Here is a 135,335-nt window from a genome sequence, read left to right as displayed (position 1 = left end):
ACCATACAAAAAAGTAAACTCAAATTGGATTAAAGACCTCAATGTAAGACTGGATACTATAAACCTCTTAAAGGAAAACATAGGCAGAACACTCTCTGACATAAATCACAGCAAGATCTTTTTGATCCACCTCCCAGAGTAATGAAAATAAAAACAAAAATAAACAAGTGGGACATAATTAAGCTTAAAAGCCTTTGCACAGCAAAGGGAACCATAAACAAAACGAAAAGATAACTCACAGAATGGGAGAAAATATTTGCAAATGAAGCAACCAACAAGGGATTAATCTCCAAAATATACAAACAGATCATGTAGCTCAATATCAAAAAAACAAACAACCCAATCAAAAAATGGGCGGAAGATCTAAGTAGACATTTCTCCAAAGAAGACATACAGATGGCCAAAAATCACATGAAAAGAGGCTCACCATCGCTACTTATTAAAGAAATGCAAATCAAAACTACAATGAGATATCACCTCACACCAGTCAGAATGGCCATCATCAAAAAATCTACAAACAATAAATGCTGGAGAGGGTGTGGAGAGAAGGGAACCCTCCTACACTGTTGGTGGGAATGTAAATTGGTGCAGCCGCTGTGGAGAACAGTATGGAGGTTCCTTAAGAAACTAAAAATAGAGCTACCATATGATCCAGTGATCTCACTCCTGGGCTTATATCTGGAGAAAAACATGGTTCAAAAGGATACATGCACCCCAATGTTCATTGCAGCACTGTTTACAGTAGCCAAGACATGGAAGCAGCGTAAATGTCCATCAACAGATGAATGGATAAAGAAGATGTGGTACATACATACAATGGAATATTACTCAGCCATTAAAAAGAATGAAATAATGCCATTTGCAGCAACATGGATGGACCTGGAGATTATCATACTAAGTGAAGTGAGTCAGACAGAGAAAGACAAATATCATATGATATCACTTATATGTGGACTCTAAAAAAAATGATACAAATGAACTTATTTACAGAACAGAAACAGACTCAGAGACTTAGAAAACAAACTAATGGTTACCAAGGGGAAGTGGAGGGAGGGATAAACTGGGAGATTGGGATTGACGTATACACACTACTATATATAAAATAGATAACTAATAAGGACCTAGTGTATAGCACAAGGAACTCTACTCAACACTCTAATGACCTATATGATAAAAGAATCTTAAAAAGAGTGGATATATGTATAACTGATTCACTTTGCTGTACACCTGAAACTAACACAACATTGTAAATCAACTATACTCCAATAAAATTTAATTAAAAATATAAAACAATGAAAATTAAAAAAAGAAATGAGGCAAGTAAAAATGTATGGAAATAAAGAAATATTTTAAAATCCTATAATAATGATAGCTAGAGAATGAAAGCAAAGCTGATCTAACATGTAAAATTTAAGTCCACATAAAAAGAGTGAGGGGCTAAAGCCATGGATCAGAGGAAAGAGTTAACTTTCCTCGGGCCAGGAAGTTTGACCCCAAATGGTCAGCGTGAGTCATATCCTTGAGTTATAGGGCTTTAAAGATAAAAAAAGAATCTTTTGGGCAGCTGGTAAAAAAAATTAAATCACTTAAAAGAGGAGGTGGTAGGGAGGGGATGTAAAGCTGGCCTCAGTTCCTCCTGAACATTGTTCAAAGCCAGAAGGCAGTGATGCCAGGCCACAGGCTGCTCAAGACAAGGAAGGGCCAGATGAGGCTTTTATACCTGGCCAAATAATTTTCACCAGCAAAGACTCAGGAAATATTGCTTCTCTAAGTCCTTTCTGAGGAAATAGAAGAAAACTTTAGCCAATCAAGAGGCAAGTGGTGACACTTAGCCCAGTATTTTGTAATGATAACACCCAGAGTGTGGGTTAGGGTTAGGGAGACAGAACAGAATATAGCTTTTATGTGTCCTGGACAAGGCAGAAACAATAAAACTAACAAAACTGAGAAGTGAGCAGGAAGGAAGGCAAGAGGTGGAATAAACTCATTGATTCTCATCTACGATGGCTGAGAGCCAAAAGACATCAAATAAAGCTGCAAGTCGATCAAAAGTAGCGTACACATACATCACAGTACGAAGATGAATATTAAGACTGGCAAAATCAGGTGATGGCAGGGGTTGGGGAGCAGGAAAGAAATGCTCATCTGATCGTTGCCCACGGAGGGGAGCTAAATGTCCATCAATAGAGAAATGGATAAAGAAGAGGTGGTACATATATACAATGGAAAATTACTCAGCCATAAGAAGGAATGAAATTGTGCCGTTTGCAGAGACGTGGATGGATCTAGAGACTGTCATACAGGGTGAAGTAAGTCAGAAAGAGAAAAACAAATATCATGTATTAACACATATATGTGGAATCTAGAAAAATGGTACAGATGAACCTATTTGCAAAGCAGAAATGGAGACACAGACGTGGAGAACAAATGTATGGACACCAAGTGGGGGGAGAGGGGTGGACTGAATCGGGAGATTGGGACTGACATATATACACTACTATGTATAAAATAGATAACTAATGAGAACCTTCTGTATAGCACAGGGAACTCTACTCAGTGCTCTGTGGTGACCTATATGGGAAGGAAATCCAAAAAGGAGGGGATGTATGTATACATACAGCTGATTCACTTTGCCGTACAGCAGAAACCAACACAACATTGTAAAACAACTATACGCCAATAAAAAAAAAAGTAAGACTAAGGGACTCTCTCTCTGCCATCATATAAGCTATAAGTATAAAAGTAACCACCATACTAAAAGCACATGCTTTCCTGGATAAAAGAACTACACACACACACACACACACACACACACAAACCCCTCAAACAAAACAAAAAAAACCAAAAAAAAACGCATAGAGGAAAAGAAAAATGATACGAATTGAACATAAAACATAATAGTAAGACAGATACAAGATGACTGTCATGAGAATGAATGTAAATGGACTTAGCTTATCTATTTTAAAGATTTCTTGAACGGATAGACAGAAAAACTCCACTTTGTGGGTGATTCAGAAAGGTTGGAAATAAGGGTTGGGCACCTCCCAGGAGGCTTATGCAAACAATAACATAAGGTCTGGGGTCTTAATACCAGTCAAGGAGGAATTTAAGCCAAAAGGCATTCAATGATATAAAAGGGAGCACTTTGCCTTATTTGTTAAAGGGACAATTCCTAATGAATATATAATATACCTATGGACAAAGTAAGACAGTAGCAACGTTTCTAGAACAGATTAGATGAGCTCTATGGAAACAGATAGAAGAGGAGACTTCAAGTCCTCCTGTATTAGTTTGCTGGGGCCGCCAGAACTAAATATCACAGGCTGGGGGGCTTAAACAACAGAAATTGATTTTCTCACAGTTTTGGAGGCCAGAAGTCCAAGATCAAGGTGGCAGCAGAGTTGGGTTCTCCTGAGGCTGCTCTCCTTGTCTTGCAGACGGCCACCCTCTTGCTGCCTCTTTACATGGTTGTCCATCTGCACACGGGTGCCCCTGGGGTCTCTTCCTCTTCTTGTAAGGATGCCAGCCATTTTGGGTCAGGGCCCTTCCAGGGGCCTCATCTTGTTATAATCACTTCCGTAAAGGCCTTGTGTCCAAATACAGGTACATTCTGAGGTGCTGGGGGCTGGGATTTCAACATATGAATTTTGGTGGGGAGGGGACCACGATTCAGCCCGTAACACCTTCTCTTAAAAAGGAAAGATGTGAAAACCCACATAGCCTAGTAAAGTAGAATTGATGGATGTAGTTCAAATTGTTTGCCAGGAGGGAAAAAAAGCATCGTCTTTTCGAGCACCCATAGAACATGGAAACTGGCCTGTATTAAGCCAAAAAGAAAATCTCAGTCAGTTCCAAAGGCTGGACATGTTACAGGTAAAACTGACTGATCACAGAGCAACCAAAGAGGAAACTATTAGAAAGCAAAAAGCCAATTCCACTGGAAAATTTCAAAAAAAAATCTCTCTGACTCCCTTTGGTGAAAGAGGAAATAAACCGAAAAATTATAGAGCTTTTAGAAAATAATGGTAATAACACTATATGTCAGAATGTCTGAAATATAATTAAGTCAGCACTCAGAGGAATATTTATTGCCATAACTGCTTATATCAAGGAAACAGAATGAAAACAAATTATCAATCAAAAACTAAGAGGGAGAGATTAATAAAACTAAAAGTGGAAATAAATAAGAGCAGTAAGCAGTAGAACTAATCAATGAAAACTTATTTAAAAATAAATCCTTAGAATAAACAATAAAATGGATAGGGCATGAGCTACCTGATACATATTACAAAAGAACACAAATACACAAAATAGGAAATAAGGGGAAAATAACCACAAAAACAGGAGAAATGGGGAAAAGAATCATAAGACTGTGGTGCTTTAAATAAAATTTGGAAACCTGGATTATAGTGGATAATTTTATATGAAATATAATTTATCAAAACATTTTAGTAGAGAGAGAAGATCTAAACAGAGTATTTCCATAGAAGACAGAGAAAGTTGTCAAGGTGCTAGCTCCTCAAAGAACACTATGCCCAGGGAACTTCTTAAGAGAATTCTACCAAACTCTTAAAGAGCAGATACTCCATTTCTGTACAAAAGCTCTTCCTGAGCACAGGAAAAAGGGTAAACATCAAATTTCTTTTTAAGAAGTGAATGCGGCATTGATAATAACACCTGACAAACTGCAGAAGAAGAAAACTACAGACCCACTACACTTGTGAATATGGCTAGAAAATGCTAAGTAAAATATGATCAAACAGAATATAAAAGCACGTTAAAGCAATAATACATCATGATCAAATAAAGATGATTCCAGAAGCACAAATGGTTTAGTATAAGGATATCTCATAATATAACTCACAGTGTTGTTAAATCTAAGGAGATAAGACATGATATCCTCCACAGATGATGAAAAGGCACCTAACAAAACTGTAAGATTTATGATAAAGTTCTCAAGAAAATAGGAAGAGATGGTATGTGAGTCAGGGTTCTTCAGAGAACCAACAGGACACAGATTTAATTTAAGGAATTGGCTCCCATGATTGTAGAGGCTGGCAAGTCCAAAATCTACAGGGCAGGCCAGCAGGCTGGAGACCCAGGGAAAAGTTGATGTTGCAGCTCAAGTCCGAAGGCAGTCTGGAGGCAGAGTTCCCTCTTTCTCCAGGGACCTCAGGCTTTTTCTCTTAAGACCTTCAACTGATTGGATGGGGCCCAATCACATTACAGAGGGTAATGTGCTTTACTCAGCATTCACGGATTTAAATGTTAATATCACCTGAAAATAGCTTCATAGAAACACTGACACATAAAATTAACCATCAGAGATAGATACTTCCTCAACAAAATAAACTGTATCTTTCTCAGCCATTAGTGTCAGTTTTTAAAATTGGGAACAAAATAAGGATGTGCTTTACTATTTAGCTCTCTGCTAAAGGTACTGGACAATGTAGTCAGACAAGAGAAAGGAAATAGAGGTGTAAAATTGGAAAGAATGATATGATACTATCACTAATTGTATACCTGCCAAACCCCAAATACTCACCTGAAAAGCTCAAACGAATTCATGAAGATAGCACAATACAAAATTAATACACAGAAACCATCAGGTTTCATATTCACAAAAAATCAACCAGTTAGAAGATTTAATGGGAGAAAAGATCTCTTTTGCAATAACAAAAAAGATTAAATGCCTAGAAATAAATTTAATAAGAAATTGGCAAGACCTATGTCAAGGAAGCTTAAAAATGTTCTGAAGGAACAAAAAAGATGTAATTAACAAATAGAAACACATTTCCTCTTCTTGGATAGGCTATCTCAAGATCAGAAAGGTGTCAACTCTCCCTAAGATAAATTATGTGTGATCCCCACCAAATCCTAATGTGTATTTTGGGGTGGGGCATCTATATAAGCTGATTCCAGTGTTGATATGAAAAAATAACTTTGAAAAAGAAGGGTAATGTGAATGAAGTAGCCATGATGACTATTAAAACTGTTAAAGGTTTAAAGTTTTAACACCTGAAACAGCAGAGTTCCAGCAAGTGATGGGACAGACCAATGGAGAAGAAATATAAATGGAAGAAGAAAGTTCAGAAACAGACCCAAATACACACAACAATTAAGTATGTGATGCCATTTTAAACCAGTGGAAATGATGAACTATTTAATAGATAGTGTTGACATAACTGGGTAAACCATCCGACAGAAAAACCATACCCCACATCTTGCACGAGCATATATTCCAAATGGATTAAAGATTAAATGTTTAAAAAAACAAGCCATAAACACACTAGAAGAAAACACGTTTATAAGTTTCTTTATAAAGTTGGAGTTCGGTAGGCTTTTCTAACAGACTCAAATCCAGAAAACTCAGTAAAAAATGTTTAGTAAATTTGAATATGTGTGTGTATACACCTTTCTCAAAGGCAAAAACAAAAACAAGAAAACCCCAAAACCAACATAAGCGAAGCCAGAGGACAGGACAAACTGGAAACAAAAACTGCAACTGATAATCATACCCCTTAAAATAATTAATCATCACATACGGTTCTTCTTATGTGATAGGCATTGAACTAAGCACTTAAAAAGATCAGCTCAGTTAAACTGTACACCAACCCTGAGAATTATTACTAACCTCATTTCACAACTGGGAAATTCAAGCAGGAAAGGTTAAGTAATTTACCGAGGTCAGAGAGCTAGTACAAAGAGACCTTCATATATGAACCCTGTAACATGTATACCAATATATAGAATTCCCTAGAAATTGACCAACAGCCCAACAGAGAAGTGGGCAAGAGATTCGAAGAGTTCATAAAAAAAGAACTCCAATGGGCTCTTACGTATATGAAGACGTCTAAAGTTGCTCATAATAAAAGATATGCAAATTAGAACTTCACTAAAATATCATTTTCCACCTATTAGCTTGGCAAACGTTTGAAAGCTTAATACTCAACTTCCTGACGAGAAAACAGGGAAGAAGGTTCAGTCATCGATTACTTGTAGGAGTGTCAACTGGACCAATCCCTAGAAAGGCAATTGGACAGTGCTTTTAAGGATGACAAATGTAGGTGTCTTCTGATTCACAGTTCCCTTCCTGGAAATGAATACTACAGATGGACCTGCACATGTAATGATGTTTGTATAAGGTTATTCATTGCAGCAACGTTTGTAGGAGCAAAGATGGGAAACCCAGATGTTGTCAACCTGGCACTGGTTAAACAGAGAATGATGCATCTGGAAAAATGTATGGAGCGATCTCCAAGGTAAACTACATGAATTTTTTCTTCCTTTTGAAAGAAAGCAGCCCAGCATATATAGTTTGCTACCTTTTTATGGAAAAAAGAGGGAAATAAGAATATATGCCAATCAGTGCCTAAAGGTAAATTGAAAGTCTACATGACAAACTCATAACAGATCACCTTGGCAGAGGTTGGGGGGAAGGGGTTGAAACTAGATAGATGAGGGGTCAGTAGTGGGAAGGAGATTTTTCACCACATGTTTTTTGATTTTTGAACTTTGCAAATGTATAACCTATTAAAAATCAAGTTAGAAAAACTGGCTTAAACAGTGTGCTATATGCCATGATAGGCATTAAAAAAACAAGAAAGGAACAGAAAATAAAAGGTGCACATATTACAAAGGAGATAAGATTACCATCATTTGCAGATGACATCATTTTCTTCTTGGAAACTCCCAGAAAATAAAAGCAGGGGAAAAAACTTGTTAGAAACAATAGTTTACTAACATTAACCTAGTTTTCTATGTTCAATTACAGGACATAGAAAAATAGGTACTTTCAGATATATGAGCAATAACCAATTTAAAAAAGTTATAGAAAAAAAATACCCCACACGTAATGACAACAGAAAATTCAAAACCCTTGGGAATTAAATTATCAAGAAATAGGCATGGATCTACATGAAATAAACTTTACTGAGGGATGTGATAGATGACAGATAAAGATAGAACTACACCATTCTATTGAATTCGAAGGCTCTGTTTTGCACAATGTAGATTCTCCCTAAATTCATCCATAAATTTAGCATGATTCCAAAACAGATCCCCACAGGATGACTTTAGAAACATTACCCAATATTTTTAAAGGACATCTAGGAGACTAAATATATGATAATATTATGTGAGATGACTAACTGCAGGATATAACATATTAATCCTATTTTAATATTAATTAATTATATTATTCCTCCTATGTATTAAAACCACATCAACAGTAACTAAAACACTGGGCACAGGTGTGGAAGCAGATACTCACATAGAATCCGAAAGGGGCAGAAATGGCCCTAGTGAATGTAGGAATTTAGAAAATGCTCAGGTTGGCACTTACTCAATCAACAGAATCAAGTCTGTTGGCTGATCATGTAGCAAACACAGCATGAATACGTCATTTAGAAACATGGAAGTTAAGTACCAGGGCAAACAAGACTGAAGGCTACCTCTGCAAGCAGCATCTAAAGGTGGGTAGGGGTGAGGCAGGTGACCACTGTTTTTTTGTGATAAGCCTCTCGAGATTATCTGAATTTTTAATAATGATGTAAATGTGTTACTTGAATTAAAATAAAAATTAATTAAAAAACCCCTAAGCCATCCCTTTCCATCCATGATCCCCACTTCTTGGGGTAACAGGTTAGTGTGAATTTCATATACTCCCTGGACTCATAGTTTATACCCTCACATTCACATTAATATATTTCTCTTCAAAAATGGATGCCGTATTGGCATATTATTCAGCAAATTGCTTTTCTCGCTCTACACTACTTCCTTGTCTGCCCACATTTCTGTTTCTTTAGAATAGATTTCTAAAAGAAGTACTGATTCAGCCATGACTTGGATGTTTTAGGGCTCTCTCAAATGATTTTTCCAATTTACACTTCTCATCAGCAAAAGAGGAGATTGCTCACCACTTACGCAGCTATTTGTCATTGAAAACTTTGTTCATTTGATATTTAGCTACTTAACCATTTATCCTTAAGACTGGACACTTGCAGGTTTCTTGACCGTATTTGTCAGCTTTTGTTCATAGCTTCTGCATGTTTTTCTCCTGGGCTCTCATGTTCTTTTTTTTTTTTTTAAGTATTTGTTTATTTATTTATTTATGGCTGTGTTGGGTCTTCGTTTCTGTGCGAGGGCTTTCTCCAGTCGTGGCAAGCGGGGGTCACTCTTCATCACGGTGCGCGGGCCTCTCACTATCGCGGCCTCTCTTGTTGAGGAGCACAGGCTCCAGATGCGCAGGCTCAGTAGTTGTGGCTCACGAGCCTAGTTGCTCCGCGGCACGTGGGATCTTCCCAGACCAGGGCTCGAACCCGTGTCCCCTGCATTGACAGGCAGACTCTCAACCACTGCGCCACCAGGGAAGCCCATCATGTTCTTTTTTTTTGGTGCTTAAGGGTACCTTGGGTTTGCTTTAATGAGGTAAGACACACAGCAGCGGAAATGACTGTCATGAAGGAAGAAGTTTGTTTTACTCACAGATCCCTAGAGACAGGAGGCACAGCGTCCTGTGTGGGCCACTCGGGGAAGCACCAGGCCAAGGGAGCATGCAGAAGGGGGAGGAGGGGAGAGAGCACGAGCATTTATTGTAGTTTCCACAGGAAGCAATGGGCAAGGCAGGGTAAATAGGTTTAGGACTGCCCAGACTGAATAATTTCAGCAGGCTCTGGGGCATGGGGGCTGTCCTTAATCGTCTGGTACCTGACCCTGGGGTGATTAGGGCAGTGGATGGGGGCCCAGAGTGTGACAGTCCATAAAGGGTAAAGGAGATCTTAGGGACGCAGGCTCTGGATTGGTTGCTCTGTATTTGAAAGACACACACCCAGGTGAGTTGTTTGCTTGCAGGTGAGTTGCTTGCTCTCTCTGGGAGTTGGCCAACCCTGGGAGTCCCGTCTCTCCAGGGTCAGCAAGCACCCAGATTTCAAAGCATCAGAATATTTAGATTGTTTGTATGCAATTTTTACATGTGAAGGACCTTTTCAGTTTTATTTATTTACCACGATGACACACTGGGTTGAGACCTTCCTTTCTCTGTACCCTTTGATTTCTCTGAATCTGTGATCTCTGGGCCCCCTGCCTACAATATTTTGTAGTAACAATGTGTACCTGATGGGGAGTTCTGAGGATGAAATGTCATAATGCATCTAAGATGCCAGAATTTGCTGTTCAATAAATGTTAGCTTCTCTCCTTGTATTTGTGACAAATATTTTCCCCAATATTTTCCTTGGTAGCATTTTTTCTTAGCATACATCTTTTTAATTTTTAAAAATAACTTTCCTTTCAATTTCCAATTTTTAACCTTACCAAAACAGTAGCTTAATGGTTGAGATCATAGGTCTGGTAATCAGACAAGCTGGTTTTTCCAGTCTGGACTCTGCCACCACACGTGGGGACTTTTCCGCATCTCCCTAACTCGGTTTACTTCTCTGTGACACAGCCAAGTGGTCCCGCCACGGCAGGAGATGCATATTTGGGGACTGCCTCCAAGATTTACTGCACATCTGGCCAGTATATTTGGCAGAGTCTATTTTGGAGAAAAATGGAGGAGTGGATACTCTTGATAGTTGCTGGATGTAGTTTAATTACAGACACAGTGGATAAAAGTTGTCTGTGAAGCCACAGAGGATGAAAAAAATGAAGGCACAAACGTCGTTCTGCAAAGTTTCACAACGGCACCACCTAGTGGCAAGCATGAAAAATCACATCTGCAATGCCACCCACAGCTGATGCATCGCAAAACTGATAAACCTGGGAATCCAGCATAGAAAAAAGTGAAAACTGAAATCAAATAATCTCCTTTATTATTAGAAATTATACCTCCTATTCTGTTTCTCCAGTAACTATTGCTTCCCCTCCTAATGGTCTGACCCTCTTTTTTTTTTTTTTTTTCCCTTGTCTGGGTATTGTCAACCAAAAAGTGTCTAGTCACTGAAAGAAGTGTACTTTTCAAGTGTTGTTCACGGCTCAGGGATGATGTCCGTCTCCATAAAGTATTTCTGCTTCGCCTGAGTTGGCGCACACCCCTCTCTAGAGACTGACCCATCGGCTGGATCCTTAGGCTTCTGGAGGGTGTGATTTAGCACGGCACCTGGGCGCGAGAGCGTAGTGCAGAGGAAGCTTTGCTTTTGGAGGTGGACAAAGCTGGGTCCACTCCCAGGGCAAACCCTTTGCTTGTGTTTTCCTGGGCATGTGACTTGGAGCTGGTTTCTCATCTGTAGAATTTGGAGAATGCCATCTCCTTGCTGGGTGATTGTGGGAGTGGGTCCGGAGCATTCCCAATCCGGCTGTTTTCAGTCCCCGTTTGACAGCCCTGTTAAATTCTGAAGACTGTTTAGATGTGCTTAATGGGGGGGCCTTTCTATAGGCGGTTTCTCTCCACTCCTCCCCGGGACGGTTCTCTTCTCCCATTTCCAGCCTACTGTATACCTTAACGGTTGGACTTGGCCCCTGCCTTCATTCGGTTTTCTCTTGGATACTTTCCAGGAACCCACATTAAAGTAGGGGAGGTAAGCAGAGCGTGACACGTCATCGACAGCAATTTCAGAAGTGTGACTTGACCCAAGTATTAAAAAAAATCCCAAACCCAACAAGTTGGAAGTATTATTTATTCAAACAAACCAAACTCTTTTATTTCCTTTTCAATGGTACATATCTCAAATTGGAACAGACAGGTAGAAAAATAAGATTATTGTAGAAAATTCCACTTTTGAGGTGCATAACAATTTGGATACTGGTCAGTAGCTAAGATAGCATCTTCTCAGACAGCATGAATACCACTGTAGTCCAGCTCCTGGTCCTATCACGACTTTGATTTAAATCAACACGATATACTAAAAATAGAGGAAAATTTCAAAAGGGAAATATAAAATAACCTGAAGCATTTTCAGAAATACGGGTTACACTTAAGCATTGTGTATTAAAGGATGTAAATGTGAGATACACACATAAATACATTTTCTAAAGCACTGCTTTCAGGACTTTCTTTTAGAATACAAGGCTTGCAGCTCTTCAGCCAAAAGAGAAACTGCTGGTGCAGAAAAGTCACCCTTTTTGAGAAAAAAAGAGTGGCTGCTTTAAGTGACTGAACATAGGGATTTTACATTTTAAGTATATTTAACGGTGCGAATTAACAGATATAGTAGGAAATACATCATTCTAGATTTACAAAAATTCATCTTATATTAGCACATGGTAAATCTCATTCATTCTTTTCCCTCTCATTATGCTACTTCCAAGCCTAAACAGAATTTCCAGCTTCACTGATAAGAATGTATAACATTACATTCACAATTAGGAAATGAGAAAAAACAATTCCAAGTTGTTAATACTAGCAGCAAAGAACACAAAACTGTAAAAGAAACTGGGGTTACGGAAGTTTATTTTTGGTGATTTTCATTATAAGTGAATAAATCCTTAATTAGCTTTGCTTATTTTTTATCTCACAGAGATGATTTTTGAAGGTTTTCTTAGCTTTCACTCAGAAGCGTTGACTACCAGGGCGTGAGGCGCAGGTGAAATTTTATTTCAACAGGTGAAATGAAGCAAGCTGAAACCTTAGTTATATTAGGAAACTTTCAACTACCCTCACATGGAGCGTTTAAAAAAGAAAAAATAAGCCCTCTTGGAGACACTTGCCTTCTCACGCGATTCTGATCCATGCGTGCATCATGAATAAAAATACAATTATTCCAACCAAAAGGAAGGAAATTGTATGGAAAAACATCAGTGTCAAATTAGGCTAGGTTTCAAAGATTTTTAAGACCTCATCTCTCCTTTTAGTGATATCATTAGTATGACAGCTGTGCTTGTATTCAAAATCTATTTTATAAATCTATAATTTATAATTATATAATTTATAAATCTACATTGGCAAAAAATATTCTATTCAGACTGATATGTGTGGGGTACACCTGTGTGTTACGTGCAATTTAAACTTTACCCAGATGATCCTCTACAAATAACTCTCCACCTGCAAAGAGAACTGCCCACTTCTCATTGCTGCTCCCAGGGTACTGGCAAGCCCTGACCAGCCGATATCTAGAGGTGAGACAGATATTTTACCATCACACCCTCTCCTGTATCCTGAGATACTAGCTGGACACATCCAGAATCACTGCTCTGCCAGTGGTGTCCCAACAAGTACCCGAAGGCTTTATGGGACACATGGAGGCCACCCTTGAGCACCACAGATCATGTGCTGTGGAGTCACTCTTGCTGTGGGCTGCATCTGAGTTTATCCGGAACCTTCATGTGCCTCTGGCCAGCCTTTAGGTCCTGGGTGCCCTTTAAGAGCACGTGTGCTGTGAGGTCACACGGTACCATGTAGTTTAGAAACACTGACGTCTGTATGCAATATCTGATTATAAGAAACCCAGAGAAAGCTGAGAGACAGGGGGGAAAACACTGTACTGATTGGTCACATCTTGTCCTTGTGACGCTCCTACTTGATCCTACTAACTAGAGGTTTTGCATACACACTGCATCACCAAGAGGCCCGGCTTTGCTCTCACGACCACATCTCACAAGGCTGCTGACCTGGGGCATCAGGCTGTTTCCACCCGCCCCCCCGCCCCAGGGAAGGCATTCTCACCAAGTCTCCCAGGGAGCCCGGAGCTGCACGGATTCTGATGAGGACTGGCGTGCACTCGAGGATGCTGGTGCCCAGGCTGTCAGCGGGGACAGCAGTGCCCCAAGGGGGCCTTCTGCTGCCCTCAAGCCCTTCTTTCTGGAAGTGTCCCTGACAGCAGGTGTCCCCAGAGAAGGAGTATGGTCAAGAAGCTGCAGGACTCTTTGTGAGTCAGTGGGCTGGCCAGCAGGGCTGGGTGGACATGGCCATGTCTGAGTTTTCTGGCTTTCAGTGCAACTACCAGGGTGGCTGCAGCCAGGAGGCCCCCCCAGATGCTCAGACCCCAAACTCTGCCAACCTCCCTTTGGCTCCAGACCCTTGACCCTGCCCTATGAACTTCCCAGTGCACAACCTTGAACCTACAGCCTAAGGACAGGGGCCTGCTTGGGAGTTCAGGTGTCTCTAGTTTTGTTAGAACACAGGTGATGGCTGCAAAGCAAGTTTCTCTTTGACAAATTACGCATCCTGAGGGGTTCCTTTGGGAAATTCCTAAAAAATGTAGGCCATGCCAAAAACTCAGGGAAATGAGAGTTTCCTGCGACATCCTGTGTTGTCCTCAGTTTGTCCAGACCTTTGCAGTCATCTGCTGACCAAGGGATACGACTTCTTACCCCACCACCCTTCCCAGTCCCAACCATCACCTACTCTGTGTTCCTTGGATGCCCCAATCTTCACCTGGATCGGTGTAAGTGTAAGGGACCACCTTTTCTCACTGTTTCCGTGCTGACATCTGACACACGACTCCAGCTTGAATGTTCTTGAAGTTTGGGGTTTGCGGCTGTGTGAAATAAATCACATCTCCAACTGCTTCGGCAGCTTTAAGGGTAAAAGAAATCGGAGGATTCCTGGAATTGAAGCTACTTTTCCAAAAGAGCTAATTCTGCTTATTTTGTTAGCATACTTTCGATTATATTTTTATTCTTCCCTCCCCACTCTCAAAATGTATCTTTCCATCTTGCTATTTAATTGGTAAACTGCCATAAGTTCAAATCTGAAATTCTTAAAACCCACTAGAAATGTACACAGTAACTTCTGTTGTGTGGAGCTTTCTTTGCACTAGAAATCTAGTATCCCTCTTGGCAAAACCCATAATTTTACATTTTATGGTGTTTAGTTGTTTTTCCTAAAAAAGAAAAAAAAAAACCAAACTCAGTGGCAAGTTTTCCCTCTGAACAGTTCTGTAATAAATTCTAATAAGTTTGTGCAAGAGAAAAATGCACTGGGATTCCACTCAATTATTTGGTTTCTACTAATAAGAATAAAGTATATGAAACTCAATTATTGTTGTTTATGGAACAGGCTGTCGGGCAGTGATTTATTTCCAATGACATCAAGTGGCACTAGGGCAGAACTTGGAACTGAACCATGCCTGGCAACTCCACCGGTGGGGACTTGGTAAGAGGGATTTAACAAATTTCCATTTGAGAGGAGAACCGATTAAATAAAGAAATAATCCTTCCTCTCCTCTTAAAGGAGATGACAGAATCCCCAAATCAAAACTGCTTTGCAAAATCTACTACCCAAAGCTCTGTGAAGTTGTTAATGCTGCATTACTGTGAGTTACTTTCATAGTTTTGAACTGTAATTGACCCCCAATTTATCTCCGACCTAAACATCTGCGTTACACAGAATCAGGTAAAAAAAAAAAAAAAAAATCCTTACAGAAGTTTGGGAGTGGACTGCGTTCAGGGAGACCTTCCCCGTTGTCACACACAAGGAATCTGTTTCTTTAATGCCAGGTACTTGTTTTCTGGTTCATGAGAAATACAAAATTGCCCACCATGGTAAATGCCACAGTGATCAGACACCAATCACTTGTGGTTCTTTTCATTCCAGAGGAAAAAAATAGAATCAATCCCCATCCATTACTATTTTTCATAAACAGTTTCAGTTTCTGAAGACAGGATTTCATTTCAGGCTTCTGAATAACTTATCAAGAATATAAAGCATCAGCCTATTAAACAAACAAAAAAAAAACAACATTGTTCACGTAGAAGCATCCATTTCCCATCAGAGAGTTGACGAGATTTTGACAAAAACCTAATGCTAATTTTCGTCTTTCAGGAGAGGACCATCTTCCATAGCCTTCCACAGTGTGCTGTGAGGTAAAAATGACACCCCCAAAGGATTGCTACCCCCTTTCCTGTTCAAAGCAAGCCTCCTCGAAGGTCTGCCAAGCTAAGTATCAATTTACATAACTGGAGGAGTTGAGTGTCACTAACAGGGTTTTGACTCAAAGTCCAATTTTCAGCAGCAAGGTATGCCAGGAGAATGTCCTACTTTCAATTGTCTATTTCATTCTTGTTGCTAAGTTATGCTTTTGTAATTTAAGCATTTCCATTAAAATGTCACATCCAATGACATCTCAGATGAAAAGGTAGAGAAATTTGATAGGAAATACAGAGCATTATAGCAAACTTCATTCAAATACCCAAGCTTGAAATCTAACTTGCTGTTATCAAGTGTTCTGGGAACAGTGCCTGCGAGTCTGCAGCTAGAGAAATGGTACCCAGCTTGGAAACAGAACACGGGAAAATGAAACAGAAGACGCCTGAGTGAAGAAATAAGTAGCAAAACTAACCGGGTCATACTTGCAATTCCCTCTTTTTATATCAGGGGTTTGGATTTTTCACACCAAGGGGAAGGCACTGTCTAGGGTTGTTGCCTTCACATCTAGGTAAAGTGGCCCACAGAATAGGAACCCATGAAAAAGCCAAGAGGGCAAAAAGAGAATTGGAATTTCAGAGATTTCTATCTCTGAAATGTATTTTGAAACTATTACCTCTCAACCAGCTGAGAGTGGAAATGATAATGAGATTCTGATAACAGAACCTCCTATCATCCCATTTCAAGAGGGCATCGTTCCCACCACGGCCGTGCCTGAATGAATCTTGAAGAACACAGAAGATCCATGTTCTAAGACACAACTCAAACCTTCTTCACAAGAATCCCACAGATTCTTGTGGCTTCTGGAGAGTCTGTGAGGACACCAAGACATGTATAAGTGGCTTCACATCTCTTTGGCATGGTCACCTATTTCTCAATATGGAGGTGACCTGGGGAGACAGTGTGCAGGGCAGGTGGCTGAAACATCCATAGGAAGCCTATTTTGAACACACATAACACTCCAGCCAGAGGAGATACTTCAGTTGGCCCTTCCAGTGGGGTTGTAGTATATATCCAACCCATCCCAATAGCAATGCAAAGGGAACCCTGAACTTGGCACACAGTGACAGAAGGGATATTGGCTTTAAACCCTTCTTCTAATGACATCACGTTAAAGTCATCTGCTTTTCTTTTGCCTAAGCCCTCAAATAAATGACAGCAAGTGTGGATTTCCCCAAATAAGGATACCACGGCACACCCAACTCATCACCAAAGACTGAACACGCCAAAGGGAAGACGCATGTAGGTCAACCGTTGACGGACTTGGTTAAGCTGTTTCAGATGGGTGTGCTCGAGCCTAGGGAGTCCTGCAAAGAGAAGCACGTGGTTCCAAAGCACAGGAAAAAGTAGACATTCCCTAGCATCTTTTGCATGTCTTGTGCCTTCCTTCCTCGGAGAGCTGGTCAGGAGTATGGGTATTTAGCCATTTCTCTTATTTCCCCAAAGAATAATCAGCAACCTACCTTCAGAGGAGAATTGGAAAAAGAGACAATTAAGCTAGTGAAAGAGAACTTGTTTTTCTTCTTAATACAGTGTTTGTTCATTTTAAGTAAGAGTAAGCTTATGTGATGGTAACCAGCTTGGTGACAGAACGTCTCCAGGTTGACGTGTGGTTCAGCACCCATTACGTCTCGCCTGCTGGAAAGAGGATTGTTTAGGTGAGGGCAGCGGCTGGAAGCAAGCTGCCTGCGCCCCCATCAGGCACAGGACCCTGGGAAAAAGTCTCAGCAGAGGTAGTTTTTACTTTTATACCCAAAATCCTATGGAAGTATTGAGTACAAAGAGTAGGTTTCCTTCCCACTCGAAGGCCTTCCATCTTCAGAAGAGGCTGGTGAAGACTTGAGTGAGCATCTCTCTCTAGTAGAGTCCAGCTCCCGTTCAGAGCACAGAGAGACCCAGAAAAGGGGCCTGCTGCTCTTTTTCCAACTCAGAAGGGGGCAGGATGGTCATACCATCAGGCCCCAGACTTCTTCTGCTGTCATACCGTGAGCCTTCTTGTACCACGTTGACGCAGGCTGAGCCTGGTACAAAATACCCTTAAATGTGATGAATACAAAAAGCTTCCCATTAGCTAAGAAGAATTATAAACTATATGCACTTATTTCTCCAGAGATAGGAGGGAGGAGAGAACAAGCCAAACAAGCAAGGCTCTTGGTTTTCTTTTCTTTTCTTTTTTTTTGGGAGGGGGGTGGGGGGGGTGGCACACCTAGATAGTTTGGCATAACCAGCTAATAAAGCCTGAAGCCCAATTCACTCTGTTTTGATTATGAATGAGGTGTCTTTTATTATCATTTTCCTTGGAAGTAGGAGAGTAGGAGGAAGCTTTAAAATCAAGAATCAAAATACAGTGAATCTGGAAGGCATCTGGGAGCAGAACAGAGACTTAAGACTAATGGACACAGGAAGAAACCTTGCCTTATAACCCCTGCCTGCTGCCCCTTGAATTGTCATAATCCTTGAGTTCAAGGTTGCTAGAGTTTAGGCTTTTCTCTTCATTTCCAGCGATGCCGGACGAGAGAGGACTCATCATTGACGACCTCGGGATCTGGGGGTAGATGCCGGCACCGGAACGGAAGTAGCAGCAGGATAATTAAGATAAGAAGGATGATTCCACACACGCTCATGAGAGTATAGGACACGATCCACAAAATGGGCTCATTCAAAGGCAGGGCAGGGACGCAGTTGCTGGCTATGTCCTCTGTTGAGAAAGGCCCAGAAATTTCAGACACTGGAGCACCTGTGATTTCTGAGGAGACAGAAGGGGGAAAATCCACAGCTATGAAATGAGCAGTCCATCTCTATCGCATGACAAAAGAGATAACCCTGTGCTTTATCAGCCCAAGTCAAGTCACATCGGCACTCAGGTTCCAAGGGCCCAGGCATCTGAGCACGCACCGAGGGAGGTCTCGGTGGCCGTGTCCCTTCAGAGGGTCCGGTCCCCTTCACACTGGAATGACAGCATGTTTCAAGGTCTGCAGGTGTTGGTGGGGAGTAATGTGCAGAAGGGCCCGTGCAGAAGCGTCAGGTGATTCGTGGAGGCTGGCAAGGCTGGCAAGGCTGGAGTGCTATGCAGGTGAGAGTGTGTCAGTCAGAGCCTGTTAGGAGCTGTGTGGTCGTGCTTCCTCAGTGGAGATGAGCAAGGAAGAGTAGGGCAAGTAGGAAGAGAAGTACCATCTAGAACAGAAAACTCAGCCGCACCCGCCAGAATCACAGGGATTTCCCCTGTAAGTCAACCTGAGTGCATGCTCTGTGGTGGATTCCCCAGTAGGTAACATGCTCACATCAGCCTGACCCACATTCCTAATGGGTTCCAAGACCAGCTGGGTAAGCCTGGCCCAGGAGACCCTTCCCCATTGCACTCCTGTCCTATGTACACATAGGACACATCTCCAGTGTACACAGGACCCAGAATCAAGAGTGGTTAGTGAGTGCAACAGCAGATTCAGGACATAACTGGTAACCAAGAGAAAACACGGCTACAATTCATCCTGTGACTTTTGCAAACTGACTCTTGAAAAATGTTCTTCCTGGAGAAGGAAGTTGAAGTGATTTCCTGAAGCAGGTTGGGGATTGCCAGTATTTCATTTGTCTACACTAGCCTGATCTGCTCCTTTCAGAAGTATAGAATTTGCTTGGCATCTCAAGTTTTACCTGGAAAAAGAAAAAGGCCTCATGACCCATTTATCTGTATTTAACTGCAGAAATGAATATTTAGGTGCCAGAAAATAACACTGCTAAGCATTAATTTTCCTGTAAGTAAAGCCTCAAGATCCTAAGACCTGCCAAGTAAGATCTTTTTTTTACTGAGGAAAGAAAAAGTCAAAATAACAATGGAATAATAGTTAAAAGTGTGGTTTAAAATGTGGGAAAAGACAAACTCAAATAGTTTGCAAAGAGGTGACATTTTCTTGTTACAAATGTGGATTCTGTAAATGTGGATCCATGGCTTTTTCTAAGTGTGCTGGGAGAGAAAAGCAAGCGACAGAGCCTGCAATACCTACGAACAGAGGGATGCTGGCCTTCAGTTAATCTAGACACCCAAGTGCCTGTAGCATCTTCAGCTACCGGCAGCCTGCCAGGTCCTTTTGAAAATCAAGTTTTGTTGGAACACAGCCACTTTCATTCATTTATGTATTGTCTATGGTTATTTTTGTGCTAAAACAGCAGAGTGGGACAGTTGTGACAGAGACCATCTGGCTCAAAAACCTAAAATATTTACTATCTGGCTCTTCGTGGAAAAAGTTTGCCAATACCTGGCCTATAGCATTTAACAAACATATTAAATAACAAAAAATAACTCCACTCTTCTTATTACAAAGGCGATACATACGTACAGTAGAAAATTTGAAAATATAAGTAAACAAGGAAATAAAAACTCATAAATTCACCACCCAGAAACGTCAATATTCATAGTTTAGAGTATAATCATAGGCATCAATTTTTTAAACAAAGATGGGATCATGTAACACGTGCTGTTTCATACACTGTATGTTCACATTACGTAATAAAAATCTTTTGATTATCACTTCATTTTCCACAATGCTATTTTTATGACTACACAAAAAACTAAACTATAGATGTATCGAATTTGCTTATCAATCCCTATTTGTGACTATTTAAGTGGTTTTCAATATTTCCACCATTATAAACACTGACATATGAAACATATTGTACCTAAATCTTTGCCCATATTCTTATTATGTTTCAGAATGAATAAATAAAGTCAAATATGGGTCAAGGTATGCTCACTTTTAGGCATCTGGATATCTGCTGACAACATGCCCACAGGAAAGGTTGAGCCACTGTGCACACATGCCCACCAGCATAGGATGGGGGTGCCTCTTCCCATTCTCACACCAGCATCTATAAGGAAGCATCTATAAGGAAGAATGATGGTCCTCAATCCAAGATCATAATGTTTACAATTCTCTGATTACTAGTTGGGGGACTATTTGAAAAATACACTCACTGGCCATTTCTATTTCTATTCTAATTTCTATCTTTTTCTCATGGATTTGTAAGAGTCGTTTATATGGTAAAAAACTTTTTTTTTGGCTGCAAATGTCTTTCCACAGTAGGTCATTCGTCTTTTCAAAGATTTATTTACTTTGTAAATAGAGAAACTTTAACAAATGCAATCGTGAGAGTGAAACATGCTTAGTGCAAAGACAATATCTTAATAGAGCAAAGCACAAAGAAATGAAAAATCACTTGAAACCACTTCTGCTTCTAGACAAGATGGAAGAGGAACCAGATTTACCCTCCCACCTGAAACAACTAAAATAGACACACAAAAAAAAAACATGAAAAAAAGACTCTGAAGATATTAAAACTTGAACAAGGAGAGACAGTAAATCCTGAGAGATGGGAAACAGATGGTGTGAGCCACACAGGTGCCCTCCTTACTGTCTTGAGAGAGTTCCTGGGTTGTGGCACAGAGAAGGGTGACACTGGCGGGGTATGGTGGTCTCCCCAAGTTGGGGAGACAGAGGCAGAAACCCAGAGAAGCAAAGGCTGTTAGAGTTTGCAGGGAGAGGGGTGCAGAGGAGACAGCTACACAGAGAAATGCCGCACATCTCCAGAGGACCTCCCCTGAGCCTCCAGCTGAGTGCTGACCTTAAAATGAATGAAGGCCAGTGAAAGAACCACTTGGAAGGATTAAAAGAAACAGTGCTTGGAGTTCACACAGGCCTGAGAATAATGCCTATTGCCAATTATTTCCTGTTCACTCTTGTTTCCCACAGTGAAAAAAACAAACAAAAACCCAGAAAAACTCACTCAATTCACAGGGTACTTAGAGCACTAAGGGTCTTTCCTCTGTAATAGGAAAGATTAATCATAGACTAAACACTGCTCTGATCCCTCTGATAAAGCTTAAAAGCAAGACAAAAAAGGATCAAGCTCTTTCTAAGGAACTTAACTGTGACCCAGAACAAACCTCAAGAGTATTTTAGAGGATACAAACATATTCAGTGCCCAACAAGGTAAAATTCACAATGTCTGGCATCCAATACAAAATTACCAAGATGCAAGGAAAGAGGAAAACACAATAAGGAGCAGGGGAAAACTAATCAACTCAAACTTAGCAAGAAATGACGCAGGTGATAGAATTATTAGACAGGGTATTAAGACAGTTATTATAACTCTATTCCACTCAGGAAACTAGAGGAAGTATTAGCCATGTTAAACAGAGACATACAAACTATATATATATATATAAAAAAGACCTACATCAAGCTTCTAGAGATTAAAAACTGCATTATGTGAGATGAAAAATACACTGAATGGTGTTAATAGCAGATAATACACTGCAGAAAAAAGACAAGTGAACTTGAAAACATACCAATAGGAACTATCGAAATGAAACAAAGAAAGAGCAAAATACTGAAAAAAAACAGAAAATCAGTAAACCATGGGACCACCTAAATGAGAGGAGAGGATGGGAGACAGAAAAAATATTTGAAGAAATAGTAACCAAAAATTTTCCAAATTTGATAGAAAGTATAAACCCGCAGATCCAGGAGCCTCAAAGAACCCCAAGTATAAGAAACATGAATACACCAGTGAATTGCTGAAAACCAGTGATAAAGAGAAAAATCTTTAAAGCAGAGAGAAAAAGAAATATTATGTACAAAGGAACAAAGAAAAGGATTACAGAAGATTTCATGTCAGAAATAATACAAGCTACAAGATAGTGGGGCAACATCTTCAGAATACCAGGGGGAGAAACCCTGCCAGCCTAGAATTCTACACAAAGCAAAAATATTTTTCAAAAGTAAAGATAAAAAAGATGTTTTCAGACATACACAAGCAGAAAGAATTTATTATAGGCAGACACACACATGCGCGTGCACAAACACACACACATATGCATAATGAAGGATTATTCAGTCTTAAAAAATAAGGAGATCTTGCCATTTGTGTAACATGGATGAGCCTGGAGGACATTATGCTAAATGGAATTAGCCAGACACAAAATGACAAATACTGCATGATCCACTTACATGTGAAATCTAAAAAAGTCAAACTCATAGTTTCAGAGAGTAGAATGGTCGTTGCTAGGGGCTGGGGGGGTGGGCATATGGGGAGGTGTTAAGGCACACAAAGTTGCAGTTATGCAAGATGAATAAGTCTGGGATCTAATGTACAGCATGGTGATTATAGTTAACAATACTGTATACTTGAAATTTGCTAAGAGGGTGTATCTTAAGTGTTCTTACCACTACCAAAAAAAAAAAAAATAGGAAGAAAGAAAGAAACTACTATGTGAGGCAATGAACATGTTAATTAGCTTGGGTGTGGTAATCATTTCACAATGTACACATATATCAAAACATCAAGTTGTATACCTTAAATATGTATAACTTTTATTTGTCAATTATATCTCAATAAAGCTGAAAAAAAGAAAGAAATCATCACCATAGAGCTGCACTATAAAATAAACTAAAGGAAACCCTTCCAGCAGAAGAAAAATGATATCAGGTGGAAACACTGGACCTACACACAGAAAAGAACACTATAAATTGTAACTATGTAGGCAACTGTAAAATCTTCATTTCTAACTTTAAATATTTAAAAAGATAACTGACTGATTAAAGCAAAAATAATAACAATATATTGGGTGGTTTGTAACACACATCTAAGTAATATGTATGACAATAACTGCACAAATGACAGAGGGGAGAAAGGGAAGTACACTGTGTAGGTTCTTTTACTCAGGAAGTGGTAGATGTGATAAGGTAAATGTGGATACTACAAACCCTAGAGCCACTAAAATAACGTAGCAAAGAGTCATAGCTAATAAACAAGGGGAAAAAATGCTCAATTCAAAAGAAGGCAGAGGGGCTTCCCTGGCGGCGCAGTGGTTAAGAATCCACCTGCCAATGCAGGGGACATGGGTTCGAGCCCTGCTACAGGAAGATCTCACGTGCTGCGGAGCAACTAAGCCCATGTGCCACAACTACTGAGCCTGTGCTCTAGAGCCCGTGAGCCACAACTACTGAGCCCACGTGCCACAACTACTGAGCCCACGTGCCACAACTACTGAAGCCCGTGTGCCTAGAGCCCATGCTCTGCAGCAAGAGAAGCCACTGCAATGAGAAGCCTGTGCACCGCAACGAAGAGTAGCCCCTGCTTACTGCAACTAGAGAAAGCTTGTATGCAGCAACAAAGACCCAATGCAGCCAAAAAAAAAAAAAAAAAAAGGCAGAAAGAGAAAAAAGGGAAAGAAAGAACAGAAAAGATAGAGAAAACACATAGCAAGACTGCAGACTTAAACCAAACCATATCAATCATCACATTAAATATAAATAGTCTACACTAGGGGTTTGTGGACTTTTTCCATAAAGGACCATGTTAACATGTTAGGTTTTTTGGGTCATACATGATTTCTATCACATATTCCTTTCGATTTTTTTAAACAACCTTTTAAGAATGTAAAAACCATTCTTAGTTCATGGGCCACAGAAAAGCAGGCTACGTGCCAGATTTAGCCTGCTGGTTGCTGTTTGCTGAAGTCTGGTCTAAACACCCCAGTTGAAAAACTGAGATTGTCAAACTAGATAAAAAGCAAGACCAAACTATAGGCTGCTTACAAGAAGCCTACTTTAAATGTAAATACTCAATTATGTTAAAAGTCATAGGATGGAAAAAGATGTATCATGCTAATGCTGATAAAAAGAAACCCAGAGTGGCTATATTAATATCAGACAGAGTAGATCCAGAGCAGAGGATTATCAGATAAACATGGTAATTTCATAATGATAAAATGTTCAATTCATAAATATGACATAATTTCTGCCTCTAGCAACAGAATTTCAAAATATGTAAAAGAAGAATGGTAAAAGTGCAAAAGGAGGAATAGACAACTTCACAAATATAGTCAGAGATTTTAACATCCTTTTCTCAATAATAGAGCAAGGAGACAGAAAATAAGTAAGGATATAGACAACCTGAACGATTCTATCAATCAATTTGACAATTACAGAGTACTCCACCCACACAGCAGTATATACATTGTTTTCAAGAGCACATAGGACATTTACCAAGATGGACGTATCCTGGGCCACACTACAAGTTTCAATAAATTTTAAAAGATTCAATTCATACTATGTTCTCTGGCAACAGTGGAACTATACATCAACAACTAAAAGATAGCTGGAAAATCCCTAAATATTTGGAAACTAAATAACACATTTCTAAAACTATAAAATGTCTAGAAAAAACACAGGAGGAAATCTTTGTGTCACTGAGGTAGGCAAAAAATTTCTTAGCTCTAACACCAAAAAGCACAATGTATAAAAGAAAAATACTGATAAATTTTATTTCATCAAAATTAAGAACCTGTCCTCTTTGAAAGACAATATTAAGAGACTGACAAGACTGGGAGAAAATATTTGTGGGTCACATTTTTGATAAAGGATTTGTATTCTGAATATAAAGAACTCTGAAAACTCAAAAATAAGAAAGCAACTCAATACAAAAATGGGCAAGAAAATGGGAAAAGACACTTCACCAGAGAAAATGTGTAAGTGGCACATAAGCACATGAAAAGATGTTCAAGACCATGAGTCATTAGGGAAATGCGAATTTAAACCACAATAAGATACAACTAACTACCTATTAAAGTGAAAAAGATGGACCATATCAAATGTTGGTGAGGATGTAGAGGCACTGAAACTCTCATACACAGCTGGTGGAAATGGAAAAGGACACAGCCATCTCTGAAAAACAGTTTGGCAATTTCTTAGGAAGTGAAACCTACCCCTCTCCTATGACTCAGCCATTCCACTCCTAGGTATTTACTCAGGAGGAATGAAAATTATGTCCAAGGGCTTCTACACTAATTTTCAGAGCAGCTTTATTTATAATAGCCAAAAAAACCCGGAAACAACCCAAAAGTTCAACAGGTGAAAGGGGTAAACCAATTATGATATATCTATGCAATTGAGCATTGCTCAGCATAAAAATGAATGAACTACTGATACATGAAAAAAAAATCAATCTCAAAATAATTATGCTGAGTGAAAGAAGTCAGACAAAAAGGAATGCATGCTATGATTCCATTTATATGATATTCTAAAAAGTGAAAAGTAATCTATAGTGACAGAAGGCAGATCAGTGGCTACCTGGGGTTGGGGTCGGAGGCAGCAAGGGCTGGGGGGCAGGAAGGACAGAAAAGTACAAGGAAACTTTGGGGCAAGATGATGAAAATGTTTATCATCTTGTGTGTGGGGATGGTTTTCAGGTTGCACACCTAATGTAAAACTTACCAAATTGTACCCTATAACACAAATGGCTCATTTCATACCAATTATATCTCAATGACGCTTTCAAAAAATCAAAAGAACAAGGCAGTCAAAAAAGTATGTCAAAGAATAACACATGTGAAATGATTGCATTTAGGTTAAAAAAGAAAAACAAAACCAACGCCAGCTCTGCTAGGTACCTAGGGTAATTAGTATTTTAGTATTGTTCTTCAAGTGGAACGCCCAAGTTTATACATGTTTCCATATATGAGACACACACACATCTGCCTAGATTTATGATGGGGTTACAGCCCAGTAAACCCATGATGAGTTGAAAATATCATTAAGTCAAAATGCATTTAATACACCTGACCTACTGAACATCGTAGCTGAGCCTAGCCTACCTTAACAGTGCTCAGAACACTTACATTAGAACACTTACATTAGCCTACAGGTGGGCAAAATCATCTGATACAAAGCCTATTTTATAATAAGGTGTTGAATATCTCCTGTAATTTACTGACTACTGTATTGAAAGTGAAAAACAGAATGGCTGTCTGGGTACAGAGTGGTTCTAAGCGTGTCATCGGTTGTTTACCCTGGAGATTGCGGGGCGGACTGGCATCTGAGGCTGCCGCCGCCCAGCATCCCAACAGCATCGACAGCATATTGCGAGCTCAGCCGAAGATCAAAATCCACACCTCAAAGTAAGCTTTCTACTGAATGCATATGGCTTTCACACCATCACAAAGTCAAAAAATCTCAAGTCAAACCACCATAAATCTAGGACCATCTGTACATATATACAAATACAATAAAAATAGTAAAAAAAAAAAAAACAACCCAACATCATCAAATTTTCTTTAATGTACATGTATTATTTTTATAATCAGAAAAGTTATGTATTTTTTAAAAAGTTTTTGAGAACTAGCCCCAATTTAAGGTTGTCAGATATAATGTATTATCTGGAAACAACAGCCTTCTCACATTTGCTAACCAGCCACCCAATGTTAAAGGAAAGTTGATTTTAAATTACTTCTGAAGAGTATTTTCTAGAAATGCCATTCACTGAAAAGCCTGTGCATTTATTACACATACTACTAATTCTGTGGTCACAGAACAGATTTTCACTTTTCACATTGGATTTATGAGAGGCCATAGTGTGCAGTGACTAAGAGCATGGTCCCTGGGGGGCAAGTCCTAGTTGCCGCTTCTGAGCTGTGTCATTTTGGTCAAGTTACTGAACTTCTTTGCCCCGCAGTTTCCCCATCTGTAAAGTGAAGCCAATAATAGCAGAGTCTTGTTGTGTAGATAACCAAGTCAATAGGAGTTAAGCACTTAGCAGGGTGCCTGCACTAAGGTCAGTGTTTACTAAATGTCAGCTGTTAATACACTGTTACTTTAAATTCTTTCATCAAGGGCTTGGGTTAAAATTTTAATTATGCATTTTCTGTCTTGTCTCCTAGAAGGTCAGGACCCAGCTGATAATGAGTGCCTAAGGAAGACAGCTCCTCTACCAACTATAAGAATTATAGTGGTCGGGTCTTTTCCACCACAGCATACAAAATGAAGTGACCCGTCCCCTCCCATGGATTAGTTGGTACTGAGATGCTTTCTGAGTGGATGTGGTTTACTTGGAAGAGTGTCCTGGAATTATAGGACCGGTGCAATGGATTCAGTACCGTTTTGCTCTGCAACCATGTGAAGCCACTTACCATCCCAAAGCCTCAGTGTTCTTTTCTGTAAAATGAGGAAGCAGGGCTGCCTAATCTATGTCTTTGGGGGCCCTTGGCTTTGGCATCTTTTGGTTGTACTCTAAGTAGATGGCAGAGGCATATCTCTGAGACTCTGTTCTTAACAGCTAACTTTCCTATTTTTAAACATGAACCAGAATATCCAGTTTCAACCTGCCGCAAAGAAAATTCACAGTTAAACGACTGCCACAATCCACGATGTGTCTCAAATTGTCTAAGCTGAAATCTATACAGTTCTTGGGTGCTAAATGTCTCAATCTATAAAAAGAGATGGGTGGTGTTTCAGAAGCTTTGGATACATTAAGAGAAAGTTGTCAATTTTAACACGCTACTATTTTCCTAGCTATAGGACATTTGGTCCAGGCAACAGAGGCAGGTGAATGTGCTCCAGCCCCTGGTACCTGTTCCAGGTATGTGCGACTATGTGCTGCAGACCCAGGCTGGCCTTCTCCATGACACGCCACGACTGCCACCTTGTTTATCTGGCTCTGATCTGAGACTAGAATAGTGACTGTCCGTAGGAGTGGAGGGTGAGTTGAGGAGAAGCAGGGGCAGAAGAAGAGAAGCATCTGGGGATCTTTTTCCAAAATACCCATCACGCACCCACCCACCACCATTCTTGTATACCTTGGCTGAAAAAAGAGGTGAGGATGTAGACCATGCATATTTTAAAAAGCTCCCCAGGAGATTCTAATCAAAAAGCTCCCACTCACTGCCTTCTTTCCCACCCCAACCCTTATAGAGAAGCCTAATCCTGTAAGCTAAGTGTTGTCTGACAAACTCAGATTATTATGAAAACCAAAATAAAGACACTAGGGGAGAAGGGCAGCTCCCAAAGATTTTCAGGTTCTGGTTGGTGCAAAGGTAGAACTTTCTCCTGCTATAACACACAGAAAAGAGGACAAAAACAACCCTTAATTTTAAATTTGTAGCTGAGCTCAGAAATAGGCCCCAGGGCTGGGTTCCAATTCCCAACGAGTTGGAGGTGGACAGAAGACTTGACCCCAGCACCAAGGACAGGGGTGCTAGAGATGACATGCCAGCAAAAGTCTGGCCCATCAGTACAGGGAGCCAGGAAAACTCTACCAACAAGGAAGCCTGACTCTGTCTGAGGTTTGAGGAGGGTGGAAGCTGAGGGCAAGAAAGACTGTCCCATGAGAAACAGAACCTCAAAACCAATACCTCAATCATGGCTGGCATCTAAATTTACACAACTTGGTGTAGAAACACCATACTTCTCATGGTTTGAAAAACACTCAACAGAAAAGTGCAAATTGCTTTATAGGAACATTTTTTACAACCCAAAGTGCACTCAACTCTCTCAGATTGGGAAAAAAACAAAAAAACACTCTCACTAAAGATAAGCTCACAACAAAAAATTACAAACCAAGTGAGAAAAAAAGTCCACCAGGAGAGAACAGTCAGCAGACACAAAAACAAGGAGATGAGTTCTCTATCAATGATAGAAAATACAACAATCTGCTTGCATTATACAACAGCTGTGTTTAAAGGGATTAAAAACTCACTAAAATACCAACAAGATTATTTCTTTAACTAACAAGCTGATTCAAAAGTTCATAAAGGAAAAGAAAATTAAGAATAGCAGGGAAGTTTTGAAAAAAGAACAATAAAAGGAAACTAATACTATACAACATATCAATGGAACAAAATAGGGAACCCAGAAATAAATATATATCTCCCAAATATTTACTTGAATTTGGTGTGCAATAATAGTGGGATTTCAAATTAGTCAAGAAAAGATAGATCATTTGATAAATGTTATAGAAACAATCTGGCAGTCATCTTGGGGAGAAAAAATTTAATCTGTACATGCTATGCCAAGGGAAATCAAACATAAAAGTATATAGTTAAATAACTCACAAAATAATTTTAGTGAGAAAGGTAATTTTAAAAGGGACATTAAACCCAAGAAACTTAAAGCAAAAGACTGATATATTTACATGCATAAAAGTAAACATTTTTTACACTAAAATTCATCAGAAGCAAAGTTTAAAAATAATTTCCGATTGAGATATGAATTTTAGCTTTTCTTTCTCCAGACAAATGAAGACATAAAGAGCTCTTAAAAATTGACACCAAAAACTAAAAACCCAACAGAAAAAAATGGGGAAAAGATAGGAGTGGATAGATCACAGAAAAGGAAAAACAAACACCCTTAGATATATGAAAAGAAACTCAACCTCACCCATATAAAGCAATACAATTAAAACTGCACTGAGATAATCTTTCTTCACCTATCAGATTGGCAGAATTCCCCAAAGTGTGTCACTATTTTGGTGAGTCGGACTGGAGAAACAGGCCATCACATACATTGCTAGAGAACTAGTATAGTCAGGTATTAGCGAGTATAACCTCTATGGAAAGCAATGTGACAATATTCACCAAGATTACAAATGATACACCCTTCAACCCAGTAATTCTATTTCTAGTTATCCAACCTGGAAGTATACTTTCTTATCTGTGAATAGACATATATAAACGGTATCCATTGCAGCACTGTTGTAACAACAAAAGATTAGAAACAACATAAATGCCTATCAATAAGGATTAATTAAACAAATTAGGAAACACTCATACAATAGGAGATCATGAGGCTCAAAAAAGTAATAACAAGGGAAGATTTTATGTACTCATGTGATTGAATCTGAGAGAGTGGGGTGCTGTATAAATCACTGTACCTTTTGAATATTACCCAGCCGTTTTTTAAAATTAAATAAAAAATGATAAAGGAGATAAAGGAAATACAAGCCACAACAAAATTATTACAGGACACTACAGAAAAGTAAACTAGTACATTTGAGAAAGTACAAAATAGAATTTCTGAAAATGAAAAATACGGTCAATATAATTTAAAACTCACAGAATAGGTTAAATAGATCGAACACAGCTGAAGAGAGAACTAGACCAATATAAGATGTACCTGAGGAACCTACACAAAACGCAGCAAAGAAAATATGAATGAAAGGTCAAGGGTTATGGAGGAAATAACGAGAACTCCCAAAATTTATTTCATAGGAGATTAGACGAGAGTAGAAGAATGGGTGTGGAGATACAGCTGAGAATTTTCTAGGGCTGATGACAAAGAACATGAGTTATCAGAATCAGAGTGCACAATGAGTCTTGAGCAAGATGAAAAAATAATCTATATCTAGATATATCATGGTGAAAGTTCAGAACACTAAAAATTTAAAATAAAAGAAGTCTCAACAGCACCCAGAGAGAAGGAATAGATTACCCTTAAAGGTATAACAACTGAAACTCACTGGCCTCTTTTCACCAGCAATTATGAAGCAGGAGAGTAATGAAACAGCATCTCCAGAACACTAAGGGAAAACGGTTGACCTAAATTCCACACACAGCTAAATTATGATTCAAGAGGTGTGGCAAAATAAAAATTACCTTTCACAGACTTTTATAAGAGAAATCCTAAAGTACATTCTGCAGCAGAAAGAAAATTGCTGTGTAGTGTCCCAGTGAATGGAAAGATGACCATTTATTCACCCATTCTCCTTTGAAGGACTTTGGACTGTTTTTAGTTTGATGAAAATGATAGTTTTATGTAATTATCATGAATGCAGCACTTCGGTTAGTTTTATGGATAAAGCTGTTTCTGGTCAAGTCTTTCAGTGGACATACACATTCATTTCTCCTTTGCATATAGCTAAGAGTGAAATTTGCTGGGTCACTGAGTAGGAGTATGTTTAACATTAGTAGAAACTGTTGAGCAGCTTTTTTTAATTCATACTAAACAATGTCAGCAACTAGGAATCCCTTAATTGAGGATTGGAAGGGACTTCCACAAACCCAACCCATCCATTATGCTGAATGGTGAAGTATTTTAATCACCCCCATTAAAGTAAGGAGAAATGTCCATCACCATTTTCTGTTCAATAGTGTCTCTAAAAGCATCAGAAAAAGAAAAATAACTAAAAGATAAAAGATTAGAAATGCTAAAAAGCGTATTATTTGCAGATCATCTACCTTTCCAAAGAGAATCCAAGTGATTCTAACAACTTTAAAAAACGGAGAATTCAGCAAGGCGGCTGGACGCCTTGTGTAGAAGATTACTACACAATAAAATGGAAAGCCTGTATACCAAATAATCCATTAGAAAATACAATTTTAAATAATCTCATCTAAAATAACAGTAAGCGCTAAGAGGTATTTAGTAATAAGTATACGTGTAAGACCTTTTTAGAGAAAACCACAGGACCTTGCTGTAGGACATCAAAGATGACCTAAACAAATGAGATTTAGCACATTAATGTGGGAAAGACTCATACAGTAGAAATTTGATGTCTTCTCAAGTTAATCTATAAATTCAATGTAGTTCTGATCAAAATCTCAATATGATTCTTCAGGGATCTTGACAAGCTGAATAACAGGATAAAAGTAGCCAGGACAATTTTAAAGAAGAATAAGAAGAAGAGTCAAACACCTACCAGATATTGAATCTTATTATAAACTACAGAAATTAAAACCATATGTTATAGCACAGAGATACACAACTATCCCTGTTGGGACAGAATAGAATGCTCAGAAATAGACCCAGATATATATACATGACAAAGAAATTATTAAAATTCAGTAGGTACCTTGCAAAAAATATTTAACCTGAATCTAATCAAGCCTCTAGTCCTAAGTTTCCAGGAAATACGAATATGATATTAAACAAAAATGTTAAATGATACCATCAGGAAATACTCAGATGAATCTGAGTATGATACATTCTATAATACAACTGGCCTTCAAAAAAAATAAAAGCTAAGGAAAACATTTTTGGGACAACTGGGGAAATTTGAATATGGCTTAGATATTATATGATATTAGGTAAATATTGTTACCTTTTTAGGTGTCATATTGATATTATGGTTAGGTAGGAGAATGTACTTATTTTTAAGAGATGAACAATGAAATATTTAGGGGTGAAATGTCATGATATCTGCAACTTATTTGCAAATGGTTCAGCAAAAAATATATATATACATATACACATACTGATACATGGCAAAATGTTAAAATTAAGTCTAGATGGTCAGTATGCAGGACGTTATTGTATTATTTTTAGTCTTTTTTGTATATTAAATTTTTTTACAATAAAATATTGAAAAAATCAGTGGGAAACCATATATTCAATAAATGATGCTGAGAAAATTCAGTGGCCTCATAAAAATTAGATTCCCACTTCACATTTTAGAAGAAAATGAAACAAAAGTATAAAGTACCTTTAGAAGAAAAATAATCTCTATTTTTTTAGAGAAAGGAAGAATTTCTCAAATAAAGTACAGAATAGAAGCTATAAAAAGGGATTAGTAAATTTTACTTCATTAAATTAAAAATGTAAATAAAAGACACAAAAACCAAGAAAAGCCAGAGAGATTAGGAGAAAATATGTGCCATGCATATAACCCAGAAAATTAGTATCTAAAATATATAAAGAACTTATGTATGTCAATAAAAAATAATTAGAAAGATGTACACAAGCTGTTAATAGAAAAATTCACTATCAGAGAAAAAGCTTAACCATCCCATAAACATATCAAAAGTTATGTCATCTCACGAGCAATTAATTAAAATGTAGCACTATTTCACACACATATTGGCAAAAAAGAAAACAAAACAAATATGATAATACTTCGAGGGAATGAAAATTCTTGTATAACTTTGGTGGTCCAGCTACTTGGAAGACAAATTAGTCAGCAGCCAGTAACACTGAAGGCTGGCATAGCAAATCACCTAGAAATTCCATTTCCAAAAGATCTCACTCACGTGCACAAAGATGTTCAACGCAGTTGAAATATCAGAAATGACCCAAATGTTACTCAAGGCCAGAGTGGGTAAATAATCTGGGTATATTCTCACAATGGAATACTACACAGCAGTCAAAATGAATGACCTAGTACAGATTTCAACATGGAAATTCTACCAAATGTAAAGTTGAGCAATCAGGGCAAGTTGACAAGGAATATGCACAGCACTAAGGCATTCATATAAATTAAAAAATACCAAAACACCAAAACAAACCAACCTATGTTTTGGTATAGGTACTCATTTATAAGTATACAGTAGGCAGATTCTAAGATGACCCCCAGTGATCCCTGCTGCCTGATATCTACTCCGTGTAGTCCCCTCCCAAGTAGTACAGAACCAGGGTTGCTCTGTGTGACCAGAAGAGCAGGCAGAAGTGATAGCACGGCACTTCTGAGATTAGGTTATAAAAGGGCTGTGGCTTCTGTCTTGGGGACTCTGTTGCGTGCTCTCTCCCTCTCTCCCTCCCTCTCTCTCTCCCCCTCTCCCTCTCCTTCTCTCCCCCTCCCTCTCTCCCTCCCTCCCTCTCTCTCCCTCTCCTTCTCTCTCCCTCCCCCCCTCCTCCCTCCCTTCCTCTCCCTCCCTCCCTTCCTCCCTCCCTCTCCCTCCCTCCCTCCCTCCCTCTCTCTCTCTCTCTCTCTCTCTCTCTCTCTCCCTCCCTCTCCCTCTCTCTGGGATCACTTGCTCTGGGGTGATCAGTGTCCTACCTTGAGGACATTCAGGCAGGCCAGTGATGAGGTCCAGATGGTGAGGAAAGAGGACTCCTGCCAACAACCACGTGGGTGAACTTGGAAGTGGACCCTCCAGCCTTCAGGTGGCTGCAGCCTCACAAGAGACCATGGGCCAGAACCACCAGCTACGCCCCCTCTCAATTCCTGACCCTAGGCACCTGCACAAGGCCATGGAATGCTGCTAAATTGGAGGTAATTGTTATACAGCAATGGATAACTAATCCAAGGTAGTTACAACCAAGAAGTGAAATTATAAGTGTGCGGTAATTAGGAGAAGAATATACACAAATTTCAGGATAAAGAGTAATTCTGGGGAAGGAATTGGCATGGGGCTATATTTATTTTTATTTCTATGAAAAATTTTTGAAGAAACCATAACAAAATGTTAGCATTTGTTTGATCTGGGTGTTCCCAAGTGTGTACATAATAACATGATTTCTTGCAATTGAAAACATTTTGTTATTTAAAACATGCTATAACTTAAAAATAAACACTTTAAAAAGAAAAAGAAAGGCAGGGTATCTCTTCCACTTACTATGGTGCTTTATTTAGACCACTGTCTAGCTCCTAATTGCTGCCCTGAGGGAAGTAATTACTTTAATGGCTAAACAATTTGCACTAAAGAGAAGACATATCAGAGTATATTCCCACTGCTGGTAAAATCTAATGTTTAAGTACCAAGACCTTAAGTGCATTTAAAAAAAAATAGCCCCAAAGAAGTTGTATAAGAGCACCTAACAAAGAATTCATGATGAAGTGCAAGAGACGGTCTGCTTAGAGACACTTAATATTAAACTATTTCCAACAGTAATTCACTCGGGAAATATACGAAGATTAAGCTCTCTGAGGTATTAAGTAAAGTGGACGATATAACAGCTGTTGCCATCATAGCCTCTGCTTTAATGGTATTTAACAAGAGAACAGAAATTGTGGGGAAATTGCTGTAGTTCTCAGATCCTCTGTGTTAGAAGAAGGGAAAGAGTCACAGTTGGGAGATTCAGTGGTGTTCCAGGTTGTACAGTCCCAGGTAATGCTACAGAGAAAGCTCTCTTTCAGTGATAATCTAACAGGTTGAAAGAGTTAATACACAGCTGAAAGGTAAACATTTACTCATGACTAAGATAAAAAAAAATGTCAAGTCTCAAGGATTCCAAGCCTGTTCACTAATACAAAGAAATCTGCACTGGTATTTAAGGAGATACATTGCAAGATATCAAATATGTCCCTGGGGTTAGATGATTTTATTTATATAGAATATGAATTGGCCTAATACTTAATTTTTGCATTGAATATTTCTCTTTTTCTGTTCTCCAAATTGTTATTTTACTTTGTGGGAATAGACAGTGTGTTTTTTGGTTTTTTTTTTTGTGAAATTTTTATTCAGCTTTTGTAATTTTAAGCAGAGTTTATTCTCTAATACCAAATAATATATGCTTACACTTGCTTCTATATATTTAGCTATCTAGGTAGATGGCATATCCCATATAGAATACAGTGGAAGCACTATAATAAATATATTTCTTATTATAGAAAGTGTCCAAAAGATTACACCAAGACTGAAGGATACCAAATGTAGCTTATATCTAACGTTTTCATTGGCGCTAAATAATATTTACCAAAATTATTAAGTTGGATCTATTTTAGCATCCAGGACAGACATATCAGACTATCATTGATAACATATTTAATAATACATTTAAATTTAGAAATTTATTCAAATTTTCAAGTTTTTCATGAAATTCTTTAGAATTAGACATTCTAGCTCTACATTTTTTTTTTTTTGAAACAAGAATATGAAGCATCACTTACCTGCTTTATTTACTGGGCCTCTATTTTAAGACCACAATTTAGGTAGTAAGAAATAAGAACTGAAACCTCACCTCCTGAATAAATCAGCTGTGACCATTTGGCATTTTGCCTGTGTACCCTCACCTCCCCTGCTTGCCTCCAAACCCCTCAGCTGGTTTTAGATCAGAGTGAAGGTCTGGTCCAAGTACAGGCTACCAGCATGGTCAGCGAGCATCCCTGCCTGTCATACAACTACAACTAATGTCTAAGAATTTTTTCTTCCTCAAATTCATATTCCCTTTCCTTCACTACATGGCAGTCTTGTATTTCACTACAACACTTGATTTTCTTCTGTTTTATCTTTTTGTTGTCAGTTCTTTTTCTACCTCACATTTCTTGTTCTCCCCCTTAGCATGTTACCAGTACAACTTGGGGATTCCCTTCTGTTCCTGACCCCAAATCCAATGTACTGGGACATTTTCAGTTCTCTGAAACCCTACCCTGAGCGCGGCATCTCTCTCGGCCTCCGCCCTGGTGCACGCGCTTTCTCCATCCCTCCAGCGACTCCACCTCCTGCCGCTTCTGTGATTTGCCTTCTCCTCGCTAGCTCGGGCTCTATCAGTCAGAAGTACCTGATCTTCCCTCTAAACTGTGTGCTGTGGGAACACTTCATTTCAAGCAAGCTGCTGACTGTGACATTTCCAAGTGGAAGGGGTTTACCCATCCTATCAACTTTATTGTGCTCTCCTGGTTTCTCTGAAGATCCACGCAATCCTCAAGCTAGACTTCACCGAATAATGCTGCTGTGTCACCCTCACAGCATCTCTTCAAAAAAATACTATGAGAAAAATGCACTCACGATTTTAGGATTTCTAGAAATAGCAATGACAGGCACTTACCTCTGGTTTCATAACGAGGATATCTTTGCGGAAGAAAATACACACAGCTTATCTATGCATTTTCTTTTTTATTCATTTTGCTTTTACTGTCCAAAAATTGTAATTCATCCCCAAGGCCCCACAGAGTATTTTTATTCCTGGTATGAGATGCCGTTTTAAGTTTAATACGAGAGATAACCGCAAGGACTAACATTTATTGCACATTTGCCATGTGTCAAGCACTGGACTAAAAGTCTGACATGCGTTATTCTCACTTATTCCTCTCCGCAATCCCCCCAGTACACTTTGAGGATAAGACTTTGATGTCTGAGATAGGCATGAGTGAAAGAATTCAATGGCAACTGATTCATCATCAAGAACTGCTTCCAAGTCAGTTATCTGACATCAGGTGCTCTTGTGAGGGCCCCCTGTCCAATTCAAGCATCGCTTACCTGCACAGGGGCTGGCCGCAAAGCCCACCCTCTTCCGAGCTCTGTCAAAGACCACATAGAAGCCCTCCATCACGGTAGCACCAATCACCAGCGCGTTTGTGGAAGGTGAAATGCCGAATCGGTAGCATTCATAATTCAAGCCAGCCCCCATCATGGGCTGAATGTAAAGCTGTTGAAGAGGAAAGAGCAAACAAGAAAAAACACGAATCAGGCAATGTCACAAAACCGTTGAGGCTGCCGTGTGCTCAGACTCTCCGAGGCGCCCTGGGAGCTACGGAGAACGGAGGGGGTGCTACCAGCCCTGCCGTCCAGAGGCTGGGACCATGTGCCTGGTGATAAACACTGCCGAAGTGATAGGAACACGCACACCACCTCTGACGGTACACAGGTGCGCGCCTCCAGGAGATGTCTATCTGTCCGTCCATCCATCCGTCGTCTACGTGCTCAACACTTACTGAGCACTTACTAAGGTCTAGACGCTGTCCTCAGTACCAGCAATACAAAGATGAATGACAGCACATGCTCCCTGCATGATCAAAACGTGCATGATCAAACTGACACGTGAGGAAGATGAACATCAGTGCACTTGCCGCGTGCAGGGAAGACCGGAGGGAAAGGGGTCTCAAGGCATGAAGGTGAGCAAGGACACGCCAGGGTTGTTCCCAGAGTCATAACCTGCTGGACGTCAAGCAGCTGCCATGTCCAGGTGGTGAGTCCAACAGTTAGAACCCTGCACTGATTGATGCCTGTCTGTAAACCCTTCTTCAAGGCAAGGAATCATCCTATTCTTCACTATAGTCTTGGCACCTAGGCGTCTAGTATATGCCGGGCACATAGTAGGGCCTCGGCAAGTGTGTATTAAATGAATGAGCTTGAGCAGTGTGATGAAATAGACAGCTTCTCCTGAGGGTCAATGTAAATTAAGAAAAGGTGGCGGATACACTTGGCTACTACCACCGAAATACTTCCATTTAGGGCTCTGTAAGCAGGTCCTAGAACACACAAACACACACTCCTACCTTTGAATGAACTAATTCCATAATAAAACCCCCCAAAATCACCAAATAAAATGCAAACGATAACACTGATACAAACATGATGCAAACTGAGTTTGTATCTTTCCCTCTGTCCTTTCTGTGTGTGTGCCAGTTGACTCCCAATAAAAATTCCAGACTGTAAATTTTGTAACATGTTGGGAAAGCTCCAGTATTGCTGGGTCTCAGAATAAAATGCCTGCCTTCTAACTAAAATAGCATAAATAGACAAACTGGTGGTATTTAGACTGAAACTATTTACATTTTTAGGATTATATGAAAAAAAAATCAGAATTTGCCTGTGGGCTGGGCTTGGGGGCTGCTTTTTTAGACAGGCCAAATAGGATTCAGCCCATGTGCTTCTGGAAAATAGTTTGGGGATGGACACACTGTTTTCTGGCATGACTCTTCTGCACTAGCAATCAATTGCCCATCTACTGCTGCTGATGCCTGAACGGTCCTGGGTAGGGGCCTCATTCTAAAACTTTGGTGACAAGGAGCCTTGATGATTGCCCTGAATGTTAGGAAGGGCTTCAGTTGGGCAGAGCTGGGGTGTTAGGAGGGGACCCCCAGCGCTGTTCCCAGGGGTGTGCTTGTGAAGTTCTCATCGGGCAATGGTTCATAACTGCCATCCTTTCTCAACAAGGCAATGGAAAGCAAACGGGATTGGGACGGTGAATAAGAAATCAGGAAAACACGGGAAAGCAGATTTTTAAAAAGTGAAAATGTGTACATGTCAAAGTTAACCAAAAGATATCTACAGTCTTGTAAGTGAGAATAAAACTGAATTCTTATCCAGAGTTAAGCAAATTAAATGCAATACTCCCAAACATCCCTCATTATATCTTCACGCTCACCCAGGGCTCAGCCCTGAAAGTGGCTGATGGTCCCCAGTGGACCTTCAGCTCTGCCTGCCCTGGACATAATTATAGATTTCCCCCTGAATGCCTGCTTTCCTCCTACTTCTTATGAGTCCCTGACCGTCGACTCACCCACATGCCATTTATTCTCCAGTTCACATTCACCTTTGTCCTCAAGCTGGATTTCAACTTTAGTTACAAATCGCATTGATGAAATAATGTCCACATTTTGCTGTTGGGCTGACCAAAATTTAATCACAAAGAGCACATTATTTTAAAGATGCTGAAAACATATCATTCTAACATCACTCTATGCAGTGCTGTTCATCCAAGGATATTGCACTCTTCTGAAAACGTCTTTGGCAAGTATTATTATTTCTCTTTTATAGTTAAAGAGACTGACACAGAAAGGGCTAAGTGATTTGTTCAAAGTTATAGTGTGAGTCAAGGGCAGTGCTGAGAATATAACTCAAGCTTCCGGCTCTCAGCATATGTGTCCTCTGTTGGGCTGTATTTCTCATAAAGCTTTCAATCCTTTCCCCTACAGCTCTCCATTTCTGGAATGCACTTCCCCCCATATAAAGCTGAGAATGGGGAAAAGCCAAATTATCATTTACTTTTTTCTTCTGAAATTATTCCTCTTTCCCTGTCCCCCATTCCCACTCCTTTATTCCAAATTCAGCAAATTGCAACAAAGACACATTGATCTGTCCATTCAACAAACAGTTATTATTACGCACCACCCTCTACCACATGGCAGTGCTAGGGAAGGAAGGACGATCTTTAAATCTCATGGTTCTCATCTTCAAGGAATTAAGAATTTAATGGGGGAAGAAATATGTGTGTGTGTGATTAGAGAAAAAAGAAGTCAAATGAAAAAGCCAAGGGCATAAACTCTACCCTGAAGATATGATTCCGGGCCAGATGAGTAGACTAGAAAACATGCATTATGAGTTTGAAGGGCAAGCTCACAAATGGGCCATTCTGCTCACCAGAGGTTCAACAAAGAGGGGTTGTTTGCACTGGGTCTTAAAGGATGGAAAGAATGTGGATACACAGATGGAGTGGGGAGGAGGGGGCATTTCAGGCAGGGGGGTTGGCGGAAGCAAAGGCGAGGAGACGGGAGCGGGCACCCAGTGCTGGAGGAGAGCCACCAAGAGTGGAGGGTCAAGGGCACGGCAGGAAATACGCTGGGGAGTCAGCACGGGTCCCGTGAGGTCACGGAAAGCCACACTGGCGAATGAGGCCTCCAGGACTGCAGTAGTGGGGTGGAGAGCTGTGGCTTAGCAAGATGAATCTGGCGATAGTTTTAGAAGGAGGAGAGGGTGGGGTTGTGTGGAGGGCATGCTGGAGGGTCCTGAGGTGGTAGTGAGAGGGGATGTGAGTGAAGGCTCTGGGGATGGAGAGGGGGAGGAAGAGGTGAGACACATGATGGGGGAAGATGGAACTTGGTCTATGTAACAAGATGCTTAGGATGAAGGAGGAATCAACGATTCACTGAATACGGAAAAACTGATGTTTCCATCTCTGAGCATCCAGTGTTATAGTCTCTATTCATAAATAAATCAGAAGTAAACATATATTGATGTTGTGGTAGATTCTGCAAAAATGGCCTCAATTCTTAACTTTCCTTGCAGCCAGACCCTTGTGATGTGACCTTGCAGCTCTTCCCATTGGGAGGTGGTGTCTACGTCCCCACCCCGGTTATCTGGGCTGCCCCTGGCCTGGTTTGGGAAACATTGTGCAAGAGGTGGTGGCCAGTCCCAGGGCCTCGACTTCAGGAGCACCTGCAGGTTTCTTTTTTCTCTCACAGAATCCTGCTGCCACTGTCTGAGGCAGCTGCTGGGTGGTGAGAGACAATGGCCCCATCCCTCCACCAATTGAGCCACCAGATACGCAAGTGCGGCCTTCAGAGATCATCCTAAGCCAAGGCCAACCTATCCCTGGCCAACCACCAGCTGACCAGAGACCATGTGAGCAAGCCAGCCAAGACCAGCAGACCTGCCCAGACTCACAAGCAGAAATATAAGCTCACTGATTAAAGCCGCTGGATTTTGTGGTTGTTTGTTACGCAGCATTATCGTGGCAATTGCTACCTAATACAGGTGTGATATTGAAATGCACTCATTATGCATGAAGTGCTTTACTTTTGCACGTTCCATGTTAAAAAGAGAAAACACAGTCCAAGTTCATACCTGAGGCAGGATAGTTATGCGGAATGATCTACTAGAGTTCTCGTCTCTCAGGTAGATGGAGATTTTAGGGAAATAAGACCAAGGTGTTTCAGAATTTGTCCAGCATGCCAGCTGGGACCCCGTCCAGAAACCATCAGAGAATTCTGGAATCTAGACAAAACAAGATCACATGACAAACAATGATGAGTCTGGCACAACAACAGGAAGCAGCTCTCAGCTCTCTCATTACCTTGCCAGATGCCCATGGCGATAAACACTGCTTAATTTGGATGCAAAGCAAGACATCAGTCCTCTGGAAGAGTGATGGTGATGAGAAAATCACAATTACTAAAATTACCAAGGCATGTGAAAGACTTACTGGTATTAGGCAGCGCTAAGAGCACTTCCCAGCACTAAGTACTTTAATCCTCAAACACCCGCATCAGGGCAGTAACATCATCCCCTCCACTTTACGGATGAGGAAACCAACGCTCAGAGAAGTGAAATAACTCGCTCAAGGTCACACTGTAGTAGGCAATACCCTTTAGAAGAGAGACCAGATCTTAAATGTGATGCTCAAGGCCCTTTTGGGCATCAACTTCCCTATAAATTCCCTGAGCCCAGTAAGCTTCCTACTGGTGCAGAGCCCTGCGGGGGCTCTCTGCTCTTCTGGAACATCTTTCTCCTCCCGCAGATCTCAGCTCCAATGCCACCTTGTCCAGGAAGCCCTCCTTGACTGCCCCCCCCCCACAGTGCTGGTACTCCACCATATATCTCTCCTCCTTGGCCTTTCTCCTTGTAGCAGTTTTAATTTTAAATTTATTGGTGTGATTGGTTAACTTCTGTTTCTTGCACTAGAATCTGATTCTTCTAAGGACACAGGAGTGCTGTCTGCTCCCCCATCTCCTTCTCATAGCCTTAACACCTGGCCCACAGGAAAGACTCAGGGAATGTTCGTGGGTAAAAAAATGAATGGCCGAGAACGCAGAATGTTTGTTCACCTGTGCCTCTCATCCGGGGACCAGAAGGGCAATGCGAACCATGCTTATCCACTAACTGCTGAATCTGCAAGTTAATTACAAATTACTTCTGTGCCTTCTCAGCAGGTCGAGTTAAGATTCCAGAGCAGGCCTGCCCTGTTCCTGCCAGCTCCCTGAGGGAAGGACTATGTTGGATGTGTCTTAACACACCCAGCACACTGCACTGCTCAGGTCAGAACTAGAGGAGCATGTGATGGGGGAGGAGCTAGGAGGACATGTGATGGGGAGGAGCTAGGAGAACATGTGACAGGGAGGAGCTAGAAGGGCATGTGATGGGGCGGAACTAGGAGGGCATGTGATGGGGAGGAGCTAGGAGGGCATGTGACGGGGAGGAGCTAGGAGGGCATGTGATGGGGAGGAGCTAGAAGGGCATGTGATGGGGGAGGAGCTAGGAGGGCATGTGACAGGGAGGAGCTAGGAGGGCATGTGACAGGGAGGAGCTAGGAGAGCATGTGATGGGGAGGAGCTAGAAGGGCATGTGATGGGGGAGGAGCTAGGAGGGCATGTGACGGGGAGGAGCTAGGAGGGCATGTGACAGGGAGGAGCTAGGAGAGCATGTGATGGGGAGGAGCTAGAAGGGCATGTGATGGGGGAGGTGCTAGGAGGGCATGTGACAGGGAGGAGCTAGGAGGGCATGTGACAGGGAGGAGCTAGGAGAGCATGTGATGGGGAGGAGCTAGAAGGGCATGTGATGGGGGAGGAGCTAGGAGGGCATGTGACAAGGAGGAGCTAGGAGGGCATGTGACAGGGAGGAGCTAGGAGAGCATGTGATGGGGAGGAGCTAGAAGGGCATGTGATGGGGGAGGAGCTAGGAGGGCATGTGACGGGGATGTGGGGTGGAGCTGGAAGAGTGTTGACTGGGAGGAAGGGGTACCTGTCAAGGTCCCGGAGGAAGAAAGCACATGAGCTGAGTTGAGGGGCAGGTGGGCGTCAGGGAGACGTGGTGGGGAGAGCAGGCAGGGCATGGAAGCTGTCCCACGAGACAACGTGATGGCCGTGGAGGCTGGCGCGGAGAACAGGAAGGGGCAGGAGATGAGGCTGGGAAGGACCCAGGGGCACCACTGTGCATTTACCAGGGACCATTTACCAGGGATCTGAGCGCTGTGGCACACGGGGTGGGATCAAGGCATCCAAGCGGGGTTTATGTAGGTCACTGGTTCTCTGAGTCTAACCTCCAGGGAGTCAGCCTGGGCTGGACGGATGCATTTGAAACTCAGTGACCAACGGGTGGGAAGTGATGGTGTGGCCATGGATGGGATCGCTTAGGAGAGGGTACAGGGAGAAGAGAGGGGCACAGGACCCACCCTGAGAAAGGGACCAGCAAAGGAGACCCCCATGAAGAGGAACACAGGGATGAGAAGAGGTCCTGGGAGGAGGGTGTGATGGAAGCTGAGAGGACAGGTAAGGGAGGTGAGCAGGGGCGCTGCAGAGCTCAAGGAGGATAGGACGTGAGAAAACTGGGTGTCCCTGGACGAATACGGAGTGAGAGCTGCCTGCTCAGGACCTCGCAGGCACGTGCCGCCGCCCTGGGGCAGACAACCGGGAGGAATTCCCTGCGGCCTCTTCACCCATCACAGGTTCTCCACTGAAACTGTCAGGGCCGACTTGCAAAGTCTCTAATGCTGGCCTTCATAGATTCGTACATTTTATAAGAATGAAGCCAGCTTGAAATACGTATCACAGGGAAGAACCCCTTGCTGGATGAGCTGAGAAGGGGTGGGGCAGTCATTTTGCTGGATTCCAGGAAAAGTGAAGCGTGACTAGGGCTGCACAGAGGGCACAGAGCTCCAATTTCCAGCTGAAGAATGAGGCTCAGAGGGGCCAAGTAACTTGCCTAAGAGGCACAGCTCAGGACTGGATGGGGAACCGTCTGCCTCCAAAGAGGTGCCTGCAGGTCTGGAAAGCCTCCCTGGGGGCCAAGCCTTGTGTCCTGGGGGAGAGTTTAGACATTCGGATCTTAGAGTTGAAAGTCAGAAGTCAGTTTACAGCAGGTGTCATCCTACTTCTGGGTTGTACAGAGGGAGAAGAAGCACTGGGCCTGAGCTAACAAGGGTGCCACAGCTGGGCAGGAAGGAAGCCCAGGTCCCCGCCAAACACAGAACTCCCCACCAGGCTCATTTAAAAATACAGACCTACATATAGCACAGGGAACTACATTCAACATCTTGCAATAACCTATAACGGAAAAGAATCTGAAAAAGAATACATATACATGTATAACTGAATCACTTTGCTGTACACCTGAAAGTAACACAACATTGCAAATTAACTATACTTCAATAATAAACAAGAACTACGGACCTACAAACCATTCATTTCTAAAATCCCATCTGAAGAATCTAGGCCCAGAGACAGAGCACGGCATCTGTACGGTGTTTAACTCTTCAAAGCCGGTCCTCTCCTTAACTAAGAGAGAAAACCCAAGCCAAGAGAGCCGGCTGAGATGAACCTAGCAGAGAGAAAGAACACGCACGTCTCTGGTCCACGCACAATGAGACAGAGACAGTTTCCACCCTTGCTGAGCTTTCCCTGCTCAAGACAAACATCCTCCCCAGGCCTCTCCCTCCTGATGGAGGCACTGAAACCAGAGGATAATTTTAGACTCGGCAAACAAATTTTGCACTCTCGTTCCTTCTCGTGCTTTAATTACAGTCAGGCACTGCTGAACACATGCTGTGCTGCCCTCGGGAGTGCGAGCGCCCCTCTGCCACAGTCCTGCTGGTCCCCGCTGAAGTCACGGACTCCGCAGAGACCCAGGCTGGTCACGGGCTTGTTGGAGTCACACGCTCACGCTGCCAGAATGTCCTTGGGACGGTTGTAAAACACTTAGAGCTCAGAATAGTACATTTGAAGGTGCTCATATTAATTTCACTGAGGACATTTTTACCCTGAAAAAAAGCAGCATATTGCTCTGCATTTCCAGTACAGTCTGGTTTTCAGCCAGTTTTCTAAATTTAAGGCACTAAAAATGTTACCGGCCATGTTTTTCTGATTCAGCAGATATTAGACACGCAGTGTACAAAAGAGGCAGACATTGCTCTGCCTTTCTTGTCCGCGGCTCCCTGGACCTTTCAGTTCACAGAGGACCTCGGTGTTGTTTCTTCCGGCTTTCCCCTCTGTATTCTTTTGATTTGCCTGCTGCTTTTCCTACAGCGCTTCCAGACTTTTCAAGTTTGGGTCCAGGACAAGCAAAACCCTGCTCTTCCTTCCCCTGTTCTGCTGTCACCTGTAACAAAGCAACTGCTGTGCATCTCCTATCCATCATTCTTTGGATTTGGCCAGCCCAGTGGAGTTGCGGGCCTGTCAGCCCCAACTGGGGTCAGCGCCAATATAAAGACTTCGTGCGGGAAACGCTCAGTTTTGGTCACTCTGCCAGGGTGGCCCTGCATGAACAGATGCTTATGAAGACACCCACGAAGTCGAGAGAAACGTTTATCTTGTGTCGAGACAAACAGTAGTAGCACTGTGGTTTGGACATGAAATAGAAGCTCTTCTTGACCGAGCACATTGTGCCAGGCTTGTACGCCCGACCCTCCTCACAGCCCCAAGACAAGAACCCGGAGACTCTCAGGGGGCACAAGAGTCCTCTCCAGGCACTCAGCTAATAAGTGGCAGAAGCTACATGAAATTCAATTCCATCTGCCCTTTAAGGCTGTGGTCCTTCCACTCAATGCCCTGTGGTCTATCCTGTTGCCTTGAACTAACTGGAAAGTTGGGGTCACACTGGGAATACTGTTAACCAAGCCCTCAAAAGGCATGTTGTCCTTGACCATGATTCTAATTGTATTTCAAAGCATGGCCATAAAAGAATTATTACATTGGCGGATTTGCCCTTTGTCTTGTGTGAATCTCATTCTTTTACAGAAGTGGGAATTACAATCCCAGCACAGCTTGGATGAAGGCCAAAAAAGGAGTACACTTTTTGGTTTGTTTTAAAGGCTACAAACATATTCCTGGTTTACTATTTACTTTAATATAGTATATTACCAAGTGGTTCTTTTCCCCCTTAGATTAAAAAAGCGCTATGCGGGCTTCCCTGGTGGCGCAGTGGTTGAGAATCTGCCTGCCAATGCAGGGGACACGGGTTCGAGCCCTGGTCTGGGAAGATCCCACATGCCGCGGAGCAGCTGGGCCCGTGAGCCACAACTACTGAGCCTGCGCGTCTGGAGCCTGTGCTCCGCAACAAGAGAGGCCGCGATAGTGAGAGGCCCGCGCACTGCGATGAAGAGTGGCCCCCGCTGGCCGCAACTAGAGAAAGCCCTCGCACAGAAACGAAGACCCAACACAGCCATAAATAAATAAAAATAAAAATTATTAAAAAAAAAAAAAGCGCTATGCTAACTACAATATTATTTGAAATACTAAAAAGCATTGCACCTTCAGATCCAAGTCCTCTGAGGATAAAGTGAAGGAATTATTTGCTGGTTAATATCAAGGAATAAGATTGTGAACTTAATAAGTAATCATTAAAATAAAACCACCTCGAAGTCCTCAGACGGAGACCGTTAGACTACGTGGTGGTATTCCCCGGTATGCGGTCATGACCTGGTGTGACCTGAGATTCACCCCGCATCCTGAAGACTCACCAGAGACGCGCGGGCCACTGCCTCGACGACGGCGTCAAACACCTTCTGCGGCAGGCGCAGCAGCGTGGTACCGCTGTCCACGATGGCCTTGTCCGCGTTGTACTAGAACGGGGAGGGGGGGGGAGAAGGCACTGAGCGGCAGGGCACCCGCCATCAATGCACGGCTCCAGCCCGCCGTCACCGTGGACCTGTGATACACACATTCGGCAGTCACGGTACCTCCTTGGTGGCTACAATTCATTTCATCTTCTCAGAACTTGGGAACCGAGAACTTCCTTGCCCGATGTTCTCATGATAGATAAAGAAACCGAGGCCAGGAAAGGGCAGTGACATTGACCGAAATCAACAGCCTAATGCAGGGCTTTTCTCTTACTCAGCAGTGGCCAGATTCTGTCAAGGATCCCCCAAAGAGGGAAGACCCATTTGTCTTTAGAGGTTGAAAATGATACATTAAATGTCATTTATACAAATCATGAAAAATCAACTCTCTGTTACCCTGCTAGTGGAGAAAGACGGGGAAGGACAGTTTTTCAATAGACAGCCCGTATTTGCATTTAGAATGGAACCAAAGCCACATTCAGTAGGAGAATCTCACACACACAGAGGCAGTCCCAGCCCTGACCCCGCCTCTGTCATTCTTTATGTGGCCGAGTGGGAAGAATGGAGGTCAGTGGGCCAAGACCAGAGTAGTCACCCAACCTCTAGGGACATAACTGTATGATCAAGGCTGCCCAGGAATGGAGTGAGTCGTGGGCAATTTAATCCTCTTGCTTCTACGGCAAATCCATGAGTCATAGGACCAAATACACCAAGCAGGTCAAAAGGAAATAAGGATCTGTTTAGGTAGCAGGTGGGAGGAGTGAAGAATTTTGAGAAATTGAAATACAGCAACTGATTCATATTTTTTCAAATGTAAAATGAATTTCAGTTTAGAAACAAAGTTAATTTAAATATAATCTAGTTTGTTCGCACTTGTATGTGTAAGAAAAGCTCACACACTGAAATGCTAGGGGGTGGGATGTTCTGGGTTTTGTTGTTTGCTCTGTGTGGCAAGGTTGGCTGATTGTGGGGGGGGCAGAAAAGAACCAGGAATACGAGAATCAAAGCTCCAAATAAATGCTTACACTCTCCAACACACACTCTCACACACAAACACATACACACACACACACGCACACACACACATGTGCGGAGTCTGTGCTTTATTTTAGGCCCTCCCATCTGATTCTATCATTGGACTCTTCAATGGCAAGTAAATGCCTCTTGACAATAAACAGATTTGTGGACTTAGGACTGAAACACCATTCCAATGCAATGGACCATCCCTTTATCAAGCTTTGACTGTTTTTTCAGAGGCATCTGTGTATATGAGAACTTATGGTACAATGTGATGGTTAAACTGAAAGGCAGTGATGACAGGTAAGAGTACAATGAATGCTGATGAAATGCTGGTGGTTTTTGTAAACCATTCTGAAAATATTGTAGAGGACCAAGTCTCCCTCAGATCCTCATAATCATGTCATTATGTGCCACAAACAGGCCAAACTGCAGCGAGAGGGTGTGAACGAGGTTAACGAGAGACGTGGTTTCCCAGCTCTGCACATGTGCCTCCTTTGAGCACCATCAAAAGCCATGCACATCTTTAGAGCACATGTTTCTTAGAGTGAGAATTGTATACTGGGGGGGAAGGGGGATTAGCTGTGAATGGAGGAGAAAGCTGATGATTTACTTCTGGTTTCATTTTGCTTATTTTCAGTCCCCTTTTACACTGATAAAACCCTGCTTACTTCTCGTTGTCTTGAACAGAGATCAGGGACCATCAGGCCAACATGATATGGATAGTTCTGGATAGTTCTCTTCACTCACCATTTTAGGCTAATTCCTCTCTATTAAGAGAAGCAGTTGAAGGGAAGCAATTTTTTTTGGGGGGGATCATTGGTATAAAATCATCTACAAAAAGGCCCTGTAACTTTTAATGTCATGAACTTTTGATTTATCTTGCAATGTAATGCACCCTCAGAGTTCATATTCAGGTCCCAGCTGTAATATTTAAGTGACCCAGGCACACACAGACAGGTAGACACAAAGAGATCACAGAGTGGAAATACCTCTCTGCAGTCCAAATTAAGGCTCTGGCCTCCGATTTCCAATTTCAGAATTTCTATCTGATAATACCACTCCTCCTTAATAGGGGTATACCAGATGTCTCCTTTGTACAAGGTTGGTTCAATTCCACCCAGGACCTGGGATGGAAAATATTTACAGGTATAAGAGAAAAAAATATACAGGCATGTAACAAGTTACACAGACAAGCGTGCTCTTATAAGGCAAAACTTCACTAGAATTAGTACTTTCAATTTATTGGGATGTTATAAATAAATACATACACCTGAAAATTAAACAGGGAGCATTCTGGGGCCATGTATCCAAAGATCAAAGACTTTTATACCCTAGTCTAATCAGGATGCTTTGATGGTTTCCCTTATCTAAAGTTAGTACATACAGTACCAGCTCCATGATATTGAGATCCTCCCCTCCGGCCCCCACCCCGGCCACTGGCAAAGAAATGCAATAAAATTGTAAACCATACAGACTGGCAAAAATTTAGTTCCTCAGAAGACAGAGGATGACTTCCTGCCCCGCACATTTGCATGGAAAGCAGAACAAAAGAGCTTCCCTAACCAAAACTTCATTTTGCACATCTGTATAGCATCACCCCACAAATCTAGGCTACCCTCTCCCCTGAAAAGGTGATAAAAAAAGGTGTTGAGAGCAGGTGTATTGTTAGCAATCAAAGTAGATGAGCCTACTTCTCACAGCTGGAGAGCAAAGGGGTCAACATCACCCACCCCGGGGGGGCCCTTCATGTACATTCTCCCCATCACCTCCTACCTTAGACGTCGGGGCGCAGGGCCCATCAAGGGGACACTTGGGTTATGGCATGTTCACAGTGTCGATTCTGCCTCACTATGTGTGTGCTGTGTATGTGCATGTGTGTGTATGCGTGTGTATATAAGTGTGTGTATGTGTATGTCTGTATAGCTGTGTATGTGCATGCATGTGTGTGTATATGTGTGGGTCTGTGTGGGTCTGTGTGTGTGTGTCTGTGTTGAGAGCGAGAGAAAGGATGTACAGGTGTCCCCGTCTCCCCACCAAATTTATGCAATCACAGTCCTCCCCCTTTGCCCCCCCCCTCCCCAGAGTAAGGCCCACCTGCCACCCCACCCCACTCACTGGTCCTCATGTGCCCCTACCACACCCAACAAAAACAGTTACCTTTCAAAGGAACATTTTTTAAAAAAGCTTTAAAGGAATTTGACTAACGCAACAGTGTAAGACAACTATACCCCAATTGAAAAGAAAAAAAAAAAAAAAAAGGTATGGGGATAAAAAAAAATAAAGGAATTTGGGGAAGCAATGAGAATCATCTTATGAGATGGCAGGATGATTAGGAAAGATAAAAATAATACCTAGTTTTATCCATTTTTAAGGGCTCTCAAACAAGGATTATTAATATTTGACAGTACCTATGTATGCCTACATGTCTAATATTTCTATCAGGGTCTTAATAAAGCAGAAAAGAGCAGCCCCACTGATCTCTGATGTTCCCCCTTTAAGATGAAAAGATACCCACAAGACTACCTCCGTTGGTACCAGATCCAGCGACTGGCAATCCAGCCCCACACATCTGCATGGAGAAAACATTGGGGATCTTTGCTTGTGCCACGAGGGAATCAAAGAATGTCTCCAGAGAACTTGATGGCTGCAGGAGGGATGGGAAAGAGCACAGCTGCTTCAGGACTCGCAGTGGAGACAAGGAGTGACCCCATGCAGGTACCAGGCATGGTATACAACATGGCATTTCTTTATAGTCAATATTTTCAAGGCTAAGGAATAAACAAGCTTATTATTAAGTACACTGATTCAGAAACCTCCAACAGAACTCCCTAAGACTTGGTATTTTTTCCTTTTGGGATGGCGGCTCTGTTGGAAAAATAAGATAGTATTTCCAGAAGCTGTTAAGAGGCTGCCCCATTTACCATCCTGACTGCCTTGTGAGGCAGGCGTGAGAAGATGTGGAAGTGGGTTACCCAGGTAGGTGGTGGATTCTAATCTTAGACGTTTCAGAGTAAGGAGAGAACAGCGTCTCCAGGAGCTGCCTTTGCAGCTTCAGAAAAAGTTTTTTTTCAGCTGTAGTCATCCATCATGCAAATGACAGGTGCCTGACCCATGAGGACAGGTCACATCCCAGATCCCGGACCCTGGGAGGCGGCTTAGCTCTGCCGGCTGTCTACCGAACTCTGGCAACCGGGAAAGGAACGATGCTCTTCTCCTGCACTTTAAAAGCTCATTATTCCCCATTGCCGTATGTCAATAATGTCCTCTGTGCTTCTGTTACACGTAACCACACCTTCAGAGACCAGCTGTATTTCTCCAGGACTGAAAAGGAGGGATGGTCTGTGAACAGGTCTTAGCTGGGGGTGGGTCACAGGTGCTGGTGGTCAGGAAGGAAGGTCATAGACCTATGTTTCGATTTTGGCTTTGACAACTGGGACAGATTAGAGTTGGTTACTACGAATGGTTCGTTCTTGATGAAAACAACTGTTGCAGCATAGATGCTCTTGGCATATTCTGAGCAGCTACGGTTAATATAAGGAAGGATTATTTATAATCTGTAAGAACTAAAACTCTACTTCTAGAGGGAGTGAGAGGAGAGTTATCAGACAGACAGAAACCTTCCCATTTCTTTAGTTCATTTGTATTTGGCCTCCTATCTGCTTCTTTCCCAGCCGCTGTGGACTCTCTTGCAGAATTCAGTACAATCCCTACATGTAACCTTGTCTAAATACTTTGTGTTTGGGTCAAGGAATGAGACGAAGCCCCCTTGTGAAACGGGCTGGCTCTGGTGATGACCCAGTCTGTGTCAACCTTCTTGAGAGGCGGTGAGATAAACACTGCCCGGAATTGAATCCTGGCTCCACCACCCACCTGCTAACCGTGTGACTTGTTCCTTTGTTTCCTTATCTGTAAAATGGGGATCATAGTCGCATCCCAGAGCTCTTCTGGGGCTTAAATGGGTCAGTACACACAGAGTGCTTGGAATAGTGCCTGGCACACGGGATGGGATCTATTATTATTCTGCCAGGTCATTCTTCAGTAGGACTCGGGATCCTTTAAGGTTTAAAAGCACACAGCTGCCCAGGACCAGCCCAAGAGGACCTGATTCAGCAGGGATGCTGCTGGGTGCAGGCAACTGTAGTGCGAGAGACCCCGCAGGTGGTTCTGACCAAATCCTTGATGAGAAGCACCTGGCATCGGCCGGGGGCCACCACACACTATGACCCCACTGGGTGCTCGGGGAACCTATTTCAGAAACACCTTTGGGCCACCAACCCAGACCGCCCTGCCAGTCCTGTTTCTAGCTGTGCCCCACGTCCTACAAATCCTGTTACTGTCTCCCCAAACCTAGGAAGTGAAGACAATTGTCGGCAATCTTGGAATTTCATAGGTGAAAAAATAAAAAAGTCATGTGGGGAGTCCGGACACCCAAAAGAACCCCAAAGCAGTCTATTCTCAAGGAAGTTTTACATATTATTAATTCCAGATAATTTAGCTTTACGCTACCATCCTCTAAATAACCAGCATCAAATCAATCATACATCTTTTATTTTCAGAGTCACGAGAAGATGAAACATTTTGCCTGAGGTCACATGGTCAGTGAAAAGTATCTAGGAATGTAAGTTGCTACGAGTTTGGGAACTCCTATTAAGCTTTTCCTACAGTGCTGAGCAAAAAAACGGCTCCAGAAGCCATCCGGGCTCCGTAGAGGGGGCTCTGGGCTCTGACAGCCCTAGGCAAGGGGTAAAACCTCTCTGACCCTCAGTCCACACATCTCTAAAATGGGGATAACAGGGGCCTACAAAGTCTGCCTTGTGGGGAGGTCTCAGACACCTTGCAATGGTCTCAGCCTAGGGCTTCACGGGCTATTTTTTGTCCTTGAGAAGCCACAGTGTTGGGAAACGGCCCCTGCCTACTGGCCCATCTCCACCCCCTCACATCGCTGCCCTGCATCGCTTGCTAGTAAACTTGAGCTGGAACAAATGTCCTTATGGAGAGAAAACAGGCCTTTCTGCACCCACGATTCTTTGTTCCACACTTAGCTCTGGCTCGAAGCCTAACTCTGAACAAGGAGAGGCCGAGCCGGGGTGCCCGTTTACAGGAGAGGAGGGGCAACCTCTGCTCAAGTGTATGCTCACCTGCCCTGGTCTCCCGGAGCCCAGGGGACCCACGGGTGTCAGATCCGCCTGCCCCTGGCATCCCTTCCGGGTGGACATTTCCCAGCCCACCTCACTCCTCCTGCTCATGAACACTACTTCCTTTGGGTGGGATCAAGGGCAGATAACTGGAGAACATTCAGTCCTGTCTTTCCCTGTTTTGTGAAGGTTCTGACGCTGATGGGAGCGAGGGTCCCACCATCTCTCCTCGCTGCATCGCTAATTCCAGGGGCTGGCGATCCCCAGGGCACGCTTGCAGGCTGCCTGTGCTCTCAACTCCAGAGTGAGGGAAAGGCAGCACGATGCTTTCTCTGCCTGGTGGGACACCTCTTCCTGCCAAGGTTCCAGTGTCACGTCTTCATGTGAATGTATGAATTTAATAAATGTGTTTACTCTTAATCCTGCCCAAACAAAAACCCCTAAACAAACACCATAATCAAAGTGATTCAGCTTCTGTTAACACCTGTCAACTATACAAGTAAAATAAACGAAAGGCAAATGAAAAACGTGATGCTATGGGCGTACCTTGTAGGAAGGTTCAAAGAATGTCACCATTCATCTTAAATTTTAAAAATGCTTAGAGATAAACTTAATTGTGCGAACACTGATCTTTCAACCATATGATTCTCACTGACTGTCTCGGACAGCTGGACCCATCTGTTGGGCCCTCCAATGACTGGCTTCAGAATCTTGTCCCATCACTCAATTTCCTTAGATCCACCCATTATTCTTACCTTGGCCAGGGTAGCATAAGCCAGTCCAAGTATCCCATTCCATTTAATCCCAGGCAAAAAGAAATTCTCTGACTCAAAGATGGTGGCAATGTTGACCAGAAAAGAACTGTTGAAGCCTTTTGGGATGGTGACAACGTCCTCTCCAACGAAGCCAGTCCAGCTCCCTTGCGTGTACTTCACGGTGACGTCAAAGCCCTTGGGGCGGTAGGTGCTGGACCTGGAAAAAGAGAAGAGGCATCGTGTCCTGTATCCCGTCCACCTGTCCCTGTTCTGACCACATGGCAGTCATGGCTGCAAAGACAGCGGCCCTACGTCCAGAAGGTCTGCGTAAGCAGTTATTCATAATTAAGACTCTTCACGCTCACAAGGTGACATTTCCCATAAAAAATAATCGCTAACATTTGGGTAATGGCGTCTTCTGCGCCACGCGTAAGGGAGTACTGGGGTCAACGTGTAGCCCCAAATTTAACTCTTCCCTCCGCCCAAGTCCTGCCCCGTTAAAACAGGTGTTGTACTTAACTGCATTGGCCTGGGACGCCACAACTGTGTGTGGGCCCCGCCTGGCCCTCTGGCTCTGCGGGGACCCTGCACTGCTACTCTGTGACAAGGGAGGGGCTGGCAGCCCAGAAAGAGGGGCCACCAGCTTGTGGCCTGGGGTTCAGATTCACACAAACAGCCAACGTGATGAATAAAGATCAAGCCACACACCCCCAGTACCAGGGCTGTCCCTCCTCAGGGCCCGCATGACCTCCTGGGGTCACAGGTTCCTTCTCAAGGTCGTCCCTGTGCTCCAAGCTGATTCTACTCATATCAAAACATGAAGGAGGACGCTGATGACAAGTCACTGTGACACAAGTCACTGTGACAACCCCACAACCCCTAAGGGTAAGCGCTACTGAGACAGAATAACATGAACACGACCAGACAACAGGTGGGGTAGATGGAAATCCTGCTCTCGGGATTTCAGAGACAGACAGTAAACAATTGAACCCCTAGAATTCCAGGCGATGATAGAGTGATGAGTCACCCAGAGAAGAGAGCAGGGTGAGGGGAGGGTGGTCACTGAGGCCTCTCTGAAAGAGGACATTTGTGTAAGACCTGCCTGAAGACAACGAGCCACGGGGCTCTCTGGGGAGGGGCATCCTGGAGAGAGAACAGTAGGTGTCAAGGCCCTGGGGTGTCCAATCCTGGGAGGTCATTCTTATACCTAATGGAGCTTGAAAACTCTGTTGACTATAGGCAGGAACCCAAGGGACATCTCTGAGCAAATATCTGGGCATTCAAATCAGGCTTCCCCTAGGAAAATGAGCAGATTCCTAAGAGAAGTGCCAAATCACCAAACACATCATTGTAAAGTGTTCCTGTTTGTCGGCAGTTTTCATTTCATTTTGTTTTAACATTAAATCTCTGAACATTAATACATGTTACTAAGTGTTTGCTATAGGATTATATGAATTTGCGGTATGGATTATATGGTCTTTTTGGGAGTCAGGGAGAAAGTTAAGTCAGGGATGATATGACTTTTTTTCAGTACGTCTCATAAGCTTTAAAAATGGTAACAGTCTTTAATTCAGTAATTGCACTTCTGAGAATCTGATCCTAAGAAAACACCCATGATGCAAACAGAGATTCATGAACAAAGACAGCCATTATGCTTTATTTATAACAGCAAACAGTTGGAAACAACCTAAATGCCCAGTAAAAAGGAAATAGTTTAGTGAATTATAGTACATCCATATGATGGAATATTAAGTAGCTCTGAAAAATGCTGTTGAGTAAGACATTTTCAATGACATAGTAAAAAAAAATAAGGTAAAAGAAACATTTGTATATGTGGCAGAACCTTCTTCAAAAAAATTTAATACACTCCAATATTAGCAGCGCTACCTCTGGGTGGTGGGGTTTTGTGGGGGAAACTCTCATTCTTGTGGTTAGATCCTTCCATATTTTCTGCATATATAACTTTTTATAATCAGGGAAAAAAGGTTATTTTTAAAATGTCTGGCAGACACATTTTGGAGAAATTTAATTTATTCTAACATCATAATGGGATATGAAATATGAAGAATATTTAATTTTAACATTTTCTATTTTAGCTAACTCCACCATGATCTTAAAAAGAGAGCAGCATTAAGCGAACATTTTATGTACAGACGTCTTCTGACAAGGGCAGGCACAGACCAAAAAGTAAGTGTGGATGGACCCCGGGCACATGGAGCTCTAAGGAACCCATCAGAAATTACACATATAAAGCGCATAGTCAGGTCATTGAAATGCAGGCACTTGAGGGTTGGTGTTTTAGTGCCAAGTTTTAGTGCCAGCATCAATTCAGTGACGCCTGGCACACAGCAGGGGTTGCACACATTTAGGATGAAAAGCAATTAAAATACTAAATTGTCAGTCCCTTTTGACAGTTTGCGGTCATTCCCCAAGTTTAAAACTGCACTACTGCTGGGCGTATAGATCAGTGGTAGAGCATTTGACTGCAAAACACTACTGCTAATGGAAGAGGCTAATTATTTTGAAAGGCTTAGAGAATGTGATCTAGCACAGGGTTGGCAAATTTTTTCTGTAAAGGGCCAGAAAACAAATCTTTCAGGTTTTGTGGGTCACATGATGTCTGTTACTACTCCACTCTGCTAGTGAAGAAGCAGCCACATGTGACAGATAAACAAACGTGTGTGTCTGTGTTCCAATAAAACTTTATTTACAAACACAGGCAGCAGGTTGCATGTGGCCTGTCAGCCCTAGTTTGCCAACCCCTGATCTAGAAGATTATTATCTCCCCAAACATTCTATAGTACCATGACTTTCTTTTGAGAAGTTTTTTTATTTTTACTCTGTCCAGACTACAGAAAACTCATTAGAATCTGCCAATGTTACTGATAAGATGGACCAGGCTGACCATCTAAGTAGCATGTCCTCTGTAGTGTACTGACCAGCTTGCTATTTCCCTCATGGGCGAACATTCTGGATGTTTCGGTGCCATTTACAGAGAGATGAGAGGCAGTTGGAGGTACACCGCCTGCAGTCAAATAGTACTTCAACCACTTGGGAGCCATGTGTGACCCTAAGTCAAGTTAATTAACTTCTCTATACCTCAGTTTCCTCAACTAAAAAGTCAGGACAAGTACAGTACCATACCTCATGGGGTTAATACTAAGGATTAAGAGAGTTAATACTGTAAACCATTTAGAACAAAACCCTGGAACACAGCAGGTACACAACAAAAATAGCTGCTATTATTATAATTATATAATTGCTTGCTACCTTTGTTCAATCTATGGACTGCTATTAGAAAATGTAAGATATTTTTTCTAGAAAATGCTCCTATAGAGATACTCTTTCTGAATATCCAAAACTGTCTCATTCTGAAGTCCAACAACCTCCAGGAAAAGGGGCAAGTCTTGGGTAAGATTTGGTTAAAATGGTCCAGGGAGGGGAAGAACCTTCTAGGTTTCTAAAAGATGGAGCTCTTCTGTGTTCTGGACCAGGGCTGTCCAATAGAACGTCTGCAATGACAGAAATATTCTCTACCTATGCTTCCAATACAGCAGCCAACCTGAAATGTGACTGTAGATCTTCCTCAACATACGATGGGGTTACATCCTGATAAACCCTTGTAAGTTGAAATTATCATTAAGTTGAAAATGCATTTAATACACCTAACCTACTGAACATCCCAGCTTAGCCTAGCCTACCTTAATCGTGCTCAGAACACTTATATTAGCCGACAGTTGGGCAAAATCATCCAACACAAAGCCTATTTTATAATAAAATATTGAATATCTCCTGTAAGTTATTGAATATTATACTGAAAGCGAAAAACAGAGTGGTTGTCTGGGTGCAGCGTGGTTATCAGTGTGTAGCTGTTTACCCTCATGACTGTGTGGCTGACAGGGAGCTAAGGCTGCCGCTGCCCAGCATCACAAGAGAGGATCGTCCAGCATATTGCCAGCTTGGGAGAAGATCAAAATTCAGAATCCAAAGTACAGTTTCTACTGAACGTGCATTGCTTTTGCACCATTGTCAAGTTGAAAAATCGTAAGTCAAACCATCATAAGTCCGGGAACGTCTGGACAGTTTGACTAAAGAACGACTCTTTATTTAACATTAATTAATTTAAATTTAAATAGCCACGAGGACCTTCAAGATGGTGGAGGAGTAAGACGTGGAGATTTCCTTCCTCCCCACAAATACATCAGAAATACATCTCATGTGGAACAACTCCTACAGAACACCTACTGAACGCTGGCAGAAGACCTCAGACCTCCCAAAAGGCAAGAAACTCCCCACGTACCTGGGTAGCGCAAAAGAAAAAAGAAAACACAGAGACAAAAGAATAGGGATGGGACCCGCACTAGTGGGAGGGAGCTGTGAAGGAGGAAAGGTGTCCACACACTAGGAACCCCTTCGCGGGTGGAGACTGTGGGTGGCGGAGGGGGGAAGCTTTGGAGCCACGGAGGAGAGCGCAGCCACAGGGGTGCGGAGGGCAAAGTGGACAGATTCCCGCACGGAGGATCGGTGCCGACCAGCACTCACCAGCCCGAGAGGCTTGTCTGCTCACCCGCCGGGGCGGGCGGGGCTGGGAGCTGAGGCTCGGGCTTCGGTCGGATCACAGGGAGAGGACTAGGGTTGGCGGCATGAACACAGCCTGAGGGGCTAGGGCGCCACGGCTAGCCGGGAGGGAGTCCGGGAAAAAGTCTGCAGCTGCCAAAGAGGCAAGAGACTTTTTCTTGCCTCTTTGTTTCCTGGCGCGCGAGGAGAGGGGATTAAGAGCACCACTTAAAGGAGCTCCAGAGACGGGCGCGAGCCGCGGCTGTCAGCGTGGACCCCAGAGACGGGCATGAGACGCTAAGGCTGCTGCTGCCGCCACCAAGAAGCCTGTGTGCGAGCACAGGTCACTCTCCACACCGCCCCTCCCGGGAGCCTGTGCAGTCCGCCACTGCCAGGGTCCCCTGATCCGGGGACAACTTCCCCGGGAGAACGCACGGCGCGCCTCAGGCTGGTGCAACGTCACGACGCCTCTGCCGCCGCAGGCTCGCCCCGCCTCCTCCGTACCCCTCCCTCCCCCCGCCTGAGTGAGCCAGAGCCCCCCGAAGCAGCTGCTCCTTTAACCCCGTCCTGTCTGGGCGGGGAACAGACGCCCTCAGGCGACCTACACGCAGAGGCGGGGCCAGATCCAAAGCTGAACCCCGGGAGCTGTGTGAACAAAGAAGAGAAAAGGCAATTTCTCCCAGCAGCCTCAGGAGCAGCGGATTAAATCTCCACAACCAACTTGATGTACCTGCATCTGTGGAATACCTGAATAGACAAAGAATCATCCCAAAATTGAGGAGGTGGACTTTAGGAGCAACTGTAGACTTGGGGTTTGCTGTCTGTGACTGACCAGTTTCTGATTTTTATGTTTATCTTAGTTTATTTTTTAGCGCTTATTATCATTGGTGGATTCCTTTATTGGTTTGGTTCCTCTCTTCTTTTTTTTTCTTTTCTTTTTAAATTAATTTTTAATTTTTTTATTTTAATAATATATTTTAAACCTTTTTATTTTAGTAACTTTATTTTATTTTTTTCTTTCTTTCTTTTTTTTTCTCCCTTTTCTTCTGAGCTGTGTGGCTGACAGGGTCTTGGTGCTCCAGCCCGGTGTCAGGCCTGAGCCTCTGAGGTGGGAGAGCTGAGTTCAGGACATTAGGCCACCAGAGACCTCCCAGCCCCACGTAATATCAATCGGTGAGAGCTCTCCCAGAGATCCCCGTCTCAACGCTAAGACCCAACTCCACTCAACGACCAGCAAGCTCCAGTTCTGTACACCCCATGCCAAACAACTAGCAAGACAGGAACACAAACAACCCCACCCATTAGCAGAAAGGATGCCTAAAATCATAATAATTTCACAGACACCACAAAACACACCACCAGACACAGTCCTGCCCACCAGAAAGAAAAGATCCAGCCTCATCCACCAGAACACAGGTATCAGTCCTCTCCACCAGGAAGCCTACACAGCCTACTGAACCAAGTTTATCCACTGGGGGCAGACACCAAAAACAACGGGAACTACGAACCTGCAGCCTGCGTAAAGGAGACCCCAAACACAGTAAGTTAAGCAAAACGAGAAGACAGAGAAATACGCAGCAGATGAAGGAGCAAGGTAAAAACCCACCACACCAAACAAATGAAGAGGAAATAGGCAGTCTACCTGAAAAAGAATTCAGAGTAATGATAGTAAAGATATCCAAAACCTTGGAAATACAATGGAGAAAATACAAGGAACGTTTAATAAGGACCTACCTAGAAGAACTAAAGAGCAAACAAACAATGATGAACAACACAATAAATGAAATTAAAAATTCTCTAGAAGGAATCAATAGCAGAATAACTGAGGCAGAAGAACGGATAAGTGACCAAGAAGATAAAATAGTGGAAATAACTACCGCAGAGCAGAAGAAAGAAAAAAGAAAGAAAAGAATTGAGGACAGTCTCAGAGACCTCTGGGAAAACATTAAACACACCAACATTCAAATTATAGGGGTCCCAGAAGAATTAGAGAAAAAGAAAGGGACTGAGAAAATATTTGAAGAGATTATAGTTGAAAACTTCCCTAATATGGGAAAGGAAATAGTTAATCAAGTCCTGGAAGCACAGAGAGTCCCATACAGGATAAATCCGAGGAGAAACACACCAAGACACATATTAATCAAATTATCAAAAAATAAATACCAAGAAAAAGTATTGAAAGCAGCAAGGGAAAGGCAACAACTAACATACAAAGGAATCCCCATAAGGTTAACAGCTGATCTTTCAGCAGAAACTCTGCAAGCCAGAAGGGAGTGACAGGACATATTTAAAGTGATGAAAGAGGAAAACCTACAACCAAGATTACTCTACCCAGCAAGGATTTCATTCAGATTCAATGGAGAAATGAAAACCTTTACAGACAAGCAAAAGCTGAGAGAATTCAGCACCACCAAACCAGCTTTACAACAAATGCTAAAGGAACTTCTCTAGGCAGGAAACACAAGAGAAGGAAAAGACCTACAATAACAAACCCAAAATAATTAAGAAAATGGTAATAGGAACATACATATCGATAATTACCTTGAATGTAAATGGATTAAACACTCCAACCAAAAGACATAGACTGGCTGAATGGATACAAAAACAAGACCTGTATATATGCTGTCTATAAGAGACCCACTTGAGGCCTAGGGACACATACTGGCTGAAAGTGAGGGGATGGAAACAGATATTCCATGCAAATGGAAATCAAAAGAAAGCTGGAGTAGCAGTTCTCATATCAGACAAAATAGACTTTAAAACAAAGACTATTACAAGAGACAAAGAAGGACACTACATAATGATCAAGGGATCAATCCAAGAAGAAGACATAACAATTGTAAATATTTATGCACCCAACATAGGAGCACCTCAATACATAAGGCAAATGCTAACAGCCATAAAAGGGGAAATCAACAGTAACACAATCATAGTAGGGGACTTTAACACCCCACTTTCACCAATGGGCAGATCAACCAAAACGAAAATAAATAAGGAAACACTGCTTTAAATGACACATTAAACAAGATGGATTTAATTGATATTTATAGGACATTCCATCCAAAAACAACAGAATATACTTTCTTCTCAAGTGCTCATGGAACATTCTCCAGGATAGATCATATCTTGGGTCACAAATCAAGTCTTGGCAAATTTAAGAAACTTGAAATCGTATCAAGTATCTTTTCCAACAACAAAGCTGTCTAGAGACTAGATATCAATTACAGGAAAATAACTGTAAAAAATACAAACACATGGAGGCTAAACAATACGCTACTAAATAACCAAGAGATCACTGAAGAAATCAAAGAGGAAAGCAAAACATACGTAGAAATAAATGACAATGAAAACACGATGACCCAAAACCTATGGGATGCAGCAAAAGCAGTTCTAAGAGGGAAGTTTACAGCAATACAATCCTACCTCAAGAAACAAGAAACATCTCAACTAAACAACCTAACCTTACACCTAAAGCAATTAGAGAACGAAGAACAAAGAAACCTCAAAGTTAGCAGAAGGAAAGAAATCATAAAGATCAGATCAGAAATAAATGAAAAATAAATGAAGAAAACAATAGCAAATATCAGTAAAACCAAAAGCTGGTTCTTTGAGAAGATAAACAAAATTGATAAACCATTAGCCAGACTCATCAACAAAAAAAGGGCGAGGACTCAAATCAATAGAATTAGAAATGAAAAAGGAGAAGTAACAACTGACACTGCAGAAATATAAAGGATCATGAGAGATTACTACAAGCAACTATATGCCAATAAAATGGACAACCTGGAAGGAATGGACAAATTCTTAGAAAAGCACAATCTTCTGAGACTGAACCAGGAAGAAATAGAAAATATAAACAGACCAATCACAAGCACTGAAATTCAGACTGTGATTAAAAATCTTCCAACAAACAAAAGCCCAGGACCAGATGGCTTCACAGGCGAAATCTATCAAACATTTAGAGAAGAGCTAACACCTATCCTTCTCAAACTCTTCCAAAATATAGCAGAGGGAGGAACACTCCCAAACTCATTCTACGAGGCCACCCTGATATCAAAACCAGACATGTCACAAAAAAAGAAAACTACAGGCCAATATCTCTGATGAACATATAGACAAAAATCCTCAACAAAATGCTAGCAAACAGAATCCAACAGCACATTAAATAGATCATACACCATGATCAACTGGGGTTTATCCCAGGAATGCAAGGATTCTTCAATATATGCAAATCAATCAATGTGACACACCATATTAACAAACTGAAGGATAAAAACCATATGATAATCTCAATAGATGCATAAAAAGCTTTCAGCAAAATTCAACACCCATTTATGATAAAAACTCTTAAGACAGTAGGCACAGAGGGGACTTACCTCAACATAATAAAGGCCATATATGACAAAACCACAGCCAACATCGTTCTCAATGGTGAAAAACTGAAACCATTTCCTCTAAGATCAGGAATAAGACAGGGTTGCCCACTCTCGCCACTATTATTCAACACAGTTTTGGAAGTTTTAGTCACAGCAATCAGAGAAGAAAAAGAAATAAAAGGAATCCAAATCAGAAAAGAAGAAGTAAAACTGTCACTGTTCGCAGATGACATGATACTATACGTAGAGAATCCTAAAGATGCTACCAGAAAACTACTAGAGCTAATCCATGAATTTGGTAAAGTAGCAGGATACAAAATCAATGCACAGAAATCTCTTGTATTCCTATACACTAATGATGAAAAATCTGAAAGAGAAATTAAGGAAACACTCCCATTTACCACTGCAACAAAAAGAATAAAATACCTAGGAATAAACCTACCTAAGGAGACAAAAGACCTGTATGCAGAAAATTATAAGACACTGATGAAAGAAATTAAAGATGATACAAACAGATGGAGAGATATACCATGTTCTTGGATTGGAAGCATCAACATTGTGAAAATGACTATACTGCCCAAAGCAAACTACAGATTCAATACAATCCCTATCAAACTACCAATGGCAGTTTTCATAGAACTAGAACAAAAAATTTCACAATTTGTATGGAAACACAAAAGACCCCGAATAGCCAAAGCAATCTTGAGAAAGAAAAACGGAGCTGGAGGAACCAGGCTCTCTGACTTCAGACCATACTACAAAGCTACAGTAATCACGAGAGTATGGTACTGACACAAAAACAGAAGTATAGGTCAATGGAACAGGATAGAAAGCCCAGAGATAAACCCATGCACATATGGTCACCTTATTTTTGACAAAGGAGGCAAGAACATACCATGGAGAAAAGACAGCCTCTTCAGTAAGTGGTGCTGGGAAAACTGGACAGCTACATGTAAAAGAATGAAATTAGAACACTTCCTAACACCATACACAAATATAAACTCAAAATGGATTAAAGACCTAAATGTAAGGCTAGACACTATAAAACTCTTAGAGGAAAACATAGGCAGAACACTCTATGACATAAATCACAGCAAGATCCTTTTCGACCCACCTCCTAGAGAAATGGAAATAAAAACAAAAATAAACAAATGGGACCTAATGAAACTTAAAAGCTTTTGCACAGCAAAGGAAACCATAAACAAGACGAAAAGACAACCCTCAGAATGGCAGAAAATATTTGCAAACAAAGCAACTGACAAAGGATTAATCTCCAAAATATACAAGCAGCTCATGCAGCTCAATATCAAAAAAACAAACAACCCAATCCAAAAATGGGCAGAAGACCTAAATAGACATTTCTCCAAAGAAGACATACAGATTGCCAACAAACAAATGAAAGGATGCTTAACATCACTAATCAGTAGAGAAATGCAAATCAAAACTACAATGAGGTATCACCTCACACCCATCAGAATGGCCATCATCAAAAATCTACAAACAATAAATGCTGGAGAGGGTGTGGAGAAAAGGGAACCCTCTTGCACTGTTGGTGGGAATGTAAATTGATACAGCCATTATGGAGAACAGTATGGAGGTTCCTTAAAAAACTAAAAATAGAACTACCATATGACCCAGCAATCCCACTACTGGGCATATACACTGAGAAAACCGTAATTCAAAAGGAGTCATGTACTACAATGTTCACTGCAGCACTATTTACAATAGCCAGGACATGGAAGCAACCTAAGTGTCCATCGACAGATGAATGGATAAAGAAGATGTGGCACATATATACAATGGAATATTACTCAGCCATAAAAAGGAACGAAACTGAGTTATTTGTAGTGAGGTGGATGGACCTAGAGTCTGTCATACAGAGTGAAGTAAGTCAGAAAGGGAAAAACAAATACAGTATGCTAACACATGTATATGGAATCTAAAAAAAAAAAAATGGTTCTGAAGAACCTAGGGGCAGGACAGGAATAAAGATGCAGATGTAGAGAATGGACTTGAGGACACGGGGAGGGGGAAGGGTAAGCTGGGACGAAGTGAGAGAGTGGCGTGGACATATATACACTACCAAATGTAAAATAGATAGCTAGTGGGAAGCAGCTGCATAGCACAGGGAGATCAGCTCGGTGCTTTGTGACCACCTAGAGGGGTGGGATAGGGAGGGTGGGAGGGAGATGCAAGAGGGAGGAGATTTGGGGATATATGTATATGTATAGCTGATTCACTTCGTTATACAGCAGAAACTAACACACCATTGTAAAGCAATTATACTCCAATAAAGATGTTAAAAAAAAATTTAAATAGCCCCATGTGACTAGTAGCTACACTTGTAGAAAGCACTGTTCCAGATAATGTGAGAAAAAAGTAATTCTTAGCTCATATTCACTGGGCTCCTCGAACTAAACCTCAAAGAGGTTTAGTAGAAACCCCAGAGATGAACCATAAGCAATTCTGAAGGTTATTAATGTACAGTTTCCAGGAGTAGACTTTTTAGAAAAGTGCATTCCTCCATCTTTATGTTCTAACATCCCACCTCTTGGCACTAAAATGCTTTGGCTCTCAACTGTCCTGCATATTAATTAACTCTATCGAGAGCGAACCCCAGATTGACTGCTTCTTTGCAGCACCAATTCTGGGTGCACAGAAACAGCCACCCATGAAGGATGTGAGTGGCCAGGAAAAAGTCCACTCACAGCAATAAAATCACTTTGAACCAAATTCAGGAGACATTCTGCCTCTGATAAGAGTGTTCAGGGAATGCAGGATTGAAAAGTGAAATCAATCGAACTGAGGAGAAAAGAACCACAGAACATTTTATTATTTTAAAGAAACCCAGAGAACACACAGTGAAAAGGTGAAAGGGCAGAATTCAAAAGAGTTGAATCCTGGGGTCGGCTCTGGTTCCCGCAAGCCACCCCACCCAGGGAATGCTGAGTCTCCTGAAAAATTCTGCCCGAGACTTCCCCGGGGCTCTTCCGCACATTTCAGAGTTTTGGGTCTACCTCTGGGGATAGCTGGCCTGGACCAGGTGACCAGATACCCTTTTTGCTCTTCTAAGGTCTGGAAGTGACCAGATCAGAGTAAATGGGGCCACTGACAGCCCAGGGGCTTCCGTCCATCCTGGAGGGCCATCAACATCCTCAGCAATGGCAAATGCTTCAGGGCTCCAATATGGCAAGACCTCTCCTGGACAGGCAAGCAATGGGCAGGCTCAAGAAATTATCTAAATAATCAGGCAAAAATGTCCGTCATCAGCACATGGAACGATGAGGCATTGGGTCTCAAGGCTCCAGTTCAGCCTCCTTAAGGAAATTAGCTGGTAATTTTCTAGTATCCCAATTCTACTTACAAGCATCAGTTGAGGAAAAGAAATTGCTCTCTTGCCACAGTTACTCTGTGGGCTTCACCCCAGATGGAGTACAGGAGGAGGAAACATTTTAATGAAAATACACTTAATTTCCTGAATAGATTAGTATAAGGTCAGGGGGAATGAGTCTATTGACTCTCTCATGAAGCCAACTGACTGGAGGCTATTTTACTGGCTAAAAAAGAAGTACATCTAAAAAAAATACATGATAGTCTTTTTGCTATATAGTAATTCATTGGAACATTCACCACCATGAAAAGAGGGCTTCTGGTGGGACAAAGCTACACAAATGACGAATGGTAACCTGATGTCTTGATTCCATAAATCAAAGAGATCTTGTCAAAGTACCCCAAGTCAAATCTCCAATTACTGGGACATGTTTCAGGAAGCATTAAACCTGAATATCCAGAGACTGGGGGACTTGAATCAGAGGCTGACAAACCCAACCAGAAACCTTATTATAACTAAGAGAGATCAGAGGGGCAAGCAAATACAGAAACATCACAAGGCAGGGAGCTACATCTCAGAAAAGAAACCTTTGTCAAAAATTGAGAAAGGCCGTAGAACGTTCCCTCGGCTTCCATCAAATACAATGGTGGAAGGTGCACCTTAGGCCAACTCTAAAGTTATCTGAGAGCATCAGACAAATTAATCGTACATAATTTACTATGTAAATTATAGTTCAGGACTTTATAATAATAAATCTGTGTTGACAGAAGCCCATGAGAAGCGCGGAGAAAAAAAACAGAGGAAAGGAGAGAAAGAAAGGTTACTATAAATTTAAGCAAGTATTTAGCCTACGAAACACATGTGTTAGTAGGGATGATGTTTAGGAACAGAACTTGCCTAGAATTCAGAAATGCGATGTTTTACATTTGATTCAGTTAAGAAGAAACCTGATAGCCCTATTGAAGAAGAGCTCTCCTTAAAAGAAAGGCAGTACCAGGGCTAGAGTTCCAAAATGGGTCATGTTTTAAAGGTACTAAGTGAATTTCAACAATACTTGCAAATGAGGAAGGCAGGTTGAAGTCTGAAGGATGGAGGTGCCAATGGGATGAAACTGACAATGCAGGGGAGTCTGGGGCTTCTCCTGAATGCTGGCAGGTTCTGCTACGTCTCTCTTTATTTGCTCAGAAAGGAGAAATAGATGAGAACCTTGAGTGCTCAGAAAGCTGGGAGGGAGCCCTGAATTCTTCTGTGGGATTAGCAGGAGGGCAGGCCGAGCCATCATGGGAGCTATGCGTGTTCCCAGGAGGCTTCACATTAAACCAGGTGCAAAAGAGCCAGAGGAGCTCAACCTTTAAGTATGAAAGACAAAAGCCATCTGCCACCTGAACCCAAAACTGGCTAGCAGGAAGCTTAGAAGGACGTGTCCCACTGAAGGCTGAAAGAGAACCATGGTTCAACACAACAACGAACAAAGTAGAAGGCAAATGAGAAAGACACCCAGTTGTCTACCATCGATTAAATATTGTACACTTGGGCTTCCCTGGCGGCGCAGCGGTTGAGAATCCGCCTGCCAATGCAGGGGACGCGGGTTCCAGCCCTGGTCTGGGAAGATCCCACATGCCACAGAGCAGCTGGGCCCGTGAGCCACAACTACTGAGCCTGCGCGTCTGGAGCCTGTGCGCCGCGACAGTGAGAGGCCCGCGCACCGCGATGAAGAGCGGCCCCCACTCGCCGCAACTGGAGAGAGCCCTCGCACAGAGACGAAGACCCAACACGGCCATAAATAAAATAAATAAATAAAATTTAAAAAATATATATTGTACACTTATTAAATGACACTGTACACAATATTTGTAATGTTGACTGTTATTTACCCTTGTACATTTCCATAACTGCATCTGCATAGCAAAAGGGTAACCGGGTTGAAAGCACACTCTGACCTTTATTGACCCCTGGCTGTGCCACTTACCACCTGGGAAGGAAATACCCACCCAGGGTGTTAGAGTCACACATTTAAATCTATAAAGTGGATATACACATGACCCAGAACTTGGCTTTACTGTGCTGTACTGTTGCTTTATTGTATCATGTGCCCACAGATGTGTGATGGAAAACAAAATTGCTCTGGGGAGGAAAACTGTTAAAAGATGTAACTGAGCTCCAGGGATGTCTGTTCTGTCTCTACGGCAGGCAGAGCCCCCAGGAGGCGTGGGGAAACTGCGTGAATGTATAGACTAGGAAAAAAACATAGAGTGGAAAAAACATAGAGCTGGAATTGCCTTGCCACCAGGATAAACATCTCTGACATAGTTTAACATACACTGCGTTTTCTAGGAATGCAACTACTGTGTAAATTGAGGAAGGTGATATTTTCAGGGGGAAACTTTACTAAGATTCTTCACCAATCTGGGAAATTCACATCACCAAACCAAGCTGCTCTGGGTGTCTGAGTCTATTTTAATCCGATCTGTCAGTCTGCACTGGGCGCCGCATGTCTGGGGTGATGTTCACAGCCTCAGGCATCCTCCAACTTCACGTGTATCCCACCCAGGGTGTTTACACATTGAGGTACTCATCACCTTCCTGTGAATTCCCTCCTTTTACCCCGCACCCCCAAACCCCTGCATATTGCATCAGTGCGTTTGGAATTACATACGAAGATAAGTTACACTACCTTTGCATTTCAGGTCAGGGCATTACAAAGCACTCACTCTAAAGAGGGGGTGCCGGGGCTCAAGTTTGGGACCTCTTGTCCTAGAAGCCTGAACCTGGGCCAGTCTCTTGGTTCCTGGACCTCCTGTGCTACATGAATAAAAATGAGAGGTTTGGACTGACTTCTGTTCCATGATGAAGTGGGTGAGGGGAGCGGGCTGTTTGGGGCAGAGGATTTGGACGAACCACAGTTTGAGTGGGAAAGGGCAAAGGGCAGCCAGCGATCAAAAGTCAACCTCCTGCCCCCGGCTGCCCACCCCTTTTGCCCCAATTTACAGGCATCTGAGGTCACAGTAGCAACTTCAGGACACGTACTGGTCTTCACAAAGCAATCACAAGCCAGGAGTTTCATCCAGAATTTCAGTGATTAAAGGTTATCAACACGCTGAGTCATAAACTAAGCTACAGATTCCTTGAAGGAGGGGCCAGCCAGATATCACTGTAGCCCCAAGGGCCCATGTAGCACCAACTACCACTCCCTCCAGCTGGATACACAGGAGACCATACCTCTTTGTGCCACCAAAATGGAGACCAAGATGCACGGGCAGAAGAGAGGTGAGCACTTCTGTATGACGTCTCCTGCCTTATTGATGCTGCCGGGATTTGCTGAACCTTCCCAGTTGTTACCTGCCCTCATATGTTTCCTTCCTTTTGTTTTTCCCCCCCAACTGAAGTTGGGGTTTATTCCCCGGAACCAAAGACTGTGGGTAGGGAAAGTGAGAAGGGAAAGACACGAAGAAGATTTGCAGCAGGGAAATGTGATATGCCAGCTCACGACCCTAAAAAGCAAACCACACGTCAGCTGACTTGTCTTATCTGTTTCGTTTAAATTCTAGGGTCACAAAAATAGATGTGAAATTAAAATGTGCACAGCATTAGGGCAGCAATAGATACCCGGGGGATAGTGACTCTGACCCCACGGGCCCCTCCAGAGACGAACAGTGACACACACGAGTCCCAGGGCCTGGACACGCACACTGGACTTATTCCAGAGACTTCTATCTGGGCTCCACCCTTCCTCACACCCCTGCCCACAGCTGCTCGCTTGCAGCCCTGCCTCAGGCCTGAGTGCTTTGTGTTCACAATACATCCTTTCCAAGTGAGTCATGGATTCCTCTGGTCATAAACACCTCCTGGCACAGAAATTGTTTCAGTGAACCGCACCTTGACCGACACCACCGATCTTCAGGGCGATGCAAAGGTGGCTTTCCAAGCAACGCCAGGCTGCTGCCTGAAAGTCTCACACTCACCTCCAATGTCCCCTGCCCCGCTCAGGCGCACCTCCAAGTTAGGACTAGAGGGGCCCAACAAACATCAAAGGGTCACCTGCTCCCTGCAACTCAGGTCTGACTACAAAACTGCTGTCTGATTGAGTTTCTATCAAGTGGGGCTCATGAGAACACACCAAGGCTATTAGGAGAATCCTCCTGTGGATTCATCTGGAATGGATGTATACATGTACGTATGCATATACACGTGCCACACATGCACACCACACACAAATATACACACCACCATGTGCACGTACACACAGATACCTCCACATACACAAATACATACATATATACAGACCACTGTATGCACATACACACACACACATATACACACATACACAAATATATACATGAATATATCCCCCTCAAAATGAAAGAGCGTTTTGGTGACTTTCTCCCCTGTGTGTTCTCAAGTGTTCATGTGGTGCCCGCAAGCCCGGCCATGCCAGGCACGGACCCATCACTCACCTCTCCGTGTCAAAGTATGAGTCGACGAAGGGATGCGGGGCCCCGGCCACGGCGAAGTTGCTGCTTCCAGTGTCAACAAGTATCTGCAGCTTTTATTTTTAAGGGAAAAACAGAGAAACCATCAGGTTACTTGAATAAGGCAACACTCTTGACTACTTCTTTTAAAAATTAAGTACCAAGAACAATGTATTACTTGGAAAAAACTTATAGCGATTAGAAATATTTTTAAAAAGCTGTTAGAAAACTGAACCCTGAACACAGTCTGTCGTGAAGCTTGCGTGGGCGAGGTGGAATCAGTTTAGCCTCAGATAGGCACTAAACCTTAAAAGAAGGTAAATTCAGTGAAATAAGTGGGATTTCCTTTTTCAGCCGCTGGTACTTGGTAACCAAGCCAGAGCCCTTTCTCACCCTGGGCTCTTGGCCGGCTTTGTCACTTGGCTGGGGTGGCCCTCCTCCTGCCTTTCCAATCTCACTTGGAAATCCTCATGCACCCCCTCCTCTCCCTCCACACATCCAGGACGCGTTCCCAGACTCCTCCTGGCAGCAGGTGTCCCTCATCTCTGCTGCACAGCACCTGGGAACACCTGTCAGAGGTACCACTTTTTTTTTTTTTTTTTTTTTTTTTTTTGTTTTAATGAGTTATCATTTACACACAGATAAAAACAGAAGATCTTGGATTTTCCACTGGTGAGTTCTGGCATGGGGTTCTTCCAAACCAAGATATAGGAATTCCTCTTATTCCCCGAAAGTCCCTTTACGCCCCTTTCCAGTCAATCCCTTCTGTTTCTCAGAGGCAACCACTTTCTGAATCCTATTACCAGGGCTTGATTTCACCGGTTCCTGGACATTGTATGAATGGAATCATGTGGGGTTTTTGTCAGGGGAGCGAGAGGAAGGTCTGCCTTCTTCTGCTCAACATGTTTTGGGGCTTCTCGCACTGAATAGAGAGACGATACATGCCCCTTCATGCCTCGTAACTTTAGGAAATGAATTCTCTTAATTCCCTTTACGAACACAGTCACTAGAAAAGTTGCAGGGCCTCACTACAGAGATGTTGGATTGATTTCAGACAGAATGCAATTAAAAAATTAGATTATCTTGTTCTCCATTCAAATATTTGATGTTCAACAGCCCGAGCTCCCAAGCCACAACTTGGATTGGATTGGGTTTCACCTGAATTTCACATAAACATTCCAAGGGCACCAACTAAATGTGCATGAACTTGGATTTTACGGGAGGGGAATTGGGATGCCGAGGAATCCTCACGTGCACCACTGAACAGTTGGTAACAAGGAAAATTAGGTGGAGATCTGTCTGCAGGTCCATGGGGCTGGGCCAGATAGTCATACCAGGCAGAGTTCTCCCTTCTTTCTGCTCCTAAATGCTCTAATTTTCAGTGGGCACTCATATCAGAATCTCTGCATGTTTTTAAAAAAATCTCCTTAACTTCAATTCTTTTAAGAGATGGGTTTACCTCATTTACATCCAATTGTACACATTTTTCTTAATCCTATCACTTCCTCTGTCACATTTTCTGTTTTAATCCCGCCACTTAGGATTTTTATGGAGGCCTCATCTGTAGCGATGATTGATTAAATCATTTGCCATGGGTGACTGATTCAACTTCCAACCCCTCTCCCCTCCCTGGAAATGAGGCTGAAAGTTCCATCTCTCTACTCTCAGGGTTGGTTCCCCATCCTTCAGGGCTTTCCAATAGCCAGCTCACTGACATAACGCAGGTGTGGTTGAAAGGGACTTGTTATGAAAAACAAAAGACACCTTTATCACCCTTATCACCGAGGAAGTCCCAAGGGTTTAAGGAGCCCTGAGTCAGGAACTGGGACAAAGACCAAATACATATTTCTTTGTATAAATGTGTGTTTCTTCATATAAATCACAATATCACATATGGACAATGGGAAATCAGCAAGGTCCGGAACCTCACCCATCATTGGAATGAAGCTCATTATCTTGACAGCAGATGTAGTCCAAGCTGACCTAATAATATATGTAACTCACATGGCCTTGCGTCCTCAGTGCCGTCTCCATGTCCTGGATTTAAAAGGTTCCTGAAGGCAAGATGAGCTTTTCAAGTTGCTTTGGTGAAAGCAGTAGAGAGATGAAGAAGAAAGGAGAAAAACCCAAAAAGCCCAGAATTCCAGGCTCACGGCAGTCATGAAAGCAGGCCGTTTTAACAAGCCTTTCCTGGGTCTCACTGGCAAACACACACCCAACAGCCCAGCAGGATGCCTGTGGAAAGGCCAGGCCACCTGACAGCCGATTCCCAGGTTGGCATTCCACATCCACACACAATGTTCCTGGCACAACCAGCCCCAGGCAAAGCAGACACAGGACCACTGTCCTGGGCATAATGGCCCCATTCTCTGCAGACATTTCACTCTGCTCTCCTGGGTGTGGAATCCCACCTACAGCCTCCGCATCGCACATCAGAACCAAGTCCTCTTACACACTCCCGTCCTCACTTCTGCCACGCTGCACATTATCCCTCCTCGCAGAGGCAGGCGACACAAAACAGAAAGTTACACCCAAACATAGACGGCATTATTTTACACAGAAGACTCCTAATTGCCAGGCGTTTGGCACAGCCATACTCCCCAGCTGTTTCAGCAGAAGCCAGCTTTCAAGAAAATTCAATTTGGAGTCACGGCTCAACCAAGTTGGTCACCACCTCGGCTGTTCCTAGAGGATAAGATTTGAGGCGAGAGATGGCCCAGATAAATGAGGCAGCCACAAAGCCAGGTAAGGAATGGATTTCTAGAGAGCAGTAAATGCTCTGAGTTGGGCTTCAAGTAATGTTTCTGAGCTGCCAACACCTTTTTTCTGTGCGATGACCTGGAAACGGACTTTTCTCACATTGACTTCTCACCAGGGCCATGATTTTCCCTTGCAAGTCCTAGTCTCAACTGCAAAGGAAAAATAAAAATACAGTCGCTTGCCCTATAAATTTTGCAGGATCCACCCTGAAACCACTGACAGGCAAAGGCTCAGGGTGGAGAATTCTTCTGGATGCCTCACCCCTACTCCACTCACTGAACATCCCCTGCTGCGTTCTTATCCTGGGAATTTCCAACATCATTTCCTGTCTCCTTGGGTTCAGCTCCAAGTACACACAACAGTCTAACCACAGAGCATGTCGTTCAGCCCCATAAAGGGACACTGAAAATACATACAAAATCGGGATATGCTTTGCACTTTCGAAGCACAACTGAAAATGATTCAGAAGCGTGTAAGAAACATCATCCCTGCTTTACAACAAGAAATGCGGAAAGGCCACTGAGAGCTGGAAGTCCCCACTTCCTTCCCTACACAAAGCAGCCTCCTGTAGAACCCACATGCCATTTCTTCCAGAATTCGGGAACGCAGACAAAAATCTGTCTCCACAAGGAGCAAATGTCCTGTATTCTGATGGTCACTGGCTTTTCAGCGCTCCCATCTTTTTGCCAACCTCAGGGCTCTTTTATGGAAGAAGTGGGTCCCCACTGTGTATCATGTACACACTGGAGGCTGTCTTCTACAGAGAGCCTCCAAGCACAGGGCACCCCCGTGCAAGTGGGGCCCACGCGCAGTTCGGCAGCCTTTCTCCATCCAGCACCTTGGACAGTGCCCAGGGTGACCTAGGTGCTCAATGAACAGCTGTTGAATAAATGAAAAAGTAGGGGACTGAGAGACTTCCACTGAATGGAGATGACCACATGTAAAACAGATAGCTAGTGGGAAGCAGCCGCATAGCACAGGGAGATCAGCTCGGTGCTTTGTGACCACCTAGAGGGGTGGGATAGGGAAGGTGGGAGGGAGACGCAAGAGGGAGGAGATATGGGGATGTATGTATATGTACAGCTGATTCACTTTGTTATACAGCAGAAACTAGCACAACAATGTAAAGCAATTATACTCCAATAAAGATGTTAAAAATAAATAAATAGGAAAAATGCATAGTCCGGACAAACGGAATGCGTTTATTGACTTATAAAAGCAACCTGCATGGTGCACCGACCAATTCTACACAAAATGTGGAGAGGGCAAAAGATCTTAGATGACCTTTTCCAGAAGACAAGAAAGACAAGGTGTGAAAATCCCATTACCCTCTAAGTGAAGACTTTCTTCATTGAAGGATGCTTCTTTGACAATATTCCCCAATTTTAGAAGTCCCACTCAAACCTGCAGAACGAAATTTGATAAAATAATCACGAAACAAGGACAGCCATTATGCACGAGTTACTGCTGGGTGGGAACCGGACAGCTTTTGATGGTGGACAGATTTTTCTCCATGTCAGGAGGGCAGTCCTGTCCTCACGTCACTGTGGCTCTTCATGTTGCTGGGCAGTGACAGAGCACACAAGGCCTGGGACCAAGACCAAGTCCTCCTCCTGTCCTGTCCCTCTGCCCCCTCATGCAGGAAGGGGGCGGCTGACCTCTTTCACAGGATGCCTGTGAAGAGGAAATCCAGTCATATGAAGCGAGTAATAAATGTCAGTGCTGATCACACACGCAACTTTCAGCAGGAGGTGGGGAGACAGGTCAGTCATCGGTGGCCACTGACACAAACTCCATGACACTCCAAGGAACCTCTGGCCAGGGCCCGTTCTGGAGCAATTTGAAGCTAACAGATTCTCCAGGAAGATTCCGTTAGGGGACAGTCAGGACTCTATATCGCCATGCCCTGCTCTGCCTAGACAAAGCTTACTTGTTTTTGTTTGTTTGTTTGTTTGTTTTAATTTATTTTTTATTTTTATTTTTGGCTGCATTGGTTCTTTGTTGCTGCGCGTGGGCTTTCTCTAGTTGCAGCGAGCGGGGGCTACTCTTTGTTGCGGTGCGCAGGCTTCTCATTGCGGCGGCTTCTCTTGTTGCAGAGCACGGGCTGTAGGCGCGCGGGCTTCAGTAGTTGTGGCTCGTGGGCTCAGTAGTTGTGGCTCGCGGGCTCAGTAGTTGTGGCTCGCGGGCTCTAGAGCACAGGCTCGGTAGTTGTGGTGCACAGGCTCAATTGCTCCGCGGCATGTGGGATCTTCCCGGACCAGGGCTCGAACCCGTGTCCCCTGCGTCGGCAGGCAGATTCTCAACCACGGCGCCACCAGGGAAGCCGCTTACTTGTTTTTAAAATGGCACAGCTTACGGGTTTTATTTTCCTCCTTTTGTTTTGATGCAATTATGAGCCACCCCTCATGCTCTCTGCCAGCGAGCGGAGGTTAATTACAAACCACACACAGTGCTGTCTTTGAGACCCAGGCAGTCCTACATCCTCCAAAAGGCCTTTCAGTGGCGGCCCTGATCCATTCCTCTCCTCCGACATCCGTGCCCTGATTTTCGGCCCCCTCCCTTGTCTGATGCCTTTTACTGGCCTCTCATTTCTCCGAGGTGCACAGGTTTCCTCTCAGCGAGCTTGTAAGTTGCTTGAGGGCAAAGCCCTTTTTCTTAGTCTTTGGAACGATCTCCATAATGACTACCTTTGATAGGAATTCGATAATCACCTGGTCCCTAAGATAGGGAGGAAATACACATGAACTCCACCTAGGAGTGGAAAGCTGATAAAGAAGGTAAGCCTGCCAAGAAGCTGGAGAGAATTCACCGGGCCAAACTCCTGATACATTTGTGCACAGACTTTATTTAGCTTTTCTAGAATTGGCTAGGGTGGCTAACTTAACTTCCCAGTTGCTATATGATCACACGCTTCCTCTTAAATATCCAAGGCTAACCAGAGGTAGGAACAAGATGATGGGGTGGGGGGAGTTTGTTGGTGCCCTCCACACTCACTCCAGCTGCTGGGGCTCTTCCAGCATCCAGGGTGCAGTGTGGTTCCTTCCCAGCCCTGTCTGATTCCCAGTAAAGCCCTAGTCATACCTGCAAAAAAGAAAGAAAAAAAAGCCCTCCAGCATCCATGTCAGGCCTGAGGTGCCCAGGAATGAACGCTCACTGCTGGGCGCAGCCCTGAACCCCAAATACACAGCTGACGGATGAAGCTTCCACGTCCTGATCCCCGGGCGGACGGCTCTGAGTGCGCCCTGCGCCACCTCCAGGATCCCCTGTAGCGCTGCCCTGCATTAGTCTTCTCCTCCCTCCTGCCTTGCTGCCCTGCCCCGACCAGGGCCTCCGGGTAGAGAGGAACAGGGAAGGTTGACTCACACAAGCCTTGCCTCCTGTGCCCCAGAGAGACGAGACATCCGTCGGAGGAGCTCCCTCCCCACAGGTTCACCACCCGTGGAAACCTCCAGACTGTGCACGGCTCCCACTGTCCGTTCTCAATTCTCGGTTGATGCACTGGGCAATAACCCCACAGAAAGCCATTTGCTAATTGCCGTAATAAGGAAAGAGGTGGCATTAAGGAGAAGAACTGGTCCCGCGTCTAGTTAGTGATTAGCAGCTTGACATTCCTCAGCTATCGCTGCCTCTTTTGCAGCAGGTTAATAGATAGGAAAATTAGCAGATAATTTCAATAATGGCTCATTTAACACAACGATTCCTAATTACATTAGCAACCCATCTGCTGAAGTCTGCCAGCAAGCAGGACGCACAGCGGCGGGGTCCTTTGCGGCCTGGCTCCGCAGGGCTGTGTGCCCACAGTTGTGACGCGGGATTGTAGGTGCTGATCTTGTTAAGCAGGTTCTCTTGGGGCCTTCAATTCTGGAAATGAATCTCATTTACTTAAACACGCCTTGTTGAAGGAAGCAAAAATAATTGCCACACGCCATTTCTCCACGTTCTAAAATTAAGGTTGTTTTTATAGAGAAGGAAAAAAAAAGCATTTTCAAAGGGCTCCACTTAACACAAACAGATGTTACCGAAGTTAGCTACGAGGGGCTTGATTATACAATCTATTCAGGCTCTGTGTGCCCGTGTGTGTGTGTGTGTTCATGCACGTGCTTCCCTCTCGCAGATGGGGCTCTTGCTAGAAAAACACAGCCCAGAGACCTGCGGATGGCTTCCCTGGCTGCTGGGAAACCTCAACTGCCGACAGGCTGCTGGGGAGGAGGGGGGACACCAGCTTGCCTGTCTGATCTGAACGTGGTGGCAGTCTTCCACTGAATGCTTAGGGCTTGGCAGGTTGAGGCCGGCTGCAGAGGTGGTAGGCTGTAGGAAGGTTAAGTGCGGCGGTCCTTGTTCTAGGAAACTAAAAGTCACCCCGAAATCAGAATCCTTCTGGACACGGGAGCTGCCACTACCTCTGCAGCTGAAACCTGTCACCGGGGTGATGGGACAGTTACTGGAAGGAGGGTCTGCTCTGTGGTTGAGTTTTCTAACTTTTCAAACAACCCATCCCTGTCAGGAGGAGCGGAAAGGCTGGATTTCTACGGTGGGGGGAGGAGATTTCATCACACGCCACAGCTGATGCCCTTAAATGTGCTGCAACTATGTCCATTCATGGGACGCTGGTTTCAAGTTCACTTTCTACCTGTGGTCCCAGGATGCACGCTGCACTTTCTCTAAAGCAGAGTGGCATGAAAAATATCAGCTTTAGCGTCTGTTAGACCTGGATTTGAACCCTGGCTTAGCCTCCTGTGAATGAAAAATACCACCTGCCATATCAGTAAACAAAGGACGTTATAGCCATCAAGCCGTCACATTACAGCCTCCTTGATGGTGAGCCCTGAGGGAACTCAGGATGAGAAAGCACAGGACGCTGGCCCCAGGTAGCTGAGGTGCACATCAAAGGAATGATTTCAGTGAACCCAGACTCTTGCATCTTCCCATACATAGAAAAGCGCTAAATCCGTTAAGTTGAGATGTCTGGTTTTCTCTAATTAACGATAATATTTTGATGTTCTCACTACCTGGTCTTTGCTGCAAAAACTCCTCCTGTATATCCCGGCCCCTCCCTGCCTCTTCAGAGCAGGTCCTCAGAGTGACCTGAGATGCTGTGTCCTGGGCTTAAGTCCTCAGTTTTGTCCGCCAAATAAAACATAACTCTCAACTTTTATGTTATGGTTTTTTTTTTTTTTTTGCAGTTGACACTCCTGTTGGCCGTGGAACCTTAAGGGGCACAAGAGATGCCCCTCATGTATGTGTGATACACCCAGAACAGTGCCTGGCACATTGGGGTGTTTCAATTCCTCGGAGAGGGGCAGTGTGACTTGTTTTCCTCTTGCTACAGGGCTGACTTCTCAAATACATCACTGTGCCAAACGTCACACGCATCCAACTCCCCAACAGACTTTCACGCCAAGTCTCCGCACTGCAGCTAGTGTGGACGCAGCCCAGAAGTAACGTGCATAAGCTCCAGAACTGGCACCCCTGTGTGTTTAGCAGCCTTTCCCCGTGCACCGTGGCTGGTCCTGCTGCAGGTGATGCTGAGATGGACGTGACCATGCACTGAAACATTTGGGGGTGCCCTGTGTCAGCAGCACCTGCACTTGGCCGGAACTAGGCACAGATCCATCCGGGAACGCTCTAATCCCAAAGCCAGGAATGCAGTTTTCACTCACCCTGTCTTTTCTTCCCCACCATGGAGTCAGTATGTCCTATCTATTCTACTTCCAGAATGTTTCTAAAACTGTTCATGTTCCTCTCTCCCTTTCCACCTCCCTGGCTCACCCCAGCGTCTTTGTGTCGCTAGCTCTGAGCATAGCGCCTGGCACACAGTAAGTGCTCAATAAAGCTTGCTGAATGAATGAATGGTGCCCAAACATCACTGAGGGCACCCTGTCGCAAGAGACGTAAGTCCAGTTAGTTTCTGCTCTCTCCGGCCTGGGTTTTCTCAGGGTCCAAGCCCTCCCCGGGGTTTTACTGAGTTCCAGGGTCTCCCAATCGCAGTGACTCCTGGGCTCTGAGGACAATTTTTAACAGTGGTGTAGCAATAGCATTAGAGTACACTTGAGAAAGAAAACAATACTCTAAGGCCACTGCCCTAACAAAGCTGCACCTGGGGGTCTCCATCGTCGGGTCTCATCCTTACATGTGAGAGTTGACCCTGGGTTTGTTTCCCTTAATATTCCAAGGCTCCAGCCATCCGTTCAGACTGCTGAGAATTAAGAGACATCTGCACTCAAGTCCAAGGGTGTGATCACGCATCCAGGGCTGCCCTTGGTCCAGCAGAGCCAGGGCCAGAACCCGAAGCCACTTCACCTCTGGGCTCAGAGCTCACAGAGTAGCTGCCATCACACCTGAAGAAGGTACTTGGTTGTCTGTCAAGGGCTACACATGGCAGCACAGTCTCCAGGGATCACGGACTACAAGGGGGTCTGCTCTAAGCAGCCTCGCGTCCACCAAGCTTCTGGAAGTGAGAGCTGGAAGCCAGAAAGTACCTCGATGTTTGCAAGGGGAAATTCAGAGACAGGTAGGCTGGATGCTTCCACTTGCTTGGCCAGCCCCTCCCTCTTTGCAGGCAAACTCGGGAGGGGGCTAGGGAGGCGGAGAAAGAACACAAGGGGCGCCCTTCCTATGGAGGATGTGAGGGCCCCAGGGACCTCCCTGGGCTGCAGAGTTCCCCTCAGCCCCTGAGGTTACACAGTCTGCCTGCTGGCAGGATGCAATCCCACCGATTGAAGAATGAAAGCAGATATTTAAACAGACACGGATGAGAGTCACAAGGCTGGATGGACCTCATTCACTGATGCCAATAAACATGATCCTTTTTCCCACAGAAAGGAAAATTCGCGCCAAACTACTTCTCAGAAAGCACTATTAAAAAGGACAAAAGCAGGTCTGTCTCCTTATTTTGGTGATTGTGGGGGGAAGGGCTAAATAGGGAAAGTGCTATTAACAGAGGGCAAGTCAACCTTTTCTTCCCCAAAGAGATGACTACAGCCGCTCCCTCCAAAACCCACTACACATTTCCAGGGATTTTAGGAGACATCACTTTAGCTAAAAATCAGTTCTTCATGCACATTTTTCAAAAGAGTTTAAATAGATTCTCAACAAAGGCGTAATGTCTTAACCCTCAAGACCTTTCTGGAGTTTCAATAAATTTTCCCTTTTGCTCAAGAGTTGATAACTTTGAATGGAAAGCCATTTCAGATTTGAACTTGCAGAAAAAAAGACATGGGATTAACTTCATCCTGGCTCCCAACATTCAAATATTGTTACAACTTTCAGTAAATGTGAAAAAAAATAAAGATAAAGCATATATACTCACTGCAGCAACAGGCAAGATTTTCAAGTTACTATTACTATAAAATGGTTACTCCTCACTATTATTCTAGGTATCAAGATTCATTTTGTAAATTGTAGTAAAATACACAAAACATGAGATTTAGCATCTTAACCACTTTTAAGTGTACAGTTCAGCAGAGTTAAGACATTCACATTATTGTACAACCATCACCACCATCCATCTCCAGAATTTTGCATCATCTCCAACAGAAACTCTGTACCCACTAGGGACTTCCCTGATGGTCCAGTGGTTAAGATTCCGCTCTTCCACTGCAGGGGGCCTGGGTTCGATCCCTGGTGGGGAAACTAAGATCCTGCATCCCACGCGGTGCAGACAAAAATAAATAAATAAAATCAAAAGAAAAAAAGAAACTCTGTACCCACTAAACAACTAACTCTCTATTCCCCACTCCCCCAGCCCCTGGCAAACACCATTCAACTTTCTGTCTCTATAGATCTGACTCCTCTACGGACCTCATGTAACTGGAATCCAGTATTTGTCCTGGCTTATTTCACTTTGCAAAATGTCCTCAAGTTTCATTCGTGTTGTAGCAGGTGTCAGAATTTCCTTCCCTTCTAAGGTTGAATAACATTCCGTTGTATGTATAGTCCACTTTTTTTTTTTTTTGGTCCATTTATCCATCAATGGACACTTGGGTTGCTTCCAACTTTGGCTACTGTAAATAATGCTGTTATGAATGTAGGTGTACAAATATCTCTTCGGAATCCTGTTTCAGTTTTCTTGGGAAGATTCATTTTTTTTTCAGTGATTATTTAGTGAGTGGTGACCACATGCCGGGGCCATGGGGACAGAAGATATGGGCCCCTTACGGAATTTATCACCTACCATTCAGACCCAAGACCAGCCTTCTCTTCTGTAATGGGTTTCAGTCTCTGTTGAATTGGCTATAGGACTGGTGAGGAATAAAGCACAAATAACTGTAGTTGACTTATTTGAGGTTTTTCCACTGAATTAAAAGTTTAATTTCTAAGCCCTTTCTCACTCCAGTCAACACTCTTAAAGAAAAAAAAACTCCCCCTGCTTATGATGATATTTATCAAGGTACTATAATCGATTTTAACACCGTGTAAAACACAAAAGAATTAGGAAAGTAAATATCCTAATAGGGAAATGGACTGCCAATCATATTATTTCGCATTTGAGCATACAAATGACCGCATCATAACTGCACTGAATCTGAAACTGACCTGGCCAAATAGCTTTTCGAGGTTAGCCTCTCGGCGTTTATTTGAAATAAACTCCATGTACGTGTAGTGAAAATACACGTACAATACTATCATTAAGTGCTCTGAAAGCAGAAATTGTGATGTATCCTATGTATCCTAAGTCCTAAGTATCACAAGGGTACAAACACCTTCTAGCAGCAGCCATGACTGTATATGGGTATGTTAATGGTAATGATGGACAATCTAAGATTCCTCATGTGCATCTGTGTGAAATGCTGTGACCTAGCCTTTAGGACGACATCTTCTTAAAATCTAAAATGGCATCTCCACTTTACAGAACCTCTTTGCATGCTGATCTGATAGGCCCAAACTTGGAATGTATAACACAAAAGTGCCATTGTTTTCAGATTTGCTACCCTTCGCTAATTTCAGTCCAGCCATTTAAGAAACAGACATTTCTATGTGGTTCGTAAAAGGTTTTGGTATTTTTTTCTTCTTATTAAACCCACGAGGAAAAAAAAAATATTTTAATAGGCATATGGCGATCAAAGATATCATTCTCTGCTGGAAAGATTTTTTAAAGCCCTTCCAAGTAAATTCCTCTCAGGAAAGACATTAAATCTCCACATTATTTATGGCGTCCAGATATTGTGAAAGAATGCTAGCCCAGAAGAGAAATGACGGATGCATCTCTCTTTTGCGTCTATGCCAGCAAAATACAGATGTTTTCCTAATTAGGGTACAGAACAGCCACACGGAAACCTTCCAGAACATTTTGGAGATGGGAGAAACTAAGACCTAGCAAAAAAAACCCTGCAACGTATTAACCTTGGCAAAATCTCCAACAAACATGTGACTGCCCTTGGGTATCACCATCAAATATGACAGATGCTGAAGAAGTAGAGACAGATCCACCTCTTCCTAATTCCAGCCTTTTCCACGGACACTGGACCCACAACCCATTGACCACTCAGGACAATACACCCCCAACTCCCCCATCCCTCCTCCACATCGTCAGTTTTTCCCTCCTCTACCAGGACCACATCCACCTTACAAGCAGGTTGTGATATTTCCCATCTTAAGAAACATGACACACAACTTTCTTCACCCCACATCTTCCTCCCACCTCGGCCCCATCTCTCTGCACTCCTTTTACAATAAAGCCCCTAAAAGAGTTGACGGCGAATCTTCTCCTCCTGTTCCCACTGGGACCCACCACCCAGTGGGAACAGGTCTTCCCTACATCAACCACGATGATCCTCACGTGCCTAAGTCAACCCTTAGACACCCCTCCCTGGGGCCCTTGCGGGATCTGTCACTGATCACGACTCTGCTTCCCTCGGCTTCCGGACACACCATCTTCTAGTCTCCTCCCATCCCTGTGGCTTCTCAGGGCCCTGGACGACCCCTCTTCCCCTCTCCAGCCTCTAAGTTTTGGGGTGCCTCAGTCCCCATCCTTGGAGCCCACCTCCTCTGTCTAGACCCACCCCACGGGGATTGCATCCAATCTCAAGACTGTACACATCTCCTCTGCCCAAGTGACTCTCAAATTTAGGTCTCCATCTGGGACCTCTTGCTTGAACTCCAGACGCAGATTCAGCTGCTCCTGGACCACTCACCTTGGATGTTACAAAAGGCATCTCAATTTGGCTTTTCCAAAACTAAACTCCTAATTTACCTAGTAAAGCATGTCACACTCATCCACAACAATCCCACCCCCCGCTTTTCTCTTACCCCCTCTCCTACAAGCTGCTGGAAACTCCTTGGGGCTCCTCCTAACACAAGCACACGCTCTTCCCAAGAAGGGCCTTTGCACTGGCTGTTCCTCCTGCCGGGAACACCCTTCCCCACGTACCTCACTCCCTCTTTCTTTAGGTCTCAGCTCCCAAGTCAAAGGTGCCTTCCCCAGCTATCCTATACAAATTAGTCACGCTCTCAGTGTTGACTTTGCCCATGTTTTAATATTTTTCATAGCCTCTACCACCATCCAAATACAGTACATTTACTTGATCTGTCTGTCTTTCCTCACTAAATTGTAAGATTCAAAGCGGCAGGATTTCTTGTTACCATGTCTCACTGCTATAGCCTCTGTGCCTAGAAGAGGGCCAGGCAAGTATTCAGTGCACATCAAATATTTATTGAACGTGTTTAGTCACTTGTGAATTATAGTAACTGCCTTAACAAAACAATAACCAAACTCAACCACTAGACTAGATACTACGAAACACAAAAATTGAAGAATTGAAATGAACCCTAGGGGGTCATTGTTTTGTCCACTGGAATCACTCCAGGAATTAAAAAATTATATGGAATCTCCAATCCAGAGAATGAAGCCTGGAGTTCATGCACTTAACAAGATGACTAATGATCAGCCAGGTATGGGGACCACCGATGTGGTCCAGCCTCCCCATAACGTAGCACTGCTGTCTAGAACCACCCTGACGGGTGGTCAGGTTTCCGCCGGATGCCTCAGAGATGGGAAGCTCATTACCTTATGCCCTAACTTGTCACAGGTTCAGGGTATTCATTTTGGAACGCTCTTCCTTGCTCAGTTTAATTCAGCAAATATTTTTTTAAGGCCCTACCCTGTGCCAGGCATGATACCCCATCCTGGGATGAAGGGGTAGCAAGAGGGACTCGGTGCCTGTCCTCAGGGAGTTTCCAGTCAGCTAAATAGTTCACGGTCCCCACTGCTTCCCAGGAGACCTAGCCTGCCCTCTGCAGCAATGCCCTCTTCCATGAAGCAGCTTGTTGGATATCTGAAGTGCGGCGGAGTGTGCCCTACATAGAGCCCATGGCGCCCCTCCTCTGGGATGGTGGGTGGGCAGGAGGTATACCTCCCTGGAATCCTCCAAGCCTTGGTCACATGACCTGACTCCCTGCCCCTTCCCCACCATGGTAGCTTCTCAGGGTCCCGTTGAAAGCTAACATCCAGCCTCCATACGAACTTCCAACAATCCACTAATCAATCATCTAATGATCAATTTCCATACAAGTCAACTCAACATTACCCACGCCATGATACACACAACAAACACTGAACTGCAGTCACACCTGCCCACTTAGCACAAAGACCTGTGAAAATAATTCATAGGAAAACTTGTATTACATGATTTCACGGTTCCCTAATACATTAAAAACTATAGAAAAGCCGACATCGGACAAAGGTGGGACGTGAACTTGATAAAGATTCTTGTAGAGCTCCAATACACCCTGCTCTGTCCAATCAGGGCTTCTGTTAGCAGCCAACTGAAGTTTTAAAACAATCAAGTTTTAATCCTTGACAACAATCCTAAAAAAGGCTGGGCTTGCAAGTTGGGAAAATATAGATTACTGTCTGAAACTGCCAAAATTACCTGAAACTTTATCTCCTTCACTGACAAAATAGATTTCCTGCAGAAATGAGTGTGAGTGCAGACTTGGGAAAGAAATTTCCCCACGCCATTTCCTGAACTCTGATTTATAAGAAGAGTCTCGCAGCCTTACCACCGAACGTTAATATGCGCCTATGCGCCTAACGAGTGCGCCCGCCACACCTCTTGGTTTCTGGACAAAAGGGAGATTGGAGCTGCTCAGTCTGAAACCTTCTCTCCCCGGAGGAGGCTGCCAGGTTTGGAGATGAATGAACTGCCCAGACAGAGATGAGACCATAAGAGTCACAGCTGAAAGCCTCAGACGCTTAAGTGCCAGGTTTTGTACAAACCATCCCAATCCTTTTGGTTTCAAGTGCTCAGAAGACAGGCAGCGAGATGGTCTTAGCCTTTGGAAAACTGGCTATAAAAGAAGCCACAATTTTCTGATTCACCCGAATGTCACGATTTTGCCCCAACTGGATGTGTCTTGATTTGTGAAAAACAAATAAACTTAACTCTATGAAATGTGTTTCTCGTAGGTCTACCTTCAGTGCAAGAAGAGAGCTGAACAGTGCCCGGCATACAGTGGGTGTTCAGTGTGTTTCTGTCATATTCACGTTCATTTACTGAAGAACAAAAGACTTAATAGGACAAGTATTTTTTATGGTCCAGATGGGATCTTACAGCATAGGGATGATTCTTGCCCGGAAGGTCCTCCCCTCCTCATTCCTGCCAACATAAAATGATCCGAGATGTTGGGACGGGAAGGGTGGGGGGCCTGGGACACTGGAAACCTGTGGAATCTGAGTGAGGGGTCGGGGGCCAGAGCTGGAACGGCCGTGTGCATTCCACCCCCATCAGGAGCTGCACATAAGCAGGAGGTGTTTGTTTGCTGGGACGGCCAGAAGAAAATACTACAGGCTTGGGTGCTGAAACAACGGAAATTCATCTTCTCACAGCCCTGGAGGCTGGAAGTCCAAGATCAAGGTGTCAGCAGGGCTGGTTTCTCCTGCAGCCGCTCTCCTTGGCTTGCAGACATCAGCCCTCTTGCTGCCCCTTCATGCACTCATCCCTCTGTGCACGGGCTCCCCAGGGTCTCTCTGTGTATCCTCATCTCTTCTTTTTGAAAGGACACCAGTCAGACGGGATTAGGGCCACCCTGACAGCCTCATTTTATTACTCTTCAGAGGCCCTGTACCCCCAAATGCAGTCACATTCTGAGGTTACTGGGGGTCAGGGCTTCAACGTATGGATCTTGGGGACACAATTCAGCTCATAATAGGGGCCAGGCTAGCACAGTGCGGGGATGAGGCCCTGAGACCCTGCAGACCACGCAGTTTCGATCCGAGACCCTGTGGGCACGGGAACACTGACGTCCAAATCCAGAGCAGGAGGAGATGGCGGTGAAGACGGATTGGATACTTGGCTAAGTGTGTGCAGCTCAGTCTACTGAAGTAAACTGTACAAACCAAATAAACTGAGGCCTGAATATAAAGGCTCAACAGATTAGGACAGACTCATAAACAAGTGTCACTCTCACTGTCATCACCAGCTGCGCTGATGTCCTCGCCACCAGAGCCCAGCAGGAGAGGGGACACTGCTCCAGGCTCCATGGTGGGAGGCTGGACGCAGGGCCCTCGTGGAGTGGGGGGCAGGGGCGAGGGTCAGCACGGGCCTGCACCGGACCCAACAGCAGCCGTGGGAACCTTCCCATCCTGGCTTGAAGGGCAGGTCGGGAGCCCAATCCCAAGCCAGAAGAGAAGGGAGCTTGAGCGGTCCAGTTACGGAAGCTGGCCACCCTGATGGAGGACAGAAGGGCCGTCCCAGGAAAACTCCCTACCCCTCGAGTCCCTGGGTGATGCCGCTTTCATCCGGGCACCCAGATCAGATGTCTCCCGCTGTGCACTCGGCAGGGCCCCCGCCACCCACAGAGGCGTCTCCAGCACCTTGTTCCTCGCCGGCCTCATCCGGCCTCCTCCGGCCTCTGCTTCCCACTGGAAGCCAACCCACCTCCCCCCAACACACACAGGCGGCAAAAGCGGAGCAGATGCCACCTTGACTTCTGAGACTGCCTCGTAAAAAAGTGGGCACTGCTAAAACTCAAGGCGTGTAACTCCTAGAGGCTAGCTGGAAGGAGGGGTAAGTATGCACACACAGGCACCGCCTGGCAACCACCGCTGGGAGTTGATATTTATGGTTTAGATAAAGCTTTCAATTGTCTAATTCTATTCTGGGACTGCTCTGGCTGAGGAGCTTATTAAAGAAGGCAGCCGGTCCATTCTCCAGAAGGCCAAGTGTCAGGGACAGACCGGAGAGTGAACAAATGAATGGCTATTTTCTGAGCATCTGTGCTTTTCCAAGAACTGGCCTGAGGACCAGACACATTGGCTCAGTTCAGCAATGGGCAGTTTCTCTTGAATCAAACCAGGTCCACCGTCCCTTACAAGGCTCCTGAATTCTCATAGACTAGTGAAATTTTTGGATAAACTGCCCCATCAAGGAAAATATATCTGTGTATTCAACCCATATATGTGTGTCTATCCATAACTTATGTGCTAAGAGGCAGCTTGGCGAAGTGGTTCAGAGCACACGGTCTGGGACCAGCTCACTCATTTTGAAATCCTGGCTCTGGCCTCATGCAGTGTGTTGCCTCAACACTGTGACTGTCTGCGCCTCTGCTTACTCATCTGTAAAATGGGGACAGTGGATGGTAACCTTTCATCTTCCCGAATGTCAATAAGTAGCTCCAGCAAACCAACCATAAGGTACAACTTATCTCTAGGTTGTTATTTTTCTTAAACAGCTGAAATTCTCTGGAAGATTTTTACCCAGGTAGAAAATTCAATTTCCAGGTCAAGGGTTCAAAACTATTTTTATAGGTAGCAAACTTATATCATTTTTGGTAGTAGAAACCAAATCATGATGGAGACATTTAAAGATATCATCTTCAAAAGACTCTCCATAGCAGGAGTTTCTGTTGAAAAGCTGTTTTCAGCTCAGGGTTAAAATATCACCTTAAGGACTTCCCTGGTGGCACAGTGGTTAAGAATCCACCTGCCAATGCAGGGTACATGGGTTCGAGCCCTGGTCCGGGAAGATCCCACATGCCCCGGAGCAACTAAGCCCGTGCACCACAACTACTGAGCCTGCGCTCTAGAGCCTGCAAGCCACAACTGCTGAGCCTGCGAGCCACAACTACTGAAGCCCGTCCGCCTAGAGCCCGAGCTCTGCAACAAGAGAAGCCACCACAGTGAGAAGCCCGCGCACCGCAATGAAGAGTAGCCCCTGCTCGCCTCAACTACAGAAAGCCCGCTTGCAGCAACGAAGACCTAACACAGCCAAAAAAAAAGAATAAACAAGATAAATTTTTTAAAATATTTTAAAAAATAAAATAAAATATCACCTTAAAGGACATGTTTTAATTATATTTGTTATTTTTTTTCAATACCTATGAAGTAGCATGCTGCTGACAGCCACTTACAGTTGCAATAAGTCAGCAAATCTGGAACTGTGGCTTTCTGGGAAATAAAGGCACGTAACTCATCTTCAGAGGTCTTGTCTTTAAAAGCAAACCAGACCAATGATGTGCTGAAGCCTGAAAACTACGGCAGCCTCTGTAAGAAGGGGAGTATGCGCGGGAACAGAGGCTGGGCTCACGTGGCTGCAGAATCTGCGCAATGTTGGCGACTTCTGCCCTGGACAATCTTGAGAGAGAGGCACCTGCACGCGCTGGATCCACTTTCTTAGATGCACACTGTCCTCCCTTTTCTCCACCTTGCTGTCCTCACTTGAAGCTTTTGAAGAGCATCCTCGTTTCTTTGCAGCTGCCTCCCATTCCACGGGACAGATGTGCTGTGGTTCACACCCCCAGTCCCCTTCCCAGGAGCATTTGGGTTGTTTCCAATCGTTTGGTATTACAAGTAACATTCCAAAGACTAGCCTTGTGAATTACTTTTCCTATTTTTGCCCAATGTAACTTTTGTGTAATTTCCTAGGAGTGGCTTTCTGAGCCAAAGGATAAATGCATATGAATTTGCCCAGACATTTCTAAACTCCCCTCCATAGCCTTTGTAGGATGGGATAACATTTTAATAGAAATTTCTCTTGTCATACAAATGCCTTCAAACAAGCTCTGCAAATTGCTCTTCCCCATGCTTTAATGAAATCTTGGCCAAAGCTATATTTTTCTAATAGTTTTCTGGCAATAAATTTATTTTTAGGTATTATAAGTCCCGTCCTCTTTAATGTCGAAGCTTCTTTCTGGCATCCAATATAATGGGCCTGCCTGAGGCTCAGAGATACAGAGGGGAAGGGGAGGTGTGGTTGGATTTATTTCTATTTCCTCACCTTGATCACAATGATGTCCCAGATTTCTCCAGGACTGAAACAGGGGAAGTAGAAAGGTAAGGGGCAGGAACGTTGTTATTTGACTTCACAGATGGTAGATTCTGGATGCGGCTGATGTCTACATGCAGGGGGCTCCTTAGAATCACTGTCTCCTCCTCCCCATCCCCACCACGGATGGCTCCCACCTGCAGCTTCCTGCAGTGGGCAGAAACCACTGCTAGTCAGTTGGCCCTTTCTACTCCCTCCTTAGTCTCTAGCGCCTGACAGTCCAACCCAGAGGTCAGCCAACTTTTTCGTATAAAGCCAGATAGTCAGTATCTTAGACTTTGGGAAATGGTGTCTGTCTCATGCACTCAACTCCGCCACTGTAGCACGAAAGCAGCCCCACATGACATGTGAACAAATCATATGGCTGTGTTCCAATAAAACCTTATTAAGGAAACCGGCAGACGTGGCCCACAGGCCTTAGTTGGCTGATCTCTGGTCTACCCCATACAAACTCCCTCTGGTGGTCCTCTCTTGTGGGGTTCCTTCTGTGGTGACCAAAGCCTAGATTCCTGTAACAGGGACACACCTTGATCACTGGAAATAAGCGCCTTGTCCATAACAGCAACAAAGACAATAGTGACAAGATTTTTAGACGTGTTCTTCTCTTCTTTGGAGAGTTCAAGGAGAGGAAAAGAAGGACAAATTGCCCTAAACTATTTTTTAATTATTATTAAGCTATTATTTCCCCCCAAATATATGATGATGCATCTTTTGGAATGCTTTTGGCTGCAAGTAAACAGAAAACTATAGATTTAGAGTAGCCCAAACAAGTAGGGGTTTATTTTTCTCCATATCAAGAAGTCTCTTGAGAAAGTTGGTATTAGATAAACATCTCAGGGAAAGTCAGTGTCAGATCTCTGCTGTTCCCCCTGACCTCTTGTTCAAGGTCAGAAGTTGGTTGCCCCTGTGGAAGGCCTTGCATTTGCATCAAACACAGGAGGGAGGAGAAATTATAATCCCAGCCACACGTGCCACCTTTATCAGGAAAACATACACTTTCCCTGAAATCCCTCAGGAGATCCCATTTAGATCCCATTGTCCACAGCTACGTCCTTAGTCACAAAGGATGCTCCAGTGAACAGATTCAGGCTGGAGAGAAGAGACTGGGGAAGGTGTTTTAGTTTGGTCACTCAACTGAAAATAGCTGCCACAGGTCAGGTAACAGAATCATTACCATTGCCATGTTTCAAAAACTAGACATGGACACACATAATGAGAACATACTCCATACCCTGTGTACACACAGCCTTGAACTTCCAATCAGCCTTGTAATGTTTCTCTTTTAAATACAAAAAGACAGCCACAATCACCAGCTATTTGAGAAAAGCCTCTAGGTGAGACACAGAGACCATGACAAACACCCTGAGGAAAGGAACTCAGAAGATAAGGCAGGAAGCTGAAAGAAAACTTCAAAAAAAAGTCATAATTTTCTCAGAGTAATAGAAGGTATGCAACTTTGAAACAAGAATAAGGCACAATCAAAAGAGAAACATTCAGAGAAGTGTTCTTGAAAATTAGAATTAAGATAGCAGAAATGAATATGGAAAGTAGAACCAAAAGACAAAGAGATGGGAAATAGGAGAGACCACACAGGATGGCCCCAGCATCTGGATAATAGGAGGTCCAAAGGAGAGAACAGTTACTAAAAAATTTCTCAGAACTGAATGTCTTGAAATTCTCGACTGAAAAGACTCACCAAGCATCCAGCATAAAAAAAAAAAAAAAAAAAAAGACATCATCATGAAGTTTCAGAATACCAGGTCTAATAATAACACATTTACAATATCTCATGTATAGTTCATATACAGTTCATAGACGAAAATCAGAAATCACAATGGCATTGGGCTTATCAACAGCATGAAGGCAGATGACAATGTAAAACTAGCTTCAAGACTGAGGGTACTCTACATAGAAAACCCTAAAGTCTCCACCAAAAAAACTATTAGAACTAATAAATGAATTCAGCAAAGTTGCAGGATACAAGATTAATATTTGGTTATCTGTTGCTCTTTTATATACTAATAATGAACTATCAGAAAGAGAAAGTTTTAAAATCACATTAAAAAGAATAAAATACTTAGGAACAAACTTAACCTTACCTTTCAGACTTAATACTCTGAAAACTATAAATATTGAGGAAGGAAACTGAAGACGATACTAAGAAATGTAAAGATATCTTGTGCTCTTGGAGTGGAAGAATTAATATTGTTAAAATGGCCATACTACCCAAAGCAATCTACAGATTTAATGCAATCTCTGTCAAAATACCCATGGCATTTTTCACAGAACTAGGACAAATAATCCTAAAGTTCATATGGAACCAGAAAAGACCCTGAATTACCAAAGCAATCTTGAGAAAGAAGAACAAAGCTGGAGGTATCACCCTCCCAGACTTCAGACTATACTACAAAGCTACAGGAATAAAAACAGCATGGTACTGACACAAAAACAGACACAGAGATCAATGGAACAGAATAGAGAGCCAGAAATAAACCCACACACCTATGGTCAATTAATCTATAACAAAGGAGGCAAGAAAATACAATGGAGGAAAGACAGCCTCTAACAAGTGGTGTTGGGAAAACTGGACAGCTACATGTAAAACAATGAAATTAGAACATTTTCTCCTACCATATACAAAAATAAAGTCAAAATGGTTTAAAGACTTAAATGTAAGACCTAAAACCATAAAACTCCTAGAAGAGAACATAGGCAAAACACTCTTTGACATAAATCGTAGCAATATTTTTTTGGCTGTTTCCTAAGGCAAAAAAATAAACAAATGGGGCCTAATTAAACTTAAAAGCTTTTGCACAGCAAAGGAAACCACTGAGAAAATGAAAAGACAACCCTTGGAATAGGAGAAAAATGTTTGCAAATGATATGACTGACAAGGGGTAATATCCAAAATACATAAACAGCTCATACAACACAATATCAAAAAAAACAACCCAATCAAAAAATTGGAAGAAGACTTGAATAGAAATTTTTCCAAAGAAGTGATATAGATGGCCAATAGGCACATGAAAAGATGCTCAACATCATTAATCATCAGAGAAACACAAATCAAAACCACAATGAGATATCAACTCATACCTGCTAGAATGGCCATTATCAAAAAGTCTACAAATAACAAACACTGGTGAGGATGAGGAGAAAAGGAGCTGCTCTGACATGCCCGGCTTTTGGAGCAGTTCCTTATTCATCTGCTTTAAAATTGTGCTTTGAGGTTCCTACACTGTTGGTGGAAATGTAAATTGGTGAAGTCACTATGGAGAACAGTATGGAGGTTCCTCAGAAAACTAAAAATAGAATTGCCATATGATCCAGCAATCCCACTCCTGAGTATATAGCCAAAGAATAAGAAAACACATGCACCCCAATGTTCACAGCAGCCCTATTTACAATAGCCAAGATGTGGAAGCAATCCAACTGTCCATCAATAGTAATGCATAAAGAAGATGTAGTCAGCGTATATACAGTTGGAGAGAGGAAAGGGGGAGGGGCAAGATCGGGCTAGGGGGAGGGGCAAGATCGGGCTAGGGGATTAAGAGATACAAACTACTATGCATAAAATAGATAAGCAACAGGATATATTGTACAGCGCCCGGAATTATAGCCATTCTCTTGTAGTAACTTTTGACGGAGTGTAATCTATAAAACTACCGAATCACTATGCTGTACACCTGAAACTAATACAGTATTGTAAATCAACTATACTTCAATAATAAAGAAAAAAGTCTCTGAGGGATACATCAAGGTGCTGTTGGCCAGAGGAGCCGGGACGGCCCGGCTCCTGTGTCTCCACTCACTCTTGGGTGGGGATCGGAGGTGGTGCTGACTGAAGGACCGGCAGGAAACGGGAAGAGGGCACCACTGACCACTGGCTGTGCCGACCCCCAGGAGCCCCCCACGGAGCTCTGGTGAAGCTGGGCTGGGGCATGAGGCTCGGATTTGAGGTTCAGCAGGTCCCTGCCTCCGCCGGAAGCCTGAACACAAATACTGGGATTTCTCAGTTCTCTGGCCAGCCTCACGGTTCATAAACTCAGGACAACAAGGCGTGCGTTCTAAGACGCAGAGGTGAGCAGTCTCCAAGTGAAGGACCTGCTCAGACATGGAGAGGAAGGTGAGGACTCCACCCCCACCACCAGCCCAGCCTGAATGGGCACTGCAGCATCTCCTATTTGGGTGAAGCAACCAAGGAGGCGGGGAAATGGAAGTCACCCACGTCCTACAGGGTGAATGAGCCAAAATGTACGTACACTTACTGATCAAAGGACAACAAAAAGTATTTTATATATTTTTGAAATTTGTGTATACTGAAGAACTGATGTTAGGGAGACTATAAGCAAACTATTAGGCAGTAAATTCCTACGCACACAGGGGGGCCTCACTTGGGTGAATGCGGTTATGGATTAGACGACATGTCAGTGTCCCTGGATCAGGAACTTGGCAGTTTTGTGACCTTTGCATGCCTGCTCTTCCACATCACAAGGCGCCAGCCACTCAAAAGGTTTTGAAAATCCTTATGTTCAGAGCATTCGATTTTCAAAGGAGGTTTTGTGGTTGTTTTTAACCTCAAACGAAATCTCTCTTTGCCCCCCAACCATTTTCTCCCAGTGCTTACACATCACATCTTCCTTTTCCAGAGAAAAGTTCAAAGTACACGCAGCAATGAGAGGCTCGCTCCGGACTGACTCACAGAGGCTTTCGTGAGTTAGATTCTAGAACACTCCAGGAAGTTAGGATTTTAAAGCAGAGCTTTAAAACTCTGCTTTGTGACTCGTGGGCCAAAATGATGCTCTCAAATACATTCAGTGGCAGAGAGTAATCCTTCTTTTATTCCTCAAATATTAGCCCAGCCGTGGCCCCAGGCAGGAGGGGTGCCGTGGCCGCAGTACGTTGTGCTGATGCCAATAATTCTGTGCCCCTGACCCTAAAGTCTCCCGGGACTCTGCCTGCAGGCTTCTCTTGCCAGCAGCTGCAGGACCACAAACCTGCCCCCGTTAGCCCTCACCCAGGACCAACCGGAGTGGATGGTAAATGTCCAGCTCCTCTGCCCTTCAGCTGGCACAGTTGAGTCTAGGTGACATTCCCTCTCAGAGATCCCAGGGGACTGAGCCCACTGCCCACGCCTGCAACCTCTTCCTCACCCACACTTCCCCATCCCCTTCCAAGTGAACTGTCCAACTCACATCCTCGTCTCAGTCTGTTTCTGGGGAAACCCAAACCAAGACACAAGTCTAAGTGGTCTCCTGCACCCCACCTGCCCCGGCACCCCGAGTTTAACTTTCCTTCCTTATTCAGAAACTCTCCCTGACAACCATACTGAACTCCCCTCCCCCAACTCCTCACACCCTGCACACACGTGACCTAGAAGCATGTAGCATAATGTTTTCACACTTTGCAAGGCCTTGGTTCTAATAAAATCGAACCTCAAAGCACAATTTTAAAGCAGATGAATAAGGAACTGCTCCAAAAGCCGGGCATGTCAGAGCGGCTCCCCGTGGCCCACTGTGCTGGTGCTGTATGCCCTCCTGGTATAGGCTTTGCCTGCCTGGCTTCATCCTGGAACATGGGTCCCCCTTTCTAAAGGGGTCTTTACCCACGCCCATCACTGGGCTGTACTGTCGCTCGGTACCCATCAAAACTTCTGTTTACTTTCTTTACAATCTGTCTTCCCAACAAACACGCAGGTTCTAGAAAAGCAAGGGCCATCTTCGTCTAGTTGACTGTTGCATCCCTGGGCTTAGGATAGGGCCTGGCATACAGCAGGTGCTTAATAAATACACAGAATGAAGGAGTAAAGCATGCTCATCCTTTGAGTCTAGTTCAAAATTCTTTCACCTCTTTCATCCCCAATCACTCGAGTTAGAAGTGCCTTACTGCATCTGGCAAGAAGAACCACGGCACTGGAACAAGACAGGATTGCAAAGATCCGGAGACCCACAGGTGGTGTGGGCCTGCTGCCACTCCCCACTGGTGCCCACACAGATGCTTGTGACGGACAGCCTCCCTCCCTGCTCTGGGCAGGATTTCAGATCCCTGGTACTGCTGACATTTGGGAGCAGGTAATCTTTGGTTGGGTGAGGGGCTCTGTCCTGTGCATTGTAGGATGTCCCTGGACATCCACCTACCAGATGCCAGTGGTACCACCCAAACTGTGACACCAAAAATGTCTCCAGAGAGTGCCCAATGTCCCCTGGAGGATACAATTTCCCTGGATCGGGAACCGCTGAGTTAGACTTACTTGCTACCCCTAGGATAAAGCTCTATACCCGCCCCCTCTTGAGAGGGCTGAAAGCCGAGAACCCAACACTCACGTTTCCTTTTTGCTTTAGTGAAAATGACCACTGTCCCGCTAAAGACAGGAGGTGGCAAAACAAATGCAACTGGAACCATTTGTAACAACTTCTAACTTGCACTCCACGAATGCCCCGCTGGTGGCGCCCATCCACAAATGGTTACGTGTCAGCAATAAGGTAACCACAGGATGGGGGAGGAAGCCCTGGAAACTTTGAGATCAGCGCAAACAGAAAACGGGACGTCCGCTGAAGCTCATAATTTAAAATATGGCTCTTGTACGTGTATGTCTTTTAAACTTTCCTTTTCCTAGTAATTCATTTTCATTGATTTACAAACGACTGATCGGGACAGACTGGAAATTTCACATGGACACAGTCAGCACAGAGACTTTGAACAGCACGGCCCTAGAGCTCTTGCTCTGGAGAATGCGCACTCCACTTTCCCAACCTGCCAAGTGCAAGGAAGCTTCTGGAACCCAATCTGCTCGAGGTAGAGATTTCCTAAATGGGCAGAGTTAACACTTAATCAGACAACAGCCTTTAGGAAGATGAAAGAACCTACCGATTCCCTTCAGGAAACCACCCAGCAGAGGAGACTCTGGCCTCTTCGTGGCCTCAAATAGTGTCCAAGGGACGGGGCCAGGCTTGCTGCTTAAGTGGGGGAGGGAGTTGAGAGACGTGATAAAATGCAGATTCTCAGGCCCCAGTGCAGGCTCTCTCGCCCTGTCAGTCTGGCCTGGGTCTTGGGAATCTGTATTTTTAACCAACCCTACAAGGTGTTCTTAGTCCTCCCTGCAGCCAGCTGGTTTGCGGAGCAAGGACTCCAGTTCTGCCCTTGGAGCTGGCAGCATCTAGCACCCCCCCCCCCCCCCCCCCCCCGGCTCCCCAGGGCCTGAACCAGATTCTGCATCTTAATAGACCCCCGGGTGACGCACCTGCATGCAGCTGCTGAAAATTAGGGCTATCGGAAGCTCTCACCAACAAAATGGATTATAATCACTGAGTGTCAGAGCTTCTAGGAAGCATCTCAGGTTACCCGGTGAAATCCCCTGTTTACAGATGAGGAAACTGAGGCCCCGAAGGGCTGAAGAACTTGCTCGCCCACATCAATATCTGGCAAGCAGCCCATCTGGGATCAGCACCAGAAACGCCTAATTCCCAAAGGCTGTGACAAACGCGCAGACCTGCCTGCTCCTTGGTGGCCTGTCTGATTGGGGAAAGCTAATGAATTTCCCCAGGAGGCAGCTTGATGCAGCGAAAGGGGCTCTGGATGCCCCTCTGGGGCTTGGAGTCCACGCCCCCCTTCACAAAGCAGCAGCTTCCCTTCTGGCCGTGTATCCTGCCTCGAACGGGGGTCAGACCTGGTTATCCCGCCCTCCGTAGGCTACCTGGAAAACCTTTTGATTCAGTGCTTTCCACCCTTTTTCCCCACGGTGCCCCCTTCTGGGGGGGCTGCCTTGTGGGTGGTTCTCTTGGGTTCCTGGCAGGGGGTTTGCAGGGCAGACAAACTGAAGTAGTTCTCAGCCCACTGCCAAGAAGTGCATTTATCCGGCACGGGGCTGGGGAGGGCTGGAGGTGCGCAGGGTCCTTGGGAGGGCCGGGTATAAATCCTTCCCCCCGTGTGTCCTCAGTCTAGTGTGAAATGGAGGGAGAGGTTTTCCACTGCCCTTTATGGCTCGCGGGCACGATGAAGCCGGCCCAGGGCATCACCCCTTTACACTGAAGGCAGTCCTCTTCATCTTCCTAAAATGGCAGGGCTGAGACTGTGTGTTTCTAGGTACTGGTATATGATGCGTCTTATAATAAAACTAGGAAACGTCCAACCCGAGACCTGTGCGGGGTAGCAAGCATTAACTCAGAAACAAACCTACGAGTTTTGTTTCCTTCCTGTGGTGATGTCAGCTCTCCAAGAGTCGCTTTACCTCTTTGAGAATTCCAAGAGCAGAAAAGCGACTTTTTTATTGAGTACGATAGGCAAAAAAAATCAAATAGTCCATCTGGGCCAGGAGAGGATGAAGGGGAGCCCCATGAAAGCCGGTCCAACCAGGCATCACACACACATTCTCCACAGCCCGGGAAACTGGCCCAGAATATGGGACACACACCCTAACTCACACCATACCCCTCAGTATCCATGCACGAGGCACAGAAGCCGAGGTGGGCCGTCCACCTGCCTCACAGGTGGGTTCTGTTTTCCAGGTGGTATCCGTTGTCAGTAACAAACAATGAGGTCCTCTGTCAACATTCAGCCTGGGCTGGGCAAGCAGAACAGAGTGAGCGCAAGAAGGAACCTGTGACAGATGGCAGGGAAGCCAAGTGTAAGGAGAAGGCCCTTTGTTAGTCCTAAAAGGAGGCTCTTAGGCTCGAGGGAGAAGTGCCTTGCTCACCATCAGACGGGACCCAACGCCTACCCCTGCTGCCCTCTGCTTGGGGCTGGGGTGAGAGTCCGAAGCCACCAACCCCGGTCCTCAGCCCAGGTGGACCCGGAATCCAGGGCCAGAGGCTTGACCTGCTCCATTCAGCGTCTGGGATATAAAATAAACCCCAGGGTGTGCTGTCCAACACCCCGAGGAAGGGAAAATGCCGCCTCTGAATTCCTCTCCTCAGCTCTGACACAGCCCACCCTGGAGGAGAAATCCCTCTGGCAATGGCTCACCTTGACCTTTCCCTTTTGGTTTTAGTTAGAACGGGGTCAGCAATCATTCTAGGAGGAAACAGGAAGCCCAGAGGAGGTCAAGCCACCTACCGACAACAAAGGAAGTCAGGCAGAAGTCAAGAAAATGCTGGAGATGCTTGAGGGGAAAAGGCGTGTGTTTCATATCAAACGGATTCCATTGAAAAGGGGTGACAGATGCCTTACAAAGTCTTTAAAACATGAAACAAGCTTTCAACATGAGTATTTGTGAGTCATAGGTATTTAAATACCAGTGATCTGAGCTTGTCTAAGTGGGCTTTTCCCAAGTTATGCAATAATTGCAGCAATTCTAGAATGAATGCAACACGACAAAAGACATTTTAAAAATTTAAGTGATTATTCTCTAGTGAGGAAACTGATACGAAATACAGAAAATAACCCAAACCCTCCCCTCCCCAACCCCCCGCCCTGTCCCCAGCACAATATCTTGTCACAGACTCTGTGTCACACAACACCAAAACCACCATGTGCTGCTGCCTTTGATGAAAATTACACTTGAATTCCAAATTAAAATTATCGGCAATTAAAAGATGGGATAGAATGAAAGAAAAAAAATCCACAGAATGATAAACTTAGAATGAACTTGTTATGGGTTAATTGTGTCCCCCCGAACCCTGCCAATAAAAAAGGGATGCTGAAGTCCTACACCCCAGTTCCTGTCTTGATACGAGAGCCTTCAGAGGGAGCGCAGCCCCACAGACACCTTGGCTTTGGACTCCTGGCCTCCAGAACTGTGACAGAGTATGTTTCTATTGTTTTAAGTCACCTAGTTTGTGGTCATTCATTACATCAGCTGCAGGAAACTAAGAAGAACTTAAAAGATCTTCAACCAATGGGGAAAAGGAAGCATGGCGAGGTTGTCACCTGCCCATCGTCAAGTATGTAATGTAATGCCACTAGGATCTGGGACCCTGCAGTGGGTCCAGGACGCTTCCCACTACCCCCAAGTCATTCACAGATAAATAAAGATGGTTCTTTAAGAAAAAAAGTCACTGCGACTCAAATAGCAGCATGCAGAGCGGTGAAGTGCTTAGACTGTGGACTGGGGCAGACCTGATGGATAAGCCCACTCAGGCACTCATCAGTGTGACTTGGGACAAATGACTTGGCCTCTCTGAGCCTCAGTTTCCCCATCTGAAAACTAAGTCAAATAACCGTACGTACTTCAGCATGTACATGCTGTTGTGAAGAGAAAATGAAGTGATCCAGGCAAAATGCTTAGCATGGTGTCCAGAACCCCATAAGCCTGAAATCAAGGTTATAGCTATTAATACACAGTTGTTAACGATTTCTCAGACTCTGTCTCTCCAAGTTGTTTGGAGCGGATTCCATGGCTTGGCCTTTCACAGTCCTCCGTAATAAAGCCTTTGATGTTGGATTATTGCTCCAAAGCTCAGGAAGGGCACCTTTCCCCCGAAAGGAGCTAGTGGGAACCGAGCTTTGACTTTCTGGCTCTTTCCATCCCAGTGATCCATTCTTTCTGCATTGTCTTTAGTCATTTACCATCTCAATTTTTTCCATCAAACGTCTTCTTGCTGACCCTTTTTCAGCCTCCCCTGCAGTGAACTTAATGTAATTTGAGGACACTGGGTGGCTTATTCTGAAAAAGACAAACTTTTAAATTGTATATGACAGATACATATCTTCAATCCAAAATCTTCCAGATAACTGTGTACTAAGAAGCAAGTAAGCCCACGTGCCATGATTAAAATGTGAGCCCCCCAAATAATTCGTTAGCTCTTTACATACGTTCCAACGTTTAAATCCGAGACTCATTTTGCTGTCTGCTTTATCTCTATTAGTGGAGATGATGGAAAATCTTTCAACAGAAACCCCAAAAGACTTTTTGAAGCCATTACCAGGTATATAGCCTCAGACCTTCATCTTCTTCTTCAGTTGGATTTATTGTGTTAGTGTGGAAGTCTTTTTTTTAAAAAAATAATGGAAATTGCTGTAATTATAATCACTTTAGAACACCATTATTATTATTAATAAGAGCAAATTACATGGTTCAAGCAGCTGCTGGTTCTCCACTGTTAGAGAGAAGTCACATAATGGTATCAGAGCCTCGGCACTCATCTCCATGCCAACGTGAGGCAGCTCACACACGGCCTTCCAGGCGCATGACTGTGATGTCTTGAAGGGTGTCAGGCAGAACGAGGGACCCCCGTTCTTGATTAAAGCATTCAGGGAATGAGCACATTTCCAACAGTTGCCTTTCCCATGGGAGAGCAGGGATGGTGGGGCTCTGGTTCCTGTTGAATCTTCCCACATGTTCTCTCCTATGCACACCTGGATCCAGTTATTCATGATGCTGAGCCTTGAGCTTTGCCTGGAAGGAAGGGGACTCAATGGAGGGAACGGCAGGGGCTGGGAGAGTCCAGTTTGTGTCACGTGTTAAGTTCCTAATACCTTGGGGTGTACGGTTCAGGGATCTCTGGCTGAAAAGGGTGATAGGAGGCCAAAAACCAAAGAAAAGAAGTCAGAAGGGAGGAAGGGAAGGGACCAGGTATCTGCCAGGTCATTGAGAACTTGGGTTTTGGAGTCCAGCTGCCTGGGTTCAACTTCTGGTGCTTTCCTTTTTTCTTGTCCCGTTGCCCTGGGAAAGTCATTCAACCTCTCCAAGTTTCAGTTGTCCCATCCCCTAAATCGGGGTAAGAACTTGGAGCTGTTGTGAGGATTTCCTGCAACGGCATATGTAAGGCACACGGCATGGTGCTAGCCAAAAGGGGAGCCCTCCACACTAGCTATGACTATTATTTAATTTTCAAAAGATTCTTGATTATTTACTGCTTGAATGTACGATTCCATTTTTCTCTCCACCTAAGTAAGTTTTATTTTAGGCTTCAGAGAATCAGCAGAAAACATATGCATGACTCTTGGCGATTAACAGAGCAGGAAAAAACTTCCTTCAAGTTCAGAAGTCACCCCATGGCTGCCCCCTCTTGCCTGCTGCAAATACCTGGCCGGTGGTCGGAGATGTTTCAGGGGGAGGTAGGCAAGAAATGAATCCTGATGCACTCGTCAGTAACACCTAAGAGTTTACAGTAGGCATTTGGAAAGCGCACACGTGAATTCTGCTATAAAGCAGCTTATTACTAAATCAGGCCAAGAAGGAGGCAAAGAATATTTCACTTCCCGTCAAATGTAAAAATTAAATCTGGATTGTTAAAAACAGCCCTCCCTGGAAACATGCGAATGTGTAACTGAGAACTAACCTTGAATGAACTATTTCCTTGGCCAAGGTAAAGATATCACATAAGATACTCAATACATTCTTGTTAATTCATTAAACTTCATTATTTTAGAGTAAAGGTCATTGGATTAATTAATAAAGACAAACTATTATTTAGGAAAGTTGTTTTGTGTGTTTTTTTGCAAGCCCAAGAGAAATATTTTCTCGTTCTTCTAGATGCTTTTTTCCCTTCCCCTCTTCTCTGGAGGAAGACAGGCGTCAGGACCCAAACTGCCCAAATTTACTTTACTTTAGTTGAGAGAATTCCCTTCCACTCAAAACCTCCAGGCACACATTTCCCAAGTGGTGAATGATTTAAGGCCTGGTTCCAAAAGATTATCCTTAGGCCACAAGAAGAGGTTCATACTATCTCATGAAATCTTGTGAAAAGTGAAATGCACCAGGTTCTCACCACCAGCGCGTGTTCTCACGTGCTGGCGTTTACCAGCTCCAACCTCTTGTCAAGTTAAGCTTCCTCAGCTGACTCTCTCCCCCCCCCCCCGGCCCTCCCCCTGCTCTCCAGCCACCATCCACCCGAGGAGAAGCCAAAGACAGCGCTTAGATGAAAGGCAACCAGAATCAAAGTTTTGAGCCGAAATACATTTTTGAAGGCTTTTCTTTTTTAAACTAATTAAACAAGTATAGAAGTTAGTCAGTAGAGTTTCTTTTTTTAAAGAGATTAGCATGGCATGTCTTTCCTCTTAAGAAAGTCTTGAATAATTTAATTAGAATTACACCAAAGTCATGAGTATGTGCTATTTATGGGGGAATCATGGCTGAATTAAAACCCAAATGACAATGTTAAAAATAAAGTATCTTCAGACACCGTATTCAATGGATAAGAGAAACTTGACTTCAACGCACAGATTAGGCAGTTTGGAAGGAGGAGGGAGGCCAAACCAACTCCTGGGATTTTGTTTTTCTTAAGATGACCGGGCCTGGGCACATTTGTTTCTTACTACAAAAACTGCTAATAATTGAAAATGAGGGTAAGATCGCTGTTTGATTTTATTTTTATTTTGTCACCGGGAGACCTCTTGGTCCCCGGAAGCCTGGCTCAGCGTTGTTTTTTTTTTCCCCAGTCCCTTTACTGCATTTAACACGTTCGCCACACGTATGTAGACTCTTTGATCGGCGCAGAGGGGCTGAGCAGCAGGGCCAGCCCGGAGGAAGCTGACCAGCCAACTCCGAGAGAGGAAAGTGGAGCTGGGGAAACGCTGCTCCCTCCGCGGACGGACGGCGAGCGAGCCTCCTTGGACAGGGTTGCTTTGAGCTGAGATAAAGCAAGAATCCCTTTGAAAGGGTACTACGCCTGTGGAGGCCGTCCACGAGCCTCCTTAGCGACGAGACAGCGCGGGGGTAGGGGCGGGAGTATTAACGCTCAGTGATTCCCCCGGTAACAGCAGCACCGCTCCCTGGGCCCACCGCCAGGTCTCCTCGCTGAAAAGACGCGTCGCTCGCCAGAAGGCAATCCCATTAGAGGCAAGTTACAGGTCTCTCGCCTCGCAGCCACACGGAGAGGGAGAGCTTAATAAGTTCCGAAGCGCTTGCACACACCCCCGGCTGCGCCCGGGGCAGGACTGCCACCGCTCCGCGCCCCGAGTGCGCGCGCCCCGGCTCCCGGCCCGGAGCCCCTCTGCGTCCCCAAGATCTGCTCTCCGGGGACAGCTGCTGTTTTGGGGGCGACGCTAAGCTGCGTGGAGGCACAGCTGGGTGACCCCAAGAGCCCCCGGCTGCAGGGCGCCCGGTCCGAGCGGGCTGGCGAGCGCGCACCGACCTACCTTCTGCGGGGGCGTCCCGATCAGCATCTCCAGGTAGTAGCCGCGGCCAGAGTCCCCCTGCAGGTTATCCACCATGGCCAAGAAGTTGGCTGCACCCCCGGCGGGCTCCAGGGCGAGCGCCAGGCCGTCCGCGCGGGGCTCGGCGGGGGGTCCGGGCCCAGGGGTGGGCGCCGCCCCGCTGCTGCTGGCCGATGCCACCCGGAGAGGCAGCGTGAAGGGCGCGGGGGCCGGCGCCGGGGCCGCGCGCAGCAGCCACTGGGCCAGCAGCGGCAGCAGCAGCGCCCGGGCCAGCGCGCCCATGCCCGCGGCGGGGCTCGGGGGGCGCGCCTGGCCGGGCCCGTCCCGTCCGGCGACAGCGGCTCAGCGACTCTGCGGCGCGCTGGACTGCGGGGTCGGGCTGGGCGCGCAGCGGGGCCGCCGGCGGCGGCGGCGGGCGGGAGGAGGACCGGGGAGGCGGTGCGGGAGGAGGAGGCGCCGGAGCCGCTCCAGCCCGCGCCAAGTTAAGCAAGTTGGTCGCCGCTGCCCCCTCTGGCGGGCAGCGGCTGCCCCGCAAGGGCCGGGCCCCTCCCCCCTCCCCGGCCAAGGTCAAAGCGAGGCGCGGGGTCCGCCCGGGTCCACCCAGGCCTCCCCTGTTCACCCTCGCTCGTCTCGGGCCGCGCCTCTTCCCCGGGAAACTCGAGTCCCCAGTTTCCTCGGAACGCGCCCCGGCTGCCACGGCCAACGGATGTGACGAGACTCATCGGATACCAGGGGGGAAAGTTTCGGGAACCCTTAAAGGGGCAGCGAGGGCCTGAACCGGCTCCCTGGCCGCGCGCGCCCGGCTGCCCCGCCGGTGCTCTCTGGCCCCCTAGTGGCGGGGACTTCCAGGGGTGACGTGGGGGTCAGCGGGAAGCGTAGGGAAACGCAGAAAAGCCGCGAGCGTCTCTAGGAGTGAAAGAGTCTGCGCCTCCCCTCGCCAAGTACGTCCCTGCAGCCCTGCAGCACCCCCCCCCACCCCCGCTGGGGTCCTGCTGCTTCTCGGGGCCTCTCCTGTGCCCACCCCCTCCACCCCCGTTCCTGCCCATTCCCCGTCCCCACTTCGGGGGCCCCTGAGTGATTTTGAAGAGGTCTGAGTGGAGGCTGGGAGAGGCAAGGGTTGCGGGGAAGCCCGGGGAGGACGCGAGAGCCTTGGAGACTTCTCTCTAGAAATCTGGGGGAGGTAGGGGGCTTGGCTGCTGTAGCTGCACCAGCCTCGGTTCTCCCTTTGCGCCCACCGTTTGAGCCGGGGAGGTGGCATCCGCAGCTGGCATTGAGCCTGGGCTTCTCCGCCCCCTGCTCGATCGTAATGCAGATGCGATGCTGCCAGTAGCTGCTCCTTCACCTGCCCCAGGACTCCCTCAGTCCACCCAGCAAGTTGCAGTCATCATCCAAAATCAGGGCCATAGAATTTACAGCTCTGCCTCCATTCCCCCCACCCCCACCCCTTCCCGCTTCCCCCGGGCTCTCTGCGGATTATCTAATTAATACTTGTTTAGCCACAGACACCAAGACCCAGAAATGCATTCAGTAATGCGAGCCACGAGGGTTATTATTTTATTTTAGATACGAAACGCAAGGGGGACAATTCCATAAGCTAAAGTCCATCGATTTCTACGGAAACAAGGAGTAGAAAACGCTACCTCCTCCAGCTGAATTGCGTTGGTTGTTTAAAAAAAAAAACAAGCCCATCTTCAAACAGCGGGGAGGTTGGAGGAAAGCTTCCCTCCTCCTTGCAGTTTCCAGTTACTTCTACTCAAGATTTGATTTTTATTGCTGTCTTCCCAATTTTAGAATCAGGTCTAGCTCTGCAAGGGACCCTTATGTCAGAGATCTTCAGCTGTATTGATTTTCAGATGGCTTTAACTATAAATCACATTTCCCCAAACTATATCCCAACTTTAACAAATCCCCAGCCACACAGAGGAAGGCCTGGTTGGGTCCCGTGATATAACCTCAGCTGATATTCCCCATAAATCTGCATAGTTATGCCAGAACTATTACATTCATATATTCACATTTCGAATTCAAGGTTGTAGAAGAAGTGTAATTTTTTTTAAAATGGTTATTTATACTCCTCAGTGTCCAGTCTTGAGGGGTTTCCAAAGACATCCGACAGCTCTCAGAAGATTGTAACCTTGTAAAAAGCCCATGAAATTTATTAAGGACATTGACATATGGGCTACATGACATATAAGTTGCAACATTAGAGACATTTGCTCTAGTAATTAAACAGCACAAGAGAAGTTTTTAAAAATCCAGTCTAATTAAGGTTTGTCCTTCAGGAAACTCCTGACTCCATCTAGTATGAGTGTTCATGAGCTTTTCATTTTAAGAGGGCTAGTTTAGGTTTGTGAGTAAACAAGTGCAGTAAGGTATAGTCACAGAGAAACTTGTGCAGTTTTAATGGAGGGCAGAGCTGCCGCGTCCGAAAATGTTGCAGGCAGAAGGGACAGCATCTGATGGCCATACCCTTTGTGGTCTCTGTTTTTATGAATGGTCTTAGAGTTCCTGATCCCTACTCAGAACTATGGTGCTGGCTGGATTTGGGAAACAATCATTTAACCTCCCAGGTGTTTTAACTGAAATCATATGTGGCAGTCTTCCCGTTGGCCGGCTTCGGGTTTCTTCTACAGCATCCTTGAAGGGCTTCTCCAAGAAAGAAGCCACTTTCCGTGGTGTTGGTGACCAATGCAGTGGGGAGGGAGGAGGTGACCCCCTCACTCCTTGATAGCAGCCCCGCATCCTCTCCAGACTGGCCCATGTTCCCTCACCGCACCCATAGCCTACCCCCCTCCTCCCCTCCCCCTCCTTCTCCCCCCTTCTCCTCCTCCTCCCCTTCCTCCCTCCAGCCTGAGCACCTCCATTTTCAGCCATACACTCCCTTGGTCCATTCAGGAAAACTAAAGCCCTACAGTGAGATGGGCCCTCCCTCCTTGCAAAGAGCAAACACCATCATCGTGTCCCTGGACAGCAGGAGGTGAGGAAGGGTCTCACCCTCCAGCCCAAGGAGCTCACCAGGGATTCCTTCCAGGAATACGAGGCGCGCTTGGCCAGAAAGATTGTCATTGATGCTTATGTTGATGTTCCCTGGCTCTGACGACTAACTCTGAGTTCCTTTTATACCAGCAGTTCTCAGACTTTTTGGTCTCAGGCCCCCTTTACACTCTTAAAAATTGAGGACCCCCAAAGAGCTTTTGTTTATGTGGATCATATCTATCAATAGTCAGCAAATGAGGAAACAGAACTGAGACATTTTAACAATATGTAGTAATTCATGTAAAAATCATAATAACAAACCCATCACACAGCAACATCAATAACATTTTAATGACAACTAACTTCTGAGAAAAATTAGGAGTGACATTATTTTGCACTTTTGCAAATTTCTCTCTGCCTTAATAGGAGGCAGCTGGATTCTCATATCCGCTTCTACGGTACATTCAGTCTATTATGAAGTCTCTAGAAAATTCTACCAACAGGCAGGAGAGAATGAGCGTGAACAAGGCAAATAACATTTTTGTATTATCATAAAAAGAGTTTTGAGCTAAAGGACCCCCTGAAGGGTCAGACCACACTTTGAGAACTGTTGTTTTGCACTAGCTTTCTTTGGTTTCTATGTTTGCATCTTAAGTCCTTTTCAACATATAAAGAGTCCTTTGTACCAGGCACTGTGTCAACAACTGGGAGGAAAAGGCAAAATAAGAGCTGGTCCTTAAGTTTGCAGACTAGATCGAGGGGCACTTTTCGTTTATCCTAGCGGCATCCCCCCCACCCCAGACTTAGCAGGAGGGGGACCCAGGCCACCTGCAGCCCAGAGGAAGCTTGTGGATTTATCTCTTCATTCTCCTGCAGCTTCATTTCCCACCTGCCCCCAGGCTCCTTCTCAGCAACTTAACGAAAGTTTAAGTGAAAGGCTCCTCTTCTCTCGCTTTTTAAACCTGTCCTGATCCTGCCCTTCTGCGGCTACTGCTTCTGACGCCCCTCCCACTGAAAATGCTGCCTGCACCCCTCATCCCAACTTCCTCCCCTCCCCCACTCACTCCTCACCTACAACTCTCTGCCCACACATTGACAGGCTCTGTCCCTGTGGACAATTCTCCATCCTTATCCCTACCCACCCCCTTGGCAGCATTGCACACTGGGCTCTTCATCCACGCCTGGCATTTTCAAGCCTGACTCTTTCTGCCTGCGCCTTGAGGCAGGGCTCCAGAATTGCTAGTTTTCAAAGCTTCCAGGAGAATCTGGAATTTGAGCCTGGGAGAAATGAGATAAAATGTCAGATTGAAGAGGCTCAGTGCCCTCATAATCCTGAATTGATTTGGAAATTTCAGTATGCATCCCTGAGGTCTTTCATATTTAAAAAAACCATTCCTTGCTGTGTTGACTGAAAGGACCTAGAAAAAGTGAGCATCCCCAGTGCCTGAATTAGGGTTTCTAAATATCATTTCCCTCTACACCAGGCCTCCTTGGAGAAGGCTGACTCCAGGCTTGGAACAGAAACCCAACAAGATGACCCTGGGACATTTTGTCATACCAGAAAGTAAGGATGTTAGCAAAGATTCCTGAGATCCTATCAAGAGCTGGGGCAGAGCTGCAACAATTTAAACATCATTGAAAGTAGTAATTGCAATGGCTCAGAACACTTCAATTATGTTGAAACTTACTCGTTCATAATGTTCTTTTTAAAAGTCCATTGTTTATCTTTGAAGAATGCTAAGGAACCCAATTCATTGTTTTTAAAAACTGGCAGAGAAAGGAAAAGAGTCAAGCATGTATTGTCTTGACTTTCTTGTACAAACCATGCCTCAGTGGTTATGGGAATAACTGATGAAGGGAAATTTCTCTTTATAGAAGTATTGCAGCTAATAAGTGAAGGAATGATTGAATTAGACTGTTGTCATTCTGCAGCCCCTAAAGAATTAATGGATCTAGGCACTGAGCATACACAGCTGATAACACCACACAGCATTCCGTGCCTCCTGATGGAAGGCCACGATGCTGCCTGTGAAATGTTCTGGTCAAAAAATCAAACCTGAATCTGATTAAGCCTCTAGACCACAGGTTGTCAAACCATATCCTGGGAGCCAGATCTGGCCTGCTGCCTGTTTTGGTAAATAAGGCTTTGTTGAAACACAGCCACACCTATTTGCTGAAGTAGTTGCAACAGAGACTGTATGGCCCTTAAAACCTAAAATATTTACTGCCTAACCCTTTATAGACAAAGTCTGCCAACCTTGCTCTAGATCACAAGAGTCCCAAGACCCTTATCAGTCAACTGCAATTTAGGGACTTTATTTGGATCCTGATTTGAACATATTGAAAAAGTTACTTATGAGACAGAGACATTTGAACACTAGTTGGATGATGTTGTGGAATTATTAACATTTTAGATGTAATAATGGCGTGTGTGTGTGTGTGTGTGTGTGTGTGTGTGTGTAGAGTTCTCATCTAGTGGGGGCATATGCTGCAGTGTTTACGAATGAAATGAGGTTTGTTTCAAAATAATATGGGTTGGTGGGGAAAGTACCAGGCAGTGTTCTCAGTGAAATAGATAATCCTAATAACTAACCGTATCCACAGGCATCATTATTATTCGCATTTTACAGATGACAACCGAGGCACAGATTCAAAATCTGAGCTCTGATTTCAGATTCTGTGCTGTTCGTCACGGGGCTTGGGCCACCCCTTTGATGTGGATTTTCTGAAGATCACAGGATGGTCGAGCTGGGAAGGACCTCCAGAGGAACACCTGCCAGGGAGAGCCTACCAGCAGCATCCACGGATCCACATGGCTCCTTTAAAAGACATATGTTGAGTGCCCCTCTGGGTCAGATGCCACATTACAGCCAGAGCCACATGGACCAATAAGACCAGACAGCCCCTTCCATCAGAGACCACAGACAGACTGTAAATATACTTCTTTTTTGGAGACACCACTCCCGCTTCTGGGTGGAGGAGAGTTGGGGGTGGTGAGCCTGGAGATGGAGACCAATTTGGAGGTCATGGCAGGGGTCCATGAGGAAGATGGCAATGGGCACTGAAAAGGAGGGTTTAGCATTTCATGTTGAGAAGTTAAACCTGCGCAACATAGGGAAGAAGGATGATAGGGCTCACGTTAGGACACAGTATACAGACATCTGTGTTATCATTGCTTCTGTCTGCCCGCGGCTGGTGCCCGTCAACTTTCAGAGCTGAGCCACAAATCCCATCTCACCTTGATCCTCAAACAGTGGGAGGCAGGGGGTGGCGGATGTCCCTGTTTATGAGGGGACGTTGAGGGACAGGAGCACTGAGCTCCCACCACATCCTGGACGCTCTTAGCTCTAACTCACATCCTCTGACTTATTCTCCGAGGTGGGCATCCTGTGCTCAGGCCGTGGAGGAGGGCACCCAGGCAGAGTCGAAGGTCAGCCTGAGATCACGGCCAGTAAATAGCCAACCTGATATGAATCCGGTCCATAAACTGCCCAAGCCTGTGTTCTTTTTCCTAAACCATGTTGCCTTCTTTATTTTTTTAAATTTTATTGAAGTATAATTGATTTACAAGGTTGTGTTAATTTCTGCTGTTACAGCAAAGTGATTCAGTTATACGTATATATATATATTTTTAAAATATTCTGGTTTATTTATTTATTTATTATTTATTATTATGGTTTATCACAGGATATTGAATATAGTTCCCTGTGCTCTGCAGTAGGCCCTTGTTGTTTATCCATTCTATATATACTAGTTTGCATCTGCTGATCCCAAACTCCCAATCCTTCCCTCCCCCTCCCCCCCCCCCTTGGCAACCACAAGTCTGTTCTCTATGTCTGTGAGTCTGTTTCTGTTTTGTACATATGCTCATTTGTGTCATATTTTAGATTCCACATATAAGTGATATCATACGGTATTTGTTTTTCTCTTTCTGACTTACTTCGCTTAGTATGATAATCTCTAGGTCCATCCATGTTGCTGCAAATGTCATTATTTTATACATTGTCTTCTTAAAATGACTCATCAGGCAGATCTTGGGACACAGGGAAGTAAGGGCTCACTTCCGACTTCCTTATACCAACCTTCCCTCATGCATTTAAAACAGGTCATGGCTTTACAGAAAGCCATGTACACTTTCAGGAACACATCACTTGGATAAATAAGGCCCATCAGTATTATATTACATCAGCTGGGTTCCACCTAGGCAAGGCTCTACCTAGAAAAGTAGGCTGCCAAACTCGTGGAGGTTTCCAAATGTTTGTCCACCGCCAGCCCTGCTCTTTGAATGAGTGCAGAGGTAACAGCCAAAGGAAGGCACAAAGACTCTGAGCCCAGAGACCTGGGATCAACTTCTGCCACAGACCACTGGAACGTCCTCAGACAACTTTCTTCTGCTCTCTGAGCCTTGGTTTCTAAGGAAACACCCTCCTCCAGGGGCGTGTTTTCATCGAATCAGCATGAATGGCGACCCCTGGAGCTGTGTATCAGTGTCGTTTTGCTTGCTTTATTAGGCTCCCTTGATTCTCTTTGTTCACATTGTAACTGCTCCAAAGCCAGGAGGCAGATGCTAGTCACCTGAAAAGGCATGCATTTGGTTATGATTCCTGTGCCATGAGTGGAAACCACTGTCCTTGGCATTTCAGTTGCCAAACCACTTAAGGATCATTTGAGAAAGGTGTATCAGTCTTGGGATTGTCTAAAACTTTCTGCTGTTAACGTCCAGAAAGCCCAGCATAAGTGCTTGCAAAAAGGTGTCAGGGGCTGGGGGATTCCTGGGGACCACAGTAGGAAACCCCTGTGGTGGCAGGATAATGGTCCCCTAAAGATGTCCATGTCCTTGTCCCTGGAACCTGTGAATAAGTTACCTTATATGACAGAAGGGACTTTGTAAACCTGATTAAATTAAGGCCCTTGAGCTTGGGAGAACAGCCTGGATTATCCCAATTTCCTAGCTGTGGTCAGAGGGAGCCATGATTACAGAAGAACTGTCAGAAAGATGCAATGTTGCTAGCTTCGAAGAGGGAGGAGGGGGGGTCACAAGCCAAGGAATTCAGGTGACCTGAGAAAGTTGTAAAGGCAAGGAAATATTCTCCTTCAGAGGCACCAGAAAGGAAAGCAGCCCTGTTGGCACTTTGATTTTAGCCCAGTGAGATCCAAGTCAGACTCTGTGACCTTTAGAAGTTTAAGATAATAAAATTCATGCTGTTTTAAGCCACCAAGTTTGTGGTCATTTGTTACAGCAGCAATAGGAAACTAACACACCACTCTTAGGAAACTGTATCACTTCATACTTTAATGGCACAGAGATTGATACTGTAGGGAAAAACACAGATATTGATGACTGTGAGTCCAAAAAGGATTCAGGAGAGTTGGCTGGAGTATGAAAAATTTTAAGAATAGCTTACCAACTTATTTCACCTATATTTTATGTCTATACAGCAATACCTAAATTGGGCCGAAAACCTCTTTTCTAGGCATTAAACAAAATACCTAAGTGTTAAGAAAGTATCGTATAATGATTTAACTGTAACATTTTTTTTTTTTTCTCAGTGGTGCATGAAATAGTGGTTCTTTCCGCCGAGGTGTGTATCTTTCTATGATTAGAGTTGGTGAAATTGACAACACTTGTGGAAGTCTTTGCTACATAGTAGCCACTCACGAGATGCTGTACCTTTCCGGAAAATATTGTCTTGGATTTTAAGACTGGGTCCCCTTGGCTGTGTATATCTGGGATTTGGGGGAGTGCCCACCTTCACTGTCACTCGGCTCTAGGGTGCGGTTGGGATGCCCTCCCTCCCCCTCTGCAACTTCGCTGCTCTTTCCCATTGCACTAGGAACGGTCTCCATTTCTCATTCAAGAGACAGGGACTCCTTTGGTTATGATGGCGCACAGGTGAGAGGGTGGAATCTTCGCCGCGGTCAGCGAAGCTCTGGAGTTCAGAGGTCCTTCAAGTTCGGTGACTTTTACATCGTCGTAGTTAATTAATCTTCGTGCCAACGCAGGCAGAGTCCTTGAGTGGTGAAATCAGAAGTGGGTTGCCGGCCACAGACCGACTCATTTCTCTGCACGAATGTCTTCTTTAATGCCCTGTTTTTACTTCGGTCACCGTCTGAAAGACTTAATCGCTTCCCTTTCCTGGTAGAAGTCTGGAGGAAGACAAATTCAAGCTAGCGCCTGCAAAAGCATCTGTTTTGACAGGGGCCATTTAGAGAATGGGGCTGTCTTTTATGTGGATGTATGAGTTTGTGGGAGGAAAAAAGTGAAAGCACGAAGAAGGGAGGGAGTGAAGGAGAAAGAATAAGGAAGAAAGGGCAGGAGAGAATGTGAGTCAGACTGCAGTGGGTGTGGGGAGCGGCTGGGAAACCGCATCATCTACCCCTCCCCCTCCCAGCAGATTCCCGTGCCCAGTGGAGTTTCAGAGCCCCTGGCTGGTCCAGTTTAAATCAGATCAGCTTCATCTCGCACAGGAGAAAAAAGCAACATGGGCCCCAGAAACCACCCTCTCTCTCAAACTCGGGGCACAGAATGCCCTCCCTACTGCCCTCCCCCGCAAGCTCAGGGTGCAGCAGCCCATGTGAGACATTGGGGTGGGGCTGGAGGAGTGAAGGCAAAGGACCCCAAGAGGCAAATAATCAGAAAGGCCCTTCGTCTCCAAAAGGCAGCTAACCCTGGCACTTGACCTCAGATTGCCCCCATGGGTGGCCTGCTGTGTGATGTGGGACATCTAGTCTGGCAAGGTCCTAGCAGACAGTGGGGACCCAGAAGGCAGTGCTGCATTTCCTTGTGGGATGCCATTGTCAAAGGTGGGAGCAGGGCTCCAGGCAGCAGTGGAATGCCCAAGCATGCCCGGCCCCTGCCCTGAGCTCCCGGGCCCTTGTCTTGACACTGCAGAGACACCAATAAAATCCCACCAGCAGAGACGCTGGAAATGGGGTGGGCCAACCCAGAGCAGTTATGGGAGAACTCATTAAAAATCTCAGAAATTCCACCAGAGCGTCACATATAGGGTGACTGCCCAGCTGTGGCCTGCAGACTCGAGGACCCCCTCGGCACTGCCCATCCCCCATCCCCGGCTCAAAATGGTACCACCCCCTGCACCCTGGTTCTTAGGTCTGGGCACCTGCGCCCATCCTGCCCCTGCTCCATCCCCAAGAGGAAGCACATCAGCTGACACCCGGCCCACATCCCATTCTCTCCTCTCCCAAGGACTCCCACTAAACTGGCTACAGAGAGCCTGCACTACTACCAAGATTCGTCAGTCTTAGCTTTTACTTCCCAATACGTGCAGACAGTGAGAAGTTCCCAGACGCACGAGGAGAGCCAGCAACTGAAGCGGAGCCATGATCGGAGGGGGCAGTGGAGAACTTAACACAGAATTCTAAGGCTTTTTCCCTGAGGGAAATTTCAGGAGCTATTCTAAGAAGGAAATAAGAGCTTTTACTGTTAAAAAAAAAAAATGCAAGTGGAGCTCAAAAAAGAATTCTTGGAGATAAAAACATAATTTTTGAGAATAAAAGAAAAACTCATAGAGGCAGTACATGGCAAAAGGGGCAGAGCTGAAATCTGAGGTGTAAATGAGCAGCTCAATGTAGGTCAGGGAATGGTTGGCAGCCCCAGAGTAAAGAGATGAAGAGGTGGGGACCACGAAAGGATAGATTTATGGGGAAGGGGATCTAGGGGACTTTCACCGTCATGTCACAAGTTTCAGGAAGGTAGAACTGAAATGATGGAGGAGAAGCAAAGACTAAAGATACAAACATTCCTTGAGCTAAAGACATCAGATCAAAAATCCTCACCAAATACTGGGTGCAATTATTGAAAAGGACACTCAGGAATTTCAATGATAAAGAGGAAATTGTTTAAACTGTGTGTCTGGCTGGCACGGGAGTGTCTCCAGAAGACTGAATGGCAGTAGAACAACCAATCCGAGGTGCACGGGGCTGGTCCCAGAGTGAGCAGCTTTTGTCAGGAAAGAGCTCTCTGCTCCAGGCCCCTCTGTCTTGTCACTAACCTTAAACTAGGCACCCCCATACTCTACTCATCTTAGACTGGAGCACACTTTTCAAATCTTTTACAATACTTTGCCTAACTTTTGGATTTTTTCTGTACATCAGAGAAGTAGAAATGAAGAATAAGTAATTAACAGATGGCCAGATCTCTTCCCTAGCTGCCCCTTCAGTAGTCTCACGAACAAACTGTAGAACAAGATAGCATCTAAAGAAAGACCACAAGGAGTCAACAAGCTTGCACACAGTGGGGGACGGCGATCACTCTGACCCCCCATCTCAATGATTAACTGAGATTACTTCCGTTTCCCCCCCTTTTTTAATTAATTAATTAATTTATTTATTTATTTATGGCTGTGTTGGGTCTTCGGTGCTGCGCGCAGGCTTTTCTCTAGTTGTGGTGAGCGGGGTCTACTCTTCATTGAGGTGCGCTGGCTTCTTATTGCGGTGGCTTGTCTTGTTGCGGAGCACGGGCTCTAGGCACGTGGGCTTCAGTAGTCGTGGCACACGGGCTCAGTAGTTGTGGTGCACCAGCTTAGTTGCTCCGCGGCATGTGGGATCTTCCCGGACCAGGGCTCGAACCCGTGTCCCCTGCATTGTCCCCTGCATTGGCAGGCAGATTCTTAACCACTGCGCCACCAGGGCAGCCCCCCACCCCCATCCCGCTTTTTTTAAAGATTTTTTTCTGATGTGGACCATTCTTTAAAGTCTTTATTGAATTTGTTACAATACTGCTTCTGGTTTATGTTTTGGTGTTTTGGCCACGAGGCATGTGGGATCTTAGCTCCCTGACCAGGGGTCAAACCCGCACCCCCTGCATTGGAAGGCAAAGTCTTAACCACTGGACCACCAGGGAAGTCCCCCCTTGTTTCCCTTTAAAAACTTTCATGGCCGAGCAGAATCTTCGGGGGTGGTTTTTGGGAGACACTGAGTCTACCATCCCCCCAGATTGCTGTCTTTCTGATTAAAAGCAACCTCCCTTTCTACCTGCTTTTGCCTCTCTCCAGGATTGATGTTTGAGCGGTAAGCAGCGGGACCTGTCGGTAACACCAGGATTCTCTTTCCTTTGGGAGGGAGCGGGGAGTGCGGTGTGCCTTCCTGTGCCACTTGTGAAAAAGATCTTACTCGTGAAATACATCAACCAAACGGAAAACATGAATTAGAAGGAGGAATTCAAGAAAAGGAAGGCGCAGTGTATAAGAGACAGTGACCAGTGATACAGTAAAACTCAGAGCTGAATCTGAACAGCTGTTGAGAATAGGACGGAAAGGCTTAACGCAATTGTTGAGGAAGGATTCTTGAAGCAGAGGAGGCAGGATATGAAAAAATAAAACGGCTCAGAAACTGAGAACCCAGTGTCCTGATTATTTCGCCAAGCTCTTTCATTTAGGCGGGGAGGGGTAGGGCGGGGATGAGGGGGAAGGGGTCTAGCCTGGGTTAGGGTGGGGATGGTGGGAGGGGGTGTGGGAAGGGTTACTTGAGGAGAGAGGGGAGATGCCCCGGGTCCCACAACAAGGACTGAATCCTGACGCAGGATCCACTACTGTGTCCCATCTTCACACTGCCTTACCTTCCTTATCTGTAAAATGGGAGAGAAAACCCACTTCACTGGAGACGATGAAATTAGTACATAACAAATGCCAATCACTTCATCCAGAGCTAGCACATTTTGATTGCTTGATAGTCACTAGCTTTTATTTTAATGAATAACAATGATTATTATTATTGATGTGATAGAAAAATACAGGTTCAACCATGTTTAAACATTTTTTGTTTTTAATTTAAAAACATAGAACTTCATTTATGCCATTATAAAAACTTACCAGAAACCCTTTCAACGTATACTCTGGGTTTGGAATATTGACACTCCTGCCCTGGTGACAAACCTGTGCCCCACGGCGTCCTGTGGAGGAAATCCCTTTCTAAAGACCTGGGGCAGGCGGGTGTGGTGCCCTGTCCCTGAGTGAGCCAGGCAGGTGGACCCGGCCAGGCTGACTGGCTTGGGTTGGGTCTGGAGGATGGAGTTTGTTTGCTTTTTTCTGGGAAGTTGGGGCCTCTCCCCCTCAGGTGGCTGGCGGCCAAGCCTACAGCCAACAAGAAAGCACCTGAAAAAAAAAGTCACAAGACACTTCTGCCTCCGGGCAAAAAGCAGGATGTGGACCTGTGTACAGAGTGAGATGGTAACTATTCGTTTTTCAACCACAAGAATAGGATTTGAATCACAAGCCAACAGTGCACTCAGGAGCTCCCTTCAGCCAGCCAAACTCCTGCAAAGGGCCTTACTTCCCTGCATGAAGAGGAGAAAAGGTCAAGAGTGACCTCTCCCACACATCTGGGGGCCAGGTGTTCTCACCCGGGTTACCCTCCCGTAAGAGTCACTAAGGGGTCTTGGTCAGGGAGGGTGGAGCCAGAGCTGTCAGTACTGGACTTCGGGGCTTCCTGGGGGCTTGGGGGATGAGGACCTCTGGCGAAACTTATCTTCTTGGGAAGTGTTTAAAGCCAGACAATCACCATTATAATAGTTACTATTCATCAGCCGCCATATGCCAGGCTCTTACACACTTTATCTCATTGAATCCTTAAGCAACAGTGGGCAGTGAACATTATCACCCCCAGTTTACAGGTGAGGCAATGGAGACCCCGACAAGTTAAAGAACTTGCCACATGGCAGGTGGAGAGGATGTTGGCCCCCGGGCTGGAGTAACAGATTCACTGCATAGCTTCAGGAAGAATTTGTGGGCAATATATTTCCTTAGGCTTTTCTTTCATCAATACCTGTAGATTAGTTCCATCTGAGTGAAGCTTTTATTTGGTTTTGAAAGAAACTACTCTTAACGCATCTGTAGTTTATCAGGGTGTCGTGGAGGCAAGCTCTCCCCACCTCCACCCCATGAAATGCAGGCAACCTTGCCTTATCGGGTCTTGAAGGCTGGTGGCTTTCTATTTACGAATGAGGGTGGTGAACTTGCCTTTCTGCTTGGGGATGTGATGGCTGCAACGGCTTTCTTTTTCGAGCTCTTTGCGATAACCTTGGGCTGGGGCATTTTGTACTCGAAGCTCAAGGCTAAATAAATAAGCTCCTATCCTTGGGTCTTGTTTTCACCACATTAGACATTGAACTTCATGGAGTCCCTTGATGAAAACCAAGCATGAACCCTAGGGACGATCTTGCACAACCCAGGAAGGACAATCAAGGGTATGAAAATGATCTTTGGCTCCGAGCCCCAGCAGGGAGTTGGTGAGTTCTCAGGTCCCATCTGACCTGGGCCCTCAGAAGCATTTGATTCAGGGCTGACCTTTCCACTTTCACTCTTTTTTCTACTGATCTCTCTGCCATCTCTCCCCTGCTTTTCCTCTATTCTCCCTGTTCTCTCCTTCTCAGGTTCTGGTTCCTCCCTCCCCAACCCTTTAGTGTTGGAGATCCGGGGTACCGTCCTTGGTCCACTCCTGTGCCCTTGGGGTCTCACCCAGATCATGGCTTGAAATATCACGTCAGTTTTCAGTACCTGATCAGCCCTCTCCTCGACTCCCAACACTAGGGTTCTAGAGCCTCTGCCTCCTTGACAATCCACTGGGATTTTTAATAGACATCCCAAGTTCAACATGATCAAAACGAACTTCTGCTTTATTACCCTTCCCCTCCACCCCTCCCCCAAACCATCTACATGCTGTGTTCTCCACCTCAGTTAATACCCCACCCGTTCTTCTAGTTGTTCAGAACACAAATTCAGGAGACACCCTTGATTTTTCTTTCCCTCACACCCCACGTGCATGCATCAGGAATCATCTGACTCCACCTTCCAAATTTATGAGAAACTGACCACCCACTTCGCATTCCTCCACTTCTCCCTGGTCTGGGCCACCATCATCTCCCACCTGCCCTAGCCTCCCAGCTGGTCTCCTGGCTGTCACACCTGTCCTCGTAGTCTGTTCTCTGCCCAGCTGCCACAGTGACCTTGTTAAAATACGTCACATCGTGTCACTCCTCTGTTCAAACCTCTGCAATGGTTCCCAGGGGCTCACGTCTTACAGTTGACTTGCGAGGCCCTCTAGGGAGGCCCCTCCTCCTGGAAACCTCGGGGCATCCAGCCTCATTGCTAGTCCAGGGAATGCTCAGATGTGCAGCACCCTTAGGGCTCTTTGTTGCCTATTCCTTCTGGAGTGTTCTCCCTCTGGACAGCTTCATACTGCATGCCCTCACTTCCTTCAAGCGCTTGCTCAGAGGCTACCTCTCTATTCCCAGTCACAACCAGCCCCTTCTCCCCAGACTGGCCCAGGTGCTCCCTGACCCTTGCCTGCCTCTACTTTTTTGTCTTCCAGCCTTCCTTTCTTTTCCCTCCCTCCCCTCCCCTTCCTCTCTCCCTCCCCTCCATCCCTCCTTCAGTTCCTTCCTTCCTCCCTCCCTCCCTCCCTCCCTTCCTTCCTTCCTCCCTCCCTTCCTTCCTTCCTGCCTTCCTCCCTTCCTTCCTTCCTGCCTTCCTCCTTCTTTCTCTCTTCCCATAGCACTTGTCATTTTATAACAAACCAGGCAAATGAATCACTCATTCTGTTTGCTCTTTACTGCTCACGGTCTATCTCCCTGCGTACCCCCCTCCTACCGCTCATAAACTCCACATGGGCAGCAATCTTTGCCTATTTTGTTTGTTAACACATCTCAAATGCCTAGGACAGAGGTTCGCATGCTGTAAGTACTCAGTGCATATTTGCGGGAGGAAGGAAGGAAGGAAGGAAGGAAGGGAGGGAGGGAGGGCGGGCGGGGGGAGGGAGGGAGGAAGGAAGGAAGGAGGGAAGGCAGGAAGGAGGGAAGGAAGAAAGGAGGGAAGGAAAGAATTGAAGGAGTCCCACGATTGCCCCCAGGGCCCCTCTTCCTTCCTAGAGTCCCAGCATGTTCCACAGCCTGGGTAGCCCTTAAAAATCCTCCTGGCTGATGGGGTTGCCGCCGCCGTGGGCTGCACTCGGGGCACTGCTGGGGTCACCTCTGCTCTGCTGGCCACTCTCCAGTGATATCGCTCTCGTGAGTGGGAGGCTGTGTTAGTTCTTAGTTGAGCTGAATTGTCTACTAAGCTATGAAAATGGCAGTGCCTTGGGCCCAAGACATGTGGTCGTAACCCACTCTTCATCTTCTCCTGGGCGGGAGATGCTCCGGGTGCAGACCAAAAGAAACATCTATCAAGGAAAGGCTAGAAGTAAATAACAAAGTCCTACTGTATGGCACAGGGAACTATAGTCAATATCTTGTAATAAACTGTAATGGAAACCATGTATAACAATCACTTTGCGGCATACCAGAAACTAACACAACATTGTAAATCAACTAGACTTCAATAAAAATAAATATTAAAGGAAAGGCTAGAAGAACAAGCTGAGGACATCAAAATTCTTGTTTGGTTTCTTCTGATATTAACAAGAATATCCTAGTAAATAAAACTTTGATTAAAAATGATGTCATGGGGGTTTAAGTCATTTTCAAGTGAGTGGGCACTGAAGCTTCTAATTTTTGGCAAAAGATTGATGAGATAATTTTTCATCATTTCTGTCACTAAATATTTAGGATATATATAACTCCTCTTACACATGTCATGTAAACCCAGTTGATTCCCAGAATATATGTATGTTAAACACTTTTCTAAGGCATGATTCTTTTAAGTCCATTTATTTCTTACTACACCTATTTCCCATGTTATATAATTTTGCGCTAAAATGCCTTTAAAAAAGTCATTGTGATATGTTCCCTCTATACCAACTTTAATGAGAGTTTTTATCATGAATGGATGTTGAATCTTGTCAAATGCTTTTTCCATGTCCATCGAAATGATCATGTGGTTTTTATCTTTCCTTTTGTTAATGTGGTGTATCACATTGATTGATTTGCAGATATCGAACCATCTTTGCATCCCTGGAATAAATATATATATATACAATGGAATATAACTCAGCCATAAAAATGAATGAAATTCTGCCACTTACAACAACATGGATGGACCTAGAGGGTATTATACTTAGTAAAATAAGTCAGACAGAGAAAGACAAATACCTTATGTTACCACATATGGAATCTAAAAAAAAAAACACAAACAAATGAATATAACAAAACAGAGGCAGACACAGATATAGAGGACAAACTGGTGGCTCCCAGGGGAGAGAGGGAAGGGGGAGGGGCAAGGTAGGGGCAGGGGATTGAGAGGTACAAAATACTATGTATAAAATAAATAAACTACAAGTGTATGTTGTACAGCACAGGGAACATAGCCAATATTTGATAACAACTTTAAATGGAGTATAATCTATAAAGACTTTGAATCACTATGTTGTACGTCTGAAACTAATATAATATTGTAAGTCAATTATACTTCAGTAAAAAAAAAAAGTCACTGTGTTGTTTTGGAGTTCAGATTCATAAACTCTGAAATATGTTAATGTGAGTAGATCTGGATATGGACATAGTAAATGGTTTTCAATTATACTTCTAGCCAGAGACAGACAACACAGTAAGATGTTGGATTTGGCCCCAACTCTATATGCTGGGAAATTCTGCTGGGGAGGAAATCAAAGAGGAAAATGGAAACATGTTACATTGTACTTGGAGCCATGTGTGGTCTGGTTACCTTTCCCATACATGGTCTGGCTGGTCCCCTCTCTTTCCTTCTTTCCTTCTCTCTTTCTTTTTCTCTCTTCATTCCTCCCTCCCTCCCTCCCTCCCTTCCTTCCTTTCTCTCTTTCTCTCTTTCTCTATCTTCCTCCCTCCCTTTCTCTCTTTGTCTCTCTCTCTTCCTCCCTCCCTTCCTTCTTCCTTTTGAACTTGTCGCTTTCTGAGGTTCACTTTCATGGGTATCTTCTATCAACCAGGCCGACTGACCCTGGAACCTCAGGACCAAGCATCTGAAGTAGAGCAGAGAACCTGCCCAGGAGACCAGCTTGGGAGGCTGGTTAACATTTATTGGGAACTCACTGTGTACACAGGTATAGACGCTTTACTTTTATTAAGTTGTTTATAAACAATCAACCCTGTTTCACAGAAGAAGAAACTAGGGTGCAAAACGGTTAGGGCAGGAGCCTGGAGAGTAAGTGGTGGGTAGGTAACTGGGATGAGATGATTTTTCATTTGAGAGTATTTTGCAAAACGTAAACCCCTATACAAACCTAAAGGAAGCCTCAGGGCTTTGTTACTTGTGCGTCTCTAGAGGAGAGGAAGGATAGATTATTCCAATGCCTGAATACAATATTTTACTGCAAGAATATTTTACAATATTAAAATAAGAATATTGCAGGGCACAGTTAACAATATCATTAAGGGCTTCTCTGCAACTCTTTGGAGCTCTGGCTGCCTGACAGGAGCTTTACACGCATCCTAACTCTCACATCATCGTGTCTTATGGTGAGGAGATCTGGGATCCGGGGTCAGTTACCCACCAACCAGTACTCACCTCCCTGCATCTGGTTGCCCAGAGTGATCTGGGTGGGCTTTCCTGACAGCAGTTCAAACAGCTCTCTGCCCATCCTCCTGTTTGGGGAGCGCCAACAAGTCCTAACGCACTTGGAGGGCTCCCCGACCACCCCAGTCCACAGTGACCCCTGCCCTCTGCCATCACACACACCGCATACGGCACACACACACACACACACACACACACACACACACACACACACAAGCAAACAGACCACCTATTGATGGCTCATAAGCCACAAGCGCCTGGGCATCTGCTCTCGTGGGTGCAGGTTTCTCCTGGGCCTGCCCAGCACAGAGTCCTCTAGAACAAAGGAAAGAGGGTTCTGCCCAGAGCATCAGCTGAGACGGGCTGCCGTGAACGTCTCCAGGCACTGGGGATGTGGTTTGGAACCCAAGGGTCCTAATCTTGGGGGACTCTGCAGGCTCTCTGGGGGGACAGTCCCCTACCTGAGAAGCCGTGCATTTACCCTGCAGAGGAGGGGTTCGGTCACAGCCCCCTCTGTGCCCTGACCCCTGTCCCCTCTCCACACACCCCCTTCCAGCCAAGGCAGCTCAGTCAGGGAACTCGCGTGAAACGCCCTGTGTGTGAGGAAAATGAACGGTGTTGCTTATCCCATGATAGGAATTTATACACCTGGGAGCACATTGTGTCTGCAAACAGTTCTCTTTCCTAATCAATGGACAGAGGTTTGGAAGATCCCGCGGGCTTGGCAGTTCTCAGCCATCACCAGCACCTTCTCTTAAGCATGTAGCTTTGGGCTCCAGGGCAGAAGGGATTAGCCTGGGTCTTGTCTGCAATCCACTTTCACAACTGAAGAAATCGTTGAAAACAGTTCAAGTGACACCTGGGCCAGTTGATAATCAGGTCCCTCTTGGGAAATCCCTTGGGGGCAAATGCTCACTTTCTCCAGGGCCCCCTGCTTATGTGGGCAGGGAGATTGTGCCCTGGGTTCCTTTTAAGAATATAAATGTGGATTTCAGATCCATTGGAATCCGTTCAATCCCTGGTTGCTTTTTCCTCTCCCTGAATCAAACTTTTTTTTCCTGTCTAGAATATTTTGAAAAAAAAAAAAAAAAGAAAAGGCCCAGGTTGGTCTGTCTGCTGTGTGCCTGCCTGTTTGCAGCTGAGTCAATGAATCCCTCTTTGTTCGCTGCTACAAACCCCGCTTTGATCTCCCCCTGTCTCGTGTCCGTGTGTAACACTGTACCAGGTAATGAAAGGGTTTTTCTTGTGTTTCCGTTCTTTGTTTTCAAGGAACAACAGAGAGGGGGTATTTCCAGACTAGTGAGTACATTCCCAGAAGCAAGTGGCTGAGGAAGTGAATGCTGTAGAACAGAGTGGAGTTGAAGAAACCGCATCTCTTACTTAGCTGCTTATTTTCTTTTTTCCCCAAACAGTGACTTACCAAGCTCCTCATTACCAGGGTCAATTTCTGTCCTCAGAGACCTGCTTCCTGAGGAGATGGACTTCCAGATCATCTCAGGATGGAGCCAGTTGGGACGGGACCGCCCTGGGGGGCCGTTCCCTAGCACAGTTCGCAGGAATGAGGTCCGTAGGGCCAGTGTTGTCCACACCCTGCTCCCAGAGACCTCATTTGCTTGGTTTAACACCTGGCTCAGAGCCATCTGGAAATACCAGTTTTACCACACTAATTAATTAATAATCCAGGGCTGTGACCTCCCTGCTCAGCGGGACCACGATGGAGAAGAAGAATACGGGTGCTTTCAGGAGAGACACCTGCTCTGGGGAGCCCCCGCAGCCTTTCCCACCCCCCGCCCAGGAATGTGTCCACAAGTCCTCAGCTCCTGGGGCGGGGGGCGTGTCAGCTGTCCCTGCCGCCCTCTCAGGTGTCACCTGCTTCACAATCCTCTCCTGATGAGGCGCTCCAGGACACGAAGGGGACACTGCATGCAGCCAGCAGAGTCACATCCGTGGAAAGCAGACGTGAGAACCAGGACAAGGTTTGGCAGCTGCTTTGGTCTCAAAGATCAGGAAGGAAGTCGGGCAAACATCTAGTCTCAGGACCCTGACCTAATGGCTGGACAGTGTCCGCTGAGGATGGACACGTGTCTCAGAACATGCTATGTTTCATGACCTTCACTGGGCCAGGGGGGCCAGATGCTCCTGTCCGATGCCCAGGGGTGCCCTGCTCAGGTGCAGCTGCAGTCCTGTCTGGGCGAGGGTGATGGTATCCATCAGGGGCCGGGGAGAGGCCCTCTCCTGCCCAGGGAACCTCTGTGCTCTCTGCCGCCGTCATTCCTTTCCACCTTCCTCCCTCTCATGGCTATCATCCCGTCCCCCCACCCCTTGTCATTCCTTAGCCTACAGCGGTGTTGGAACCTCCCTTCGGTGGCACTCAGAACTGGCCACGTGCTACTTCCCAGTTCACACAGCCAGTGACACCAGCAACAACTTTCCAGAGTTCAAAGAAGGTCTCAGCTTCACCACGTCCTCTGCGCCTCACGATAGCCACGTGAAAATGGGTAGACTCCGGATTATCTTTCTAAAGAGGCATCTATTAGGTTTTATAATAAACAGTTTGCTGTTTTCAGACATCACATATTTGAAAAAAGGTTTTTTGGTCATTGATCAGTGCCTAATAAAGCTTTTCAGGGCGCTATACAATCTACAGCACATCATCACCATCACAAAACCTAGGAGTAGAAAGTGAATATCATGACGCCAAGTATGCTAATGTTCTCTTTATTTCAGGGGAAGAATAAGTACCTTGCATTTTTACAGTGATCTACGTTTAAAAAAATCCTCATTCAATTGGATTGTCTCAGCAATCTTTCCGGGGGCAAGAATGATTATTCCTGGTTTACATTTTGAAGAAACCGAGGCTTATATACTTGATGAATTGTTTGGAGTCACCAATAACTAGTAGATTTTGATTTGATTTTAGATTTTCTGACTTTTTTCTACTGTAGACCTCAAATTCCTTCCTAGAATTACGGCTTCTGGGTATAGACACCAAAAACAAGTGTGGGTGCACGTGTGCATATTCTCCCAACACCAAATGCAGCCATTCAGAGCTGCTCCTTCTCTGCCTGTTTTTCCGATGACCTACAGAACACAGGCCCGTCGCCGACCCTCCACACACACCTTTCAGTCGTTTTTCATGCTTTTTTTTCTCCAGTTTCTCCATGGAAGCTGATACATCAACACACACAGTCTTGGATGGTCCCACTATCCCTGGCATCTTGCTGGGGACACAGCTGCTGCTGCCCAAAGTTTGCAGAATGTGGCCTGGCTAGACTCGCCTCATGACCTGGAGAAGGAGGGTTTCTGGACAATTTTCCTGATGAATAAGAGTGAGCAGCCACGTAATTCTGCAGCTGAAGCAAATCCTCACCGCAGCTTTTCCTACCTGAAGACTGGTGGTGGATTGTCTCAACAATACAGCCCTTTTACTGAACAGTGGTCACCGATCGTGTCTTGTCCACACAGGGCCCATGTACTGTGAGCTCCCGGAGGAGGGATGGGGCCCTGGGGTGGGGGGCTTGCCCCGCCGTAGGCTCAGCAGATGGGGAACCCCAGCGAGCACAGGAACCCATGTCGGGGCACCTGCGCTCCGGAGCCCGGCAGGGTTAGCTCAGGTAGGAACTGCAGGTGAAAACAGGAGTGCTGGTGTTAGTGGGACAGTATTAAGGGAGGGTTGGGTTAAACCAGGGTGTGTGAATACCAGGTGATAAGAGAAATTAAATAACATTGTGCTGGACAAGCTGAAGTTAAGAACCAGAGCGTGAATTTCAGAACCCTTTTGAGTTCTTTTTACTGATGACTGGGAGAAAGACAAACTATGGCCTCCTAGGTCTTCATGTGGAACAAAGGGTAGGTCTCAGTAATTAATGATTTTAAAGGAACAATGAAGGTAGAAAGAAATGACTATTATCAGGCAAGAGAAGTCACCATAGCGGATACAGTGAATCAGTCTTGAAGACTCCCAGTTCTGTTCCAAGGGTGAAGATCAGCCTGATGCATGTTCTTGAGCTGTTTCGCAGGATCCAGACCCCTTTAAGTGCTCAACCACCAGGCTAACTGGAGCCTAAGGATTGATGACGCTGACCTTGGCTGACCCTTATGATGTCACTCAACTAGGTACCTGGACGGCACCAACCTGGAGTAAGCGTTGCCTCGTTTTAACGCTAATATCTCTGCCCCAAGGGCACGGGTTGCAGCCATATTTGAACATGAAACTTATGTTTGAGCTGTTGTCACACTGGGCAAGGCCATCTAGGACTCCACCTCTACTTGGAAGGTCACACTTGCCCTTTTATGAACGTGCCTGCACCCTTGGCTTAAAACGTCCCTGATTTTGCTGTCCGGGGGGGACAGTGCTTTGAGAGCTCTCTGCCTGACTCCTTATTTGTCACAAGTAATAAAGCTTCTGCTTTGATGGAAGGTTCTCGGTGTGTTCATTGGCTATGTACCCAAGTGATGGACACACAGAGTTCAGTAACAGTGGCTGTTGGATCAGAGACACACCAGGGGTGGGGGAAGGAGAGAGGGAAAAAGGTGGAAAGTAAGGAGTGAGGGGGAAGGGGGGAACCAGCTAGTGATGGGTGGGGTCATCTCGTGGGAGAATTAATAAACAGAAACCTCACAAAATGGAGTTGGGAGGCCAGAAGGGGGTGCTCTGCACCTACCACTGGACATCAACACAGATCCCCAGAAAAGAGAAGTACCTAGTATCTCAGGCAGGAAGGGACCCAGCTTTACTAACCCCAGCAGGAGGAAGGGAGACTTTCTCTTTGCCTGGCAAGAGCTCAGCCAATGACAAGCCAGTATCCTTCATATGCCCAGTTTCCTCCAATGGACCTTTTGTTTGCGAGAGCCTCTCCCACCTCTCCTTCTCCTCTATGTGTTTCCTCTCCTTTGCTTTACTGGGCTAGTAGGTTGTTCCGCAGAGCTGCCTGTCCTGAGTTACCGTTCCTTGCTGCTCCCAAAGAAACCTGCGTGGCTGGTAAAATAACTGGTTGTCTTATTGGTATAGTTTAACACCTGTTAACCTGGTCCTTGCTGATTTAGGAGGGCTGCCCTGATTTATCCCCAGGGCTACTAAGCTCACTTGGAAATTTTAGGTAAAACTAGAAAAACCTGTCTTGTAACTGAATATACTTTCTTCTTGTCTGTAGTTTTCTAACTGAGCTCTGAATACTTTGCCACAGGAAACGTTTATGTCACCTCCACCCTGTCTGAGCTGGCCCCTCCCTGGACACAAGAAGCAGGCTTGCCCCTCAGTGATTTTTCTGTAATACCCTGTCAACTGGGTCTTGATAGGGACTTCCCTGGTGGCGCAGTGGTTAAGAATCCGCCTGCCAATGCAGGGGACACGGGTTCGAGCCCTTGTCTGGGAATATCCCACACGCAGCGGAGCAGCTAAGCCCCTGCGCCACAACTACTGAGCCTGCGCTCTAGAGCCCGAGCTCTGCAACAAGAGAAGCCACCGCAGTGAGAAGCCCGCGCACCGCAATGAAGAGTAGCCCCCCCTCGCTGCAACTAGAGAAAGCCCGCGCGCAGCAACGAAGACCCAACACAGCCAAAAATAAATAAAATAAAATCTATAAAAAAACCCCCCAAACCAAAACTGGGTCTTCATCATTCCCCCGGCGTTCTTTATGCCTTCAATCTGCAAACTGCATTCACTAGGATTAAAAAAAAAAAGCTCAAATGTCCTCCCTTTATTTTTCCACATAACGACCCCAAAATCACATTTATACAGGAAAAATTCATCCCCATTTCATCATGATTCCTTGCATGGGTTTGTTCCTATGGCTGCCTCATTAGATGTCAATAATGAACACTGGTTTCTGGAGGCTCCCTGATTTGCTGACTTGGTTTTTATAAAGGTCTGGAGGAGCAAATGCTTTCAGCATCTAGTTATAAAGGGCGGTCTGGTGTCGTGAAAAGGGGCACAGACTTGGAAAGTAAACCAGCCTTACAGCCACCCTGGTGCCACCACTTCCGGCTATGGGGCTCTGGGTAAAGCGTCTCACCCTCTCTTGACCTCAGTTTCCACCTCTGTGAAGTGGGGCAATCGTTCTCCCCTCGTGGAACAGCAAGACTCCACGTGCTGTCATAAGCCTGGCACACAGGGTTCTGGGCCCCCTCTTCCCACCACGTTAGGCCAAAGACTAAGGACACCGAAAAACCCAAAATTTATTCAGTGAATCATTTGAAAGTTGTCAATACCAACATGACTAAAATGAGAACACAAGTCCACTCTGTGCTTCATTGTGTACAAAAGGGACAATTCAGAAAACCTCTGGTTTTAGAACAAAAGTCCAGGTGGATCCGATGCCATAGTCTCACCGTGGTTAAATGGAAGGAGAGAAATCTGGAGGTTAATACAACATCCGATGGGGTTCTTCTGCAAGATGCCAAGCTCTCCAGGCTTGGAGACGGCTCATGTTTCTGGCCTTCATGCTGAGAGGCGGGGGTGATGGGAGCCCAGAGGCCTGGAAGGCTCTAGAACTGATTCCAGCGCCGCCAGACAGAAGCTCTTCCACACCCGCTTTACTTCTGCCTGGTTCTGCTGATGCAGGAAAAACATTGACCCTCTGTTCTGAAGTCTGGTTTCTCAGGTGACGGCGGCATGTAATTCCCAGGACTGAGATGTGATAAACAATTTTAGGGCACACGATGGGCCCCTCGTGGTCTGGGCGCATCTGAGCTTCCTAATTTATAAACACAGAATACTTTTCTCATCACCTGTAAGTGCTTTTTATAACCTGGCAGATTATGCTATTCATAGAAGCCATTACTTACTTCTCCGTCATGCAATTTGGGGCTGATTCATCAAAAACGAGGCAGAGCCCTTCTACCAATGACACGGGCGAGATCACTGGACGGACTCGCTCACATGAGCCTGGGCACCGTGGCGGCACTTGTGGCCGGGGCCTTACAGCCCTGGCTGTCCCCGGAGGGCACTGCTGTCTGCCGGCGTCTGCAGCTGGGGCTTGGGGTGAGGGTAAGGATGGGGGAGGCTGTGTTGCAGCCCCAGGGGCAGCGCCGGGATGCGGGGGGCACCCCAAGGGAGGCAAGCCCCGTGCTCATGGAAGCAATGCCCTCCCCGCCGCAGGAGCCCAGGGATGCCCCGCTCACTTCGGCCGCAGGCGGCCTGACACATGCTGCTCGGAGAGCGGCCTTACAGACAAATGAAATACATGTTTGCTTCCAGGAGGGCAGCGGAAGCTTACAAGGCACTGAGGTGAGAGACATGGGATTATCCCACAGTGAGATGCTTCAGCTGCCCGTTCCCTCTTCCCACCAGGGAGCTTCTCTCTTCATCAGTTTCCCACACTGGGCTCTTAAAGAAAGACCCTCGGCCAAATTCCGCGGGAGGGCTAGAAGAGCCCCCTTATACACACATGCATGATCTCTCTTTCTCCGAGGAAGGCAGTGGAGCTCGCAGGCTGTGACAGTTACTGCTGTTCTTCTGAAGCTACTGTGAAAGTTTGCATCCTCTGGACCCAGCAAGGAGCAACAGTGGGGGTCCTTCTTTATCTAGAAATTAAGTTTCCTGCTTTTTAACAGATGTCTTGACGAAGAGGAAAAGAAGCGTCTTCACTCCGGAAATGAGGCAGGAAAGTTGGGATTGAATGGTACAGCTAAACCTGCCCTAACTGTTGAGTAAGAATGGGTGCGAGCTGGGCTGTGTTCCCATCAAATCCCTGGGCTGCAGTTCTCACCCCCAGGACCTGTGAATGTGACCTTATTTGGAAATAGGGTCATCGCAGATGTAATTAGTTATGAAGAAGTTGTACTGGAGTGGGGTGGACCCCAACCCAATATGACGGGTGCCCTTATAAAAAGGGGAAATTTGGACAGAGATATTCACACAGAGAAAGACCACATGAAGATGAAGGCAGAGATGGCGGTGATGCGTCTACAAGCCAAGGAGTGACAAAGATTGTTAACAAACCCCCGGAAGCTGGGGGAGAGCCTGGGACAGATTCTCCCTCACAGCCTCAGAAGGAACCAACTCTGCAGACATCTTGATCTTGAATTTCCAGCCTCAGAGCTGGGAGATGGTAATTTTCTGTTGTTTAAGCCACTCCACGTGTGGTGCTTTGTTACGGCAGCCCTCGGACATTCTTAAGAGAATGGTGACTGGGAGTCGGTTCTGGGCCCTCATTTCTGTCTTGGAAAAGCATAGCGGCCTGAGAACCTGTACTGCCTTGAAGCAGGGGCAGCTGGCTGATGTGACACCCCCCTGCCCCTTTGATCCACTGATCCCAGCATGCGGGGAGGGCAGGGGCTCCTGGGCTGCTGGGACAGAAAAGGACCCCACAGGGCAGAGGATCATCAGGGGAAATCTCTCCTCACTCTGGCAGGTCTAAGATAGGTTTCTGAGTAATATTTCTTGGGAAGAACAAGTTCTGTGGGGAAGAAATTTGCATGCAATTGATCCAAGCCAAAGCCTTTCTTGCCTGGGTGATGCGACTTGCGCAGGTCATGCTGCCATCTGCCTCTCGGCTTGTGGTCCAGGGCTGTCTCTTTCCCACCTGTGACCTCGCAGAGGTCTGCTGCACAGGTAGAGGTTCTCCTGGACAGCCCAGGCCCTTTCAGGCGTGAGGCCACACTGATTTTCCTGACGCAGAGTTTTCTCTTTCCCATCCCTCTTTGTTTCCAGAAGTGCCCTGGACACATCTGTACCACTGATTCCTCTTCTCATTTCTCCAAATGAGGACACAGCCAACCACCTTCCCTGGTTTGTTTTTCCACATCAAGGACCAAGTGTTTCTATGGTCATGGTGCCTTAAGGAAACAGGTGGGCATTTATAACCAAATAAATATAAAGATCCACAAAGCAAATGTTAGTAGTGACCAAAAGCAGTAAAACCAAGGCCGTCAGAGACTGTGCCTTCCTGATGTTTCCTACAAGACCCATTGCCAAACTTGAGGCTTTAAAGTGTGCTGGGAAAACCCTTCTTGTTCCCAAACATTAGTGTTCCCCCCACCTCTGCAGCCTGTCAAACGGTCCTCAGAACTAAGCAAGGAGAAGAGAGTTGTCTCAGAGTTTTTAGAATGACTAGTGTCTTGGATTCTCTAGAATGACTGGTGTGATAGAAGCCTACACACAATGGCTGCTTGATATGTGTGTATCGGTGTAAAGTTGCCCGAAAAATCTCCCTTTGGGAGCCCCATCCCCAGTTTAAAGTTAAATGGAAGAGAGTGGCTTCTGAAAGGGCCCGGGCACAGAAGCTTCTGGAGACAGTCTTTTAAGTCCCTCCCATTAGCAGCAGAAGCATGAGCAGACCAGCCCCTTGCTCAGCGCGGGTGCTGGGGGAGAGATCCAGGCTGGTCCACCTCAAGCCTCCACGTGTTGGTGGAGCACGTGGATGGCCCCCGAGCAGAGGTCTCCGTAGGAATCCTGGCCCTGCTGTCTGCCAGCTGTGTGGCCTCAGACAAGTTCCTGAACTTGACCTTCCGCCTCCTCACCTATAAAATGGATGCAATATCAGCCTTACAGATCGTGTACAGTTCGTGCCCACGAGGCACTTTACACAGTGCCAGGCTGACCGCAGCCCTAAACATATGTTTGTGAAATGAGTGTGTAATGCGAGCAGCCAGCTGTGTGCACAGAGGTGGTTGCCAGGATGCCTGGGACGTCTTGGGGGAGAAGGACCTTGGAAGGAGAACGCTAGGTAAACTTCACCTGAGTGTCCGTCTTTGTTTCCTACCCCAGTTCTTTCGATCAGAACGGGAGTGTCATGTCAAGCTCTCGCCGTGGATCCCTTTTCCTGCTCGAACGCCTCCTCTGAGCAGTGAGCAAGAAAGTCGTTTGAGTGGATGAAGCCAGAAGCCCATTTGGCAAGAACGCTGTTTTGGAAAATGATCAGCCGTGTGGGTTGGGATGAGATTTTCTGCGCATTTTCATGATTTCTTCAGCTTCGTGTACCCTGACTGAGCAACATTCAGCTGAGGGAAGACCAGGCAGCAGACGGACGGAGATTTTTCTCAAACTTCTTTCTGAGCCAAATTCAAGATATAGAGAGGGGAAAAAACCCTGTTTTCCCTTTTTAGTTTTGAAAGGTTTCACACGCAGACAATTTTAAATTTCTTTTTTTTCCCCAATGAGATGTTTGGAGATGGCTGTACAGGAATGGGGAGGAATTTGTATTTATCGCGGAATTCTCACCCTAACGCCCCTGCCCTTTCCTATACTTTTCACTGACCATAATTCATGGAGCAGATGGGTAGTGTTTTTGCTAAAGAGACAGAGAGAGAGAGAGAGAGAGAGAGAGAGAGAGAGAGAGAGAGAGAGAGACAGAAAGAGAGAGAGAGAGGCGTGTTATGTAAGGATGTTCAAAATGACTACAGTGAAAATAGGTCTGGATGAATTCCATGAGAGTAAATGCGCAGAGTTGGGAGTTTTGGTCTGCTCAATTCTTAGCCCATGTGGTCAGCCATCCCATTAATTGAGTGATTGGCTGATTGATTGACTTATTCAAATATGTACTGAGCACCCACTATAGCCAGACAACAGGTAGGTGTAGGCACTGGGAATCCAGCAAAAAACAAGGCAGGAAAAAATGGTACACTTGTGGACCTGACCTTCTTGGGTCGGGGTGGGGCGTAGTGACACAGGAGAGGCCACGTTGCAGCCGTGGACACGAGCCACAGCCCTCAGCAGAGGCTGAGGGACTCGCCTGGGACTCTCCATCCCCCTCCCCACGTGCTGCCAGTTTCCTGGCCATGTCTGTTTCAGGCCCCATACTCCTGGCTCCCTGTGCAGGTGAAAACCTCCACTGCCTCCTTCTTTTGGAAATCAGACACACCTGGGCTCAAATCCAGGCTCTGCCACTTACCAGCAGTGGTGCCAGTGGGGCAACGTCAGCCCCATCACTGAGACTGAGCTTCTGCACATGCAAGACGGGGCTGACAGCCTGCCGCGCAGCTGGCAGGACAATCTGAGAAGAGACACAAAGTGCCTCCATCAGGGCTGGTGCACAGTTCACGTGCGGCGAGAGCCCACCGGGCTTGCTATTGTCTCTGGCATTTCAGACCTGAGGAACCCAGGGGGGGAGCCAGACCCTCCCTCTTTCCATCTCCTTGGATGCTGGGCGAGGCCTTTGCAGCACAGGGTCTGTCACTTGCCCAGAACCCAGGAACAGATGGATGGAGCCGTGGCCGCTGCCCACCCTCTGGGAAGTGCACCAGAACAGCGGTGAGGGGCTGCACCCACGTCCTCCAGGCTCCCCACACTCCTGCCAGGCCTGGAGAGGCGGGGCGTGGGAGGGAGAAGGAGGTTCCACGGCTTTCTTAGTGAGCTGGACCATAACGCCCTTCTTTTGCAGGACGCCTGGCTCTCATGTCCTGGTATCTGTGTCCACATATCCAGGGTCTCAACCAGGGGCAGCGCCATGGTCCAGCAGCCCTTACCTTAGAGGGGCGGACCTGGGGGTCCTGGGCTGCCAGGGACACCGAGATTCACCGTCTCCACCCCAGGAAGTGGTGGAGGGCACAGATATCCCCCGGCCAGCTCTCAGGTGTGGTTCACGGCAGGTCTCCGGGGGCACTGCGGGAAAAGCCAGCAGACATGGAAGACCCTGCCCCGATGTCCTGAACTGACTGACTTACTGGGGGAGTGGGTTAGAGCTGGGCTCCCCCTTCTTGTTGCTTCTCTCCTGAGAAGGGGGTGCAAGGAACACTCTAGCAGATAGTTCCCAGCTCAGGCGCCCGGCGAGTCAGCCCATTCCCTCCTGCAGAAGACACCCAGCTGGGCCGTAAATGGAGGGGCCAGCGGACCCGATCCTGCAGCCCCTGGCAGCAGAGCTCCCCACCTTGGCACTGGGTAGCCCCAAATTTCCATGACGTGAAGAGTCCTTGCCACGTGGGATGGGGCAGGGCAGGAGGCTGGAACATGCTTGGGTGGAGGAGGGACACCCCCTTGGCCCAGCAGTCCTCCAGGAGCCAACTCTGTCACCTGCGTCCGCTGCTCTCGATTCGCCTATGGCCCCAGGCACAGGCTACAGGCTTCCGCATGCCTGCTAGTGCCATTCATTTGTTTTAAATTTAATAATATTTATTCTCCGGGAATATCCTCCATCAATCCTAGTTTACGGTGTGTCGGGCACGTGCCAGGGCTTGTGGGAGACGGGGGGTGGGCAGGAAACTTGGTGCTCAGAGTTCTGGAAGGCTCCAGACCTGAAGAGTTCTGGGTTTTCAGTGATCCCAGGACTTAAACAGCAACAGCAAGAGAACAACAACGATACACAGCAACACAATGGCATCAGCGCTCCCCAATGACCCGGCGAAGGAGGTGAGTGGCCCTGGAGGTGAATCCCACACGCTGAGTGGCCCCGCCCCCTGGTCGGATGAAAGGATGCTTCTTACAACGATGATATCTTCAAAAGCCCAAGCTTTCCCCAGAATCGCTGAGAGGTGCAAGGTGACAAGAGTCAAGATTAGAAAGAAAACAGAGAAAACCAGAGGGATGATTCCATTCGGAAACAAGGCGTGTCAGGAACCACCCGCGTTCCAATTCAGATCTAGAGACCTCACCTGTGCCCCGAGCCCTTTTCGGGGTGGGTCTTGCCGGCTGCACAGGTGTGCGCCCTGACAGCACCCACTGCTGCACCCCCACCTCCTCTCCCCCCCCCCACCCCAGCTCCCTCCCTCACCACCTGCAGTGCCCCCTCTGATCCCCTCCCAGAGGACTGGGGCAGGGGCTCCCCTCCAAGGGGTGCCCCTGAGTGAGGTGTTTCAGGCTTCTCGGGGCGTCTGTGTGGCCGAGACCGCTGGATATCGGGTGCTCCCGGCCTCTCGCAGCTCCCTGGCACCGCTTCCGCCCCCGCCCCTGGGCTGCACTCACCACTAAAACACTAGCCACGAGCACTCCGTCTCTGGCTCCGCTTTCCAGGGAGCCCGGCTCCTACCAACGGGCCCCACCGGCCCATCCACGGGGTCCTGCCCCGTGAGGCG

At 45.1% G+C, this 135,335-nt stretch overlaps 1 protein-coding gene and 1 long non-coding RNA gene across 3 annotated transcripts; one reads left to right on the top strand and one right to left on the bottom strand.

Moving 5' to 3' along the window:
- Positions 1-18,054: 18,054 nt before the first annotated feature.
- On the bottom strand, positions 18,055-104,766 carry BACE2 (beta-secretase 2). 2 transcript variants are annotated; one of them, XM_057545625.1, is made up of 9 exons: positions 103,954-104,762; positions 70,901-70,989; positions 54,183-54,399; positions 50,808-50,936; positions 49,282-49,416; positions 47,174-47,275; positions 41,569-41,718; positions 37,480-37,648; positions 18,055-18,546 (listed from the first exon to the last, which is right to left on the bottom strand). In XM_057545625.1, exons 1-9 carry the CDS (start codon positions 104,251-104,253, stop codon positions 18,293-18,295), a joined length of 1,545 nt encoding a protein of 514 aa, XP_057401608.1. In that variant the 5' UTR covers positions 104,254-104,762; the 3' UTR covers positions 18,055-18,292. The 2 variants fall into 2 exon arrangements, with proteins under 2 accessions (XP_057401608.1, XP_057401609.1); XM_057545626.1 differs by lacking the exon at positions 41,569-41,718 and having other exon boundaries at positions 103,954-104,766.
- Positions 104,767-108,427: 3,661 nt separating this feature from the next.
- Positions 108,428-125,842, top strand: LOC130708129 (uncharacterized). Its single transcript, XR_009008201.1, has 4 exons — positions 108,428-108,511; positions 109,578-109,878; positions 121,801-121,914; positions 123,800-125,842. It is a non-coding gene; the product is annotated as an uncharacterized LOC130708129 (long non-coding RNA).
- The last annotated feature ends 9,493 nt before the right edge of the window (positions 125,843-135,335 follow it).

Source organism: Balaenoptera acutorostrata, chromosome 4 (genome assembly GCF_949987535.1).
Source record: "Balaenoptera acutorostrata chromosome 4, mBalAcu1.1, whole genome shotgun sequence".
Lineage (NCBI taxonomy): Eukaryota > Metazoa > Chordata > Mammalia > Artiodactyla > Balaenopteridae > Balaenoptera > Balaenoptera acutorostrata.
The sequence above is the reverse complement of the archived record's forward strand: the minus strand, read 5'-3'. Positions and strand labels throughout refer to the sequence as shown.

What these genes read in the sequence shown, in the direction of transcription:
- BACE2 (XM_057545625.1), bottom strand. Translation starts at nt 104,253, where the DNA reads ATGGGCGCGCTGGCCCGGGCGCTGCTGCTGCCGCTGCTGGCCCAGTGG. An exon ending in GTACCAACGGAGGTAGTCTT is followed by an intron (nt 49,417 to 50,807) that starts GTGGGTATCTTT and finishes TTTCCATCCCAG; the next exon opens with GTCCTGGGTGGAATTGAACC. An exon ending in TTAATTTGGACTGCAGAGAG is followed by an intron (nt 47,276 to 49,281) that starts GTATTTCCACTC and finishes TCCCCGTTCTAG; the next exon opens with TACAACGCGGACAAGGCCAT.